Consider the following 144,179-nt stretch of genomic DNA (forward strand, 5'->3'; position numbering starts at 1 on the left):
AGCCATTGTTAAAGGTTCCTGGGGTCAAAATCACTGTCCTCAACCATGGCAATAATGGTTCACGTGTGGTTATCAAGATAAAACTTAGGTGTTTGGGGTCTATACATGTGCTTGCAATGGGCCCTCTACTTGGGATGTCCTCCTACCATCTCTACCTATTCAAATCATACCAGCATTTCAGGTTATTCCCAAAAGCTCCCTGATACCAAAAATCTTCTCTCTCTTCCAACCAGGCTCCCTGCATAGAAGGATCACCACAGCACTTTATGCACTTCTTAAATAATTTATCTTACTTTCACTGTTTTTCTTTAACTTAGCTGTTTTGTTTTGTTTTTTAAGTTTAGGCCTATTATTTAAATATATAAATATATATGGCATAACTTATGTAAGCCACTCTCTATTCTGTTTGAACTTTACTTTCCTCATTCTTCCTGTCTGTGTGTGTGTGTGTGTGTGTGTGTGTGTGTGTGTTGTTTTGTTTTTGTTTTTGACTCTAAAAAAATCCATTGTATCTCTTTGCATGAAATTTTTACTGGCATATAAACAACAAAAATGATAATTTTTATGTAATTATCTCAAAGTCACTGATAAATGCAATAATGTAAATCAATCTTTTTTTCAAACGTGATAGCAAATAAACCACAGCCTTTGTAGGGAGAGGAAATGAAAAGTAAATTAGAGTTTGCTGGACCTTTGAAACCCTCCGGCCCTCCTCCCTCGGCCTGTTTACTTGAAAAAAAAACGGGGATTGTGGAAGGATGCATGTCTTTCACAAGGTCATAGACTTCGCTGATTGCAGTCTCGTACCCAGAACTCTTGTTCAGGCTTTATTGCACTAGACATGTTCCTCGTGTGGGGTCCTCGGGTCGGTCTTCCATGGAACATGTTACACATACAAATTCTGGTGTCCCATCCCAAGCTCACCGACTTAGAAGCTCTGAGATGGGGGCCCATCTGTCAATGTTTGGTCCCGTGTAGGAGTTTCAAACACCCGTGCACCAGAGTAACTCGGAGGGTCTGTATAAGTGCACACTGGTCTTTGAGCCTCATGCAGTGTTCGGTGAAAGGTAAATTGTGGAGTCCCAAACCCAGACTGTAGAAGGCATCTGTGCTCAAGATCAAGTTAACAACCTGACCTGTTTCCTGGAATCTACAGCTTCATTCAGGTTCCTCTGTCCATGCAGTAAAAAGATTTTATTCAACTTGAATCACTGCAGTGTCTGTGATTCCTTAATTGAGAGAGCCCACTGAATTTGCATCAAATTTCACATAAAAACAACCACTAAAATTCATGCAACTCTGATTTTTATCAAGTAATATAAGGCAACGGGAGATAAAAGCATATTTTTGTCTTATTGAAAAATAGATATAAATGCAAATAAACTATAGGCATTTTCAGAATGATTTGTTTAAATTCTAAAATGAAAAAGAAAATATATTTATATGCCAATAGAAGAAAAAGAAAAAACAAACATAAAGAAGAGGAAAGAAAGAGAGAAGGGGCCAGAAATAAAGAAAAACTATAAAAAAATTGGTATAAAAATCAGGGGAAAATTACCAAAAAAGCTAGAGATTAAAGTGTGTGGCGGGGAGGGAGAGATGTACTGGAAAAATTATTTAAAAACTAGGGAATCATTACTATGTTAATTTCTGATATAATAATTCAAGGCAAAAAGCAAAAAGAGGGTTATTTTTTTATAAAGTTGTATAAATACCCCAATGAAATTCAATAATCATTAACATAGGCACACTTAACAATATAGCATTGAGAAATACAGGAAGAGAGTGCCATTGGGAATACAAGTAGAAATGGACTAGTTCACCATTATAGTAGAGACACACACATTTATCTCAGTGGCTAAATGTCAAACAGATAAAAAGTTTTTAAGCATATTGACTATTGCAATTATATAAACAGCGAGCTTTTAGATGCATAGAATTTGTATCTATTATAATAAAGGGCAAGTAAATATACTTTCACTTTAAATAGTCTTGGCAATATTTACAAAAAGTGGCCATTATATTTTAAAGAAAATAACACATTCCTTATTATCTGACTACAGTTCAATAAAATGAGAAATTAAAAACAAGAGATAGATTCCTTCCACAAAAACAAAACAATCCAAAAAATAAAATAAATATTCAACTTTAAGACTCTGATAACTTTTGGGTTATAACAAACTACTCAGAAATATTTTTAATGACAATGTTACATATCTAAAATCTATGGCATTTTTTTCTTATAAAGAAAAAAGTGAAAATTACCCACAATCCCCCTGATATTATTCTTTCCTTCCCTGTGACCATAACACATGTAATGGACAATTAATAATTCAAGCCAAAAGCCTAAAATTATGTGGTGTATGTATTTTCTGGGTTGAACTTACTCTTTGGCTCCACCAATATCGAAAGAGAGACACCTTACAAGTGACTCTGGGAATCATATGGGGTGCATTTAGTTTTACTTATGTATATACAAGTTGTGTGTGTGTGTGTGTGTGTGTGTGTGTGTATAAGTTTGTATGAGTTTATGTGTATATCTGTGTGTGTGAGTTTGTATGTGTGTGTATATTTGTATGTATATGTGTTTGTGTGTATGTGTGTGTTGTGTGTGCACAGGGCGATGGGCAAAATAAGCCTCCCATAATCGTTTGTCAGGAATACTGTTTTCTTTCTAAAAAAAAGAAAATTTTGTCAAAGGAAAATACACGGTTCATTTTAGTCCATTATGAAGAAAGATTTCAGTGACATGAAAATTTGGCAAAGATTTGGCCGCAAATGAGGTGATGAAAACAGTGAGAAATGATATCCTTACGGAAGCGATAGAGAAAGATTTCCATGAAACCCAATGAGGGGAACTCACTTTGGACAGGGAGGTTAGTGGGGGAGGCTTTCCTACTTAGCCAGCCCCATGGGAACACCTCCACTCTCATCACCCCATGGGGGATGAGAGTGAGGCCACGCTCCCTTGGCTGGATGCTCCAGGAAGCACTTGCTAGGCTGTGGGTCAATGAAGCCATCTTGTTCAGCCTCATGCATCGGGCACCTAATGAGTTTCTTGTTTGGGCATTGGCCCTGCTAGGAGGGATGCCAGGAGGCCGTACTCTTTTCTGGGAAAGAAGGAGAATAAGAAAGGACCAGCGTGTCCAAACAAGCTGTGCAATCCTATCCCTCTTGCCCCCTGAATAGAGGCCAATGCCCCAAGATGAAGGAAATCCATCTGTAATCTGATAGGCCACCGAGCATTTTGCCAAGAACAACGCCTTTCCTTCCCACAGTGCCAGGGTCCAGGTGCCTAAATGCCAACCTTATAAACTCCAGGACAAAACAAAACAAAACATCAAAAAAACCCTTGACACTGAATGCACGTACATAGCAGGTGGGCCCTGGATTCTCAGCCAGGTGGGGAACGGGTGCTCCCACCTCTCTCACAGACACTGTATTGGAGATATTTGGGCTGGATTGCCAATGCCAGGGCACAAATATAGAAATCTAAAATTAGAGGGCTGTGATTGTTGTTCTCACTCTCCCTCACTCCACTGCAGACTTTGAAAGTCATACCTTTGAATCTCCAACATCAAGCATCGCCCCAGGGGCTTGAAGCTCAGGGAATGTTTTCTAAATGGGAAGACCACTCCCCCCCCCCCCCCTCTCTCTCTTTCTTTTTCTTTTTTCTTTTTCTTTCTTTCTTTTTTTTGTGTGTTGATTTAAAGGTTTTGATTAGCAGTGACGATTGTCTCTATTAGAAAATGAAAAATTGCTATCACAAGTATAAAACTAATGTGTGTGTGTGTGTGTGTGTGTGTGTGTGTGTGTGTGTGACTTATGGAGCACTATTATAAAAACTATCTCATTTTAAATCCCACAAAATTCTGATTTTACTCTTATTTTCCAGTGAGCAAACCAAGGCTCAAAAGTCTCCTATAACTTGTGAAAGGCAACTTTTTGCAACCGTTTCCCTGTAAGAAGCTGTCTCTAGTTACAAGTACTATTTCCCTAAGCGGGGTTAAATGCATCTTCATGGAAATGAAAAGATTGGAAAACATTAAATCTGTGCACAAAACCTGTAGGACTTCCTTTGAGAATGCCATAGAACTGCAGATTTCTTTAGGGAAAACATATATGCTAAATTTCACATAGATATAATTTTTCAAAAGTTCTGCTAATGAAAATTTAACAAAAAGAGACTATCAGTGGGCCAGGAGGCTGGGCTGGGAGATAGGCAGAGAGCTGGAGAGGGTTCAGGTGTATGGAGCACTTGAAAGTCCCCAAGATCTTAAAAATCGGACAGTATGATTTTTCTCTGGGAGCTAGAAGGCAAAACCAAGGACAGGACTCCTGAAAGCAGAGATATGTGGGGCCTTTAGAAGACAGGCTGTAATTCTAGAAAAGAGGAGCTGACAGGCTGTAGGTAAACAGGGTGGATAGTTCAGCTAGTGCCATTTCTAAAACTGGATTGGCCATGTTGTTTAGGTGACTACTGAAACCAGCTACATTTTTCCCCCACAAGACCCTCCTCTCCCTCCCGCCTCTATCAACCCCACAAAAAAAAAAAAAAAAAAAAAAAAAAAAAAAAAAGGAACTGAAGAACTTCCTTGAGTGTCTAAGTTTGGAATCTTTGCTTTTGTGAATCTAGAATTTCTAGACCTTTGTACGGAATGGTAATAACCACCAAGGGGACATTCCTCAAGCTCAGTGTTCAATGCCTGTGTGGCTCTGATGGTTTGTATCTGGGTTTGTTTTAGTTTGGGTTTTTTTTTGTTGTTGTTGTTGTTGAGGTTTTTTTGTGGCTTTTTTCCCCTCCCACATTAACCCACAAGAAAAACTCCAATTCCCTTTGTGTTTTTCCAAAATCATCGGAAACTCCAGTATTGAGCAGCATTGGCTTTACTGAAAGTTGTACGTGGGAAATTGAGGAGGGTTCTCAGCCCAACCTCCCCAGGAAACATCTAAATGTTCTCGCAGCTCATATTTCTGCAGGGCTTCTCTTCCCTGTCCCCACTAATTCACTCTCTTTACCTCCTGAAACCCACTGAGATATTAAGCAAAACAAATGAACAAATGGCCATGGGTTATTAGCAGGGGCCTCCTTGTTAGACATGAGCAGCTTTCTATAGGTGCCAATGTTTTTAAATTTTACACAATAACTGTGCCCCTAAGATGAACAGAGTCACAAACACCTCTAGTGGCTGCTTCATACCCCTAGGTGCAAAGGACTGGACATTCTAAATTCAGGAGAGTAAAAAATTTCCAACCTAAAACACAAGGAAGTCCTTCAGTTCCACTTCTTTGCAAGCACACAGCTGTTTCACTAGGCATTTCAACAACACAACACACCAGCGCAATTTTACAGACAGCGTGCTTTTGACCTGCAGACTGCTGGCTCTCCAAAAGGGGAAAAGTCCCTTTCCCACTTTATCCCTAGAGAGGACGTATTTGCCTTGCAGAGAAGCCTCAGTGGAAGGGCCTCCCAGGATATAAAATGCTGAGAGGGGACCTGGGGTCCTCTGAATCAGGTGGATGGGCAGGGTGTATCCCAAAGAACAACCGGGACTGCATTCTGGCCCACCAGACGTGCCTGGCACCTTTGCATCTTCCTTTCTAAGTAAATCCTACATCGCACACAACTGCATGCAAATCTCCAGCCGGAAACAGCAACCTGAGCACTTTTAGAATCAGGCCCAACTGCGCAGCCAGAATTGCCTTGCCTCAGTCAAGGATGCTGCGGGGGGTGGGGGGGGGGCGAGGAGGCAACTTTTTCTTCCTGCACCTGTAAGCCCTCAGTCCCTCGGAAGGTGTGAGGGCAGGGGCCTACTCCCAATTCTGGCCCTGGTGATGTTGCAAGGGCACCAGCACTGAGAAGCTGCTTCTCCCTCCCCCACCTCCCCATTGAAAAGGAAGTGCTAACTGCAAGTAGCAACAGGATTTTATTTTATTTATTTTTTAATTAATCTTAAAAAAAAATTAAGAGAGGTAGGGAGAGAGAGTTAGAAACATCGATGAGAGAGAAATATCGATCAGCTGCCTCCTGCACACCCCCCACCAGGGATGTGCCCACCACCAAGGTGCATGTCCTTGACTGGAATTGAACCTGGGACCCTTCAGTCCGCAGGCCGATGCTCTATCCACTGAGACACACCAGTTTCGGCATATCTTATTTCTTTTTTTAAAAGAAGAATTGTGTTAGCTTCTCCACTAATTTCTTTTCTTTTTTTTTTTTATTATTCCTTCTCCTGTGCACTGCGTTTTTTATTATCCTACAAACTAATCCCAACCCATAGAACCTTTTAGACCAGGGAGCTCAGGAGGCAGCGCCAGATGGCCCAATGCGAATATACCCTGGGAACGGAGGGCCCGGTGTGAGCACGCTCCGCATTCAGATGGCGAGAATGAGCCAGGCAAGGCTGGAGATTCGGGAGGAAGCCTCACGCCTCTCTCTTGGCAAACCTGGGCCTCCCTTCAATCAGACTCTAAACGAAGACTCCTGCTTGGAGAAGTTCAAATGCTTTGGAATAGAAGGGAGACGCAAGCGAGCTGCAGACTGAGCAAAAAGTACACACTGTATTTATTATCATCGAACACGGCTTTTTATATAATTACATCCCTGTGCACTTTTTATTTTTGGTTCTTGAATAAAGTCACTCAGATTAAATTAAGGAGTATGCAAGAGAGGTACGCGGATGCTTCTCTCTGTTCCCATGGCAACTCCGAGGCATCTTCTGCCACTGCCTCATTGACTGAGTGTGCCTGAGGGATGGGACTGCAGCTCCCCGCTGATGCTGGAGGCGCCAGGGAGGAGTGCTTCGTGGGTCTCCTGGCCTCCAGGCCCTAAGACCCCCTCTGGCAGGCAGATGCCACCTTCCCTCGCTTTCGGGTGAGTGGCTGCCCTCTGAGGGTGGCTTTGTCAGGAGTGCTTTGTTAGGGCTGTGTATACACTTGCCTTTGAACTTTATTGGTAAATAGTCTGTTTTGAGGGTCTGTGTCTAAGGTCTAATGCTGCTCCTTCTGAGGACACCCCTCTATCCTATTTAGCGAACCTTCTCTTCGTTTGCAGGACCAAATAAAACGTTGCACAATGCGGACTTCAGATGTAGAAGTCTATCAGCAAGAATTAGATACACAAAAGCCGAATAAAACTATCCCGTGTGAATCTTGATTCATTTGTCCCTAGTGCAGGATCAAACCCAGGCACTTGCCCCAGGGATGTCTTTTGGATCCTGTGTGAGGATCAGGGAGGTGACGATGTCACAGACCTAATCACAGAAGCAGAGTCTAGGGTCTGAGGGGTCATTTAGCAAAGAAAGAAAAAAAGCAGCTTCCAGGGGAGCAGAGGTTTTACCAAACCAACTTAAGCCATTCCCAACCAGCCATTACCAAAGTATGTGAATCCACGGTGACATCCCTGAAAGGATATTTAAGTGATACAGGGAAGGCAAGAAGTATGTCTTTGCACAGTGCCTCATACCCCATATGTATTCCCAAATTGGTCGTTGTTATGGATATTTTTTATATCTAAAATCCAGTTGCTTTTCTCATTAATAAGACAAAATGAACATACAACTATAATGCCCATTTTCCAAATTGTGAAATTCCAGATAGAAACATTTGAATAACCACCACCAACCATAGGCTAGTTCCTCAATAAGTTTTTGGTCAAGCTGAATAGAGTTTATTTTAGGCACTGAACCTCTTAACAGCGTCAGTCTCTCAGAATATAATCTCAAATCTGAAATAAAAAAGACCTCTGACAATGAGTTCAGGCACCGCAAAACCCCTACATCCAAGTCATGTCCTTTGTGTGTTATCTGCATGTTTCTGGCCTGCCTGCCTCTGACATACTAGTTACAAAGCCCTTACGGTGAATGATATGATTTTCTCCACATAGCAGATCAGATGCAGAAACCTAAATGGTGCTTGGTGACCTCTGGCCTTGGATCAACAGCAATGGGTGGTTTACTAGTAATGGGCACACTTTTAAAAGCACTTTCTATTAGGAAGAGCTTGTGTGCCACACAAGGAAACGCTAAAGAACACAGACCATCTTCTGAATAAGGCAGAGAATTGTGTATTTTAGGAAACCATTCCTCTAATACAATCAATGCCTGGAGGCAACAAACTTCACTTATTTGGAGAGAGCCACTTATGTGTAATTATCCATCATTATTATTCTTACTAGTTAGCAACACTCCTGTGCCAATGGGCCTCACCTTCCTCTAACTCCTCCCCTTCCTCGTTCTTCTTAACTGCCCCTCCTTCCCTGCCCTCAACTCTTCTGCTTCTCTTAGTTTCCAAAGCAGGTGATGGACTCATCCCAGTTTGCCCTGAATGCACCCATTTTTGCACTGCAAATTCTGCATCCTGGGAAATATCTCACCCAAGTAGACCAGTTGGTCACCCTATTCCTGAACCAGGTATTGTGATGGTCTTACTGTAGATGCATCTTGCTGGTGTGGACAAAAGGAGCCACATGCTGACCTGACAAGCTCAGGGGAGGCCTGCATGACGGTCTTGCAAATTCAGAGATCTAAAGGAACCACAAAGGATGGTCTGAAATTAAACTTTAACAAAATGCAGTTATGGTGGGCAGTTATATCCTAGGCAGTATCTTCACTGATAAGGTCTACCTTTATCTTAACTGAGCCTGTCTTTTTGTATCTATGAAAACATGCCCTTGAAATGTCTGGGTAACTTGTAACTTCCCTTTTTCTGGACCCCCTGGGGCACAACCAAATGTGGTGGGCACCAGGACAGATACCACAAATTCCTTCGTTATCATGTTAGTTGTTCCTGCACCTACCTAAGTATGTGTCCATCATTTTACTTTTTATCCAATCCAGGGGTTTCCCTCCGCTTTGCTTTATCCCATCTCCTTAATCTTTTACCAATGCATTTCATGTAACCCACCTATGTTCCTCCTTTGATTGCAATGTGTAAATACAAATGTGACCTGCCATTCTCCAAAGCATTATCTCAATTCCTTAAGGTTCTGTTTTCCTGGCATATGTTGACAATTTGGCTCAAATAAACTCACAAAAATTCTTTACAGGTTTCAATGTTTTTTGGGGGGATTTTTTGGGTTTTTTTGTTTTTGTTTTGTTTTTTTTTACATTAACACTGGTGTTCCCTTGTACATATGTACCTTTTGAAAAAGTCATTCTAGTCTGGCTGGCATGGCGCAGTGGTTGGGTGTTGACCTATGAACCAGGAGATCATGGTTCAATTCCTTTTCAGGCACATAACCAGGATGAGGACTCTATCTGCAGGAGGTAGCTGATCAAGGCTTCCCTCTCATCATTGATGTTTCTCTCTTCCTCTCCCTCTCCCTTCCAAAAATTAAAAAAAAAAAAGGTAAAATAAAATAAAAAGGCATTATAATAACCCTGGTACAGTGGCTCAAATCATTGGGTCAATAGGAACCTCCATCTGAACTATTTTGAAAAAGAAGTCTCTGGGGTCTTAAAATATGTTCACCAGGGATGTGGTTATTTCTCAGATAAAATCTGCATTCTCATACCACCCCAGGGATTCACTAGTTTTACAATCAGGCCTCAGCTTCTTATCTACAGCCACAGGTCCCATAAATCACAGGCCACAGGCCAAATCTGGCTCACCCCCTGCAGCTGTAAGGAAAGTTTCATTGAAGCCCAGCCACACCATTGTTCTCCTATTATCTGTGGCTGTTTTCATACCACAAGGGAGGAGCTGTAGAGATTATACAAGGATGGCCCAGTCTGAAAATCAGAAACCTTTACTATCTGGCCCTTTATGAGACACATTTGCCTACTCCTGATGTCTCACAGGGCAATAAGAATGTCCTGATTTGCTCTTGAGATGAGACAACATATAAGGAAGAACCCCACCTACAGCGTAGGTTCCAAGAAAAGGGACTAGGATCACTCAACAAACGTATGGATCTAAACCTTATTATATTCTGTGGGTTTTTTGTTGTGGTGGTTTGCTTGTTTCTCCTCTGTCTTTTCTATCCTTTCTCTAGCTTAGCCCATTCTGTAAAAAACAAAATATGAGCTTGGCTTCCTCTAAGGTGGATTAGACTAATCTGCCACCCCACGCACCTGCCTACTCAAGCAATTTCTATGGCTCCATTCATGCAGGGCATCGGAGTTTCTGCCCCATTGTGTGCGAACTTGTGCTCTCGATTCTACATGGAGGAAGCCCAAAGATCCCGCACGGATTTGTGTTCAACATTTACGTTTTTATTTAGAAATAATAAAATAAGACATAATATATAAAAATATGTACAATCCATGGTTTGTGCAGTACAATAGGAAGACTTTAGGTACAAAAGGACGGCAAACGGGAAAATAGGAACTATCGCGATTGTCCGAGGCCCAGCTTGTGCAACTCGCCGGAGACCAGAGCTGAACTCAGTGTCACCAGAAAAGAGATTCTAGTGGGGAGTGAGGGGATGGGAATGAATGCAACACTTTTTTCCCACCTTACCATGAGCAGACACAGAGTGAAAAAGAACCCACTTTACCAGTCAGGACAAGCTTCTTGCCTTTACCAAGTGGTTTTTACAACGTGAACTGACATTTGTTATTTGCAAGGGTAACATAATTTGGGACAGGGGAGGGAGAGTTGGGTACAGCTCATGAAAGAAACATCAAGGTTTGGGATGGGAGTTTGTAGGGAAGAAAGGAAGCAAAGGGAGAAATAACGCATTGAGAGAATTTTTTTTTTTTTAAGGTGAAAACTTTTTCCAGGAATTTGGAAAGGACTACAGTGCTATCGTGTGACATCTTTGAAATGTCTGATTCAAGTATACGTGTAGAGGGGTAGAAAACTATGCCTTTCTCCATAATCAAAATAGATTCACTTTGTCTACATTTTCTTTAAAAATAGGATAACCGAGAATCTATGCCTCCTTCCAAAAATATGATGCCCAGCCAGACGTGGGCAGTGACTTCTTTAAAAGGGAGTGAGTCCTACGTGAATTCAGCGAGGGTTCGCTTGCAATAAAGAAGCAACACGCGTCCAAGAATGGACCCCAGACGTTCACGGGGTCTCTTCCATCTGCATCTTGGTGGCATGTGTGCACGAAGGAAGGAGGCCCAGGAGGGACAAATGTTTTGAAGGTAAAATGCAGCAAAACAATGTAGTGCATTACCTGTGTCTTGGCTCTTGACCACAAATAAAATAAAATAAAATAAAATAAAATAAAATAAAATAAAAGCCACTTAAAGCTTGTAACTGTTACAATACTAATAACTAGGAAAAAAGCTTTCAAATGAACAGCCCATGCTGAAATAAATAACCGAAGAACATAGCAATACAAACCTTATAAGGCTGGGAAGATATTTGCTAAAACCATGCTAACCGGTAGCATATAGGTACTAGTTCTCAGAAATTGCTGCACTGAAATCAGACTTTCCATGGCAATTTTTTTTCCCCTTTACAGACTTCTATTTACATTTGGCTTTAAATATGAAAATATCTGATAAATTTTATAAAATGTACACTTTTAAAAACATAGCTTCTGCAAAATTTTCTTGAAAAACAAAAAAACAAACGACAAACAAACCTGTGTGCACCAGAAATGTTAGATTTTTTTTTTCTTCTCTATTTCAGAAAGAAGTTGAAAGATGTCCCTCCCTCGTTCCTGCCCCCTTGCCCACCCTCTTTGCAAATACTTCAATTCTTTCTTTAAGTGGCAGCTGTGTGTTGGGGAGGAATCTTCTCGGAGGTCAGCCCTACCCTCCACTGTATCTTCATTGAAAGTACATGTGACTGAATACTCTTTGGTTTGATTATTTTCCTTTGCAAAAATATCGAAATAGCAGCAGTGGAAGCCCTCGGTAGCCTCGTGTCCATGGCCAGACAGTTGCCTCTTTGGTTGATTGTCTTGTCCACTCAGTCCCAGTTCCTCTAACTCTCTAGACAACTTCCCAAACCTGCCTCTCAATTTGGATTTCAAAACAGCATCCACATCTCTGTGTTGGTTCCCATGAAAAGAACACCACCGTCTTCAAACCCAAGGACTCTGAAGGCTGACCACGGCAGGTCTGGTGACCTCATTGCAGGCACTGCATTCAGATATGGCTGCTCAAGACCCACATCGATTCACAAATACAGGATTCTAGAACAAGCTTCTTTTTAATGGCATACAGGGATTTAACACCATGAGAGAGTTGGTTTTGAGACTCCAATTCAAAAGAAAAGTCAGTAACCCGGAATTCACAGATAGGGTACTTCAGACAAAAAAAATAAAAAAGAGTTCCGTGACTCAGCTAGATTGAGGGGGAAATGGTGGGTAGCAAGTCAGGCAGCCAGGCAGGAGAGGCTTCTGGGAATCCATGTCTCCTATGGGGACAAGGATCAGCTCATGCTCAAGCATGAGTGTGCGTACAATGGGCCATAACCCTTTAGCCCATTATCTCCCTTACTCGTGACTGTGTTTTATTTTGTATGGCTCTTGGTGACCCTAAAATACTGAGACAGTTTCATCCCTACCCTCTACCGTGAATATAAAGCCATGTTCCTCTCCCTCTTGGATACTTAAGCTGATGTGCTACATCCAAAGAGGTTCATCCATACTTTGGCCTTGGCCTTCGTAGCCCTCTCAGATGCTGTGGGACCTGCTCCAGACAGACTGGTCAGGAGGGACCACGCAGGGGGCTGCTGGTGGGGCATCTTTCCGAAGGCAAAGTCCATCTGGAACCATCCTGGCAGTCAGGGAGGGGTATTCAACTGCAAGGGTTTGACTTAATTTACCTTCCATGTTAGGTGGCTCAGTTTTGAGAATGCCTACTGAATTCCACCAAGGTCTTATTTTATGGGATCCATTTTGGAATGTGCAAACAGGGAAAACCTGGAGCAAGCTCAGAGCACGGCACCATCTCTCACCTTATGCATTAGCCTGGCCAGCACTAGCTCGCAGGACAGAAGAGGTGTTTAGTGTGTGTCTTGTGTGAGAACTTCCCTTTCCCTTTCTTCTCCCTCCTTTAATACAAAAATCACACGAAAGAACAACATTTTAAAAGCACTATGCTCCCTACCTAGACTCTATGTGTGTTGATGTCCTATTTTCTGGAGGGCAGTTCAAGGTCTCGCTGAGGTTCAAAGTCATTGTCTGTTGATTTCAAGGCAGCTCTGGAGCTTTCCTTCCTTTTTAGTATAAGCTCCACTGTGCAAAAATGTGCATTATCTTTGGTATTCGTTTTAGGTAGTCCAACTTAAAATTTGAGATAACCCATTAACATCATGAAGAAAAAAAATAAAAAACTAACCCGGAGGCTACCATTTGGCTAGCGTTACATAATGCCCTTATGTAACCAGAGGAGAGAGAGAGAGAAAGAAAAAAAAAAAAAATCAATTCTAGCAAACAAATTACTGGCCTCAAAAAAATCAGGCTCTTGTTTTGGCACTTTGAAGCGCATATCATGAGCTTTCAACCAAGTTCAATACTGACTTTTAAGTTACACTAAAGAAAAACTACACTGCAACAAAAATATAATTTGTGTTCATGTAGTTAGCAGCTTTTCGAGATTAAGGCAGAGTCTTGCCTTTGTTATGCCATTAAAAACATTCTTGTTCCCCAAAGAGAAGCATTCTGGATAAGTCCAATACCCAACCAAGGCTTGCCTGCAAGTTCAAGTCTTATAAAAACACAAAACAAAACAGAACACCCCATAACTTATTCTACAACATGTCTATGTGCAGTCGGGTCATGGGGAGGTGTGTTGAGTGTGTTCCGTCCATCTCTGAGCTGAGAGTCTTCCTCTGAAGCCACCAGGCTAGCCTCAGTCCCTGGTGGCCACTTGCCTTGACCCACCTCTCCGCCAGTACCGTCGTCTGAATCACTGTTTGGGGCCTTTGACCAACAGACTGTGTTTGAACGTAACTATTCCAGAGAAGGAATCCGTCAGTCATATCTCTGATTCTCGCCGTAAGGGCCTGGGCTCTAGAGGTACACTTGCCTGGTTGTGAAGGTCTAGGTCAGGGGGCGTGTCCGTACTTGTGCTTTCTGGGACGCCATTGTCACTGTCATCTTCCTCTTTGCTAGTGAGGGCAACTTCATTTTCATAGCAAAATGAATTTGCATTGGAGAGGATATATTTCTTTTCTGCTAAGTCTCTGGCGCTGCACAGGGGCGTGTTAGGGACTTCGTAAGTCTTGTGGAACCTGGAATAGTCCACTTTGTAGTAATGTTTCTCCTCAAAGAGGACAGGCTCATAGCGGTGGCCCCAGAGGATTTCGTTGGCCAGATACGAGCTTCGGCACTGGGTGGTCATGGCTGTGGCCTCCACCATGCCTTCCAGGATCACGACAATTTCAAAGTCTGCATTGTCAATGTCCTGTTTGCTCAAGTCATAGAAGGGGCTGTCTTCATCGATTTCATGGACTATGGTGATCGGGGACACCAGGAATATACGATCGATTCCACTGTCAAACCCAACGTTGATATCTATCTGATCCAGGGGGATGTACTCCCCTTCGGAAGTAATTCTGGATTTGAGGAGCTGGGCTCGCACATGAGCCTCCACCAGGTGGCTCTTCCGAAGATTGCCCACCCGCCACATCAGACACAACTTGCCATCTCTCATGGCGATCACAGCGTTGTGACTGAAGACAAGAGTCTCGTTTCTCTTCTTGGGTTTGGCCATCTTGGCCATGACTGCGCCGATGATGAAGGCGTCGATGATGCAGCCCACGATGGACTGGAACACCACCATAAACACAGCGATCGGGCACTCGTCCGTGACGCACCGGAAGCCATAGCCGATGGTGGTCTGGGTCTCGATGGAGAAGAGGAAGGCGGCCGTGAAGCTCTTGACCTCAGACACGCAAGCTTTGCTCTCCTTTGTGGCATCCAGATCCCCATGGAGCAGAGCTATCAACCAGAACACGCAGCCGAAAAACAGCCACGAGAGCACGAAGGCCAGGCAGAAGATAACCAGCATCCACCGCCAGCGGATGTCCACGCACGTGGTGAAGATGTCCGCGAGGTACCGTTGTCCCTTCTCCCCCACGTTGATGAACTGGACGTTGCAGTGGCCGTCCTTCTTCACGAAGCGGCTCCGGCACTGCTGGCGGGTGTGGACTTTGCTCTTCCCATTGCCAAAGCCGTTTGCAACCGCCATGGTGGCCAGCTTCATGCCGTCCTCTTCGGAAGACACGATGCTGTAGCGGTTGGTCCGCACGCTGCCCATTGCTTCTGCCGTGGACGCCAGCGCTTCTGCTTTGGAAAACAGTCTGAGTTTTTGCAAAAACCTTTGGAGAAACAGTTTTGAATGCTCAGTGAGGACACACACCGAAAAAAAAAAGTAAAAGAAGGAGAGATGGGGGGTCTCCAGGAGCCTTGAGGTTCTACCAAGGTCTGTCTACGGACATGCAGAGTTACCTTAGTAACTCAGCTGACATCCAGAGGACAGGTCCTGCCAAAGACAGAGAGAGCATTCATTACAAGAGAAGTCATTATTAAGGGCTCTACGCCCTGAGGCAACATTTCCAGCAAGTCACAGGGTCAGATATAGAGGAATAGACCCTACATTGAATCATTGGATTTTTAATTCCTTGTGCCCTAAAAGATGGTTTTAACTTCCTTTAAAAGCATAAAATCAAGTCTTTCCACCAAAACTTCAGGTCCTTTTCCTCCTATTTTTTTTTTTTTTTTTTTTTTTTGCAAGCAGTCTAAAATATTCTATTTTCTGGGTCTACCTCGCCCCTCTCATTCTCTTCTTTGGCTTTCTCTACTTGCAAGGTATCAAGCAGCAGAAGGACTTCCTAACGCCAAGGTGGATCGTGCAGCTTTAAGAACGTGGACACGTCTAGAGAACGTTCCATAGGCATGCAGAATGTTAATGGGAACTGAGCTGCAGGTGCGTTAGGGGAGGCAAATACAAGGCTGAAATCAGAAGGCTTATTCTGTTTAAATGATGCAACTCAGCAGGCAGTCCTTAAAAGCTATCTGACACGGATCCCAGTTCCTGGAGACTGTGTGGGCCGGCTCCATCGGTCCACACACTTCAAGCTGCCACCATGCAGCAATGCCCCACACCACCTCCGCGAATGCAAGGGATGCTCACTGGAAGACGCACATTTGCTCTGGGGGCCAACGAGAGCTAGCTCTGTTGCCTAGCAATTGGTCCTGAAACTCCCCGGAGATGGGACTGCCGTGTGCAATGACTGGCTTGGAAGCAAGCACCTTGGTGCCAGAGGACCAGGTCTTTAGAGGACTGAGATAAGGCAGGAACTCATTTCACGCGAGGCCAATGCTGTGTTTTCCCAAACAGAGGCCGCGTTGGAGGAACAGATCATAAATGCCAGCTCACTTTCACTTCCATGCGCCGTTGTTTGCTAGATGTTCCTATGGAGAAGGCACCCACCTCTACGTAATGTGAGCAAACAGGCGTTCTCTGCTCTCTCCCCTCACCTTGTCCTGTCCTACGGAAAAGCTCCCTGTGGACTGCAACTTTCCTTCCTGGCTCCATGGGCACTGTTTTCCCCCTCCCCTACTTGACAAAGGCCTGTGCAGAAGTCGAGGATGTTGTCTTGATCGAATAGAAATGATTGCAGCATGTAACTAGCACATAAACACGGACCTACTCTATCTGCTGGATTAAAGGGAGACAGGGAACAACAGCTTAAAAAGATCAGGGATCCACTGAGTCTTTCTTCCTCCAAAGCCCATGAAGGGTAAGCAGAGAACGAATCCAGCCGCAGCCAAGCCACCTGCACACGGGCAAAGCATGCCGCTTGCCTTGCTGCATCGCAGCCCCTTGCAGAGAGGCTCGGTGCACTGTCTGTGAAAACTGCCTTGCTACCGTCTTCTCCCTGCTCCCTCTTCATCCAAGTTATTATGCAAGAATGTGCCCCAACACATTTTTCCCGAGATTAGTCATCTGTGAAAATTGCAATGTGTGTTACATTTTGGCAGCTTTTGACACCTAAGTGATGCCCGATTTAAAAGTGTCTTTGAATCACTTTCTAAAAAGAAGTTACTGTGCCTTCCCAGTCTTCCACCTGCTTCAATGTTTTGTCTGCTTCCCTGCAAGGTTTGTACTCGGACAAAAGGAACAAGACAGGACTCCTGCTCCTCGGAGTTCTAGATCCCGGCCGGGCACGGGAAGGACCTTGTTTAACAGGGACCTCGGCTGATGGGGCTCAGGTGTTATGGCCACGCATTTCTGCACAAAACCAGATAGAGGTGATGTGACACCAAATACAGGTATATCTCCGCCCCCCCCCCCCCCAAAAAAAAAAGAGTGAGGAAGAGGCATCATCTAAATAGTACGTGTATCCTGGAGTTCTGATTGACTTCGGAATCCTATAACTGACACCAAGAAATTCCCTTTTTCTGATTCAAAAGAATCCTTCTGTCGGAGTGTCTGACTGACTTCTGCACCTTTCCAGAAGAAAGCATAACACCACAGGAAATCTACAGGCTGAATTACAACTTGCCAAAACTCTCGACCCCAGGACATTGGTCTGAATTCCACAAAACACACACCTCCAGCTGCCTCTGAATAGCTTTTCACATCAAGGCCCTCAACGAGAGCCTGGATAGAGGGACTGTTATTGTCCTGTTTCCATTGCTAATGACAGAACATGTGCCACCTGAAGCACATCATTTACAAATCTGATCATTCTGCCTGAAAATGGAAAAAAAAATATAGTTGGGAGGTGAAATGGAAACTTTTGTCACTGAATAGATAGGCTCCAAAACAGATGCATGTGTATATATGTGTGCACACACAGAAGATGCATTTAGACTTGGTGCAGCTAATGCCATAGCAACAATCTAGAACCTTCCAGAATCTGGTAGGTCCACTTTGAGGAATGGCTTTTCTACCAACCACCCCGCACACCCAGTGGCTTCGGGCCAGCAGAGAGCTTTCTGGCTCCTCCTCTCTCACCCCAAATCACTAATTCATGAGCATCTGGGAAAACTTCCATTAGGAGCAGGGCTTCTGTCAAGTGGTTTAAGGATAGATTCAGATTAATTCTGTGAGAAAGAATCGATGAAGAGCAGCAGCTGAGAACACTATGTGATTCCTGAGTTGGGAACAAGGCAGGAGAATCGATCCCTGATCGGGTGAACCACGTGTGAATCCCCCCTCCAGCCTAAATATGTAAGGGTCTGATGGCAGTTTGAAAGACACACGTCATCATTTCACCCAAGCTATCCCCGATGAGGTAGAAAATGTTTCTGGGAAATGGAGAGGCTGCATGTGGAGCTGTTCATGGTAAGACTATTTATAGGCTGAGCCAAAATTAAGCATAAGCAATGGAAAAAGAGAGTTCAGCGCTTCAGTCTTAGGTAGATGTGAAGGGAGGGAGAGCTATGGATTAAAGAAAAGGAAAAGATCAAGGAGATAATATCAGGAATGACCCCAAATCATGGTTAGCCGATAGGAAGTATTTCCGACATGGACTCTAAAAACCAGAAAATGCGACTGTGAACAATCAACAAGAGTAAATGTGTCCCATCCAGCGGCCATGGTGCAGTGAATGAGAACGTTCCTGAGGATGGGCACTGAGGGTCATAAAGGAGGGTGAGCTGGGCTCAGAGAGAGGCCCGCTAATGAGTGTTTAGAGTAGCTATTCCCCAGCTGACGCCATATAGACTAGCCCGACTGTGCTCTGGGCACATGTTGCTATGTGAGCACAAGTGCTAGCAAGGCAACCTCTGTGAAGCTCAGTAAACAGAGGGAAGGAAGGGCAGGGAGAGGGGGAGTGAGGGGGACACTCACTTATCTACGTGACCACTCCGACACGGACACCCAACAATGCATGAAGCGTCACTCAGCATGTGCCAATGCTGAAGAACATACGGGTTTAATACACAGGAAAACACGCTACAGAAACCCTGAACACAGGCCATCTGTTGAGATAAAGATGTGGTCAATCTTTCATGCTACTGAAAAGTCATACAAGGATTCCACAGCTAAGGGGAGATCCGACAACTGGAGAGAGTCTCAAGGAAGTAGAAATAGTATGGATTGTTTTTATTTTTTTATTTTTTTTAATGCCAAATTCACAAGAGTTTAAAACAAATCTTCTTAGGGACACCCATAGCACCAAAGAAAGTGCCAACAAACATGGGAGGGGGAAGGGAGGAGCTGAAGGCAAAGCGAAATGACCTTGATCTTGACTCTCACCCCTCCCACAGCCCTTGATGTCACACCTCTGACCCCTGACCTTGGAGATTTTTTTCCGGATAATGGCAAATATAAATAAAACACTACGGGGGCGGGGGTGGAAGTGAGCAGGAAAAAGCTAACAAGTGCACGGGTAACGCAATGGACAGCAGACATACAACAGCCGTGAGAGAAAATCGAACTGCCTCTAGATTATGCATGTGAAAATAGAAGGCAATATGCATTCTTTGCATACCCCAAACATGTCTTCAAATCGTGCCTGATTTCCTATCAGGTGAAGGCAAAGTCTGCGTTGGTGAGACGCCCCAGGATTCACAGTCCTGTCCTGGTTACCCTCCTACTGATCCGCTGGCTGAGGCACAGACATCAATCACACTGCCAGTCTCCCATCTCTCCTTTTCCCCAAATGTCACGATCCGTCTGTTATGATGCAATCTCTTTGCAGAAAAAGTCGTTTCCCCCTCTGGCCTCCCCAGAAACCACGCTGTCTTCCACGGAGGTATCAGCATTATTATTATTATTATTATTATTATTATTATTAAGAATTACAAGTTGCTCAGGGGAAAGCGACATAATAGTGTGAGAGCTTTGCCGGCTGTAGGCTCCATTCCAACTCCGGCTGCCTCTCTCCCCAGCAAAGCAACTTTGGGACGCTCGCTCCTTGTGGAGCTGGACTCTCTACTTGAAGCAATGACCAATGACCAAGAAAGAACTTAAATAGATCAAGGGTCCGGACTACCGCGGAGCACCCAGATCGGCCTCGGTCTGAGACCAGTACCCCAGTCACCCTATCTATCCCCTCGCCCCTGTTTTCCCCCCTTAGAGGGACTCTCCAACGCCAGCTCCCTAGCCCCTGCCTCCAAACTCGGTATCTCGCTACAGCTGGTGCATTGGAAGTTATGAGCACAAACAGATGCTGCAGAGAAATGTTTCGATTGCTCAACTGTTCCAAGCGCGGCTCAGTATTTTTAGATCTGGGATGTTCTGGGGCGGCACACAAACTCTATAGGCATGCTCGGGGGCTCGGAGGGAGCGTGGGTGCGCGCCGCTGCAGCTGACAGCTGGGCACCTCTGGGGCCGCGGGGCAGGGGAGGGAAGCGTCGGGGACCAGCGGCAGCCCCAGCCCCAGAGTCCGCACTCCCCGGGGCACGCGGGGGAAGAAAACACACAGCAGCCCTTACCTGTTGCCGGCGCAGGAGCATGGGGACATGGAGCGGACGGAGGGGGGCACAGAGGCATGTAAGATCCGGTGGTTTTGTAAGAGCGAGGGCGCCAGAGCAAACCCGAATTCCCAAGACCCAGCTCGCGGGGCAGGCTGCGCGCTGGCCAGGGCTCCAGTGCGCTCTGCAACATCCTGGGCTCTTTTGAGGCGGCCCACGAGATACCGGCGGCCCGGCCCCGCCTCCGGCCGCCGCTGGCCAATCGCAGCGCGCCTGGCCGCGCGTCCCGCCCCCCCGGTCCCCGCCGCGGGGCGGGGAGGATGCTGCACCCGCCGCCCGGGCGCTGCCAGCGGGGAGAACCTGCCGGGCTGGGCTCCCGCCGCCTCCGGCCTCCCAGCCCGGCCCCGGAGGCCGCCCCGGCTGGAGGGACTTGCGCCCCGGCTTGGACGGCAGCAGCAGGTGGGAAGCTCCGCTTCCGGGCTTCGGCGTCTGCCTAATTGCAGCCTGGCCTTGGGCAAAGTTTCCTACCCTCCTCCCCCGAGCCCCACACTTCCCTTTTTCTAGCCTGGGCGGCGGCGGCTGGGCTGTGCGTGCCCCTCCAGGGCCCAGCACCTCGCCAATGCCAGGGCGAAATGCCAGGGAGGGTTGCATTTCAGCCCGAGGGCGTCCCCGGCGCTCCCCCTTCTCCCAAGCACCCCGAATGAATCCGCAGCAGAATCTGCACCCTGGGCGGAGGAGCCAAGCACGAAATGGGGAAAAGAAAGGGGCCGGGATCCCCGCAGATCCCGCAGGGTTGAGACACGCGCAAAGTGTTGCAACCTCACAGCCGCCGGGCTCCTGCGAGCGCACTGCTCGCCGGTTACTTACAAAGCGCCCGGCTCCTCCGCGGGGCGAAGGGCGCGTTCCCTCTCGCGTTGTCCTCCCTCGATCTCGTTCTCCACCACCACCGCCGCCTGACACGCTCTGCTGATCTAAAATCAGAGCAATTAGACAGTAATGAATTCTCTGGAACAGCAACTCCTACAGACACTCGAGCTCTGCCCTCGCACCAGCGCCTCATTCCCAGCCCTCGTTCCCAGCAACCAGGAGAGAGGGTGCAGAGCCTGGGAAGCCCGCGTCAGGTTCAATGTTCACTGCATCTGCATCCTGGAACCTCGCAGATTGACTGTGTGTGTGTGTGTGTGTGTGTGTATGTGTGTGTGTGTGTGCGCGCGTGACAAACAGCAGGTTGCATAATATAGTGAGTGGTCTTTTCTGAACACCCGAGTTTGAAACCTCTCCGTGTATGTTTCGTGTTCATTGCCTCCAGCGATGAAGTTAATCTTCTGTGCTGCAGTGTATTTTCTCCTCTAAAAGGCCTGTCAGAGTCGCCAAACTACTTCAACAGTCGAGTTCTTATTCTGGGGGGTACAGCCCAGGGGGGTTTGTGCTGGGGGGTAAAGGGGGAGGTGAAACTCTCAATGCAAGGAAAGGGTTTGTGCCCGCGCTCCCCTCCCAGCCTGTATCCTCAACATGGCCTCTAGGAGGCGCTGGTGAGATATGCTTAGATTTCGCAGCCATGTACTGGATCCTGTGTGAGCAAGCATGCCTCTTTTCCTAGCACTGAGCAAAAGATTGAAATTGGAAGGGTGTGGAGGAGGCTGTGCACGAAGTGTGACTGCTCTGATAGCCGAACACATTCCTGTGCCATTTCATTTTATGGGGATTACACAGTGCTCCGAGCCCCGTTACCGACTGTCTTGTTCTATAGGTGGGAGTGACGGCTCACACAAGGGAAGTCTACCTTACGTTTATTTATGAAGTCGTGTATTATTTATTTTTAAAAGATATACTTTTATTGATTTCAGAGAGGAAAGAAGAGGGGGAGAGAGAAAAAAAATCAATGATGAGAATCATTGATTGGCTGCCTCCTGCACACCCCCTACTGGGGGTCAAATCCCACAATCTAGGCATGTGCTCTTGATTGAAATCGAACCCAGGACCCTTCAGTCTGCTGGTTGCAGCTCTATCCACTGAGCCAAACCAGCTAGGGCGATGTGGATTATTTTAATAATCAGCTTTCTAATTTGAATGAAAAAAAAATGTTACCTTCCTGAGCTACATAAGAAAACACGAGAGATTAAATTTTGTAACTGAAACATTGTGAATGCCTGGTAGCATCGATCCTATTTCTTCACTCTATAAAGGAAAAATATAAATGTGCATTTTCATCAATAAGCGCTTTTTCCCTATGCCCCTATTAGGAAAATTCTAGTGTTCCAATGCAATCAGTGTTTGGATAAATATACTCTTTGGAGCGATGTGCGATACAGATTTCTCTGTCAGAGCACAGCTTTTTTGGCCGAATCAGTCTTTATTTAGCAAAAATCCTCATTAGTTTTGGACACCACTGCAGTTGGGTGCTGGGGTCCATCTGTAGATTACATTTTTCCAAGGAAATGCGAATTATGCTCTTACCAAGTCCCTCTATGGTAACCACCTAGGATATGAGGGCCCAATATTAGTCACAATCCTGAGCTGCTGTCAGATGATGAATGGGTGACGCAGGAGGGTTGTGTTCCACTGGGAACATAGACCTTTGCACTTATACAGAGCTCTCCAGCCACTGGGTATAGCTTCAGCCTGCCATGATCCATACGTGCAGCTTCATTTCACAATGGAAAGAGGCGAAGAACTCCTGTCATTTGCATCTGCTGGGCAGTAAGAACCACGTGATCATCTTCACAGCAATAATCCATAGTAACCATATATATATATATATATATATATATATATATATATATATATATATATATATGTCAGGTTGACTTGAAATGTAGACGGGATGAGTTTGCAATCTGCTGCTCCGTGGACAAGCCATCTCCCATGGTATTCTTATCTAGGAGAAAACAGCCTTGGCAATTCCACGGCATTGGTCAGATTCCATCTTCCCATTAGTGTCTGTCAATGTGTTGGTTGAGTGGCTACTTTGTGCTTTAGCTATGTTCTAGGCTAGGATATGGGAGCCATAAGCGCCCAGGAGGAACAGCGGCTTCCCTCTGATAATTTACATTCCCCAGTTGAGTAGATAAGCAATGCACACAGGAAATCAAATGACAACATGAGGCAGCCTGTGATTAAGCGCTAAAATGGATCATGCAAAACAAAAATGTTGGGGTGTGTCTGAGAAGTGGAGTGGAATGGAGTAAAATCTATGGAGAAGCCTTAGAATGGAAGACTTGATGTGTAGGACACATTACCATGTGCTGTGGTGTTAAGGATGCTGAGAACACCCTAGAAGACAATCCTATTTGTGTTCTAAAAGTACCTGTTTGCCTCCAGACCCATCTATATATGTGCATGTAATCGTGTGTATAAATTCTAAGCTGCTTCTAAGATTGTCATGCATGACACTGCCTATACAGTCACTGTGTCCCATAAAGCAGTGGGATGTATTCCACAGGCCCTACTTGCCATTTGTCACCACTGGAACCCACAGTGATCATGCCATATTTAGCTGGCATGCCTGGGAATGTAACATATCACGTGATGGTTTTCCTAAATTGAAATTTGTTCGGGTGGGAATTATTTTCTCTGGTGAATGCATCCTCAATTTCTCCACAGACTGCCCCTGGAGCATTGGGTATATATTCCTAGTAGAACATATCTTGTTCCTCTCATGCTATCAAAAGCATTTTTTTCCTTATATTTATTTCTATCCACCAACAGTGACTTAAAAAATCCACTGCCATGTCTTATATTTTCTTTATATCCTCATTGCCTTGCATATGGCCAAGATAAAAAAAAAAATCAGTCTCATTAGATGTCGGTTGAATGAATAAATGAATCAAAGTACCAATATTTGTGAGTATAAAAGGACTCTGGCATAATGAGTCAGGTTCATTTGAATAAACAAGCTATTTCATTCTGCCTGCAGTGGGCGGGCCTATAGGGGTGCAGTAAGAGCAGTATCTCCTACATGAAATAACCCCAGATGAAGCATGTTTAAGCCTCTGCTTGTTTTTCCTTCTCCTTCACTGACAGCCTTCACTTCTCATTTTTGCTTCCGCCAATTTGCCTCAAATCTGTCAGACAGTCTCACCAAAACTGTCTAATTTGCTGATTATCATCTGCACTGGGCCGAGAAATTATGTAAGCAAGGTTGCTGAAAATGTGTACATAAAGTAAAAGCAAATGGAACCTAAGAGATTCAAAGTGGATGCATGCTTTTGAAATAGAATGCGATGCTAAATTTGCAGCTATCCTGTTCTGTTTGGTTCTTTGTGGAGTAAAAAGCTTCAGATTTACCACATCTGTTTTAGCATCTCAGAGCACTTAAATGCTTTAGTTCATGTATTTGCTATGTGATGAAGACTCGAAGAAGACCTCTGGGTAAGTGAGGTTCACGTGTGTTTAAATATACCTAGGTTTATAGGTACATGTACAACAAAACCACACCCTCTTTTATGGAGGAACCATTGAGTGCTTACCGTGCCCATGAATGGGGTCTTTATTCCCCATCAAATATTGTTTAAGCCAGCAACAGTAAGTGGGATTGCTCTTTATCTTATTGATTTTTTACAGAGAGGAAGGGATAGGGATAGAGAGTCAGAAATATCAATGAGAGAGAAACATCAACCAGCTTCCTCCTGCACACCCCCTAATGGAGATGTGCCCGCAACCAATGTACATGCCCTTGACCTGAATCGAACCTGGAACCTTGCAGTCCACGGACCTAAACTCTATCCATTGAGCCAAACCAGTTTTGGCAGGAGTTGATGCTTTATTCTTTAGGCAGAGAGAGATCTCCAGGTGAGGCGTGAGAGGAGCATTTATCTGATTCTCTTTTCCTTGTTGCCTCTGGCTGCAGACCTAACATGTGATCATTTCTTCTGTGTTGTTTTTTTCTTTTTTTTCGTGTGTGTGTGTGTGTGTGTGATCTTCAAATGGTTTCCCAAATCCCAACTTTCGTTTTTAAGGAAATGGAGACATAAAAACTATGTTCTGAGAAAACTCCTCGTGTGAGTGGAAGCTGTGGATAGGAATTCTCAGCCTGCTGGGCACACACCCTGTGTTTCTCCCCTGTTTTCTGCAGGAGGCTAGAACTTTGCATTAGCATGGCTGCCAGATAACTCTGGAAAGCATGGGATGGGGCCTGAATTGAACCCGGGACCCTTTAGTTCGAAGGCCGATGTTCTATCCACTGAGCCAAACTGGTTTCAGTTGGATTGAATTTTTTCCTCCTTCCTTGACTACTTTGTGTGGTGCAAGCATATATCCTTCATTGACATTTAATTCCAGGTTCTTGATAAATTTGTTTTAATACTCAAAGCTCTTGTGTATATGTTACAAAGAAATAAAATGTGTATGACAATTATGCAATAATAAAATGTTGTACTGCTGTCATCAATAACATGAGTGACTAATGGTAACAGAACAAATAACATTAGATGATTGAAGAAAACCCCTGATGCCATTACTCATTTTATAGGCACTTACTTAGATACTAGTGGCCCAGTGCACGAAATTTGTCATGGAGGGGGAGAGGGGAAGCACGTTCCTCAGCCCAGCTTGCACATCCCTAAAAACTGCCCATTTATAGGAATCGGGCCTAAATAGGCAGTCAGATATCCCTCTCACAATCTAGGACTGCTGGATCCAGCTGCTCACCTGCCTGCCTGCCTGCCCCTAACCACTCTGCCTGCCAGCCTGCTCACCCTCAACTGCCCCCCTGCTGGCTGCTTGCTCCCACCTTTCCTCCCCACTGGCCTGCTCATGCCCAACTGCCCCCTGCTGACCTGCTCACTCCAAACTGCCCCCATCTGCTGTCCTGATCACCCCCAACTGTCCCCCCTGCTGGTCTGCTTACCCCCAATGGCCTCTACCATCCTGGCCTGATCATTCCCTGGCAACCCAAGTTCCCAGCCCCTTCTTTTTTTTTCAGTGCCTCCTTGAGCAGAGGCCAAGGCTGCAGGACTGGATGGAAGCAAGTATCTAGGATTTATTTGTCTTCTATAATCAAAACTTTGTAGCCTTGAGCAGAGGCCAGGACCGGTCAGGGTGGGTAAAAAGCTTGGCTTCCTCCATTGCTGGGGGCAACTCAAGCCTCCTGCTTGCTCTAGCTCTGTGGCTGGCCACTATCTTGGTTGGGTTAATTTGCATATTCACTCCTAATTGGCTGGCAGGCATGGCTTGGCGTAGCAGAGTGATAGTTAATTTGCATGTTTCTCTTTTATTAGTGTAGCTTTTAATAATTAGGCTCACATGCAGATGATTCTTCTCCTGCATTTGAGCTACATGGTCCATTTTAAAATATATTTTATTGATTTTTTACAGAGAGGAGGAGAGAGGGATAGAGAGCTAAAAACATTGATGAGAAAGAAACATCGACCAGCTGCCTCTTGCACACCCCCTACCGGGGATGTGCCCGCAACCAAGGTACATGCCCTTGACCGGAATTGAACCTGAGACCTTTCAGTCCGAATATTGATGCTCTACCACTGAGCCAAACTGGTTTCGGCTACATGCTCCATTTTAAATGTTAAGCAATTCAAATGAATTAGCCCTCTAAACAAGTGTTTGAAAAAATTATTCCTATGATTTAGAAACAGAGAAACTCTGAATTTATAACACAGACTTAAATCTTGCCACCTGTGTTTCAGCCTCCGGATTTATCAGGAATGGAAATCTCAATTCAAAACTTGTGTTTATACCCAAATCTATTCTTTTATACGGTTGGCATGGCTGAGTCACCAGGTTTTAGCAAGGCAGGAATTGAGCCTGTAAACAATGCTGCTTTATGATGTGGTCATCAGCTCCCTGCATGGAAACTAAAACACACGAAGACGCCTACTGTATCTGCTACACGACCCGGGCAACCAAAGTCCAAGGGGAGAGCTAGCTTTCCTGTTTACCAACAGTAAACTTCTTATGTATGTAACATGCAGCAGTGCTTTTTTAAAAATCATGAAAAATGATATATCTCCCACTTGGTCAAGACCCAAAGCTATTGCTCTTAATATTGATTATTTTTATATAAAAAGTCAGTGTCTCCTCAGTTCCAGATTCAGTGAAGAAAGGAGTATATTTAATAAATTAGTGGCAGAAAGATGCAAAGTAGACATGCACAATCACACAGAATTATATATATTGGCTCAATGGTGACACTTCTAAAGGCCTCCTACAAGGATGAAGAGAGTTAACTTTGGAGTAGCAGTTACTGCACTGTGCTTAGTTTTGAGATTTCCTATCTCAGTAACCTCCATTCATCATTCTGACTTTATGATGTTTAGAGCTCAGTTATATTTTACATTATATTTGCAATTTAAAAAAGCATCTCCTCACCCATCACACACACACACACACACACACACACACACACACACACACACATTTCCTATGCATTAAAATATGAAAAATGCAAAGCAATTAATGGCAACTCTCAGTAGTTTCCAAAAGTAAAATAATCTATAATGCTTTGAATCTAAACAGCTTCAATATTTCAGGAAAGCGCTAGCTAAGGACACACAATATAAGCATTTCCTCTGAGTAGATGATGATGAAATGTTATTTGTATTTCCTTGCTGAAGTTATCTGAACATCTACTGTGCAAAGCATCATGCAGCCCAAGACTTCGTCAGCAAGGCCATACCACAGTTTCAAAATCCAGGCAGAGTGATGGATGTGAGCACGTCTGCTTATCCTGGGCTCACAATGAAGCAATGCTCTCCCCTAAGTCACCGACGCACAGAAACAGTTGACTCCTTTCTCTGTTCTGCCTGCTCTCCTCATGCATTGCCGCCTTGCTTCATATTTCCTCTCCATTGCCAATCCCTTATTTCAAACCCTGCAGAAAGGGGGTGGGGACCCAAACCCAGCCAATGATGCAGGCACAGTGCTCAGAACTACATTACTGTCATAATTTAGAATTTGGTTCATTGTTGGACAGACCGCTTAGGAGCTGCGTGGTTCCAGCTCACCGCAGGCTCTATGGAGAGACACAGCCCATCAAAGCAACAGACTGCCAAGGCACCCAGGACATTTGCTGATACAAAACCAACTGGTACCCTCCAGGTGGAGCAGTCCAGTGGCAAAAATACAATAAAAAATCATCTGTTTATATATATATATTTTTTTAAATATATTTTATTGATTTTTTACAGAGAGGAAGAGAGAGGGATAGAAAGTTAGAAACACTGATGAGAGAGAATCATCGATCAGCTGCCTCCTGCACACCTCCTACTAGAGATGTGCTCGCAACCAAGGTATGTGCCCTTGACCAGAATCGAACCTGGAACCTTTCAGTCTGTAGGCCAATGCTCCATCCACTGAGCCAAACCGGTTTTGGTTTAATATATATGTATGTATGTGTGTGTGTATATATATATTTATATATATATTGATTTCAGAGAGAAGGGAGAGGGAGAGAGAGATAGAAACATCAATGATGAGAGAATCATTAATCAGCTGTCTCCTGCATGCCCACAACTGGGGATTGAGTCTGCATGGCCTCCTGGTTCATAGGTCAATGCTCAACTACTGAGTCATACTGGCTGGGCTTAAAAAAATCATTTTTGAAATTATTTCTCCAAAAGAAAAAGCAACCTTTGTGAACTGACTTAAGGGCCATGACATAAAACAAAACAAAAGATAGAAAAGTAAAAAGAAAGAACCCTAGGCACTGACAGATGTCTGCTTTTTCTCCTGTCTCCCCAACCCTTTTGGAGTCTCCAGAGGGGAAGACAGCCTACCCTGCAGCCCATTTTGAGCAACATGGAAATGGGAGATTGCCCTATGAGAGATCTCACCCCAACTCCCCTGAGGACTCCCCCTGACTGTGAAAAGTGTTTCTCACAGGAGAGCTTGAGAGAGTCCATGAGTTCATGCTCAGAGTGAATTTCATAATTTCCTCTCCGTGCAAATCCCAGGGTATTTATTTCTCTTATGTAATTTCCAGGGAGTACGTTACGCGACCCGGTCGGCTCGGGGACCTTACCATCAAACAGTCACCATTGGTGAGAACAACCAAGGACTGATATATGACTGCAAGGGACCTTAACAATTCCTGGAAGGAAAAGGGTTAAGAGCCAGTAAAAACAGCATAAATTTACACATAACCTAGCGCGATTACACTTTGATTCCCTTCCTTGCAGGGAACGACAACAATGGCAACTCCATAACTAATGCTTCTGGTTTGGAAAACCTTCTCCCTGAAGGACACGTCTCACCCGCCACAGATGATCTCAACTGGCCCTGGTGAGAAAGGCTCTCTACGCAGTGAGAGGGACTTGCTGGTGAGCTTCCTTTCCAGAGGACCTGAGAGGTTCATGGCATCGTGGACAAATAAGCCCAACTCTTGGGCCGAAGCGAACAGCCTTGTGTGATTGGTTTGTGATGGTCTGAGTCAAGCTGACAGGTTATAGAATTATAATTGCTTTGTTCCAATCTTAACTTGCTAGGAAGGGGGTGGGGTGACTTGAATATCCAGAGGACCTGGTTTCAGAAAGAATTAGGAGCAGATAAAAGCCATTACATTTGCTTAAAAAAAGAAGAAGAAAAGGGAAACTGGTCCTGTTACTATTGCCTTTCATCAAGCAATCAGGCATCATGCTCTGTCTTCTTTCTACATAGAATAGGAAGAGGATTGTCTGAGCAAAGGGAAGACAGAAGATGTGCATTTGTTGTCCTGTCAAAATCGATGCCCCATCTGGTGAATGAGGGAGCTGCCTCAGTCCTTTCTGTCCTCACCCTGCAATGGAGGCTTCTCCAGATGAGCAAGCAAATTGTCAATGGAGCTTGCCGGAAGGGTTCAGTTGGGCCAACAGGAAGTGGGCAGAATGGGGCTAGAGCCTCTCCCTCTCTCCCAGTCAGATCCCATGACCAACCAAGAGCCCCCTTCCTTTTTTTTCTCTTTTCTCTTCCTCCTCTAGGAATTCCCCAACAGTTGCAGAGCAAGGACGTTAGCAGTCACACTGATGAGAGAACTTGCACTTTTGCCTTTGGCTGTGGAAGCATCGGGGTGGCCGTGTCTTTGCCTGTAGAACCCACTAGTGCTGGAAGAGCATGTAGCAGCTGCTGTGGCAATGCCCCACCAATGTCCCACACTGCTGCCCTGTCCCCCTCTTCTCTTCGCCTCCTTCTTCCTTAATATCTGATCACAAACTCCTCAAGGAAAACCTCCTGCTGCTTCCTGGCTTCAGACCTCAAATATCTGGGTCAATAGGTGTACAGAAGAGCTGGTCTTGGGCCTTTGAGTACTACTGATTGTATTGGATGTTCTGATAAAGAACAGAATAAAATGAAAAAGGCAGCAACCCAAGAAAAGAATAGGCACTTAGAGATGGCATCACTGGGAGCTTTTTTTTCTTCCAAAAATCAATTCTTCAGAAAACTCACTGCTTTGTGTGGGGTAACTTCCCTGACACCACAGACAGCCATCTGAAATGAGTTCTCCCAAATGTATCCCATTCCTTTAATGAAAAACAATATAGGACTGAGCAGGTTTGATGGGACAGTATCTCCATGGAGAAAATTACTGAGTAGAGATATATGTTTTTTAGATGAATATTCTTATTATATAAGACCCATGGGAAAGAAAGGATGTTTTTGAAACCTGCCTGATTTGGCTCAGTGGTTGAGCATCAACCTATGAACCAGGTTTTGGTTTCATTCCTGGTCAGGATACATGCATGCCCAGTTTGCAGGCTCCACTCCAGTAAGGAGGGTGCAGGAGGCAGGAGGTCAATGATTCTCTCTCATCATTGATGTTTCTATCTTTCTCTCCCTCTCCCTTCCTCTCTGAAATCAATAAAAATGTATTTAAAACCTGGGCCTTTCTGATATTTTACATCAAGGATGTCACACTCTCCATGGTTCCAGGTCAATGGTCTGCAGACCACAGCTCTCAGGCCAGACCTGGCTCACCATCTACACAACTCATGAGTGTTTTTACACTTTTCAATGTTGGGTGATGAAGGAAGAACAATATTTGTGACAGTTGACCATTTTATAAAATTCAAATGTCTATATTCACAAAGTTTTATTAGAACAGAACCATGCTCATTTGGTTTGACAGTCCCTGTTTTTGTGCTACAGGGACAGAGTTGAGTGGATGAGAAAAAGATCATATGTGGCCCTCAAAATCTAAAACATTTACTATCTGGCCATTTGGAGAATAAGTTTGTTCACACTGGCCCAGAATAATGCTATGGAACATAAGGCCGAATTGAATAAAAAGAGTGTGAATGCTATTCCTCATCTGCGATTCTAGTCGGCTGAATACATTAAATGTGCTTCCACAGAGAATAATTAGTCATTCAAACCATGTGGCGTATGTGGGTAAATGTTCAGGATTGCCTCCAGGACTCAATTAAATAGAAACACAACAGGGGAGAATCAAATATAAAGATGGATGGGGTTTATAAAATAATAAGTGACTATATTTCACGAGAAATTCTAGGGGAAAAAAATTTATCAAACATTAAAAAGAAATAAGCCAGCCCTAGCCAGTTTGGCTCAATGGATAGAGTGTCAGCCTGTTAACCGAAGGGTCCCAGGTTCGATTCTGGTCAAGGGTACATGCCTGGGTTGCAGGCTCAGTCCAATGTGCAGGAAGCAGCCAAATCAATGATTCCCTCTCATCATTGATGTTTCTATCTCTCTCTTCCTCTCCCTTCCTTGCTGAAATAAATAAAAATATTTTTAAAAAAGAAAAGAAAAAGAAATAAGCCAGCTTATTCATTTTGGTGGGATTTTGAATTTCAGAATCTAATGAAATGGAAATGGTGATATTAATGACCTCAAACAATATAGGATTTCCCCAAAGGCTCTCTATTTAGTATTAAAATTTTTTATTTAAAAAGGAATTTTAGTGACCTTTGGGGTTAAATATTTATCAAAAATCCATGGAAACATTAATTCTGTTTTTCATTTTACAAACATGGAAGAGAGAGTTGAACAAGGTCTTCCTTCAGGTTCCACCCAGAGTTATTTTTCTGTGATCTCTGGCCAAACTTAAAGGGCAGAAATTTTGCCTCATTTTTTTTTTGGCCCTTTTAACCATTTGATCTATTAGAAATCAAGGTGTTATAATCAATTTCAAAAACTTCTGCATGAATGTAAGTGCTCTGGGATTTATAGAATTTAAATGATAATGACATAAATACAGTTCAATGAGTTATTACATAGATGATTTCAGTACTGTGGCCTTTCAAAGGACATAATTTGTATTATTTCTCCTGTTTGTTTTTCCATGGTTACTTTAATCTGATGATCTCCAAAGTTTGATCTAAAAGTGGTGTCACCATTTCTAATATTACTATCCTCATTATCATTGTCATTTTTTGTAACAGGGAACACTAAGCTAGAGACCACAACTTTCTTTCTTCACGGCCAATAATTGCATATGAATTTAAAAGCAATCACAATGTCTTGTCTCTTCATAGAGGAATATAAAATCCCCTCATTCAGGAACCTGGAAAGATGAAGTCTATTCACAGCTATCAATGCAAAACATCAGAAAACAAGAAGACAGTGCGTTTAATACTTTCAAGAGTGTTCCCTTGGTAAATATTTGTAAATAAGCATGCCCTGAGCCTCTCTGCTGCTTACATAACGATTACCAAAAATCAACAATTTACTGCAACCATCTGATAAAAAGCAAATCTACGATAAACTAAATATAAATGCATTCCCTACTCCAATAGTATTACTCTCAAATCTACAGCCACAAACACAACATATGCATTCAAGTCAAGCTGATTTGCCTCATTATTCATCAGTCAATCCTGTGAGGCAAGCGCACACACAGTTTCCCGAGCAGGACCCTACCCTGAAGTGTACCTCCACGTCTCCACCTGTGTCTGCTGCTTCCTCCCGTGTCTGTGCTCCGGGGTCACCCTGCCCTCCCTTTCAGACGAGCTGCCATCCCTTCTCGACTATTCCAGGACTCTACTTCTTTAATTAGCCCCTCCCTCCTACATTGTCTATTTTCTCCTCTCTATGGGATCATTCCCATCTGTTCATAAAACATGCCGAACTACCTCCCACTTACAAAAGAAAAAAAAAATGCAAAGAAAGAAATAAAATAAAAGGAAAGCTTGACCCTATATCTTCCTCCGGCTATTACTGCTTCATACATCTTCTCCCCTTTATATCAAAACATTTCAAAAGGTGTCACTACTTTCTCACCTCTCATGCTCCTTCTCTCTGATCTCCCTGAGTGGGCATGGACCTTGGGCATTCACCCCAAAGACTTCCACGCTGACTCCCACAGGCAGCTCTCCCAGGGCCTCTGAGTGGCTCCTGGTGGCCCAGTGACCTCTTGGGTCACTTCCTTTCCTCGCTGGTAAGTAGCCACTCTTCTCCGTCTTTCCTCAGCCCTCGCAGACAGCTTGCTCCTTCTCGTCACCATTTGATGAGTTTCCTGTGTCCCAGCCTCAGCACGTGGCAGTGTCCCTGGCTCCAGGACCACGTTTTCACGTCTCCATCCAATTCCTGGCAGATCCCATGCAAGCCTGCATCGTTAAAGGCCCAGGGACACACAGGGCCTCCAAACTTACCGCCTCAGGTTCCACCTTCTGTCCTGCCCCAAACTTACACGTAAAACGTCCTGCTTTTTCCCCACCTGCGTATCCAATAAGCATTGGAAATACACTCCGGCCAACACGAGATTCTTGATTTCGCTATTTCCCCAAACACAAGCTTCTTTGTGTGACAGGGTCTTTGTATTGGCTCTGAACTCTATTTCTCAGGTAGTCACATGGTTTCCTTTCTCTATCCTGGGTTTAGAACATTCTCTTCTAATATCCCGAGCAAATGTTTCTCCACCCAGAGGCCTTTCCTGACCACCCTAGCTGAGAGGGTACCCATCGCTCTGGGCACAGGACCACACCTGTAATTCCTGTCAGAGCACTTAGCGGTGCCTGTCCTTATGTTCTCTGTTTGTTTATTTGCTTCCTCTCTCCCCTTCTACATTGCAAGTCCAAGAGGGAAAGGTCATTTTTCTGTTTAGTTTATTATTGCCCACACAAGGTCTAGGAATGGTGCCCAAATATGAATACACAAATTAATGAATTTTAGACAAATCAGGTACTGCAATTGAAAACTCTTATTTCACCGAGTGCATTAATTCTAGTTTGGGCAAATAGGCTAACAAACAAACCACCAAGAAAGGAAGGAAGGAAGGAAGGGGGGGAGGGGGAGGAGGAGGGGGAGGAGAAAGGAAGAGAGGGAGGAAGAACTAGACAGAAAAATAAGGCCATGGCTTAGAAGGAGAATTATTGTTCACGGCAACAAACTCTGGGTACAGATGCATAAGCAGTAGATATGGATTGATGAATGGGTTCTACTATTTAATTATATGATTATAGGCAAATGTTTTCTGATTCTTAGCATTTCATTAACAAAGTAGTTAGAAGAAGTACACGGGAGGTTTCCCTGTTTTAAACCTACGAGCTACATCTCTCATTTGTAGTGGCATTATACCTCTAAATGAGACAATATGGGGACATCTTATGAGAACATCTTGTGACAAATAATAAGAATGGATGCATTTTTCAGACATTTTTCAAAAATAAAGATGAGTACCACGTATTGGCCATTAGTCTGTGCTTAGGATTGTCTTAAGTATTTTCACTTGTAATGCATCATTTAATTGTAACCATGGTATGAGGTGAATACCTTTACCCCTATTTAACAAATAAAATAAAATAAAAACAGGCTGGGAAGTCTGAGTAGTTGGCCCATGGGGACACCACAGAGCTAGGATTCAAATTGAGGCCCTTCGACTGCCTAGATTTCTGTCTCATTAAATGAAAAAGTGTAACAGAGAGATACAGAGAGAAAGACAGGACAGTGACATATAGAGAAAGAGAATAAGAAATAGAAAGAGACTGAGATAGAGAAATCATCATATTTAGAGACAAACAGAGACCTAGAAATGGATGAAGAGACTTAGCACCAACTGTAGTTTGGCAATAGCTCTGTAAGAACGTAGGGCCCTCTCCTTGTCTCCGCACACACATCCTTGTTGGAACGCCATTTTTTCTTCATACCTTCATCCTTGGTTAAAACTATATCCTTGATCAAACCAGCCCTGGTAATATAAAATAGTGGCCATCCAACTCCTGAATTTGTTACTATTTTATTTAGTCCCTAGCGGACAGAACTCTGCAGAAAGATAGCCAATTGATTGTCCTCTGTTCCTTACGTCTCAATGCCGACGTAAGAGGAATTTAGGAAACAGAAAAGCCCTTTAAACCAATAGCACAGCCCTCCAAAATGCATAAAAACTCTGAGATTATCCTGCACACAGTTACCAAGCAAATCTTTGCTTCTTATTCAAATCCTGTTTATTAAGCTGCCTCTGTATAGGCATTAATGTGATTATTCTGATAGAGTAATTGATTCCTGAGCTCTGGCAGTTTTCTCTTGCTATAAATAGATTGCTGGATCTCAATGGACATGATCTAGACTGTCATGTCTAAATGTGTGGATAGAGAACAGACACCCAAATGAACTCCAATTCCATCCTCTAAATATATATTCCACGTGGAGGAAGCAAAGGAAAAATCCAGTCCATGGAATCCAAGCTGAGACCTTGGCACTTGCTGTTGTTCAGTGCCAGCTATGTTCTGACTTGAGTGGTACCCATTGTCTTTCATTCTGGGGCCTTACTGACAATGTGATTCCCAAGTTATCCTTCCAAACAGCATCCCATAGAAGTGGGGCGGGAATTGAAACGTAATGGATTTACTTCATGGAAAAAAACATGTGTTCCCTTGTGACCACAAGGTGGCACAATGGTGACCAGGAATACTCAGCCTCTTGGTAGAACTACAATTACCAGAGGCATTTACATAATGGTTGCTATTAATAGTTGTTATTATTATCATTATGGTATTTCAAAAGCGCCGACATAGCGTCCTAGCTTTTGGTGAAAGAGATAAAATATGCTCTGATTTACTTTGTAATCGCTTCCTTCTGCCTGAAACATCATTACTATTTTGCTCTCATCTGATTCCCAGTCCCAGAAAGGACAAGTAGGTGTGCACATCCTTCATTTTATTGTTGTAATATTTTTATTGATTTCAGAAAGGAAGGGAGAGGGAAAGAGAGAGAGAAACATCAATGATGAGAGAGAATCATTGATCGGCTGCCTCCTGTGTGCCCCACACTGGGGATGAAACCCACAACCTGAGCATGTGGCCTGACCTGGAATTAAACCGTGACCTCCTGGCTCATAGGTCGATGCTCAACTACTGAGCCCTTCTGGTCCAGAACCCTTCATTTTATTTATTGCCCAGAGCTTTAAAACAAAGAGCAATAACTGGGATAATAGGTTACGTTTCTGGAAGAGGATAAACAAGACTTTCGATTGTTCAGTGGGTCTGCTGTCGCTCAGATCCACGGTTTCATGCCTGGTCTCATTCTTCTCTGTAATACCAGAATAAAAAGAGCCACTCTGGAAACGCCAGCCTACAGTGAAAGGTCAGATTTGTTATTTGCAAAGTGCTCCTTCCGGAGTACCACAGAGGACACGCTCTTGTGAAGTGTATCTGGAATATTCCAAGGTGCTTTCTACTTATTTATGATTGTTCTGTATGAGACCATCTCTTTCAGGCTCAGGGGACTAAGAGACCACTGATGTCTGGAAATCCATGTCCTGCAATCACAGTCAGTTATACTGGCAGGGAGGATCTAAAAAGCAGCCACTTCCCCCCAAATGAAATAAAACACAGTTGTTCAAGTTGCTCACTGTACAAGTCACCAACCTGAAGAGGCAATACACAAGCTTAGTAGCACCTGGAGCCCACGCCCTCCCCACAGCTTGCATGGAGGAAGTGTCCTGGTATTTCATGCAATCTATGATAATAGCATCTTCGGTGTCCTTGGCTAGTTTGTCTTACGTGGAGGTCGCCCTTGTCAGAATGTTACTGCTCTTCTTTAGTGACTGCATACTTCTTGCCCTTATTTGCCTCCCACTATTGTTAAGCACAAATGAAACATTTCATCTTTTTTAAAAAAATCAGACTTGTGTCATTTTTAACTCTCCTGTTTCAAATAGGTCTGATTTGAGAAAAGGATTGTAAAAAACAAAACAAAACAAACAAACAAACAAACAAAAAACACAACTCTGAAAACCAAGTTCAGCAGATATCATTACTCTAACTGAACTGGGGATTCACTATCATGGGAGCATAAATATACATTGCAGTTAGCTATGCATTAAAGAAGAATTTTAAAAGAAGCAGAAAATAATATGAAATTAGGACTTTCCTGTTAAATTCAAGGAGCACCATAATCATGAGAATAGGAAAGATTACAGTAAATTACATATGCTAATGAAAAAATTTCTTAGAAAGCCAGCAAGAAACCAAAAAAGAATCAGAACTATAAGCAGAGTGAGGGAAAAATCATTACATTTTGTGACTGTAAGGAATCATGAAGTAATTTAAAGCAACATCCAGGCTGTACATGGTTGAAAACAGTGGACCAGAGAGATTGAGTAATTTTCCCAAACCCCACAGCTCATTAGTAGCAACGCTGGGACTAGAATCAATTACTCTCAGCTCTTAGGAGCAGAAAGAGAAAACACTTAGAAAATTGACTTCAAACATCAGGATGAAAGCATGAATATTTTTTAGGAAATAAATAAGTCTGTGATAATTAGGAAAGCATTATTACCCCACTAGGGGCCCAATGCACAAAATTCATGCAAGGGGCTCAGCCCTCACAGCTGCAGCTTTGTCTGAAAGGATGTCCAGAAGGTCATTCACTGTCTGGTCTAATTAGTGTATTACTCTGTTATTACAGACTAGAGGCTTAGCACAAGAAATAGTGCTTGAGGAGGGTCCCTAAGCCTAGCCTGCCCTCAGGGCCATCTTCTGCCCCCTCACCAGTCCCCAGTCCCGCCCCACCACCACCTCCAGGTTCACCGTGGTTCTCTGATCGCAGCAAGGCTCCAGTTCCCTGGAGCCTGCGGGCATGGGGGAGGGACCAAAAGGTCAGCCGTTCTGCCTGCTTGCCAGTCCTGCCCCACCGTCACTGACCTTGGTTCGCCATGGTTTCCCGTTTGCCATGCTGCGATTGGAGCCTGCAGGCCAGGGGGAATGGCAAGCGGGGGGGTGACTGGGAAGTGGTCAATGTACCTTATGGCAACTGGTTGAGCGGTCATTCCAGTTGTTACATTATGGCTACTGGCCTTTTATTATATAGGATAGATAATAATGCCTTTACTTTCAGATTCCTTTGAAACAGCTATTATTAGTGACATATAGAAAGAAAACAGGTGATAGTTTATTGAGCAACTCCTATGTGCCCTACTGGCCAGATAGTTATGGTTTTGTGTATATGTATGTATATATAACTCCACACACATATACAGCCCGCCCTCCATATCCATGGGTACCATGTACAGGGATTCAATTGACGACTGGTAGAAAACACTCAGCAAAGAATGTTACACTGCTGCTGATGTATACTCTGTAGTTAGCCCTGTTGTGTCTGCATCTGAGCATGCCCAGATGTTTTTCTTGTCATTATGTCCTAAACAGTACACTGTAACAGCTATTTACACAGCATTTACATTGTATTAGATGTTATAAGTAATGCAGAAATGACTTAAAGTGTATGGAAGGATGTGTGTAGGTTCTATGCAAATACTATACCATCCTATATATTATAATAAAGATATACAAATGATCGTTATGCCGCAAAGCATAATGACCGACCGAGTAATGACCGGATTACAGATCAGCAGGAGGGTGGGACAGCGAGCTATAAGCAGGCGATAGAGAACAACAAGAGGAGGCAGGGCAACTAGTTATAAGGGGGGAGGGTAAAGAAAGGGGGAGAGCTACAGGAGGGCGGGGCAGCAGGCAGCGAGCTACTGGAGGGTGGCAGTGAGCTACTGGCACACGGATTGGTGCACAGGGTTACTAGTATTTTATAAGAGACTTGAGCATCCTTGGATTTGGATATTCCTGGGGTGAGGGTCGGTCCCTCATGGGTATCCTGGCATAGCCCTCAAGATAAATATCATCTCCTTGGAAAAACTGAGTCTCAGTGACAATGAGAAAATTGCCCAAGTTCACACAATTGCCGAAGGACACGCGCAGAATTTGAATGCACTTTTGTCTGAGTTGAAGACCTTGCTCACACAAAAGCCCTCCAACTGTGCGCCGTACAGCGGAGAAAAGGATTGTCCCTCCTTCATCCAGATGACCCGCAGGCTGCTCTCTGGCACATGGAGGGCGGCTCTGAGCCTCTGGGTGGCTTGCAGGCCCCTCACAGACCAGCAAGTTCATCCCAGTTCAGCCAGCGGCAGCCGGTTGGGATTGTGCTGGGCCGTGCCTGGCTAATAAGCTGCTCCTCCCAGGGCCCCTTCAATCTGCCAGAACATGTTGACAAGTCTGCAGAGAATGCGTGGTATTCGGACATGAAGTAGCAAAATTGTTTCTGAGACTGCTTGAATCACGCAGTCTAATGCCCCTTGGTTTGCTACCAGGTACTGAGCCTCTGCATCGCTGAGTAACGTAGAATGTTGGATCCCTCAGCACCGTTTTCGTAGTCCCAATGCCTCGTGCAATGTGTGGTTTCCATAGCCCAACGTGGTTTGGGTAAGAGAGGACACAATCATTTGCATTCAGATGGGAATAATTTATATTTTTACTACCAACTGATTGCTCTTTTTAACCCCCCCCCCCTTTTTTTTTTTTTTGCTTCAATGTTCAAAGTTATGGAATGTTAATTAATGATCAAAACTCTGAAAGAGATGTGGAGTTTGCTGCTGGCGATAACACCTTACCCTTTCTTAGACCACATTATGTGCCTGATCCTTACTGTTCAAGCACTTTGCAAATATCACCTCCCTTAACTTTATAACTCTGGTGGTGGTGGTAGTGTTCTGTTCCTCACTTCAGTTGAAAAACACTGGGGCACAGAGAGATTGAGAAACTTGCCCAAAGTCACACAGGGCCACAGGACAGGAGCCACACCCAGGCAGTCTGGTTGTTAAGCCTGCTCTCAGGATCACCATGTCATACAACGAGAAAGACAACAGACAGGAGCACTAAGGACCAGAAAGCCAGCGGAGTTGCTCAGGTTGCAGTACAGCTATGGTAGCAAGTAGCATGGGCCTGGGGGACTGTCTCGGGTACAGCCCCTGTCCCTGCAGGTCCTGGATCCAGCATGGACCACGGGAGAAGCCCGCTACTCCTGGTGTTGGCCGGTTCCCTGAGCCTGGCCCCCCGCAGGCCAGAGGCGTGGGGACCTGCTCACCAGGCCTGAAGCTCTGCCCTGAGAAAGGGGAGCCTTTTCCTTTTGAATTCAATCATTTTTGTTCCCATTTTGGATTGAGATCCTCCTCACTCGTCATTGCTCTGAGCAGCTCATTCCACATTTATTTTCCCTTGTCCACACGCCAGCCGCTCCAAATAATGACACATGAACAGTTCAGCTCCGAAAGCACGTTTACAGAACAACAGGCTTTTTCTTCATGGCGGGCCTTGGGATGGTCCCTCCTCCCGATGAGGGGTGCAGCGTGGAAACCTCTCACCCTCACGGTCAGGGGGTTCCAGGTCCTGGACCCCGCAGCTGTCCCTCCACAGCCGTGTCTCTTCGGGCACCTAGCTCCTCTATGTTGGAGGGGTCCGCATAAGTAAAATGAAATCTGGTGAAATGATTGAAAAAAGAATCCTCTTTGGTTCTGGAATGGGCTTGCTCTTTCCTTACCCCGGCCCCCAGGACTTGTCTCGGTCCCCTCCTCCTTTCCCTTTCCCCCCTTCCCCCAGGCAAACTGGCATCAGATAAAATCAACAGGTGGCACAATCAATAATTGCTCTGAAACACGTGCTTCTAATTCCAATAAAGAGTCAGTCTTTACCCACAGTGTCCAGGGCACGTGACTCAAGCATTTTATGTGGACACTGGAAGGTTTCTGGTAACTTTCTGCAAAGAAGTTTTCTCAAGGTCTGAAGCTCCTGAGGCTCTTTCGGTCTCAAGTTCAAGTTGCTCAGATAGTGATTAAGGCTGGTGGACGGCCCCCGCGGTAAATGATAGCACAGAGAGAAAGCAGGCTCAGGCTCTGTAATTTACCAAGACGGAATCTAGCTGTTTGGGTTTTCATGCCCCCGGTGGTGAAAGCTCCAAATGACTGACCTGTGTCCCTGCCGCCCGCCCTGGCGCCCAAGTTTCCAGAGACACCCCCACCCCCACCCCTGACTTCAGTGATTGCCCAGCTCGGGTTTCCTTATTTCTTTAGAAGCCCCTAGGTCTCAGCCCAGCTGCTTTTTCGTGGGATGACAGACTTGAGATCCAGCGTTTATAAAACAGCATAAATCAATGAGGCCCAACGGCAAGAGGCCATCGCTTATTCCTTTGTCTATTTTCCCTGCTGGGGACTCAGCCACGAAGAGTCTATTGAACTTGGAAACTGTAGTCACGTCGAGATTAAGTCTCCAAACCGGACACAAAAGATGCCCACCGTTCCCCGGGAAGGAGCGCAGTGCGGGGTGACGTGACGGGGCAGGATGCCAGCTGTCCCCAGCCAGATCTCACGACCGAACCACAGAGCTGTGAGGGGGCTGCGCGGAGTGGCTTCGGGACGCTGGGTGCCTCGCAGGAACGTGGGAACTCACTGGGACACAACGTTTTCCTCCCGGAGAGAAGCTGCAAAGCCACGCGGGCCAAAGGTGGTTTCCTGGCAACGCGGTGCTTTCTGTCTCTTCAGGAAAAAGGGTCGGAGGCCTTGCTTGCCCTCCGGCCACAGATTGATCTGAACTGAGTCCCTCGGACAAGCTTTCGTTTTCAGAGACCTCAAGGCCTGGGGGACCTTTGCAGGGAATTTGCCAAGCACCTCCCTGCTGCTCGCTCTCTCTCTCTCCCACTCTGTGTGTGTGTGTGTGTGTGTGTGTGTGTGTGTGTATGTGTGTGTGTGTTATCCCCACAGGATTTGGGGAGTGGGGGTAGGGCAAGGCAAAGTTATTTTCTCTGGCAAATGGGTCAGGCTGCTCTTTTAAAAGTGAAAGGGAGAAAGAGGCCACACCAAATTTAGCGCCGAGGGAGGGCCTGTGATTTATAGAGTAGCGAGGGTGTGCAGGGGCGGTTTCTAGAGGCCCAGAGGCAGAGCTTATATAAAACACACACACACACACACACACACACACACACACACACACACACACACACATGGGCTGGTACGCACGCCTCGCAGAGCACTGAGAGCAGAGGAATCCATGCTCACATGGAGAGAGCTAAGAGCATCTTGTACTCGGGTGGACTTCGGTGCGGCCCAGGGAATCCACTGTGCTCACACCCTGGGCAGCTCAGAAGAAATGGAAGACACGCATTTCAGGGGCTGGCCTAGGTTCCTCAATGAATATTTGCACAATTGGGTATGTGGACGTGTTGGGACTACCTGGGGGTAGGAGACACAGGAGACACGGTCCCAGCAGAGTTCTGCTTCTGAGCCTGAGTCTTCATGGGTTTCAGGCCCCTGGCCCCAGTCAGCCCCAGCAAGACAAGACACAGAATATCACTGGGGGGAGAAGAGCATGGCGGGGAGGGGGGGGGGGGAGGAAGGTAAAGGGCAGCGGGCCTGGTCGGGCCTTTGATGGAGGTCACTCAGCTGTCAGTGCCTCGGAGGGAGTTCCCAGCCAGCAGTCCCCCTTTTGTGTTTGTTTGACAATAACGGGCATTTCCTCAGCTTCCCGGAGACCAAGTGGCTTCCGCAGAGGGCACGTCCATCATCTCCTCACCAGCCTCTGTTCCCTGTGTAACTGCCTCACATCTGCTGCTCGCTGTGCCGGGGGGAAACCATACTCCTCACACGTGCAGAGGGAATATGCCACTGGCTGCTTTCCCTCCTCCCTCCTCAGTGTCCCCCGGAAGGCGTGCCCTGAACCCTCATGCTCACAAGAGGGTGGCAGGAGCTGCACCTGCCAGGTGTGAGGTTCGGAAGGAGGCACGCATCAAGGAGAGGGCACGTGCCCGCTGAGCCAGCCTTTCTGGAAGGTTTCATCTGGAGTTCTGGGGGCATCTCCTGGACCAGAAACCCCCCACATGAGCACCAGCCCCGCCCCCTGACCCCCAGCTGCAGGGGAGACTGGAGAGCATCACAGACATTTTATTTTTTAACCTGGGCACATGGTGGTCCCGCTGGAACGTCATGAGAAAGAATCAAGAATGAGATACTTGATGACCTGGAGACTTAAACGATCTGCCCGCCGTTCTGCCATGGGGATTCGGTGGGTCTGTGCCAAGCTCCTCCCAGAGCTGCTGAGCTGGAGGTCTGCCAGCTCCCTCGCTCGCTTGGGGGGGAGGGGGGGCTACACAAGGTGGGGGCCATGCCCTGATGTCCCACCTAAGTCCACCGAGTGATGCCATCTTCAGGGAGAAAGGAAGAAAACAAATTCAACCTCCTTCTCATCCTTGACTCAGCATCTGAAGCTAGAAATGCTTTTTTTAAGCTTCTGTGAGCATCAATGTATTTTGGGGAGTTTGCTTAGGCCAGTGGACGGCAAACTGCGGCTCGAGAGCCACATGCTGCTCACGAGCTGCAGTTTGCCTCTCTGTTGACTCTGTTTTGCCAACCACTGCCTTAAGGAGAAACACTTAAAAAAACATTTTAATAATGTACTACTGTCTTTAACCTGAAGTCAAAACTTCTGGGTAAGGGTAATGCCTTACAGCAGTGGTCGGCAAACTCATTATTCAACAGATGCGAGCTGCATGTGGCTCCTGAGCCACAGTTTGCCTACCACTGGCTTAGGCAATGAAGTACAACCAACAGTTCACAATTCAATAGCACTAGGATAAAACACAGAGAAATGCCACTCTGCAGGGAGCCTTCTCGCGATGCTGACAGAAGCACCTAGTTGATATGCGGATGCAGCTATGGCCCCAGCTGGCCCAACCCGGAGAGATGGCTGAGGGCTGCAGGCTTTCTCATCCTGAGCGACAACAGGGCACCCAGGCTGGCACAGTGGCAGAGTCCACGCCACACGGAACACAGGCACACGGTCTGCATTTTGAGATCTTTATTGTTGAGTCACTCATTGGGGTGTTGAAACATGTAATAAAAATAAACAGAACATCAGAGATAAATATGACGGGAATGCCTAGCTGACATTCTGTGCTGGGTAAGAGAATTTGATAAGCGAGTGCACTCATTGAACGCTGATGCCTCCATTCTGCTCCTCACAAAGTGAGGTCTGGGGAGATGGAGTCCGGGAAGCAAAGGACAGGGGAAGGGAACTAGCAGGCGGCAGTCCTCTAATTTCACTGAGCTGGTCATGGCTGCAAACCCCGAATCTAGATACACACGTGAGGGAAAATGCGTCTGCATTCCTGGGGCCAGACAGCAAACATGCATCTTTTATATCTCAATGCTAAGCTTGCAGCTTGTGACATGCACACCTCTCTTATCCATAAAACAGGAATAAAAGATTTGCACATGTTCTGTTCAAAAGATAAAGTTATATCGTTCATAAGCAAAAGAAAGAGGGAAAGGGAAAAAGGAAGGCAGGGAGTGGGAGGAGAAAGGAAAAGGCAAAAAGAAATAAAAAAAGAACACCATTTTATATACCTATGTATTTTATTTTGATTGGTCATCTTGGAGAATGGGATTCACATCCATTGACTTGTGTGCTTTAATTTAAATAGAAAAAGAGAGACCGAGAGACGAAGATTGCCCAGAAACGGTCAAAACTACGTGTATGTGCGTGTGTGTGTGTGTGTGTGTGTGTGTGTATTTAAATAAAATAAACAAACTAAACACTGTGGCATATACTGATGGCCAACTTGGAAATCACGTTAAGAAAACATGCAGATAATTCTGAATGCAGCTCATAACTCTTACGTTTATGGAGCAAAGTGACTCTTCATCGTAGGTGATTGGATTTGTGTTTAAAGCAATCATGGAAATAAGGGTAGCCAGATATAGCTCATGTCCTCAAATGCAAGCAATGGGACGGCCCTGAGCTTCTCCATTTTAAAATGTGCATTAAATCACTTTAATTACGTTTCACAAAAATCTTCCGTTTAAATGATTGTTCTAAATTCAATGGAACATTTTCTCAAAATCCGTAGTTCAAATTTTGTAAAGTGACCAAGACAGGCAGCCTACATAACTGGGCATAAATAAATACCTTTCCCCTCTTCCCATGCTCCCCGCACTCCTCCCTCCTCCACCCCCTGCCCGGAGCTGCAGTCCTGCAGGGCGCTGCTGAACAGGTTTCTCCCTGAGCCTGAGCTCACTCCTTGCGGCCCAGGCCCTCGCCCTCTCTCTGTGAGCCTGTGCCTCCCTCCTCCTTGGAGAAGGTGGAGAGGTGGAGGAAGCCCCTTGTCAGGAAGCCTTCACAGGCCAGCCCTCCTTTCTCTGCCCTTCCTGGTGGGAGTCAAGGGGGGCATTGGAGGGAGAAATCCTGCTCTGAATAATGACAGTGAGCTCTCTGCTGCCTCATGGGTTGGAGGAGAAATAGCCCCCGGCACTCACTGACCGTCACCTGGGCAAGTGGCTGTGGAGAAAGGTCTGAATTGCTGGCACTGTCCATTCCTCTTAGCATCTACCTCCTTCTGCGAAGGCCAAGATACACTTGTGGAGATGGAGAGGCAAACAGAGGAACCCCATTGGGAAAGCTGATGCCACTGTTAAATATCGCAACATGACAATCTACTAAATGCGGGCCCTGCGTGGGTCTTGGTTGGATGATACGATGTTTTCATAGGAAGCTTCTCGTTATACTTTGAATTATGATACAGGAAATATTATTATTATTGATGCTGGTTGCCTGTTCTATTTTTATTTATTGCAGTATCCTACCTTTCACCTTTCTCCCCCAATATGGAACATTATACTTCCAATAGAAGATGCAAGTATATGGAATCATCAAAAGAGATGAAGCTTATATTAATCAATTAGACGCTTAGTAGCATCCCTAATACAAAACTTACTAGCAAAAAAAAAAAAAAATTGATTGGAGCCCTGACTGCTTTGGCTCAGTGGATAGAGCATCAACCTGGGGACTGAGGGGTCCCAGGTTCGATTCCAGTCAAAAGCATGTACCTTGGTTGCCAGCATCTCCCCAGTAGGGGGTGTGCAGGAGGCAGCTGATAGGTGTTCCTCTCTCATAGATGTTTCTAACTCTCTATTCCTCTCTAAAAAATCAATAAAATATATTTTTAAAAAATTGATTGGATACTACATAATTTTTTTATTATCTTTCATCAAGTTTAACCTGCTCTTATAATCAGCATCAAACACAGCTCTAACGTTCCAGTAAAGCCCTGTTTATAGCTAACTACCTTCCTGAAGGTGATGGGCTAGAGAGCAAACTGCTGGAGTGGAATGACGATCTGGGACTACATCTGGGATTCCACGGAGATTCTATTTAGAGTCAGGAGAGCTTTCTGGTAAGGCGCTTCCTTACACTCATCCAGGGCGCAACTGGGCGTCTCCTCGGGGCTCTCGCAGCTGCTGACGATGGCCACGGCACTGAACGACCTTCTCCTGACCTTGGTGTCTGACAGGCCAGACCCCCGGCCTGGGGGCGCCTTCTCCATGTTGTGCAGCTGCTGGTCCTTCCAGTCCAGCTGCTTGGCGCTGCAAAAGGGGGCATAGACCTCCACGCTGCCCTCGAACTGCAGGCAGTTCACTTTGTAGTACTTCCTCTTCACCTCCAGCACGTCGTTGAACCTGTGGCCCCAGAGAATCTCCCGGGGCACATAGGAGCTCCGGGACTGGTGGGAGGTCCCGGTGGAATCGCCCGTGTAGATGAACGTCACCAGGATCTCAAAGTTGTCCTTGGCCACCGCCTTCCGGTCCAGGGAGTACAGAGGGCTCTCGTGGTCGATCTCATGGACGATGGTGACCGGCGTCACGAGGATGATCTGGTCGTTGACCAGCTTGAGGTCTTTGAAGGCCATGGTCATGCGGCCCTCGCTGTCTTCCGTGTAGCGGAGGAGCTGGGCCCGCACGGTGCCCTCCACCACGTGGTTGGGCCGGAAGTCCCCGATGCGCCACATGAGGCAGAGTTTGCCATCCCTCATGCCGATGAGGGCGAAGTAGCTGAAGCGGATGGTCTGGGCTCGCTTCCGGGCTGTGGCCATCTTGGCCAGGGCGGCCCCGATGATGAAGGTGTTGATGATGCAGCTCAGGATGGACTGCAGGATGACGGTGAGCACGGCCACGGAGCACTCCTCGGTGACACAGCGGTAGCCGTAGCCGATGGTGGTCTGGGTCTCCAGGGAGAACAAGAAGGCGCCCGTGAACGAGTGGACATTGTCCACGCAGGGCGTGATGTCGGGGTTGTTGAGCAGGTCCCCGTGGTGGAAGGCGATCAGCCAGAAGATGGAGCCGAAGATGAGCCAGGAGAGGACGTAGGACAGGGAGAAGATGACAAACATGTGGCGCCACTTGGTGTCCACCAGGGTGGTGAAGATGTCCACCACGTAGCTGCCCCACTCGCCGAAGATGTGCTTGAAGTACACGTTGCAGCTGCCGTCCTTGTGCAGCAGCCGCCGGCGTGCCCGCCGCTTCTCCGCGAGGATGTGCTCAGGCGGGTAGCCCGGGTACTTGGGGTCCACGTTCACGATCGGGTAGCTGCTGCCGTAGTAGCTCATGCTTGCCTATGGCCTGCGGGCATCCAGGGGAGCTGGCGGCAGAAAAAGTTCAAGGTCAGTTGCTTTCTTTTGGTTTGGGTTTCCAGTTAAAACCTGCAAAATAAATAAATAATATAATTAATTTTTTTTAAAAAAATACTCACTTGAGCTTTAACTTCCATCTTTATAGGAATTTGCTAAATGTGAAGCAATGCTATGCCGCCCCAGAGAGCTAACGCTTGGTTTGAACGCCAGAGATGCTCAGTATGGATTTAATCATTTGAGTTTAGGATTCAACTCAGCCATTGTAGGAACCAGATAGGAATTAGAGACAATGACCTTTTTATAAATGCATAAGGCTTGAGTGAACGCTGTGATTATCCCAAAGGAAGCCTCGGTACTTTTTCTGAACCAACGTAAAGAAAAAACAACACACAAAACAAACAAACAACAACAAAAAACATTGTCTCACTTTTATAGCTTCCTCTGGCAGGAAGGTGTTTAGAAAACAAACCAATCGATAATGCAAAAAGGCAGACTACGGCTCCCATATTTATCTGGCAGTCTCATGAGCTTTCTAGCTGTTCAAACCAGGTGGTCTTCCTCAGAGGAAGGAGGAATTAGAGCTCCCGCCTCAGTGACCAGGTAACAGACATGCGGTGGCTATGCTATGGTCTCTCACCTTGGGCTCCTCCTGCTCCTTCTCCTCCAGGCCGTTCCTCTTCCCGGTGTCCTCCGGACCGCCCAGAGCTGACTGGAACAGCAGCTCAGATTCAACTCCTTCACCCCACTTCTACCTTCGCTCGTGAGAGGGAACAAAATCTCCCTTAACCCCAGCGGAGTCTCAGCCCTCCCAGCGTGGCTTCCAGCAAGGTATAACATTGCTGTGCCTTTGTCTCCTAGCATCCATCCTTTCTTTTTTTTTCTCTCCTTTTTTTTGGCACTGGAAGCTCTTCTCTTCCTCTCTGAATAGAAGCCCGAAAATTTGCCAAAGTTGCTAATCTTATTGTCCTCTTAAAGGGAGCACACTTCATACACACACCCTCCCACCCTCCTTCCTTCCCTCCTCGGTGTATCCCCCAGGCTCTCAGTCATCCCCAGCAAAACCATCTCTGTCCCTCCAAATCCAGTCTTTAAAAAAAGACACATGCAGACAGAACATACAGTTCCTATTGCTGTTAGCGTTCACGGTCCAGGCCAAAGGTTTCCCCAGCTCCGGCCTGAGAGCAAGTTTTAGAAATCCAGTGCAGAATGGCCTTTAGTTACTTGTGGGCAAAATGAAGTCGCCCCTGCAGCCCACTGTACTGGAGTGTGTTTTCCACTCGGTCCACCTGTGCTAGCAAGGGGAGGGGGCGTCAGAAGGAGAAGCACTTGCCAGGACCCTGCCACTCCGCACTGAAAGATGCAGCCGGAGTCATTGCTATTCCTGGCATGGAGACCCCTCTCCCCCTTGAACCCAACCGAGGACCGGATCACTGAGAATCTGTCCAGTCCTCCCAGCTGCCAAAGGGAGGAAAGAGTTAATTCCCCTCCCATCACAAGGCATCATTTTTCCTCCTCTCCAGGGATTGGGCCCACTTTACAATAAACACTTTGTTCCATGGACCACGGTGGGGATGGACACTCGGCCAAGAAATCTCGCCAAGCACGGACGGGTGTCTCTCTGTCCGTCCATCCACCAGCCTCTGATCACTTCACCGACCCGCCTGCTGTGAGAAGCCCTCAGTCGTGTTTTGAGGAGGTCACCGCAGAATTTCAGGATGTGCCCCAGGGCTGGGAAAACGCTTACTGGAATGCCGAATGGAAGATATTTCTGCAAATTTTGTCCACCACATATATTGTTCCTTGCAGGTTCCAGCCCGGTTTCTCATTAAGAGATGGCAGCCCAGGGGTTCTCAGTCTCCACTCTCTCACCTGGTTACTGGAGGTGGGAGAATGGGCACATTCAGAAGCAGATTTGGAGATAGGGTTGTTTTCCTATTGAGCACTTCCAACCCAGTTCCTTAAAGGGACCTGCACAGATCGTGGGAGTCTGAGGATCACAGAGCACAGCTCATAAATCAAGAGCTACTGTGCAGCTCGGAGCGTTCCTGCTGCCAAAAGAAAAATGATTTTTATTTGAAATGGCATTTGGCTGGCATCACTTTCAATTCCAGTGGTGCCAGCAACATCCATAAATGAGCCGTTTTTAAAACACCTCCATCAGTAGGCTCATTGGCAAATGAATTTGCAATTAAGACAAGCAAAAAGTGAACAAATCTGAGTATGTGGAAAGTGTGTTTCTGAATCATGAATTGCAAGGATACAAGTTACAGTTCTGAGAATTCGGCCGCATACCCACCATGTCCTTCGCTGTGGTTCTTGACTGGGGTCGTTAATTTTAATTTTCCAGAAGAAAGCTTTGAGATTCTGGTTAGGGAGTACACTTTATTAATCTATTCTTAGATTCTCTACCCACTCGAAGGATTCATTTTCTAAAAGGCAATTTTCTAAGCTAACTCATAGATTATAACTATTTTCTTTAGTCTAAATTCTCAGGCTACCCAGTGAGCAAAGAGTTTATGGAGGCCCCTTTGCCGAATGGCTCAACAAGATAAACATTGATTAGTCCAGCTTCCTAGGTCATGGTGAGGAGAGCACTTTTCCAGTCGTTCGCCATCAAATCATAGTGGATTGGGCTTGTTGATGGACCAGGTGGCCTCTTGTGTTTCTGAGGGTTAAAACCAGGCTCCACGGGTTCCTTGATGCTTTCTTAAGCCTCTCACTACTGACTCCATCAGGAAAAAAACAATGATGACGTTCTTCCTTCTCTATATCCTTTTGCAAGGTAAGCCCCTAGCCCTTCAGACACAGGGGGTGGCCATTTCACTGGCTGCAAAGTTCTCTTTTTCAAGTGAGACAGGAAATGTGATCCCTGCCACAACACAACTGTGGGTGTCAAGTTCACAGGCACATGCTGGGGGAGGTCAGGGTTCCTTCTGCACCGGTTCCCACTGTCTCTCCGAATCGTAATGACAAAGGGAGAAAAAGGACAGTGATTTTTTGGCCCCTGACACGGGAGCTCTTTCCAATGGGCAGCCAGAGTAACAGACTGGGTGCATCCTGAGATGGCCATGAAAGCTCCTTACCACTTGCGAAGTCACCTTGGATGGAAGGTGACCCATTCGCTTCACCCTACAGACACCTGGGGCAGACAACTTCGAAGGGACAGCCATCCCAATCCTGGCGGTGCCTTTTTTCAGACGTTTTTTTGTATTAAGCTCAGACATTGACAACAAAAGAAATGTTCCTCAATCCACTTCATCTACTCTGACCAGTGAGGTCTGAACTTCACCTTCGTCCTCAGTCTCCTAGGTCTTTGTCTGAATTCAAGGGGAAACAAACCTCTACTGATTTAGCATGTTCCCAACGAGCTGCATGCACCACAGGAGATATTTCCAACCAAACGAATACCATCCTGTCTATCTATCTCTAATTGTCCATACGATTATCCTCATAGGACTCGCCGGTTTGCAGCAAGCCTCTGCTATCCTGCCACAACTTCTCAAGTTCAGCTGTTTACCAAGCAGACACCTCTTGTAATTAGTTCTCCAGGCTATGTGGAGGGTACAACACAATGCTTTATAATCCAGTGCCACTTGGAATATCAAATTTGATTTTGTCTTCAGATCTACTTAAGATAAATATAGTAGGGGTAACTACAAATAATGGTCTACAGTATCTCTGGTAAAATTCTCTGTGATATTGCCCACAGCCTTTCAGATCTACCAGTACCAGTTTTAGAATGTAAATGGCTTACGTTAAGTCCTCATTGGAAGCCAGGTTACTTTCCTGGCAACTATTAGGCACGATAAGTGTCCATGGAAACTGGAGAGCGACGAGGCAGAGAGAGAATGGGTGGCCTACATTCCCAGGCTGGGCCATGGTCTTTGAGGACGGGCTTGGGTGCCTGGGGAGGGGGCAGGAGAGTCAGCAAGAGAAGGCATGGCCAGATGGCACATGGAGGTGGGCTCTGGTTGCTGGGGAGGAGAGTAAGAGGGGTGTTGATGAGTTAGAACAAAAACCAAACAAGTTATGTTCTTTTGCTCAAAACTTGTCCTACAAGTTGTTGCCTTGGGATCGTGCCTTATCTCACCTGGAATCCTCTGAAGACACCCAGACACTGAGGTGGAGCCCATCATTCAGCCCCTGAGCACCTCTTCACCCGGGACCTGCTCTCCAGGGGACAGCAGCTGTGTCCCCTTCTTCCCACTCTCCCCTCCAATCCAGTCAACTTCTCAGTGGCCAGGGATTTTACCTTTTCCCTGCTATCACCCTCCTTCTCAATCAATTTCAGAAAGTTCCTTGCCAGGAAAAGGAGTCATGTGTGTTATGAGAAAAGAACTGAACTGAGAGCTGGTGCTGGGAAGGAGAGGCAGAGACCCCCAGTAGCTGGCCACGTCATCCGGAGACCTTCCACAGCCCAGCACTGCCTGAAGTAATATCTACCTCCCACCGTAGCCCTGCCTCACCCACAAAGCTGCTGCGCTTCACACAGGAGAAGAAATCTGGGGGCTAGAGGAGGTTTCTTTATTTTCTGGATGTCAAGGTAGCACCCAAGTAACATGAATTATAACACTCAAACTCCTCTGGTTTAAAAGTCAAATTAAGAAATCGTCTGAGATGAAATGATTGTTGTTGTTTTGGTTTTGCACAGAACATATGAGCTGGGAAGCAGACCCAGTGCCAAGTCAGCCCTCAGGGCCCTGAGCAGTTTTTGCAAGTCACTGCCTCTGACCTCAGTGTCCTCAGCTGTGGTATGGGGGAACACCTGTGGCCCCCTGTTATTAGGAGGTTGAGGGGGATAATTAATGAGAGGCCACCTTCACTTTGCCAAGCTCACAGTAGTGATTCAATAATTATTGCTCCCACAAAGACTCAGTTTCCCCCTCTGTAAAATGTCTGAGCGTCTGTGGGAACCCCTCCGAGAGCTTTCCACTTGCTTGACAACCAGGCAGAAGACATGTACTTCCTAAGAGCTGCTTTTATTTAAGGTCAGGGACAGCACGGCAACCCTGTGTCCTACCACTAAGCCACCTGGGCTCCCTCTCTGTCTTTCCACTCCTCCCAGAGCCCCATGGACCTGGTCACTATCCATCATTTTCACAATTATTGGCAAATAAGAGATCCCCTCCCTTATTCTCAACACACACACACACACACACACACACACACACACAAACACACACACACAAGCACACACATACAACTTAGTTTAAGAATTTTATTGCTATTTACTCTGAGTAATCCAAGACTGATAAACTTGGCAGGATTTGACAAGTTAAAAAAATTTATAAGGTAATTGCTGTGGACAGTAAAAGGGGTTCTATGGAAAGTAACCCCCGGGTGATCTGATCATAAGTGGACAGGTCATGGTGGGTCATGCCCCAGACCCAAAACTTTCTATTAAAAGGTCTACTTTGCCTTAAGCTGGCCCTGTCCACTGTTCTTGTGCATCTAGGCCAGTGGTCGGCAAACTCATCAGTCAACAAAGCCAAATATCAACAGTGCAACGACTGAAATTTCTTTTGAGAGCCACATTTTTAAAACTTAAACTATATAGGTAGGTGCATTGTTATTAACTTAATTAGGGTTACTCCTAAGCTGGCCTTTGGTAAAAACTCAAGCGGCCAAAGAGCCTCTTGTGGCTCGAGAGCCACAGTTTGCCGGCCACTGATCTAGGTTAACACACCTTGGAAATTCCAGGGCACTAGCCCTGGAAGGGGTACTAATCCTTAAGAGAGCACATAATCTTGTTAACTGTTAACTATCCTGTAATCCAATCCCCACCTGCTTTCTCCTACATCCATGTAAATTCCCCTCTTAATTCCAGGTGCATAAAAGAAGCTGCAAAACTCTAGTATTGGAGATCTGGCTCCCCAGCATAAGTTGTCACTTGGCTCAAATAAATGCTTATAAAAATGTTTGTACTTCACTTTATCACACTTATTCTTTGACTTAAATGGTATGTACATATTGTATTAAGATGACTCTGAAGGTTTCTAGTTTTTATCTTGAAAACACACCTGCCTATCCCTGTCTTGGTTGCATGCCAGACCCTGCTGCTCAGAATTTAGCTGGCGCTGACTGGGCTGGTGTCGAAGTTCAATATTAGAAGATCTTATGTCCCTGTAGGAGACCACAAACCAATCTGCCCTTCGTCAGGGAAGTACTTCACCCACAGGCCTCCAAAACTGCCCATTGAAGAATTTATTACTGATTGCTGATTGTTCCTATTCTTGTTTTGTTTCTACTTTTTTTTTTTTAATTGAGCTCCTATTTGTGTGCCAGATCCACCCATTTTTGGAAATGAGTGAACAGAGTCCCACCTGTACGGAATTTGCATTTAAGGGTTGGGCATGAATAAACATGAAGACAATACAGCGAGATAAACACGGATCTTGGGAAGCAAAGTAAAGTAGTGATGAGGAGAACGGCCGGAGCAGGATGGAGGTGCCGTGTAACAAGGGCATCAGGGCAGGTTTGGCCAGGACCCCATAGTCAGCCCAGTCTCCTCTTTCCCTGGCTTCAGCCTAGGGTGATGCTCTCAGCTCAGGCCTTGTTCTCCGCCCTGATTGTTTGTTTGAGGCCCCTCACTATCTGCCTGGTTGTCAAGGTGCTCAAGGCGCTTGCTATTTCTAGGTGTGACCTGGCTGCTGCATCCTTTGTTCTGAGTTCATCTGAAGGCTTGGTTCTCACAGGAACCTCTCATTACAGGAACTCATCTGCATTTTATCACGGAGTTTGGCTTCTCCTGACTACCTGGTTTACAGAACAGCCTTTTGAGCCTTTCTTGCCACGTTCACCCAGTGATTATTCTAACCTGAAATGAAAATATCCCTTCTGCTACCATGGGGTGCTGGCCTAGCTCCATCTGGTCCTGCAGCTGCACAGTTAAAGGGCAAGAATATGGAGATCAAAGCCTCAGTTGATAGCTATGGCTCTACCTCATCTTAGCTGCATGATGCCAGGGTCTTAGAGATATCTCTGCTTCCTTGTATTTATTTTAAACACAGGACAACAGTTGACATCTCAAGTGGTTTTTGTAAGGAACAAATTCTATATAATAAAGAGCTAATATGCTAATTAAACCAAACAGCAGAACAACCATCGGATGAACTTCCAGACAAAGCCTGGGTTGCAAGGGGCTGCGAGGGCTGGCCGGGACTGCACGGGCAGAGCCCCTTCCTTGAATTTCATGCATTAGGCCTCTCGTGAATGATATAAAAGAATATAAAGCCTAGCACCATGAATGCATGCATTCCATATAGTTTTCCTTTAACTCTTAATTTGAATAACCATTTCTCCTCTGTTTTGATCTTGTCTGGGAGAGATGGATGCCTGAGCTACAATCCAGAAGATGGATGGGACTTCACTGAATAAGAAGAAACAGAGGAGTTTCCTGGGCAGAGGAAGAGCATTCGCAGAGGCTCTGTGATGCACGGATGCACAGGGCATGCTTTCCAAAGAACTGAAACTGAGGCAGAGGGGGGTGTCCGGGGGAGCTGAGCCTGGAAAGATAGAGAGAGGTAGGACATAGCAGTGATATGATAAAGTTTGCCTTTCTAAAAAATCTCTGCCTCTCCAGTGGAAAATTGGTCAGAGAAATTTAAAAGCAGACATGGTGGAGATAAGCCAGGAAGGTATTCCACTGGCCAGGGAAGAGATGATGGTGGCTGGTATAGGGGGTGATGCCAGTGTTTCTTCACCCTGCTCTGGATCAGGGTCACATGACCTTGGAGCGGCCAATCAGAAAATCTTGAGAAGGGAAACAGGGTGCTGGGTCCTATTACTCCAGGCAACTACAGTAAGATGACCAGACTTCCCGCTTTTGGTGGGACAGTCCCGATTTTTAACAATTTGTCCCACATTCCACTGCGTCCTTCACACCAGTTTTGTGTCTCATTCACATGCTTTATTCATTTTAACACACTTTCCACTACTGACTGAATTTCTTGTTTTTTGGCTGGACTGCCTCCTGGACTAGATTGTAAGTTCCATGAGAGAAGCTCCCTTTGTCTTATTCACCACTATGCCCCCAGCAGCTATAGAAATATGTGGCAGGTCGGCACTCATTAGTTATATTTTGAAGGGATGAACCAATAAATCCTCAAGCAATACCCACTGAGCACTCAAAGGCATTTTAATCCTAGCAGGAGAATGTCATTGCTAGAACTGCACACCCATCAAGGCTGACAGGTCTCCAGACACCAGCGCTCAGGGCCTTCCATTGACCTCACCTTCCCCAGTCCCAGCTGCCAGCTCACACACAGTTTAAAAAAAAAAAAAGAAAGAAAGAAAAAAAACGGCGTGTAATTACTCAATTATGCCGCAGAACTATCTGGAAATCTGAAGTTGAACAAAAAAAGGTGCTTAATACTAAAAAGTGTTCAGTAAACTGTGTTAAAACAGTGATTAAATGATTAGAAATGTAGTTCTTCTGACACTAATGCAGGTTATTTTACTGTCACATTAAAGATTCATTCACACATAACGTGCATAGATTTTACGTGAACTATTTCTGGATGTAAGTTGGTTCTATGTGACAATAGTCTGTGAACTTGGTACATCCTCTGATCCAGCAAAGGTTGTAGCATCCACCCAAAAGACATGATCTTGGATGGGCAGAGAGTTACAGCTAACCTGTAGGGCTATGTGTAGTAGTGAATGTTGCCCATGCCTAGCCATCAATAAATGGGGGATTGTTTCATAGGTCATGGTACAATCATATCCTATCCTTATTCTCTGCTCTTAATGTAGCCATTAAAGGTGATAGAGTGAAAGAATTATAGGAAAAAAGAAGCCACTGTTCAATGGAAAAAATAAAACGGGGCTGTGAAACAGCAGGTACAATACAATATACACTTCTAAGTTTCAATATATTTCAGCATGGAGATGGAGAAGAGACTGAATGACACAACAAAATGCTCCTTGTGGCCTTCTCTGCTTGGTCTGATACTTTGTCTCTCACTCCCCCCCCCCCCACACACACACACTTTTCTTCTCTTTGCTTATTGATATTTTCTGAAATTTTGCAATGAGCATAAATTACTTTCAAAAAAAAAAAAAAAAAAAAGGAAACTAGGTATTTTCAGCTGGGACTGTTGAAGTGGACCGATTCTCAGGCTGCACACGGGGAAAGCAAACCAGCAGAAATCTAAAAGCATTTATTAGCGTGTTGAAAAGGCAGCTATAAATAGCCCAGAGAGGCAGACAGTCTTACAGACGTTCAAAGTCAGACACTGATGCTGTAATTTTTGCTGGAACAATCCACAGAAACAAATATAGTGACATTTAATTCATCTAAGTAAAACCAGATCTCATTTGAAACAAGGAAGGGGGAGGGGTCAGAGGGAGTTGGGTCAGATTTGGCCACGGGGGACCAATTGGGGAAATCATGAAAGCAGCTGGGAACGAACTGGGGGCACACGAAGCCGAGTTAAAATTAAACAGGCACCCACCGCAGCCCCCTCCAGCACCCCTCTCCCCCTTCCCCATTCCAAAACATATTAAACTCCTAATACCTTCATTTCTTGGCTCGGCAGACCAAAATCTGTTTTTGGAATCTTTCTTTTATCTTAATATTTCCAATAACTTTGGAAAGAAAATGTTAAAAGTTGTGCTGTTTTGCAACTTTACTACTTTAAGGTCTATGTTGATAGACTTTTAAGACCTAAGTAAATGGTCCTTTGAAATGAATACATTTGAGGATAGCAATTAGATATTCATGATATAGATTTGCTTAAATAGCTGGCCCTAGATATTTAATAATTCTTAATAATTCATATTCATGAACTTCAAAATCTCATTTGGATACCCTTACACGCAGTCTAGTATGTCAGTGTTTGTCAAAGCATGGTCTTCTAACAATCTGCTTCTGAAATCCTAGGGGGCATTTTTCACCTGCAGAACCTTGGATTTCACCCCAAACATTCTGACTGTCTCCCCCCTGCCCCAGTTGATTCTTATATATCCTCAAAATGGAAATCTACCTTAAAGTCTCAAGAATTGAGAGGCTGGATCTGGCAGACATGAGGCAGTTTAGATGCTTGGTTACTGGTAAGACTAACTGCATGTTTGCAAAAGTTATTCCACCTCTTTGAGCCCCCAACTGCCCACTGGACAAGGGAAGACCATAGGACTGCATGGCAGAGTTAAGTGAAGTTGTGTCTCCAAACCTCCCTTCATAGTAACTTGTGTTTAACATGTATGTAACTGTCATGTTTATAGCTATGAGTACAGTTCATTCAAATGCAGATCCATGTGAAGGGGGGGGGGGAAGAAAGAGAGCGAGAGAGCGAGAGAGCGAAAGCGCCAGTTTTTTCACCATGAATAACTGATTGCCACCTGCCCAGACTTATTGGAAACTTCCCTTCTAGACCTGGTTGCTGTGACATCATTCTCAGGGAGACATGACAGGGCGGGCGGCCCAGAAAACGCACATGTATCATTAAGAACAGAAGTCATTTTGTCCTAGCCACCTGCTTTCCTTCTAAATGCTGGGTTACCTATGACTGACCTTTGATAGCTCCCATATCATTTGGTTTGGGAGCTGTGTTGGTTGATCTGACTATCCATTCCAAAACCATTGTAATTTATGGTAAGCATATGCGCTGTGGCTTTTGACCTTCTTCAAGTTCCGTATTTATGCTATTCCAACAGAAAGCCAAGTCCTACCTCGCTGTTTTCCCATCTTGTGAGCACTACCTGCAAAGTTGCCTCTTTGTCAATTTGCAGAGAGTCTCTTTATTAGTCTATTCATTCTCTGGGAATCACTGAACTCACACGTGTGATTTGCTTGTAGATCAGGAACCCCTTGGATAATGTCTATAACTTCTTTGATCTTTAAATGATTGAGTTCTGTTTTAAGCAGTTAAAATGAAAACACAGGTTGGCTTTATTATGGAGGACAGTAAAGCGACTGTTATTGACTGTTACTTCAATTCCCATTTTCCCTTGTGGACATAAACAAATTGAGAAGTATTTTCCCTAGGAAGACGCAGACAGAAAACCTATTAAGACAAAACCTTAATCAGTGCGTTGCCGATCACAGGAGATTAGCTAACTATTAGCCTGTACCTTTGCAAGGGCACTTGGCACAAAAGCATTGCCGTTGACTACAGGTGATGGAAGAGGTAGGTCGCTGATGGAAGTCAGAGCATTCGATAGGCTCTGGAATACCCCTGTGTTTTATTTTCTATACTTGCTCCACCACGTGTTCTTGTGTCTCCAGCACAGTACAATACAAGAAGAATGAGTCTTCCTATTGAGACAGAGGTTTTGATTCTTCATCTATGAATGCCGATACAAGCAGAGGTGACCCCAGTGATTGATACCTAAGACAAGAAGTGGCACTGCTCCCAGCATCTCTTAGGTTGGACTTTTCATTGTGATGGGCACTGGGAGCTCAGGGAGAGGCAGATAGCACTTTCTCCTTAAACCTGATGGTAAGATATGAAAACACTCACTATGAGACACTATATTTATCCAAGTATTGAGAGACCCTGTGCACAAATTTGTGCACGGGTGGGGGATCACTCAGCCTGGCCAGCGATCAGGGCTGATGGGGGGTCAGCTGGTGAGGGTAGGGACCACAGGAGGTTGGCTGGCTAGCCCCCCCCTCCCCAACTGGGCTAATGGCAGTGTTGGGGCGGGGGGGAGCTGGCTGGCTACAGGAGGTTGGCTAAAGGAATGCACTGACCACCAGCGGGAAGCTCCTGAAGTGAGCATCTGCCCCATGGTGGTCAGTGCATATCATAGCAACTGGTTGACTGGTCATTTGGTCGTTCAATTGCTTAGTATTTTATATATATACAATAAATACCAATGCCTGTAAAGGAACATGGACACAGCCCTTATGAATTCTCTAAGTCGGTCAACATTTAAACATCTGAGACAATGTGGGGACTGTCACTGAGGGTTGTGAGGACTGTTGCTGCCCTTGAGGAGGTCAGTCTTGCCGAGGATACTATAGACTTTCTATCAGAACAGCCTGCCAAGAGCACAAGGTCTGTGGCAGAGTACCATCACAGTGGCATGATGTTGTGGAGCCAAAAGGAAGGTGCTTATGTTTGAGATCTTTCCTGGCAGGTGCTGTAAGGTTCAGAAAAAGTCACCCCAAGTTGTGCAGATGTTTTGAGCTAAAGGCAACTTTAGTCACACACTCAAGAGAAAATGCCTGTCCCTTCCTTAACGACACAGAAGAATTTGAATTAGAGGCCTTGTCCATAAAAAGCGATGCTCAGACATAACCTCTTCCCCCTATGGATAGGGCAGGACAAACTTCTTATCACCCTGCACCCGTGATGCTCCCAAGGCACCTTATGTCATCCGTAGCTCAGGATGTCTTATATGCTCCTGCTCTCCTTCCTTCTCTGACCCTCTCCTGAATGTGGGGTATCTGACACTCTCATGTATTCCAGGTTCTGGTACATATGTATGTATTACATTTGGTTCTTTTCTTTAGTGGACCTGTCTCATGTCTATATGATTATTAGATCTTGAGGGTAGAGGGAAGTTTGTTCCTCCCCCACAGAGCAAAGGAGCTTTTCCAGCATTCTGCTTTTGTGGTTAATTCTTGATTTTCTAGGCTAATGCAGGAAGATGGTGCCATAGGTGAGCCACAGAAGGAAAGCAGTGAGAAATCGATTTGCATTTGGCTTAGAATAAATCATTTGCTTTGGAAAGAATGCCCCATTTCTGTGCATGGCCGGCTATGAAAATGATTTTCTGTTCCCTGAATTCAAGCTGTCAGACAAACAGGATGTAATCAAGGGGAACATTCTGGGTGGTAAAGCATAAGGCAGTTTGGGAGTTTTTATTTTTAATCCCTTGGGCTAATTCACCCAGCAGATAATCTGCCTATGGAAATGTGAGTGGTGCTTGGTTTGAACAAACAGATTTCCCACATTAAAATAAAAATTCACCCACAGCCAAAAATTCAGCATATGGAGAAATACTTCTAATGTGTTTTGAAAATTAAACATTTTAGCTGCTTATTTTATTAAAATTAGTTGCAACCATTATAAATGTAGCCAGCATGACCCCCTTTTGAGGTTGATTGAAGAGGGGATGGTAAGATATGTTTTATCTGGTAATAAAATTAACTTTTGTTTCAACTTAATCAGAATGCCACTTTGTATCCATGTAGGATAGATAACACTTATTCAACAGAGGAGCCTTGGCAATACTGCAAAAGTTTAAAATCTTAACAGAAATAATATGGTATGGACTCAGATAGTTTTTTCCATTGTAGGACCAAAGGAAGAAATATTGGCTTTGTAACTGAGAAATGTAAACATTATTGGCATTCGAATCCCCATATGTCATGTAACTTTCTTGTAGAAACAGATGGGATGCTCTCATTGGAAAAATAAAAATTAGGAGCCAATCCTCAAATCAGATTTTCAACAACTTGTGAATAGCCCATGCAAGTTTCCAAAGCCACAAATATTTAAGAGAAGAGACATACTAGTCATTCACAATTGGCTAAATGACACCACAATCTCCTGAAAACCAAAATGCAAGTGCCGCTGCTCACTCCCCAGCACCACCAACCCGGAGTTCCCATTTGATTCTTTGTCCCAGGGCTGCCTGAGTATGAAGGTACAATCAATATGCCTGTGCCATCAGCTAAGCTGGTCTCCACTCATTCTCCCCGGCAGAGTCATTCATGCCTTCTTCCCTGTCATTCTATTCAAAGAACACTCTTTGTACAGAAGTGACACATTGGGATTTGTGATCTTGCCCATCTGTGGGCATAGGTCCCTTTACCCAAGGAGATTTTCTTGTAGGTTCAAAAGAACACGCTAATCAAAATCTCAGCTATCTCAACAGTGACAGCTGGGGAACCGAACAGTCCTATGATGCAGTTCAGTGTGGTGCAGCCTTGCAGGTCCAGCTCACAGAAAACTTGTGATGCTGACCAAGGTTTCCCTTTGTGCGCCCAGCTCTCACTTCCGCCCCTTGGTCTTGCTGGACCCCATCTTTCAGAGCTTTGGTGCTGTGCTGTGCCACTTGCCCCTTATCCGAACAACAATCCTGAAAAGTTGGTGTCATGTCTTGTCCGTTCGCAGACTAAATCTGAGAGAAATGGAGTCTCCTCTGTATGTCAGAGAGATGGAAAGTGAAAGAACTGGGATTGTGTCCCACTCATCCATGACTCGATTATAAATGGTGCATGAAGACTAGGTCATGTTCTTGGATTGTGCATATCTTTTGTGTATCCAACCAGATTCTAGAATTGAGGGTATATGCTATTCCTGGGACTCCAAACACAGGGATGCAGGATATATTTGGGGAACTGTGGTTGTTTGCTAGCTTCCTTGAGATAGGTCTCCACACGCAGGGGTCCTCAAACTTTTTAAAGTGGGGGCCAGATCACGGTCCCTCAGAGAGCTGCAGGGCCGGACTATATGAACTACTAATTCCTACTGTAACACCTCGGCTGCGCTCACTGCCCAAAATACCTGGTGGGCCGGATCAGACTCCTCTGCGGGCCACATGTGGCCCGCGGGCCGTAGTTTGAAGACCCCTGCAAGGAAAAGCTCAGCTCTTGAACTTCACATCAGTATATACAGCACAAGGGACCTTCAACCAGCAAAAGCCCACCAGATGGAGCCATTAAGAATCCGGAAAAGTGTCAGCCAGGAAAGAGGCTCCAGAGGGAACTCATGGGGTGATGCTGTCTCATGGCGAAGAACGTTTCCAAAGGTGAGACTACGCAGCCAATGGGTGAGCTGGAGGGAGCGGTTGTTGCCTTCAGACGCCCTTTGGAATTACACCAAAGTGTCTGAACACAGAGGGGAAAACAATGGAGTGTGCATGATGTCACAGAGCATCCTGAGGAAAGCACAAGGGTAAAGCTTCCTACTGCTTGGATCCAAAGTCCACACTTATTTTGGCATGAACTCCTGCAGCAAGAAACCTGACTCTTACGGAGGGATCGGTCTTGATCATAAAGGCTCAGCGCTGAAGAGGAGTGAGTGTGTATGTGTGTGTTTATGCCTGCATGTGTGATTTGGTTCCTGATATGGGAGTTAGAGCGCCAACATTCCCCCACACGTGTTGTAGGTTGTTTATGATTTCAATGTAACTAGGCAAAGGCCATTTTCACTGAGGGAGACAGGAAATTGGCTGGCTTTCCTCAAGGGTGTTCTCCAACTGTGATCAGAAACCTGCCTTTTCCTCCAATAATAATGGTGATTCTGGGCCCTCCTCTGGCTGGGGAGAGACTGCCCAGCGTTGTTCCAAGAGGGCGAGCCAATTTTTAGAAACAGGAGGACCCAGCCCGGAGTGTGCTTTTGCTCTCCTCACTCTGGCCCGAGTATCCAAGGAGGCAAAATTCTGCCTTCATCATCCAGGGCCAGGTACCGAGCAACTAGGGACCACCCCATAGCCCAAAGCCTGCCAGATTTTCCAAACAGGCCAATTATAAACCATTCACCCTGGCCTACCTTTCCTTTCCGTGCAAACCCCGGCAGAGACCATGACCTAGACCTTCCCCTCATTCCTATCTCTACCCCCTGACCACCTGGTGTCATTCCCCCGGGGTCTTTGTAGCATGCCACGTCTCCGGTCTTGAGGACCTATGACTATAATAAACTTTGTTTTTCCTAAGCCCTGACGCCATCTCTTCTTGTGGCCACACCTAACTGATTCTCATAAAAAAGAATGCAAAACAACCCAAGGTGGTGAGGTGACGATAGGAAAAAAAAACACCAGAACACATTTCCATCTTCATTTAAGAAAACAAAACAAAAACAAAACTGCACATAGGTAAAGAATGTATTATCATTAGAGTCTAGAATTTAAAAAAAATATATTTTGTAATCTTCTCCTGAAGATATGTGCATTGAGAGAGAGGAAGGGGGAGGGAGTAAGAGAAACATTGATTAACTAAGAATTGGCTCACCCTCTCGCCCCTATGCACCCCAACCAGGGATTGAACCTGCAACCTAGGAATAGACTCTCACAACCTTTTTGGTATAGGGCATGATGCTCTAACCCACATGTGTCAAACACAAGGCCCGCGGGCCAAATCCGTCCCGCCAGGCCTTGCAATGTGGCCCGCACCGCGCTGTCATCACTGCACATCACTGCGTTTCCATCACAATGACAGTTTATGACTGTTCAGTAAACCATTCGGTCCGCGATTTAGGCTGGATTTTAGATTTTGGCCCCTTCTCTGATTGAGTTCGACACCCCTACTCTAACCACTGAGAAACCCAGTTGGGCTAGATTTTTTTTTTTTTTTTTTTTTTTTTTAAGTGGGAGTAGTACTTTCCTAAAACTGTAGATGGAGGGCAGTGTCCTGCAAGTGTTTTAGCCATGGGCGGTCATTGCCAAGGCTGGTCTAGCGGCTGGCCTGGTGAAATACACCACTCACAGCTTCTCACTCTGTAGCCAGTGGGCCCAGGGAGCTGAGAGAGTCTAGAGACAGTGTCAAATGCCTTCCTAAGTGTCAAATGTGACAAAAGTGGCTCAATATGTGATATAATGGCCAGATTCCTAAGGTCTTTGACCTTAGAATTTAAGCTTGACCTGGAGTGGGCATTGAATGGGTGGAGGCAGGCCCAGCTCTGCCTGTGGGAGGACAGAGCTCAGGAAACCTCTGGAGGGCAGGGTAGAGAAGAGTGACAGGGCTCCAGTCAGGCAGCCATCCGGCCACCCAGGGAGAGGCAGGGACAAGGGAAGCAGAGCTGGGAGCTGAACAGAGGGGAGAGCCTTTACTTCAATCGCTTAGATTTGATTTTTGGAGTCAGATTTTTTTCTGTTTGAACCTCATCCCTACCGCTTACTTACAGAAATCCAGACCAGGTACTTTACCTCTGATCCCCATCCCTGGGAAAAGGGTAACGCTGAGAACCCACTCAGATTAACTCTGTGTAACAGTAGATGCCAATTTCTCAGGAAACTGATTACGTGGACAAAACAGGCCCCTTGCCTCAGCTGATCTGAAACAGCCACTGTGACAACCACAGAGGCAGACCTTTGGATTTCTAAAACTCCCCACGTGAAGTGACTGGTTGGTCTTTATTAAACTATGTATACACAAAAGAATGTCCCTGGCCCTCACTCCCATCTTTACTGTATTACCCTCAGGCCAGCTCATCCCAGCATATCTCCCCAGACCTCAGTAGCATGGCTGGCCTGCAGGGAATGGGCTCTGCAGAGGGGCCAGGCCGAGGCAGGGGGCAGGGGGGAGGGCGGGAGGGAAGCCAGGGGTGGAATGTGAGTTCTGGAAGCTGCCAGCTGAATACCACTGATCAGAAAACCTTACCAGGAGCAGGTTGGGACTGGTGTACACTGCCTCTGACATTGCAATGGTTCTCCACCTTCCGCAGTACAAAACTACATCTGCACTGTATTTGCACAAACCTGAGGACAAGAGGCATGTTTCTTGGAGTTGAGTGAGCAGAAATCTGATTCTGGGCTCAGCTATTATATCAGTTTCCTCTTTTCTGAAACAGCTAATAGCCATTGTCTTCACTTAGTTTGTTCCCCCCAGGCTCCGGCTGCCCAGTGGGATGAGATGAAAGAATGGAAAGAATGCCGAAGAGGTGGAGATTGCGAAAGGCTTCCTAAAGGGGGCAGAGAGGTGAGGAGACTTGGGAAGGTCACACTGCACTGAGTAAGGCACCAGTTTGGGCTCTGCCTTCAAGATGAGGGGCTTTCTGAACCTCTGGCAGCAATGCCCCCAGCTCTTTCTGAACTCTCAGAGTGATTTCATGGCTCTTAGCAGGGAATGGGTTTTATATAGAAAAGCTTAGAGTTTTATAAATAAGACATGCTTTTGGCTAAACCCCAGGCCACATCCAAGCAGCCCAGAGCTTCCGTCCGAGTGGACAGCCTACAGCATCTCAACCTCCGCTGCCAGCACTTGCGCAGCGATTTCACCACAGGCGCTGCACAGCTTTTAAAACACACAGGTACCTGACTCTTTCGGTACCTCTTTCCCCTATGATTGTCAAGTGAAAAAAAAGGATAATAGCCAACACAATAGCCATCTGGGTGAATGAATCAAAATTATACCTTGTTTTGGTCAGATCAACAAGACATATACTTTTTGGTGTGCCGCAGATTTCTAGGAATTTGTTTAACCAGTCTGTCCGCCCACGGGATGGAAGAGGTTGGGAACCGCTGCACTAGTGGCCTGGGAACCTGAAGATGAGAGAAGTGCCAGGAGTCACCTACTCCATGGCAACAATTCTGAGCCGCAATGGAAGGGCAGCCATGAGGAGAAGGAAAACGCCAGGAATCAGAAAGCCCGCTGCTTCGATGCTTCTCAGACTTCAGTGTGTGAGGAGCTGACTGTTTATCGAAATGACCTGTCAGCAGGTGGGTTTCTTTTTTCTTTCTAATGAGTCATTGCGGCATGGCTGTCTATTTTTAGTTGTAAAGACGCAATTAATTACAGACCAACGACCAGCAAGTTTTATCCAGAGTTTCAGATTGTCAGTGCCACTCTGTGGTCCCCGTGGAGCCGAGGAAGAGTGACAGAGACATAAAAAGTGACGGTTGTATGAGTGGTCATTTCCACAGGAAATTAAAGACGCACCCTTTCCACGTTGTCCCACGTCAGTAAGGAAAGCTCGGCTGGCTAAGTCATCATATTTTTAGTCTCTGAATGTTACTTCCCTTGACGGATCTATAAATGGCACAAACACTCTTAATCAGTGTGGTCCAGCGCTCCCCAGAGATGATATGAGACAGAAAGACTACTCCCAGCCACAGGCAGTACGGCAATAAAGCCTGCCTACGGAGCCAAAGGAAGCACTACACGGGTGCCTCTTAGCAGGCATTCCACCGAAAAGAAGGCGCTTAAGAGAGCAGGTGAGAATGGGCTCAGGCTTGAATCGCTTTGTGACCCACCACGTGATCTTACCTTAGTTACGGATAATTAAGTTGAGGTCCAAATCCCATGGCCTTTTCATCTTGTAAGAGCCATTTCAGGGTTCTATCCTTCCCTCTCGGGCTTTCTCGCAAGCTGTCAGCACTTGCCGCCATGGAGATGAGGAAGCCCACAGGAGAATCTCGCTCTGCTTTGCCTTTCCGGGTGCATTCACCACACACAAAGGCCACTGAGTTCTGTTCCGCTCTCGTGAATCAACACTTTCTTTAACGGGTTCCCATGCCTACCCGGAGGGGACAGCCTTGCCAATGGTGGCTCACAAAAAACAAGAACCAAGAAGAAAGAGCCCCCCCACTGCCTGTCTACATCTTTGTCTTTCAATCCTATTCAGTAATAGAAATCTCTCCCAAATCACAAAATGACCAAAAATGGTCCCTACATTTCTCACTATCCCAAAGGGCTGGACTGTCTCTTATGAAGACCTCCAGGTCTTGTACAACTTCTTCCCAGTGTGCCTTTCTTAAATGTAGGCGCTCTATTACAGTCATTCTAAAGATTTTTCTGGGTAAGTACACGCCCTAACTGTGTAATCCTACACTCAAAGCAAACAAATTCTTGCCCAACATCATTTCATTTGGGTTCCGAGGAAGTGTGTGCCCCTAGAAGACCAGTGATAACCTCAGTGGTGGATCCAAAGACAACGTTCAGATGTTTTTCTGAGAAGCAGGTATTGTTCTGTGCCTTGGTTGTTTGCCTCTTCTGCACTGGGATGAGGGAGAGCCTTGGCTTCTTTGCCAATGCGCAGTATTCACTCACAAGTAAGGTTTGTGATTTGGGTCAAGAGAATGTGGACATGAATAAGAAAGCAAGTAAATGCTGGTGTCACTTACTGAGATGATGGAACTAGGAGAGAAGAGATTTGAAATGAGGGATTTAATAGCTGAGGTTCTGTTGTGGTAACGGCATATGCTCTCTGACAACCAAATGAAGATGCCATGTAGACAGCATATTATTCTGGAGTTGAGAGATCCAGAACAGAGGTACAAGATGGGAAGTTATCAGTATATATGTGGTATTTAAAACCATGGACATGGGCATGGCCACAGCAGAGTGAGAGTAGTTAGAGGAGATGGGTTCCAATGATGAAGCCCTGAGCAACCCAATTTTAGGTTGGGAAGATGAGGAGGATCCAAGAAAGGATCCTGAGGAGAAGAATTGCTTGAAATGGAAGGAAAACCATGATGTGTGGTGTGAAGTGAGGAAAGTGTGACAAGAGAAAGAGTGATCATCTGTCAGAGATGAAGGAAGGTCAGGATGAAGACTGAGAACTGCCCACTGGATGTGGCAATGTGATGTCACTGGTGACTCTGATGAAAGATGTGTCAGTAGTGTTTGGGAGACAAATGCCTGATTGGAACAAGGTGGAACAAGGTGAGCGGAAGTGAACACAATATTCATCCTGTATATTGGGAGCTAGGCTGTCATATGGAGTAGAAAACCATGATGATGGATGGGAAGGGATTTGGGGTTCAAGAGAGATTTACTTTTCATGAAGGGAGCTTTTTATTTTGTATTATTTTAATGTGGGCGATGTTATAATTCATCAGATAAGAGGTAGCTAGGTTATTAACTTTTAATTAAGTAAATGTCCTACAATTACTCTTGTGTGTCATTTCTATTAAAAATAAGTAGTTTAGCCTGACTGGTATGATTGAGAGTCAATCTAAGAACCAAGAAGTCACGGTTGAATTCCCGGTCAGGGCACTTGCCTGGGTTGTGGGCTCCATTGCCAGTGTGGGCCATGCAGGAGGCAGCCAATCAATGATTCTCCCTCATCACTGATATTTCTATCACCCTCTCCCTCTACCTACCTCTCTGAAACATATATTTTTAAAAAGTATTTTGGGTACTTTTGAAGAAAGTATCCTGTTTGGTCTCATGGGTTTACTGCAGAATCCACATGATAATCAAAATGATTAATTCCATAAAGAAATATAAAATAGAGAAAACAGCCTGAATTCTATGTGGCACAATGTAGAAAGTGGGTAATGGACAGAACTGTGTATTGTAACCTGATTTTCCAGAGCCAAGGACAACTCTTAAGTTGTCTAATATAGCCTCAGCCACTGCTGACAGTGTGCCTGCAGACAGATCCACACCAACTACAAGTTCCTATAGTTCTATAATAATTGCCTGGCTAATACAGAATACAGAGGAGTGTCTGCAGTCCTCACTACTAACCAATGAGTTCCTCTTCCACTCCTTATAAAAGTTTCTCCCACTACTTGTATTCTAAAGTTATCTAAAGCAGTGGTCGCCAACTGGCGGTCCACAAATCACAGGTGGTCCGTGAGGTTGGTGGCCGATGATCTAAAGCACGCTGGCTTATTTTCTTCTCTTTGGTCAAACTGTGCTAAAGTGGAATAGATTTCAAAATCTGGAACCAGAAATAAATCAGTAGTAAGTTGGTTAGCATATACTTCCTCTCAAATCACTTCATTTTAAAATTGAACAGTGAGAATTAATAAGAATGTCTGTTTGGGTTATTTTCTCTTTCTCTTGATTTTGAATGAGTTGGTTTTCTGGCTGGTTGTTGCACTAACTCCCAAACACACATATTACCAAGCAATGACCCTGTGAGAACTGCCAAAATGTCTGTGCCAGGCACAGTTAGAGGAGGATTCAATTCAAAACGTGAGCCCTCAGAAGAGCATTAACACAACAAGAATCCATTGTTTGATGTCCTCTCAAGTTGGCCCTCCGTTTCTGCTTAAGCATTTTCATTGACAAGAAATGCACTGACCCTTCACATGTCTGTTCCTATTTGATGATGATTCAACTCTACCAATGAGAAAGTCCTTCCTTAAACTCAGATAAAAATATGTCTCCCTGCACCATTCACAAGACTTTCCTGTCCTCATGCTCTCTCTGTGCAGAATGTGTTATATGCTATCCAACAAAGGAAAAGAGAGAGACAGAGAGAAGAATTTTATACTTGCTTCTTACCTCCTAACCCAGTCTTTACTTCTTTCATTGAAAAATATACAAAGCATCCTATTATTCCTATATGCATATTGATTATTTAATTTGTCCCTTTTGAGAACCATAAGGACATGGTCAAATGCTAAAATGATGAATCATGAAGGCAACAGGTGCCAACCAAAGCTGCTGAGTTAATAATCAGTTGTGTGCTGTCAAATTGTAAGAGTGGACTCTCGGGGTGGGGGTGGGGGTGACTGGTAGAGTTTTCCAACTTATATAGTGCAAATACTCCATCCATGGCCAATTTCAAGTTACTGAGGGGACTTCTCTGAGGTTGGAGTTGGTAAGAGGTGTGCACAGTTGGCTCTTGTGAGCTGATACAAGTCTGTTCCAGCACAGCCCTGTGTGATGAGCCATGGTAGGGTTTGCTCTACATCCTAAAGTCCTGGTTGTTCTCTGAATATCTTTTTACACATCCAGCCCAGAATCAGTCTCAACTTCACTTAAAATTCAACTGCAAATGTCCAATTCCATCAAAACTTGACTTCAAACTATCTATTGTATAAATGTGTGTGTTTGGGGAGCATACAGAGAAAGCCTCTAGCTTCTAATATTTGGATCAGAAAAAAATTGCCTTGTAGTTGATACATTAGAGTACATGCTCATTAAATTATATATATATCACTACACCTCATTAAAGTTGTCATTTGTTTAATGGAATGGAAAAGAAATGGGCTTAAAGAGGGATACTGCAAAAAATGATTTAGAGTTTTGAATATTTCCATATAATTCAGTAAACATTTATTAAGTCCTTATGATGCATTAAGGAAACTGTAAACATTCCACTTAAAATTCTACTAGTGAATAGACTTGTTTTTATGTTTAGCCTTTTTAACTCCCATTTGTTACAAACCATGGATGTGTTTGTTTTTGGTCTTCAGTGAATCCATTCTGCAGTAGTTACTCGTGAGTCACATTTCCCAAGGCTATAATTTATGCCTATATCCTATTCATACTGAATGCAACTGTTTAAGATAAACCATGTTAGCACTGAATCAGCATTAGCAGGAAAAACAAAATGCTTATTTGGCTGGATCGTGGGATCTGGGACGGTGAGACGTATGATATGGGTAAGGTGGAGCAGTTAGCAGCATCTGATAAGCCAGGTTAAAGAATTTTGATTATTCTAAGGAGGAATGAAAGGGCTTCAACCAAGGGAGGAAGACAATCTGATTAGCATTCAAGAGAATGCATTCTGGCAGTGGTGGTGAGAATGGATTGGACAGGCAACAGATGGGGTGGGCAAGGCAGTAAGGAAGATATTGTGTAATCTAGGGGAATGAAGCACAGGGAACACACTCAAGAGATACTTGGAAGTCTGTATCCAGGATCATCAGAAATCCATTGGAGAAGGAAGGGTGAGGAAGAGACCAGGATGGGCTATTTACAAGAGTGGAGGGATGAAGAACAGTCAGGTTAATTCCAAAAGCCGGTACAACTGCAGTCAGTCTTCGGATTGGGTGGCAAGAAGTTGCTGATTTAATTTCCCTGTTAAATAATGGGATGGTGAGCAGAAGAGACAGGAATAGCGATTTCAAGGGAATGGAAAACATCTGAAATAGTCACTGTCGGGAAGTTGAAGAGCACGTCATGTGGGGCTGCGTTGAGGGTCTATTCTTAGTAACATTTCTCAAGAATCTAATTTAATGTGTGTCTTCTGAGAAAGTGTCCCAGGACCTCCTGAGAGGTCTTCCCACTTCCCTCTAATGACCGGTCCCTCTAATTCCTAATGAAGCTCACCCAACGGAACACTTTCTGAATGAAGAATTTTAACAAGGTAGCTTGTGCCGTTCTTGGTTTCCAGGTCAACCACTAACTGGCTTTTTTTGTGACAAAAGAACAGTGAAATTCCCACAAAGTATCTGTTGGGAAAACATTTGCTAGAGATACACCTCCCCATCCAAACACATCCCTGACATCAGGGAGGAGACAGAGCTCCCGGGCAAAACAATCGCCGCTGTCTTGGGGTGGAACTCCGAAATTTAGTCAAGGAACAAACCCCAGTGAGGTCATGTCTCGTTTGGGATTAAAAGGCTAACTCTGATTCTGGGATCATACGAAGAAAAATGCACATAAAATGCCCAGGAATTTTCCCTTTGTTTGATTCGGAAATTAAACTTGCACACGTCATGTCTACAAAATGAGCATTTCACCAGGTCAGATGTTTTCTTGACTAGTCTAGGATGCAAAAGAGAGTAGAGGACATGCTGCCTTCTTCGGCTGGCTGGGCCCTGGGCCTTCCTGAACCTTTGGAATTATGTATTCATACATGCAGATTTGTCTCTACTCTACAAAATAAAGTCAATATCCAAAAACCTTAGTCAAGTTACTTGGTGCAGCCTGCTCAGTCACAAGAGGCCATTGAGGTTACAAGCCATTCCACCTGCCTGATACCAAGTCATCCTGACTCTGAGAGGAGTGTTTTTCAGTTCAGCAGGTGTGCAGCTGAATCATCCAGACAATCCCTTCATTCTCCATACGATGTAATGCATGTGTTGTCTTATAGCAAAGCTTTTCTGACACCTCATAGAATCTGAGAAACGTCAAAGGAACCTTGGCCTGAGTTTGAACCAGACCTAACTGTTTCTGGCTTTCAAAATGATGGCACTGCATTTACTATCCAGTGGCCCTCAATGATTTCTAAAGCTGGGCAGGTTTATTTTGTCATTTAATGATTTCTACATAGAAATTGAAATAAATGTTGTAGAAATCAACAAAGACCACCCAAAGGAGAACAAGGAAGGGCTGTCCTTCAGCTTTTGCTATAAAGAGGGAGCCAGCCATCATCAATGAGAAGAGACTCGAAGGGAGGCAGAGAGAGAGAAAGCATCACAGTGCCAAGGGGAAGGTGGTAGGTCTGCTCTCATCAGTGGCTATTGGGCCACGAGAAGCTGGCATCAAATTAACTAGAAGCAGGCACCTGTTTAATGGGTTTGGAAAAGCATAGTTTGCTTTCGTCCCTGGTGCTAAGTCTGAAGCAGGGGCAAACAATGAGAAGAGTTTGAAGTCAATGACCAAGTCTTAACTGTTTGGGGCCCATTGTTGCAAAGGCTGTGATTTGTCTTCTGGGCCATTGCTACAGAGGCTATGGCTCAGAGCTATATGGTCACAGTCGAGGTGAGGAACTTTTTTCTACCAAGGGCCATTTGGATATATATATAACATCATTCTTGGGCCACACAAAATGATCAACTTAAAAATTAGCCTGCTACATTTGGTCAAACATTTTATTAATTCATACCTAATGGCTTGGCAGGGCCAGACAGAATGATTTTGCAGGCCTTATACAGACCTTGGGCTGGAAGTTCCCCACCCCTGTCATAGATGGGCTTGGTCACTGCTGGTTTGTATATTCAGCCTCTCAACAAAAATAATACAACATGCTGGTGACATGTGGGACAGCAACCATACACAAACACACCTGTTGTACCTACAGCCTCCACACCAATACTTACAAATTGAACTATTTGTGAATAAGCCCCTCCCCCTGATTTATTATTCAGATTCTTTCATGGTGTGAGTAAAAAATGCGCTTAATCAAGTATTTGTTTTCTCTTGTTTTTTTTCAGGGAAACTTGGTTTTCTTAGAAACCTAATTATCTATTAGCCAATATATCACAGCTGGATTGATATCACTGTAGTTGAGTCTTTCTGATCTTAATGAAAACATTTGTAAGAAATTCTCAATGATCTTGGTTATTCCATGGAGAAACTGCATGGCACTGCAGTAGAGAATCTTGAGAACAATAGGCCCTACCATCTCTCAGGACTGGTAAACAGCAAGTTAAGTGCATCCTGTTCTTGGAAACATGGCATTTTGCCCACTTTTCATTTACTTCCAAGTGTGACTGTTTTAAGAGTCCAAAATTATTTTTAAACTTAGGGGTGATAGCGCATTATGAATTTCATCTTGGTCAAATCTACCAATTCAAATCTGTCTGAGTCACAAAAAGTGAGGTAAATGTATTTTACCATCTCCCCCCACCTTTTCTGTTGGCTGTGTTTCTCTGGCTTATTACCCCCTTGGCTAATAAAGTGCCCTGGATGGATGTGGTCATTTCCACATTTCGCCAGCCCTTCCTTTCAACCTAGATGGTGCCTGTGTTATCACTAGTTGCTAGAAACTCAAGTTCACAAAGGCAACACTGACTACTCAATAGTCTTTTCACCTTGGAGATGTTTTCGTTCACAGATAGATTCATTTTATATTCCCACCTTTCCACCCTCCCCGAATACAGTGCTATCGAGGCCATGAAAGTAAGGGCTGAAAGACAGCCTTGGCTAAAACTGTTGACTCAGTTCTTCCATGCAGACACCACAGGAAGGTTACTATTATTTTCACTTTGATTTTTTTTTTTTTTTTTTTTTATAAAGCCTTAAGTAAATGCAAATGTTGATATTGTGATTTCTCTTTAGGCTAGGAAGTCTGGAAAATACAGTGGAAGCTCAGCTGTCTGGGGCACAAGAGAAGTTATAGGAGAAAATCTGAGTCATGAGCTGTTGAGTCAATACTCGAATCTCTATTTTCTCCATGTTTATAGGATACCTATTTCTGAAAATACTTCATGGTTTTCACCTTTCCTCAACCCACAGAGTAAGGTTCCTTTTCTTTGACCCTTTTGTTTAGACCTTCCCTTCCTCGTTGTGAAATACACCCTTCCATTTTGTTTTGTCCACTTTAGTGTTGCCTGCTTACTGAGAGCTCATTGAATGCCAATACTTATGGCAAATTACACAAGAACAAGTCTGGTCATGCTGCTTCAAAAGGATGAAAGATTCAAAGCAATAAGCAGAAAAATAAATGTTTCAATTGATTTTACCATTTTATAATGGCCAAGTGAAGGCACAATAATAGAGGAATTATCAAGGAAAGGGAAGTTATTTTTCATGTCATTGTGTTTCTCCATTCTTTTCTAAGAAAAGTATGAAGTCTCATCTCATTGCCATTATCATCTGTTATGAATTTAACTGTGTCCTTCCCAGAAGATATTTTGAAGCCCTAATCTCTGATACCCATGAATGTAATCTTATTTAGAAATAGGTTCTTGGCAGATGTATTTGAGTTAAGATGAGGCCATTAGGGTACGTCTTAATCCAATATGACTGGTGTACTGATAAGAAAGAACTCTTACACACATACACACAAGAAAGAAGGCCATATGAAGATGGAGACAGAGATGAGAGTGATGAGGCCACAAGCCAAGGGACACCTGGGGCCACCAGAAGCTGGAAGAGGCTTTGGAGGGAAGGTGGCCTTGGTTTCAGACTTCAGCCTCTGGAACTGTTGTTTTAAGCCACCTTCGTTTGGGCAGCCACAGGAAACAAATACCAACATACATATTTGCCTTTGAAAGGTTATTTTACTTTTTTTAGAACTTTCTTCTATCTATTCCTTTGTCTCTGAGGCATCTTTTATGCCTTTCAACTTTTGCAAATTTATGGACTAGCAAGCAGATCAATTTTTTCCAACTATGAAACTAGCTGCCTAACAATAGTCAGGTTCTGAATTTGTTTTCTCAAAATTCCATTCTCGGTGCTAAGCTTACCTCTAGCTTGTAACATATCACATAATTGACTGGTGGTGAAAATATTTAAAAGTTGCTCTTCAACTTTACATGGTAGCTACAGATCACTAGATATATATTTCTGGGGAGTCAATAACAGTTTATTCTATAAACTAGAGGCCTGGTGCATGAAAATCATGCATGGGGGGGGGATCCCCTCAGCCTATCCTGCACCCTCTCTAATCTGGTACCCCTTGAGAGATGTCTGACTGCCAGTTTAGCCCAATTCCAGTGATTGGGCCTAAACCGGCAGTTGGACATCCCTCTCACAATCCTGAACCACTGGCTCCTAATCACTCACCTGCCTGCCTGCCAGGTTGCCCCTTACTGTCCCCCCTGCCAGCCTGATCACCCCTAACTTCCCCCTGCTGCCAACCAGGTCACCCCCAACTGCCCCTTCCCTGCCAACCTGGCTGCTCCTAACTGTCCCCCTCTGCTGGCCTGGTTGCCCCTAACTGCCCCCCCTACTGACCTGGTCACCCCTAAATGTCCCCCCTGCCAGCCTGGTAGCCCACAACTGCCCCCCTGATGGCCTGGTTGCCCACAACTCCCCCCGACACACACACCTGTCTGGTTGCCCAACACAAGCTGCTGTTCAGTCATTTGGTCATCCCTCACTAACCCCCTTGCTGGCCTGGTCGCCCCACAAAGCCTGCTTGTTCAGTTGTTTGGTCATCTCTCACTAAATCCCCTTGCAGGCAGCTATCTTGTGAGGGTATGAGAGTCAATTTGCATATTACCTCTTTATTATATAGGATTTTGAATATAAGCTAAATATGTGCTTAGAAGATACTGCTTAAAGTTATTTTGATTCTATATGGAAACTGAGACTCATAAAATAGTAAAGACTAAATTTAAAAAATTAAAAGCCTAATATGGTTCATTTAAATGTGCCTTTAAATAGATATTTTGGGACTGTTATTTAGGGTACAGATCCAATTTTAGATTTGTTATCTTGGCCTAAGAATGAGGATCTGCTTAAACAGTGCATGCACCCACCCCTACCCTACCAAGGACATCCCAGTATTCGACATATTGACATTATTGCACTCAAGAGTCAAGTTAAGTGTGACTATTAAATGAGCGGGTAAAATAGAGGAGAAGAGAATCTTCATGGAGTGCATCAGGATGATTGGAGAGTATAAGCTAAAATCAAGCCAAACCTAAGTGTCTCATAAAGGTCCACCTGGACAATAGCAGGAACCTGAAGACCCACCTAGGCCACAGCAGAAAACTAGACCTGCAGCCAACAGATGAGATGAAATGAGGCCGTCAGAAGGGGAAAATGAACATGCTAAGTGCCCCCCTGTGAACTGGAAACTCAGTCTGTAAGTAGGGCTATGTGGTTAAATTAGGTCCCTAATTCAGCCTGGAAGAGACCCTGGGAAAAGAAAGTGCTTCCACTGACCTCAATTATCCAAATCATGTGTGCCATTTCATCCAGCCAGAGCCTAACAAAGATGGTCTGTTCTCAACAAGCTGAAGGTTTCTGAGAAGATACAGTGTTTTTAGGTAGACTTTCCCCCTTATCGCAAAGCTTTGAAACCTGAATTTTAATTCAAGGGAAAAACAAAAAGGCCCCGGACAATGTCCCCATTCAATGATAAAATCACTGCCATCGGCCTTTCTCCCACTGACCATTTGGACAGAAGCAGAAGCAGCAGGTTCTGCCTAGATCGAGTTGCCCTGTTTAACCAGCACAAATACTTCTGCAGGAAGATAAGTCAGTGATTAATTCGGAGGCGGAGCCTAAGACAATGAATGCTGGAGCCAATGACTGCACAGCTCTCCTGAGGTCCAAGGAGACAGCTGAGCTGGACCGAGGTGGACGCCACCGGTTCCCACCAGTCAAGATCTTCCCTAGTAGCAACGCGCCAGGGCCAGGTCGGAGTTAGGAGTGCCAGGCTGTCAGATTCTGCCTTCTCTTGAGGGGGGTAACAGGATTCTCAGTAGAGTCCTGTGTTCTCTGTAAACACTAGAGTAGCCAGCTCTTAATTGTTTTATGTGAAGATTGATCTGGTAAACAGAGATATGGGAACCTTTTGAAAACATGCAACACATGAGGTTGCAAGTCTAGTTTATGGCTAAATATTTTCCTCTCTTCCTAGCAAGTTGAGGTGATTTATTAGCGTGCCCTCTGGTTACAAATAAACGCAAGGATGGAAACCCTGCAGTTTTACACTTCAGTACCATAAGGGACTTTTTTTTTCCTCAGTCTCTCCAGAATCAGGAATCCCACCTTTGGGAACGACTGAAATAAACAAATAGAAAACATGGCTTTGGCTGGTTGTTTCTCTTGAAACTTCTGGAACCCGGGGACACTGAGTTTATTGAAATCGGGCATAACTCTGCTCTTTTTTTGTAGTTAAAATTCATGTACAGATTATGCAAGAATCTGAATTCAATGTAGAAGCAAAAATTTAGGTGTCTAACTGATGTAGCTTAAAGACCCTAATTCTTGTTATAAAACACCTCTACTCTCCCTGACAAAAAAATTAAACAAACAAAAAAAGCCAAATAAATGATGAGAAAGAACATAGTAGGTATATACCAAGTAGGTCCAGGAAGAGGACAAACAGGGAATGAGAAGCAGAAATTGCCATGATTTGCTTGTTTATACCCGTGTCCTCCGCAAAACTACCAAAGAGTGGCTTTCATATGTTTTGGTGAACACAGGTTGGAAATTTTTTCAATCAGTTTTTAAATGGAATTTACCAAATTTTAAAGCTGAGGACTTTTAAGTTATTGAGCTGAATTTACATAAACAAATTTTAAGCAATTTAAACTCTGGAACTAAAACTGGCCATTGGGCAAAGCTATTGTGAGCCAGCTGCCATGATCCCAAGAACAAATAAAATGGGTGACACAGACAGAGGTCATGCCCCTCCTTGATTCCTTACAAGTTCCTGGGTGGAGAAAAGTCACCAGGCTCCATTTAATTTCTTTCCCATGGCAGCCACTAACGACTATGAGAACAGCCAAAGTTTGCCATCGCCCCTTAGTTAGAAACAGTCACCTCTTCCGCCATTTAGAAGTAGCACTGCATCCAAGGAAGAAGATCACTTTGTTTCTGTTCTCCGAGGATCCAATTTATTGGATGAGTTGGAAAGAACCTTTGCAATAAAGTTCAGTCCCCTGGGAGCGTCAGCATTTTCATCTCTAAGGTGCTGGCTTACTGTGTGTCAGTTGTTTCACACTCATTGCCCCAAACCCAGTCCTAGTAAGAGCTCTGTGTCATTGACCCAGATGAAGGGAAAACAGGATGTCTACTGCGGGCAATGCCTTGGCCTTGGCCGCTGGTTTTCAAGCCCTCACGCTGATCAGAATCCCCTGGAGGGCTTGTGAGACACAGGCGGGCTGGGCTCCATGCCCGGAGCTGTCACACAGTAGGTCTGAGGTGGAGCTGGAGCATTCACACTGTTTACAAGCTCCTGTTGTTTCTGATGCTTCCAGTCCTGGGCCACACTTGAAGGACCACTAGCCTAAGTCCACAAGTCCTAGTGGCCAAGCCTAGAGTAAAACCTAGGTCTGTCTGATAAGAAAGCATACAGGATGCCACACTGCGGGGCCACCTGTTATCCTCTTAAGATTTCTCCACTGCAGACATGGAAGAAGGGCAGAGGCATGGTAGTAGCTGCATGGCATGGAAAGGGGAACAAATCTGGAGTGGGAGGCCCCTCTCTGCCATGTACCAGCATGGCACTTAACTGACCAGATCGTCTGTATCTTCATCGCGATAATAAGCATTCTCCTGCTGTTCCTCGCACTCATCTCACTGAGTCCTTTGAAGATGGAAGGTGACAACTGCTGTGAAAGAATTCTCTAGGCCTTGAGGTGCTGCCACAAGTGCTGTGTGTTCTTTTTATTAGGAATCAGATAGGAAGAAGAGTCAAGATGAACAAAACAACAAAAACAAAAATATGTCCGAGAACGATCTGGTCTTTAGCTTAAGAGCTGCAACTGCGTAAAAGGAAATGCCGGACACAAGAAAGAAGTTTATGAGGGCCTCAGAGACCTGTCATCTCAGAGATACACTAAGAGTTTCAAAGGAGGGCGGGGAGGGCACTAACAGATATTTTCCAATAGCTTTTTTCCTTTTTCAAGTTAAAAAGTAAATATCCCGGTTCTTTCTTCAAGAGACATTCTTTGGGTGAATACTGGAAAATGATTAGTCAAGAGTTACTTTGTTCTAATTACTTTTGAGTAGTTAAAATAGTTAAAAAAAACTTGGTTAGTAAAAGAAATAAAAACTAAGATTTCTTTCTCCATAAAAATTTCAAATACTGACATTAATCAAGCAGTAATTTCTCACTGACAAAGTTAATATTCAATGGCACAGAGAAAAGGGGTCATTTAAATATTGGATTAATTAAGAACAGGCTTTTTACTAACCTAAGAAATCTGCCAAGGACCCCTGGGCTCCACTTGTGTCTATCAATGGCTTACTTGGTATTAGGTCAATACTTGGCGTTCAAGTCCACAGATGTCAACATGTGATTGGGACTGTAAGGAGTGGTGGCACGTTCCCCATCAGTGACATGTTACTTTCCTTAGATTGAGTATTGCACTTGCTCAGTGAAGTAAGATTTGTATTGATTTATCTTTCTCAAGTTCCTCTTGTGTTTACGAACTTTTGATAAAAATGGCAAACCTCTGAGCTCTGCCCCTCAAATCCAGGGCATAAATCTTTCCTTCTGTTTCAGATTTGCTTGGATTTATTCTTTAAATGCCTTGATAAAGAAAGTACAATGTAATGCTTGGCGTGCAAAATAGACTATTACAAACACATAATAATCCGATTTCAGAGAGCAGGGTCCAGCTGGATTGATTCTATCTCATCTTTTCAATGCCTGAGCGTTTCTCTGCCTTTCACTTGGATTCTTGGCCATGGCTGTATAATCCAAATTATGTGGTAATAAATTTAGGATCCCTGCTAATCAAACAGATATGAATTTATGGGGAATTACAGTTCTTCAGGACATAGATTAGTGGTTAAAGACACATATTGTACAGAAAGGCTGCCTGGTCCAAAATCAGCTATTTTTTTTTTTTTTTTTTTTTTTTTTTTTTTTAGCTGTGTGACCTTGGGAATATTATATGGCCTCTCCGGGCAAATTTCCTTTTCTGTAAAAATAAATTGCATCATGGAGGTAAAGAATTGATATTTGTAAAGCACTAAGAATTATGTATAGTATGTAGTTAGCACCCTGTGGTTGTTAAATAATTACAAATAGGTAAATCGAAAATAATTCTGCTGTGAAATGACATTGTCATTGGTAGATGACTGTTTTCACAAGTGTCTCCATATACTCTCATATCAATGGAAAATCAACAAAAGTACCTTCTTTTCATGACTATGGTACAAGACAGCTAAGATGTGGAAACAAACCCTTCAAAGAAATGATAAGGACACTTAGCATTCTGACACTATCTTCATCATGTGGAGAAAATGTGAAGTCTTTGAAATAATACCAAATCTATCCTGTTATACAGCATCAAAGGAAGAGAAACATAATCTTATAAAGACACAGTAAGGAAAATCTATGTAAGGTGATGTGGATACAAAAGTGGTTTTCATAACAGTTTTGGCATAATATTTTGAGGCTATTTTTTTTATGCTTTTTAGAGTGGATGAGGAATTTTGATACCATTTCTTAATGTATCTCTTATTTTCCCCAGCTTAATGTATCTCTTATTTTCCAAAGAGCAAGTTACCCTTCAGCAGGACAAACGTGGTCTCTGGAAGAAGAGCTGGTGACAAATTCGCAGACACAATCCCATGAATGGACAAATCTGGGTTAGTGTGGGGATCTGGTTGCTATCCATTCAGCACCACCACTCTCCCAAATGATGAGACAAAGACCAAGGCATCTCAGGGAATCCAAACTTATGAAAATATCTAGAATGAATCTATTTCCTAGTGGTTACCTTTAAAAAGAGGTAATCTAATGTCAAACACCAAGATGAGACTCTGGAAACCATTACAACCTGAACACATGTGAAGCTTGTTGGTGTATATTAATCTCACTTCATGCTTGTAAAAGTGGCAATGCAGTTCTATTGCTACACATACCAAGATGAATTTAGACTCTCCCACCACACAATTAGCTATTTGGAGGCAGGAACTACGTCTCAATCATCTCTTCCATTTTGAATGGCAGGGGTCAGAGGTGGTAGATTTGAATGGTATTATTTTAGCTGAACTAGGACTACATGTCCCAGAATTCTATTCCCTCCATAGTTCCAGGTTAGCCTGGGCCAGGGAGGAATTTTGCATAACCCAAGGTAAAAGTCAATCAATAGTCACATTCTTTTTACATCAGAAGGGCAGTGAAGGGCAAGAGCAGTATGGCTGCTCACCCAGGTTGTCACTGACCTGCGGGCTCACATTGCTGGCACAGGGCAGAGTTGAGCCACAGCCCCAAACATACTAGGGTCTTTCTGAATCAGACAGGCATCTCTTCTTCCCTGAAGCTAGGCACAAGTGTGGCTCCCACTGTAAGAATCCCCACAATTCCCCAGGCATAGCTGGTTTTTCTGCTCATGTCCTTCTTTGCCAGGTGTTAACTTTCCCAACGGCAAGGAACTGATGGATTGATCTTGCATATCTAGTGCCCAAGGAATGAGTATCTTACATCCACTTAGAAGAAAGGATCTACCATTTGTTCAGTCTCCGGAACCCAAGTGTAACAGATGACAATATTCTGTTAGCTGGACATCAATGGGGTTACTGAGGCCTATTATTTCCATGCCTAAAATAACCAGGTCTGCTATATGGTAATAATGGCACAGTGATTCTCATGGTATTGCTTTGTGTCTAATTAATACAGCCCCTTATTTTCCACACAGAAGGAAGCATGATGACTCTAAACAGCTAATGTCTACAGGCCATAATTTGGGACTTCTCCTCACCTCCTGGCCCTGCTCATTCTATATTCCTATTGTACAGGCTGCACAACGGGAGAAACGCCATCCACTCTTTATGCCATTAAGGTACAATTGTGCAGAAGCACAGAAAAATTTATTTAGGAAAATGAACACAAAAAAATATTCTTCCTAGGGCAAGGTAACACAAAGGAATACTGTCCTGATAGCTATCACACCGAATTCTTGTGAGGACAAAGCACAGCATATGTTGCTTCTGTTTAGTTTTGTCTGGTTCTGTTCATTTGTGATTTTGCTTTGAGCAGTTTTATTTCTCTTAATGTTTCTTTAGCTTTTCAACTCCTTGAGCTAATGGTGTAATCTTATCTTCTGCTCAATATTATTATCTAATACAGTTCAATCAGACTTTAGTCATAAGGGAATGAAACTACCTCCTATTCCCACAAAGCCTAAATTTACACATGGGTAGCTCCTAAGCCATAGATAATTTGCTCATGTTAGCCACAAACCATTCTCCTTGAGTATTCTCTAAACAAATGGGTTCAATTCTGACCCTAAGAAGAGGCAAGTAAACATGCAAAAGGATGTACAGTTCACAGTCTGGCACCTTATCAGGTGATAATTGCATGTCCAGGAAAGGATTTTACGGTGCCATCTATAAATAGAATTCACTAGCATGTCAGTCATGAAAACACTAAAGGATGGTGGAGCATGCTGTTAGGTGAGTGCTCATTGGTGAGACCTAGTAAGCTCTTGCTCAGCTGAGTCAGTGTTCTTCTGGCTTCTGTACAGGAGAACTTTGAACCAGAAATCTAGTGAACAATTTCTGTGGCCAAGCCATTATGGCAGGTGCCTTGTTTTTGAAGTTACTTTGGCATTATTTTCCCAAAGTAGAGACAGAATGTTCTGAATTACCCACGGTTTGGAACAGTCTCACATGTGATGAGAACAGTATTAAGTTGTGAAAAGATTGGCTGCATTTGTGGGTGAGTGGATATTTTTCTGGCACACAGCCAACTAACTAATCAAGCAGTAACCTAATCCAAGAATTTAGTCTCACCAACATCATCCTTTAGTAGAGCTTCACAAATTTTTCCATTAAAAAACACATTTGAGAAAACAGAAGGGATAAAGAATAGAACACAAAGGACTGGATCCCAAGTTCAAAATACTCCAGTCTTAGGATTTTCCTTTACAATGTATGCTAATTTTGAATTCTGATAGATAGACCAGAATAACTCCATTAGAAAAATAATTACTTAATTGCTTATCAGTTAAATTATTTTATTCCTCTTATTCTCCATTTGGCCAAATGGAGAATAATGAATGTTTCTAAAAGGCACACCATGGTCATCTCATTATTCTCTTAGCTTCTGGCAAGTTGCTGCTATTGGGTTGGCAAGTAAGTAATTGCGGATTTTTTAAAGAAAATCAAAGACAATTTTTTCATGGAACTAAATAACTTTATTCTGTAATGTATTGCCCATTTTGATCAATGACCTTTTGCCATCTTTCAGGCAGCATCATAATCCCACGTTCAAAAAACTTCTGGTTTTTATTAGCAAAAAACTGAATCAGGTACGATTTGACATCATCATCATTATTGAAATTTTTACCATTCAAGGAGTTTTGTAAAGATCGAAACAAAAAGTAATCAGATGGTGCAAGGTCAGGACTATATGGTGGATGTGGCAAAACATCCCAACCAAGCTCCATTAATTTTTGCCGAGTGACCAAAGATGTGTGTGGCCTTGCATTGTCATGATGGAATACAACACCTTTTCGATTTGTCAATTTGGGCCGCTTTTCTTCAACTGCATTGTTTAATTTCATTAGTTGTTCAATGTAGACATCAGAATTGATCGTTCGGTTGGGTGGTAAGAGTTCAAAGTAGACAATTCCTTTGTAATCCCACCAAACTGATAACAAAACCTTCTTTTGATGAATATCAGCTTTTGATGTTGTTTGAGTTGGTTCACCTGGCCTGCTCCATGATCTTTTCTGCTTGATATTGTTGTAAACAACCCATTTTTCATCGCCAGTTATCAGTCGTTTTAAAAATGGATCATTTTCATTACGTTTCTTTAGCAAATCACAGCTGCTAATGCGTTGCGTTAACTGTGATTCTTTCAGTTCGTGAGGAACCCATGTATCGAGTTTTTGAACATAGCCAAGTTGTTTTAAGTGATTTTCAATGCATGTATGTGATACATGAAGCTTCTCTGCAATCTCACGTGTTGTACTGTGACAGTCCGAATTGATTATTGCTTTGATTAGGGCGTCATCAACTTCAACTGGACGACCAGAGCGTTTTTCATCTTTGAGTGAAAAATCACCAGAACGAAATTTGGCAAACCAATTTTGACACTGCCGTTCTTTTAAGGCTTCGTCACCATAAACAGCACATAACTTTTTATGAGCTTGGGATACGTTTTTCCCTTTGCGGAAATAAAAAATCAAAATATGACAAAAATGTTCCTTTTGATTTTCCATTTTTCAATGAACGCCAAACAAAAACTACAAAACAGATCAAAAAACTTTTTTTACTGATTAACAGCTGAATAGCCAACTATCAAATAACAAAATGTGTTTTACATTTTTACTACGTCTGCAAACCTAAAAATTCAACTGAAGCCATATATGTGTGAAACCCGCAATTACTTACTTGCCGACCCAATACTATGAACATGATTATTTAGAGGCAATACTCATACACATAAAAAATAAACTCCATAAAAATACACAAGAGAATACATAAGAGCCTGACTATGTGGGAGTGGGGGTGAGGTTCATGGAAGAGGAGACAATGTTCTTAGAAGACTGGACTGTGGGAGTCTTATAGTCACCTGTTCTTTGCCTCAATGAAACCACTTTCCTTTTGATCAAATTGCACTTGGAATGCAGACAACACTGAGTGTGGATCTTAGACTAAAAAAGTTCCATGACTTTCCCAAGATTACACAGCCAGAAAGTGGAAAATCTAAACTTCCTCTATAAAATGAATATAACTCTTAGCAAATTTGAGATGAAAATCCAATGAATATAGTATTTAAGCATCCAGAACATAATAAGCACAAAGATGCTTATTTTTCTACCTCACCATAGAAATACTTATAGTCCATCTGATGCCTGGAATCATGCATTTTTCCACCCACTAGTCCTAAAGTTAGGTTTGAGGACACTCTTCCTAGAACAAGGAAGTAATATAGAATACTCAAGGATAAACTTAAATAGGACAAAAGTGAAACAGTTTGTTCAAAGGATGGGTTTTATAAATTCAAAAGGAGAAGGTTCCAATAAATATATGAATTGTTTACTCTGAATATTTACTCTGAATACCTTTTATATGTCAATGCTTTCCACAAAATCACAATTTTGGCCAAGTCCTAATTTTCAACTAATTTATATCCTTAATTTGGACTCACCATTAACATGTATAATGAAAGAAACATATTTTTTCCAATGTCCTTGAACTTTTTTTTTTTGCAAATCCAAATATACTAATTTAGGAATATGCATTATAATAGCAATATTGACTGCCCCTTCCATTACAGTCTTTTCTTCCACTTTCAAATGTTATCATGGTCTAGTTTTATATGAGACTAATGTCTTAGATTTAACACAATTCTCACAGTCTCAGGCTCTAAAAAAATTTAAGCAGGAATTATATCTATCAGCAACTATACATTAATATATTCTTTCTTCTTAAAAGTCTAACTCTTGTAGCTATAAGACTAATATTCAGCAGAAATATTTCAGTCTTTTTCTCCTAGAGCCTTTTCAGTTTATCCCACTACAAAAGAATGTAAGGCACATTATCAAAATCATCTGAATATAGCAATAATTTACCACCTACACTCACAAACAAGGGAAGTGACTCTATTATATACATTATAGAATTCATGGTAGCCAGAGAGAAAGGATCAATACCTCTACACTTTTCTGAATAAATACTCAGAGACAAAAGTTTCATGATTTTAATGGACAAGAATTTAAAAAAAAAATCCAGAGAGAGAGAGGTAATTGCAAGAGGAGGAAAGTCTTCTAATTTATGTTAAAAATCAATCTAGGAAGTTGATGTTTTTATTCTCATATCATTATATACAAAACTCAGAAGAATTAGCTTATTTTTCTTAAAGTTTTTATGTGGTATATAGATGCTTATTTTAATGCTTGAAGTTAATAAAACAGGATATAATAATTTGCTTCTGAAAGAACTGTTAGAATACTCCACCTGGTATTGAATATGGAACATGAAGTCACTTTGAGACAGCTTCATACATAGGGGCACCAAGATCTGTTTAGTAAATCCCTTAAAGACCCATTAGAAACTACTTTTGACCAAATCTTCAAAAGAACTCAAGGAATGACACACTGACTCTTATTTGAAGCACCTGGATAGGAAAGTCAATGGTCTTTATTGCACTTGATTCAACACTGACATTTACATTGCTGGATACAGAGCATTGCTGGCCCCTAAGCAAAGCATAGGCTGTATGACCTTGTACAAGAACAAAAGTAGAGCAAAGCTTACCTGTTTTCACTCTCCCCATAGAGGACCTGTGAGCTGGGTGCTCACAGCTGAGCAATGGCAAAAAAACATTCTTTAGTTAATAATAAAGGGAAGGAAAGCTGCAGACACCAAGAACCTGGGTTAACCATTGACATTGGTTGTTCCTACTGTTCCACCCTGGGAATCTACATAGGTAGCCCTTGGCATCTTATAAAGCGGGCAGTGGCTGGTCAGCTGAGACTGTGGTTACCTCACCACCTCTGTACCTCTGCAGAAGGTACAGCGTGAAGGTCATTCCAGCATGCATACCCTGACTAAGTTTTCACTCGGTCAGGGTTACAAAGGAGGAAGACTTCCTGGGCCAGAAACATGCTCAACAATGCCAGTAAGTGACTCAAATATTTACAAACAGGGTTGCTGGGAGCTAACCTATGGAAACCATCCTGCCGGCTGGCTTTCAGGTGTGGAGCACTGAAACCCTTTTCAACCAGAACTCTTTGTCTGCATCTTAGCAGGTGAGGGGTGAGATGCATGCCAATGAAAACTGAGACAAGACAATCAGAAAGAGCTAAGCATCCATTCCTACCTCTATTCAACATGCCTTTAATAATTATTTACCAAGTGCTGCACAGTTCCAAAGACGCCCTGATAAACAAGAGACAGAGATTACAACTGAAGGGTCCACCCTCCCTTAACCCCAGAATCCCATCATGCCATTATCTGAGAGGATAAGCGGAACACAGGCTGTGTTCAGGTAGTTACTTCACCCTAGAGGCAGGTTCTCAGGATGAAATGAACTGTAGAAGTGGTCAAGTAGGCAAGCTGGTCGACCAGAAGTCAGAAGATGGAAAAGTAAGAGAACAGCTGGCTTTAAAGAGAAAGGCCAAGAAAATGTGAAATAACATTCCCAAACCCTATGGGAGCTGTATCCAGAGCTCAAAGACAGTCTTGCGCTGGCAAGGGGCTAGTATTTTTTTTTTACTCCAAAGAGTGCTGGTAACCTGAGGATCTAGGAGCACCATCCAGTTTGGCTGACCATCCAAACCCAAGGGGAGCTTTCTAGGTCCTGAGCATAGTTGCTGTTTGGGGGGTTGTTTGGTTTGGGTTTTCAGTTTTTTAGAAGCATGAACACTTGCCAGGCCACAGTGGCTCAGTTGGTTGAGCATTGTTCTGTTCACCGAAAGGTTGTTGATTTGGGTCCCGGTCAGGGCACGTATGGCAGACAACTGATCAATGGCAATGTTTCTCATAGCAATGTTCATCTCTCTCTCTCTCTCTCTCTCTCTCTCTCTCTCTCTCTCTCTCTCTCTCTCTCTCTCTGTCGTTCCTCTCTCTAAGCATGTCCTCAAGTGAGGACTTAAAAAAATAATAAAATAAAGCATGAATTCTTGAGAAAGCAAAATTGGATTTTTAATGCTGGTGCTGTCACTAGCTTTGAGACTGTGGGAGCTGCTTAACGTGTGTGCACCTCAGTTTTCTCATCCATAAAGTGGGGCTAATAATGATAACAATTATGTCAAAAACACCCACCTAAGCCAGATACTTGAGAGTTGCAAACCCGTTAGCTATCATTCAGGCTTTGACATTCTGTTCTGGAGCATGTGATATGCAACTTGTTAAACAGTAACAGCTAGAAGAGTTTGAACCCTCCAAGGGACCAATCTTTTCAATCACCTCTAAAGGTCAGGGAAGTAGTGAACCCAGAGGCTAACTTTTCTGCAAAGAAAATTGAACACTAGAGAAATGTCCACATTTCCATACTAATCGAGGCAACTTCCATTGTGGCTTATCCATAATGAGCCCTACTTGACTGTTTAGCATTATGGATTCCTCTCTCAGTTACTGGCCTGATGCCAAGCTGAGCTCCCTTTATCCGTGCCCCATCTCAGAGGACTTCTGAAAGAGCACCAGGTACACAGAAAGCTCCCACTGCTCTGCAAGGACACTTTCAGGGAGGGGGCTTTGTCTGGGGGAGTGTTCGGACTGATCTGAGAAGATGAGGCCTCTTAACTGTATCGCATGAGAAAGACCACAGAGAAGGCAGGACAGGAAGCAAGATGGGGAAACTGGATGTCTTCCCAGCTCCAATAGAGTCATATCATCACGACTTGGCTTCATTCCTTTGTTTGAAGTAAATGCCTAGAACATCAGACACACCCATACTCACATGTAAGTAGAAAAGCAGTGACCTTCAGAGTCTCCAGAAAGACCACGTGGCCCTCAAAGCCCAAGATATCTGGTATCTGACCCTTTACAGAAAACTGTTTGCCGATCCCTGAGCCAGCTGACCCACACAACTCACTATTCACCAAGGACAATGCCCCTCCTTCTGACTAATGATTAGCGCATGGTGAACTTCAGGTTGACTGAATTTCTATAATTGAAAAACCCATCTTTCTATGTACAATCCAGCAATCATGCCCCTTGGTCTTTACCGAGAGTTAAAATTTTATGTCCACGCAAATACTTGCACATAGGTGTTTATAGCAGCTTTATTTATAATGGCCAAGGTAAAAGACTTCCTTCAGTGGGTGAATAAACTGTGGTATATCCAGATGATGAAATATTATTCAGTGCTAAAAAAAAGAAAAGAGCTATCAAGCCATGGAAAGACATGGAGAAATACATACAGGGTGGGGCCAAAATAGGTTTACAGTTGTTCGTATAGAAAATAATACAATAATTAACCCATAATAATAATACAAGAATAAACTGTTTCTTGTACTCACAATGGTAATCTACTTTCACCCCACCCTGTATTGCTATAGAACATTATGGAAAAGGTAAAACTATGGTGATAAGAAAATCAGGAATTGGTGAAGGGCAGACAGAGGGAACAGAGGGTTTTTAGAGCAGTGAAAATACTCTGTATGGGGTTATAATGATGCATACATGTTATTACAGAGCTGACCAAACCCAAGAGTGATGCTAAGGTACACTGTGGACTTTGAGTGACAATCATGTATCAAGGCAGGGTCACCCTTGCTAAAAAAAATGTATCATTCTGGTGAGCAATGTTGGCAATAAAGGAGGTTCTGCAGGCATGGGAGCAGGGGATCCATGGGAAATCTCAGTACCATCCTTCAATTTTTACTGCTCTAAAAAAAGTAAATCTTCCCTTCAAGGTTCCTTTCACTAACTACTTCCTTGCCTTTTCCAAACATCTATTTGTAGTTACTTTTAAAATATATATTTTTTAAACACAAACTTGTTAGGGTCTTCAAAGGAGGAATACCTGAGGCCAAAAGTGGTAAAGAATTATAAATTTATTAGGTCATTGAAATCTAGATGGGCTGAACTCCCAAATGGCACCAATACTCAAGGACCGGAGATGGGGAGTCAGAGATTTTAAAGGACTCCAGGTGGGCTTTTTCTGGGTGAAGAATTCTCTGGGCAGGTCTGGATCCTGAGAAGGTCTGATAATGGTCTTAGCAAGTGGAATGTGGCCTACGCAAAAAGGAATGTTGGTTGTAAAGTGGTCTAAAGGTTAGTTCCCATTGGAGGGGGCATCGATTTAATTATATGATCAGAACTAACAAAACTTTTAAAAGCACTCCCCCCTTTCAATCCATATCGTATGGTTCTTGGTTGCATATGTCATTTCCTTCACCAGACTAAATACTACTGGGAAAGAATTGACTGAAGTCTTTAAAGCATTTAGCAGAAAGCTGTATTACAGCAGAAGCTAAGAAATGAATGCTTTTCTTCTTACAGCAATTATACTCTATTGGAGACCCAAACACTTCTATTTTTCACACTTATTGACTTTTCTCTCCAGTTGCTGTCTTAATAAGCTTCCTACGTTCCTCGTCCATCTCCCACTTCTCCTGAAGCCCAAGCCCCACTTGCTTCACGGAGACTCCACCCAACATCAGAATGACTACATTTTGCCTGGGCTTTTTTTCCCTCTGCATCACCCCAGCACTCAAAATTGTCCTTCACTGTGTCTTGTTTACACTAGAGCAACTGTGTTTTACTGTGTCCCAAACCTTTCAGAACATACATGGCAGAAAAATATGAATAAGTACAAAAAAGGCAATGAAAATGAATTGTGCCTCAATTTCCTTTGCCACAATTATTTCCAATCTTTTCCTCTATTTGTGTTAAGATAAAATTGAGATGCAATTCTATTGATCACTGAATTGTATTTTTAAATCTTTGTCAAGGAGCTCTCACCTTAATGCCAAAGAATGTACCTACTAGCTCTGGACTTCCCAACCTCCAGGAGATGCAAGTTCATAGATCTTCCGAGGCTGGCTTCTGCATTTTCCCTAATCCCATCCCCATTTACTGATGCGAATCACACCATGTTGTGGGCAGGAACTGAAATCGTGCCTTGAGAGAGCTTTATGAACTGTAAAGCTTGCCACAGATGTGCCAAAACATTTAAAGGTATACCTAAACATCCAGTAAATCCTATTCCTCTGTAAGTCGTGCTTGTTAAGGGAAAAGTCATCACCTCAAGGAAGTATCTGTTCATGGGGATGAGAGGAGTATCAAAGGTGGCTGGGTTCTGAAAGATACCCTCAGGCTGGCTTATTTCACTTAGTACAGTACCCTCTAGGTCCATCCACTGTCCCAAATGGAAAGATTTCCTTCTTTCTGATGGTTGAGTAACATAAGTAAGAGAAGGACAGATACCATATGACTTCACTTACTAGTACACAGGAAATCTAAAGAACAATATAAATGAACAAACAAAACAAAGACAGACTTACAGATACAGAGAACAGACTGATGGTTGCCAGAAGGGAAGGGGGAAGGGGGCTGGGTGAAAGAGGTGAAGAAATTGAAAGCCCAGACTAGTAGTTTCAAAATAGTCACGGGGATATAAAGTACAGCATATAGAATATAGTCAGTAATAGTCTAATAGCTATGAATGGTGCCAAGTGGATACACCAATATCAGGTACATTTTGTAAAATATATGATTGTATAACCACTGTGCTGTCCACCTGAAACTAATACAAAATAATACTGAATGTAAGCTGTAATTAAAGAACTTAAAAAAATTTTAAAGAAACCCTCATTTGAAAGACTATTTTTATTCATTATGTCTTTACCCGAATAGCTCAAGCACCAAACCCTTGACTTGCCAAACTGATGACTTTGTTAGGAAATGTTGGAGGGAGACTAATTTAGCTGCATGCTTTCCTCAGTTCTTCTTCAGTTTTCATACGGAGACACAATCCTTCCTTCTCCTGACTCTTTCAAACTGCAGGAGTGAATGGGGAAAAGGGAGGCCCCTGTTGCCCCTGCCCTTCCCAGACATTTTCCCCCCAATGCTTTCCTTTCCCCCAAATAAGAATTAAAAGTGATATTTCTTTTGACAGCTGGTAACTAATCCCACCTTAGCAGGAAGGAGAGAAGGAAGCCAGCAATGGAATTTTCCATTCCTATGTCTCTTCTAATTTTTTCCCACATCAGGTACTTTTCAAAAGCTAGACATTTCCAGGGAGTCTGTCTGTCTCTGTTTTGTCTAGCGGGGTCACGTGCTCCTTCAGGTCGCCGGTGCCACTGGAGAAACCTGACTGAGCTGATGTTTGTATCTGGAGGAGGCGGAACTTGAGAACTTCTGAATCTCCTAAGGAAATAAAACTGCAACGTGATGCCTTGGCTGATGTAAATGGGATTTTTCCTTGGTAAAGATCAAGTTCACACAGCTAGTTGCTCAAACCACAAATCAAAAAGCTCTGTATCCTAATACCTACAACTCTGAGTCTTAAAATAAGTCTCTGCTCAAAGGTCTTTTGCCTGCAGGACTTCCTTCCTTCCTTCCTTCCTTCCTTCCTTCCTTCCTTCCTTCCTTCCTTCCTTCCTTCCTTCCACATCTCTCCCTTCATTTATTCCTCCCTTTTCTGTTTAAATACTAAAGGGCTGTCTGTACTTGACAATGTTCCAAGCCCACCAGAGTGTATACGATAAAAAGCAGATGAAAAAGTAAAACAAAAACAAAAATCAACTTGAATTTGTTTCCTTAAGCAGCAATTCAGTTTAGCATTTTCGTAAGATAATGAGCAATATTGTAATTTTTCCAAAGATTCTTAATTGCTTAATGAATGAGAAGAATATTCTTCAAAGGCATCAACTAAGTATAAGCAGGCAAGTGTAGGGGCAATATCACTAGAGAAAAAGTGTATTACAATAGATTTTACTGTTGGACTGACAATCAGAGGGATGACCCTTGTCAAGACACTTTATTTCTTTGAACCTTAACTTTTAAGCATGCAAAATAAAAGAATTATGTGGTTCTATTATCTCTTCTTGGTATATAATTTTATTGTGCCATCTAGCCATATTATAATGAAATGAAGCTACCGTGTTTCCCCGAAAATAAGACATCCTCTGAAAATAAGACCTACTTACAGGTTTCCTTCTGAGTGAAATATAAGGCATCCCCCTGAAAATAAGGCCCCCCCCAGGCTAAACATGAGAGATTTGGTCCACTGATTCTGAAAGAAATGGGGTCACAAGAAATTCACCAGGAAATTCAGGAATTGGATTGTTATGATGATGTTCCAGAAGATGATGACATGATTGTCATTGAATAAATGAGTAAATTCTTGATACTGTAGGATTCACGGTTTGTCTGGTTTGTGTTGACAACTACCGTACTACCATACCGTATACAGGTAATAAATTTCCTTTATTTTCATTTAACAATAAATGTGTATCGTATTCTTCTTCATGGAAAAATAAGACATCCCCTGAAAATAAGACCTACCGCATCTTTGGGAGAAAAAATTAATATAAGACACTGTCTTATTTTTGGGGAAACAGGGTACAAATATAAGAACAGGGATCACTATGTATTTTTGTTCTTTACTGCTTACTTAATGTCTAACACAGTACCTGGCCCATAATATATGCTCAGTAAGAATATGTTTAGTGAATGAATAAATGAATCAATCAACAGAAGATTATGTGTTTATATCAAGGCAAAAGGACCAAATAATTCAATTTTGTTTAAATCAAAGTAGCCATTTGAAGTTTTAGCATAAGTTGGGTTGGATTCACGTGGAAACAGTCTAATTGACACCAAAAAATGGTAGTCACATTTATATCCTCTTATAGTCTTAAAAGTTATTTGTTATTGCTGGCACGTAACTGTTCCCAGAAATTATTAGTCTTCAAAATGGAAGATTCTATACATTTCTTACTCCCATTGTCATCTCTATAGGTTGCTATTTCTGTAGACTCTACAGTGTAGAGTATAAAATACAGGTCCAGTGAAGGCTGAAAGGAAAGTAGTTTCTCTGAGGCTTCACAGGCTCAGAAATCTTGCATTTTGTTGGGGATTTGTACAATGCTATTTGAAGATAAATTGCATCTTGAAATTTTTCCTGCAACAAATTTACTTTATTTATAATGTCCAGTTATATCCTATACACCACAAGTTAGCTTAGAAAGCAATACTTTTCACCTATCAACTACTGGTTTTGATTTATGCATAGAGGGAAAGAATAGAGTCAATTTAACAGAACTGTGCAGACAAACGTTTGTGTAAAATTATTCTAGAAAGCTTGTTTTGCACTAATGATTTCCCTTTTCCTGATCTATGTATTTCACAAGAAGATTGCTAAACACTAACATGTACTTGCTTTCTTTCTCCCTTCTTATACAAATTGCTCTCTCTATGGAGTGGGGGTTAGTAGGAGACAGAAATGTCACTGTGTGTGTGTGTGTGCTCTAATTGAAAAGCTAAGAAACTGATGAAATAACACTCCTGTTGATTGTGAGGATAGAATGTTCTGGAGTGGGTAAATGGCTGGTCTCTCTTGACAGTGGGAAATAGATCTGTTCACACTACACTTCCGATCACTGAACTCCTGTACATCATTTCGCCTGCCCCTGGGGCAGAGAGGCACACATTGTTGGAGTGGGGCAGAATGTGCCAGACTGACCTCCTTTCCCTGGAAACAATTTTCACAAAACAGAACCCAGTGGAAGAAAACACAGGAATCCCAGAATGCATATTGAAAAGGGATCCGTTTCTCACTCACCAGATAACAATGGTTAATGACTTGGGTAACCCGACTTTGCTTTCCTGTGGTCTTAATAAAAAGGCTGGTTCATTTCATTAGGAAATCAGTGAGATGAATCGTAATGAAGAACTGGGATTCTTTGCCAGGATTTAGCAAAGGCCATGAATAGCCCAGCTTAAAAGTTGAATTTCTTGTTTCCCTTCCTGTGTGGTTCTCTTTGAAAAGGCAACAGAATGGTCCATTTGGCCTTTGGAAAATGCATCTCAAAGGAGGAGCCACAGCCAGCTAGTGAGGTCCATCCTAAGTAAACTAAGCTGTGGGGCATTAGGCATGCCCTGGCCAGAGGGCAAATCTGAAAATGAAGACAAAGTCACTTGTGTGGACTTTCGTGCTAATGAGGGAGGATACTGAACAGACCCAGCTTGTAGGACACAGCTCCTCCAGGGCTCAGAGGCTGGGCATATTAAAGTGCTCAGTGCTGCTGCACATTCTCCTCTGTAGTGGAACAGTTCTGCTATAAGGTGACATAGGTGTTCTTAGAAATCACAATGCTATGCATGACCACCCCCATCTCCCACCAAAAAAAAAAAAAAAAAAAAAAAAAAAAAAAATAGGACTTAAGAGAAAATAGGACTAGCAGCGTAACACTCAAAATTTTCATCAGAAAGCCCTAGCTGGGTGGCTCAGTTGGTTGGACCATTGTCCTGTGCACCTAAAGGCTGTGGATTCCAAACTCAGTCAGGGCACATTCAGAAGACAATCTCTCTCTCCATCTCTTTATCTCCCCTTTCCTCTATCTTTAAAATCAATAAAAAAAAAATACCCTTGGGTGAGGATTTGAATTTTTTTCATGAGAAATATTTATTTTACAAAGATAGGAACCTGATAAAAAGGTTGGCATAGTGTTACACATGATTGATGTTAAGGAATGCATAAATGTGACAACATGGCGCATTGCCTGGGGAAAGGCCCAAGGTTCAGTTGTGGACGTGGGAATCGGAAAGGTTTGCAGCTTGTGAGTACTAGGAAGTGGTAGAGTTTTCTGACATCTGACGGGAGGCTGGAGCCCCAGGGGTCGGTGAAGGAGCTGTGCATGTGTGTTTTGTGGATCCCCATGTAGCTCAGTTGAGTTAGGGGCCAATTTTCTCTTTCACCTCAAGTTTCTTGAGGAGAAAGGCTTGCTCAAATTATATGCTGTGCTCAAGCAAACACAGGTCATGTTCAAATTGTTCCCTAGTATATCAAGTGCACGGGAAAATGAATTTGCATTTTCAACCAAGAGTTATAGCAGAACTGACAGAATATTCCTGAGTATTCCTGAGTTAAACTAATTTAATACCTAACAGTCAAATGAAGAGTTAAACTTTTTCTGAACCCTGTGGCAATTTCCAGATAGCTGTTCAGTGCTGTGTTGACATATTAAATTATCTGCATCTATATTTTTCATCTTTCCCCAATAATACCTCTTATCTTCTCACACCATACGTATGGTCAAGTCAAAGAAATCAAGAGCTTCTTTTGTTCTCACACGAGGGTGTGCCTTCAATGACCACATTATTATTTCTAGCTCACCTTCCATTTTTTTTTTTTTTTACCTAGCTCTGGTTTCTAAATTTTTAAAACTTATTTTTCAATTACAGTTGACATACAATAGTATATTATTTTCAGTGTATAGTATATACAGTGTACAGTGTAGTGATCAGACATTTATTTACCTTATGCAGTGATCACCCCAATAAGTCTAGTCTAGCTCTGGTTTTTAAATTCTTCTGTTTGTTCCAGATCTTAATCACAGTATTTTATAACACATCTACCTATCATTAATACTTTCTTTAATTTTATCCAATTAATACTTTCTTTAATTTTATTCAATTTCTTACCCATGAAATGTTTTCTTATTTCATATAAAGTTGGATCTTGTTACCATTTTGTGAAGCTTTCCTTCAATCCCATGACACTAGTCCACTTATATCAAATATGCAAACCAAATGCTTGTCAGTCTATCTCATTCGCTTTTTCCATAATGTGCAGAGTTCAGACTCCTCTCCATGTAGGAATCTTCCCCTTTGGGAAGGGTTTTACAGGGATCCAATGTAAATATGCAGGAACAGGAACACCCACACTGTGCTTGGCCTTCCTCATTGTGTTTTTAAGGCTAATCCAAGAAAACAGCCTATAAAACATGCACACACGGTATGTGCATCGCTGATCTGCTGGTAAACATCCCTTCTCTGATTAAATTGATTCCTGAGGAATTGGCTCGGACAGGCAGTACCAAAGGTCATTTTCAAAACTTCCTGTGCCCCTGGGAATGTTTTGTGTTCATAATATGCATTCGGTTTATAGACACTTACAAAAACCTCCTTTGTGTCAGACCAGAAACAAAGCTGAGATTAACACAGGAGAAGAATCCCACCACTTCTGTGGAATCAAATGCACGCTGGCTCCTGGAAAGAAAAGAAAGCTGTGTTTTGAAAGATTCGCCGAAAGACTCAATCTCTCCATATTTTATCTCCAAGCCTCCAAACAGAAAAGCAGAAGAAATTCTGCCATCCAGGCCATGACAGGATCTGGACAGGATGACAGACGAGAAACAGGAGAGCCAGGCCTGGGATCACAATGAAAAACAACACAAAACAGAGGAAATGGGCTCTTAATGCCAATAAACCAGCTAAACAGGATTTCTCTGCCATTTTCTTAAATAAAAAAAAAAGTTTTAGAGAACTTTAAAAACTTTTTCACATTTAAGAAAATGCATTTTGCCCTGGCCAGTGACTTGGTTGGTTGGAGTGCTGTCCTGTACACCAAAAGGTTCAAATTCCACTCAGGGCACATACCTATGTTGTGGTTTTAATCTCCAATTAGGGCTCAATGGCAGACAACCAATCAATGTTTCTTTCTCACATCGAAGTTTCTCTCTCTCTCTCTATCTCTCTCTCTCTCTCAATAAAAACATATCCTTGGGTGAGGATTAAAAAATGTGTTTCTTAAATATAAATTAGTAATATCAATCAATCAATCCCAAGCCCTTCCTAGGACACTTTGTTTACCAATTAGGGATACCATATGCAAACAATATTTTCTTTATTGTTAAAAGGAAATCAGCATATGCATATGTTCTATGCAGTAAACATGATTTAATTGAAGATATTAAACCCACTCTTATTTATATTTCTTTGCAGACTAATATTCCATGTCTGTTATGGGACCAATGTGTTTCCCTTTCTCAGGGTAGCACCATATGATTCCATAAACCACAGGTGGCTGGTGGGCTGCTTTTCTATTTATTTTTGCTTAGAGATCAGAGAGGATCAGAGACTGAAGTTTGAATGTTATCTAACTGTCCCAATTCTGCCAATAATGTTCACTAGGTTTCTGAAGTTTTAAGCAGAGAGAGGAAACATTTTTAAAACATCAGATTCTTTTTAAAGTGAGAACTCAAATTACCAATGCCCTGCTCTTAAGAGGTCACTGTTGTCAAATCCTACACAGGAGGCTTCTCTCATATGATTGCAATTACCAACATCGTAGGCTATTAGTGTGTGGCCTCATGGCCTGCCTAGAGTAGAGCCTAAAGTGATTTGTTTTGAGAGAGAGAGAGAGAGAGAGAGAGAGAGAGAGAGAGAGAGAGAGAGAGAGAGAGAAAGAGAGACCTTCAGACCCATGAACCACAGGGAATTGAGAGGCAGGAAGTGAATTGTGCCCTGTATTCAATTTGTCAGCATAATCTCCAGTCCACTCACTTGGCCCAGCTCAGGTGTCAGTAACTGGAGCAGAAAAGTCATCAGTCGAAAATACTACTGTCTGGTCAGTTCCAAGCTTGTGACAGGGGTCATGCTGTATAAATTCTTGGGGACATGAAGAGGCAAGAAATGAGAAGAGTGCAGTGGTGGGCATCGCTGATTACAACGCACAGATGTATTAGTTATTTGAGTATGAAGGAACTAATAGCACACAACTGCTGACGATCCATGCAGCCAGTGGATTTGTTTGTTTGTTGGTTTACTTTGAGATGCACGTTGATGTAGCTGCTCATGTCCCCACTCACACTCAGGTTCAGGTCCTGGTATCTGGCAGAGGTAAGCTTTTCTGAGCTCTGCCTTGGATACTGCGATGTGCCTGAAGGATGTGCTTGCAGCCACGATCTGAAATCTACTGATGTTCCACCTACTGGCTGGTCTCGTGGTACTTTAATACTTGTCCAGACAGAGCGTGAATTTCCTATCCTTTTTTGTCACCCTATTTTTAACCAGGGCCTCCCTTTCAAATAGGTTAGTCCCAGAGCCAAGTGAATTCCTCTAAGCAAGACAGCCCATCGCCCGTTTCTGTACTTCCACGTGGACCTGTGACTGGGGAACACAGGTGGGAGGCCTGGTTGATAGTTGGTGCTCTAAGTATTTCAGGAAGGCAATGTATTAATGAACTACTTTGGCGAAGTCTAACTGCAGGCAGACACAGCTTGTGCTGTAACAGCACCCATCTCCAAGGCTCAAACAAATTGTTTCCATTTCCCTCAAATTAGCCAGGGACGGACCAAAGGGCTTCCTCTAACAGCCATGCTTCTGTGAAGAACAAAGTGCACAGAGGGAGCCAGGCTTCTCACCCCTGGGGCTCATGATAATGGTATGTGGTTATGATTCATTCAGCTTGATGCATGAACCAGGCTTCCCCATCATCTAAAAGCTGTCCCACAAAAACAAACAAACAAAAAAAAAAACACTTAAGATACTCTATCTGAATACAGTTTTCTTTGTAAAATATAAAAAATATAAAACTCTTGAAGAAATATCAGATAATGTCTGAATCGTTTCATTTCATTTGATCCCTTCAATGAATCTACACTCCTGTGTTTTAGGTGTATCGATACGAGGTGGTAGGAACTAACAGGGTATGGTAAATAGTAAGTGCTTATTAAATTAAACTGGATAATGTTGAAGAGTAGACACAATTTGCTTGTGTATTTTGGCTTCAGTCATCTTAATTTTACAGATGAGAAATTGAAACAAAAGCAAGTTAAATGATATCACAAGGTCATAGACTAACAAGTGGCAAAGTTGAGACCACAAACTCGATCTTTCAATTTCAAGACCAGTGTTTTCAAAATACACAAGCAAACTGTGTCTACTCTTCAACATTATCCAGTTTAATTTAATAAGCACCTACTATTTACGGCACCATGTTTGTTTGCTAATGCTACGAATCCCAACAGCGAGAATTCACCATTAAGCCTAGTAAACCCAGGACAGCAATAAAGAATCCTGCCATGACTCTTCTGGTCTTACCTTCCTTAGTCAGACAACCGTTCCTATAGAACTAACCTTCTCACATTGCGTTTGAACTGCCTGTGCTCTGGGTATTTTGTGAGGGAAGGCTTATATTCTGACAAAGGAATAGAAACTAGGTTTGTTCTGACTAGGTTTGTCCTGTATATCCTAATTCCCTCCAAATAGATACAAATATGTTACTGCTGTGTAGTTAAAAGAGAATCAGTGTGGGGGTCAGGTTGGAGGTAGGAGGATCCCAAGGAAACAAGCCCCTGGAGTGATGAGGGGTTATGAATAGCTGCTCTCTCCCATCTAGCATTTGCCAGAGGCCAGGCAGTATGCTAAGCCCTTTATAAGTATGTTATCTTATTTAATCCTCTAACCTCATAAGTCAACACAAAATTATCACTCCCATTTTGCAAATAAAAACCTGAACCTTGAAGACATTGACTGCAATGTCACGTAGCCAGGGAGGGTCCCAAGCTCTCCTTACCACTGGCTGTCCTCCCGTTCCTGTGCTATTGCATGAGGTACCTGGAAGACCCCAAGTGAACTTGTCAGTTTCTACCTAAATGAGAAATCTCCACTGAACTAAACTGATTTCTCCTAGGTGTTCTACAAAGAGGAGAACTCGCACTGGCAGAGCCAGCTGTGACTGGGTGCAATTGTCCTGGATGTTACAATTATCTACGAGGAGGAAGTAGCATGTGTCCAACTTTATTTCAGGTCTCGTCTCACCAGGAGTGGGCCCATATGTGGTGTTAGTCATTTTTCTTCTTGAAATCTCACCAAATCATTAAAAAATATTTATTTTCCTCTGAATGTTAGAGGAGGGCTTGCAAGGTCATGGAAGCGGTTTTCAAGGTCATCACAGGAAGCACCGAGTTCCCTCGAACCGGGCACACTTACTGGAGGTCAGATGGCCCTTCAGCGTTTGGTGAAGGTGCTCTGAGCCCTGGGAACTGGGACTGATCTGGCAGTTCCTGGATGTTCGGACACCCAAACCACAGCTGGATTGCGGAAAGAGAAAGGCACAAACTGGTTCTGTGAGATTTTACCTTCATGGGATCTTAATTTGGTATTAACACATTGCGGACCAGTAGTTTCATTGCCTGCTTTACCCAGTGGTCAGATAAGTTTCTGTTGAATGGGTACAAAAGAACATTTCACATAAATGTTAAAGGCACGCACAGGAGCAGTTGGGGATGAGCTGGTGATCCCAGGTCTGACAGCCGAGCAGCTGAAGCGGCATTTGGCCTGGGGACTGGTGAATGGGCAGTGGCCCTGCTCACAGGAGGGTAGGCCTAGGGACCCCACCTGCACGATTTAATCGTGGGCTGGACCTCTAGTGAATGAATAAATGCCCTTTCCTGTCCCTAAGGAAAAATACGGGTGTGTTATTTTTCAGCTATCCTTTCTCCGGAAGTGGTGGGCACCTTGAGCTATGAATTGCTTCCTTGGTCTTATCTCATTCACTCTTTCTTCTGTGCTTGAAGGGAAGGCTGCAGGCTTCCTCTCTGGTTGTGCCTGGCTGCATTGCTGAGAGAGAACCTGCATTGTATAGTCTGTTTAAAAAGACATTTATTCTTCATCAAACCTCCTCAGAATGAAGTTTCTTTGCAGACATGTGAAGATGATCTTGGGACTCAGACAGAAAAACAGAATGACATCTAAATCAATGGTTGTACCAAATCAGGAATTTGTTACCTGCCAAGAATTATTTTTATTTTAATCCTCACCAGAGGATATGTTTTCATTGATTTTGGAGAGAGAGTGAGAGATATAGACAGAGAGAGAGAGAGAGAGAGAGAGAGAGAGAGAGAGAGAGAGAGAGAGAGAGAGAGAGAGAGAGAGAAACATCAATGTGAGAGAGAAATTCTTCAGTTGCCTCCCATCCATGCCCCAACCAGGGACTAGACCCACAACCTAGGCATGTGCCTTGACCTAGAATCAAATCAACAACCTTTCAGTGCTCTGGACGACACAACCAACTGCGCCACCCCAGACGGGGTAGCTGGAAACCCTCATCCATCCTCTTTCTGTGCCTGGTTTAATCATTAGCTCTTCTGAAAAGACTGCCAATCACATGCCAACTATTAGTTCCTGAGTAGTTTTTATTCTAAAACCCCTCTATCTGAACTCAAGTAACACCAATTATTTTTAGAAACAGACACCAGCACTTTAAAACACGACGGAGAGAATAATGTGTGAGAATAACCAAGGGGAAAAATGGGAAACTAGAGTAATGCAGTGAGCTACGTTATTGGGTGTAAACATATCGTAAAGTCACAATAATGAAGTTGGCGATGAAGAATCCAGAATGAACCAGCAGATAAATTTAAGACAAGGTTCCCCAGAGGCAGATCATAGAGTGTGTAAAAGCAAAATATTTGATAAAGGTCACAGCACCAACTAACAAGGAAGGAATGTACTATTCAATAAAAGTATTAGAATAATTGGCTAGCTATTTGGAAAATAAATCATTTTAGAGCCTGACTTCCTATTTTATACCAAAATAATATTCAGGGAAATTTTTTAAAAATTAAGCTGTAATACGTTCAATAAATAGAGGTAAAAAATGTACTTGGCCTGGCTGGCATGGTTGAGCATTGACCTATGAACCAGAAGGTCACAGTTTGATTCACAGACAGGGCACATACCCAGATTGAGGGCTCAATCCCCAATGTGGGGTGTACAGGGAGGCAGCCAATCAATGATTATCTCTCATCATTGATATTTCTGTCTTTTGCTCCCTCTCCTTTCCACTCTGAAATCAATTTAAAAATATATTTAAAAAATGAATTTGATCACCAGATAGACTATGAACGTTTAAGTGATGAAAGAACTGTGCCTTCACACCATCATTTCATACTTAATGTTTATTGAACATTTACTGTAGGTAAAGAATGTATAAAGTGCTTTAGGCACTTTTCTCAAAGCAACAACGCGATGCAAATACTCTCAATGACTCTGCTATGGAAATATGAAAGCTGGGGCATAGGAAGTTTGAGGAAGGTCCCAGAGCCAAGAAATGACAGAACCAGAGTATGAATCTTGATGGTCTGATTCTAGAACACGTGCTCTCAGATTTTTATCCCCAGAAATATATATAATGGAAATAAAATTGGAGAGGAAAAGACAAGCTGGTAAAAGGAAAAGGGAAAAAAAAGGGGGGGGGGGCCTAACATAAAACTTAGAAGTAGAAGAAATGCAAATGGAAAATAACCTTGAAAAAAGTTGAAATGTAATCCATTACACACACGCAAAACACTGACACTGAGACACTTTTTATAAAACACAAAATCCATGCAGCTGTGCCTTCCTTTAAAAATAATCACACTTAAAACTAGTAAGATCTTGGGGAGGCAGCAATTAGGCATAATCACACTGCTTTCAAGAAATGACACACCAATTTACACTCCCCACAAGCAGCAAAAGAATAAGAAGCTTTAAAAGTATTGATAGCTTTTGATCTAGAAATTCTACTGGTAGAAATCCATTCTGAGGGCAATTTTGGAAATGCAGACAAAGTTTTAACCAGAGACATTTGTTTAAATTGTTTTATTAGCATAAGAATAGCTATAGAATAATCTATAGACCCAACAATAAGAAAATGGTTAAGTAAATTAAGGCAAATCTATGAGATACTATAATGTAAATATTCTATAGTTCAGGGGTCAGCAAACTATAGCTATGGGCTGAATGCAGCCTGCTATTCATTTTTTTCTGGTTTTGTCAATAAAGTTTTATTTGAACACAGCCATGTTTTTTCACTTACATATTGTCCTTAGTTGTTTTCATAATGCAAGGGTAGAGTTAAGCAATTACTTCAGACTGTATGGCCTGCAAAGTCTAAAATATTTAGTATCTGGCCCTTGACGGAAAGTTATGTTTACAGAGAATATGTGTTTATAAAGACTTTTAAATGACAAGGTTACATGTGAGTTTTTAATCTTAAATAAATAAGCAACACATTATATTTAATGTAATAATTACTAATCCTAATGCCAATAATAAGAAAGGTATTGAAGAAAACCAGTGCCTTGGAATAGCACAACAGTCCATTTTAAAATGGAGTGGATAGATATGATTTCACACTCACTTAAACAGCAATATCTGTTTCTTGGTAAATCCTTTCCTAGTACTAGCAATCCCTACAAATGCATTATATCTTCTTGCCTCTACACTACCCGTGCTGCACAAACACAAATCTGTGATAATTTATGAAACCTGAGTCCCAAAGGCGAGCATGGCTGCAGCCAACGATGATGTCATCTGTCATCTATGTTACCCTGAAAGGGCAACTCTTCTCCCCAGCTGACCTCGTGCTCCAATGGCCATCCTTCTTCACGGCACATCAAACTCTGGCATTATCCCGTTGACCTATTGGGTAACCCTGGACTGGAAAATTAGGTCAGGATACTACTCTGTTTGCAGGCCCTGAAGAAATTGCAAACAAGAATATAGACCTTCCGTAACAGTTCCCTTTGAAAACAAACAGTGCCTTCCAGGGAATACATGGCCAGGAAGGAGATGACAGCCTAGAGATCTGTGTTCACGTCTCCCTGTTGTTTTTGTCTGGCTCAGAAATCATTAGCACCTGATAGTGGTTTCCAGGCTATCCCGCTGGGGAAGGGCAGTCCCCAGCCAGGTTCCTGTCAGATAGCAGACAATCTATGCCGGCCATATCTCCAAAGCAGAACCCTGCAATCCTTCAGTGCACCCACGGGCCTTAACAGACAGGGCTGCTCATGTGAGTCTCATAGTTAAAATTATGTAATAACAGAACTTGCAATAAGGATAATTAATGACTTGTTAAAAAAAAAAAAAAAAAAGTCAGACTATAGGATCAGACCCAAGAGGATAGTGATCAAGTCCTAGAGTTTCTGTGAAAGAATTGTCTGTTTTAAGAGTGTAGATTCTGATTCAACAGACTGAGGCTGGGGTCAGAGGTCTTACATTTCTTAGGAGTTTCCAGGTAATGCCAACGCTGCCATCTTGACATCACACTGAGAAGCAAGGGGTTGGAGTAGGAAAACTCTATTTTCATTTATTTTCCCACCTTTTTTTTTTTTTTTTTTTACACATCTTCGCCTCAGGACAAGCTTAGAGAGAGGAAAAGAAACCGAGAATGAGAAACATCAATTAGTTGCCTTCTGTACGTCCCTAGACCACAGATCAAACCCACAACCGAGGTATGTGCCCTGATCAGAAATGGAGCTGGCAGCCTTTTGGTACACAGGATGATGCTCAACCAACTGAGCCACACCAGCCAGGCATTTTCCCCTCCAATGTTAATGCAACTCCTCTGGGAGTTACCACTGACCGCTCTTCTGGCTGTTAGCATCTGCTGTCCTGTTTCATGGCAAGTATTTGTCTATGTCTATGTAAGGCTGTCTTTCCACTAAAAGGCAGATCCATGGAGAACAAGGGTATCTACTTCCAGGGTGCATCCCTCCATCTAGCAGAGTGTCCTGCGCAACCAACACCCAAGCGACATACATCCACGCTTCCAGACTGCTGTACCATATGGCAAAGTGCAGCTGTGATGACTGCAGAATGGAAAGGAAAGATGACTGTAACTTCCCAGATTTCAAGTCAGTGTTCACACATGCAGGTCCATGACATGTGAAGGACACACACTGAAACCCTCTGGTTGGCCCTCTCCTGTGACATATCCCCCTGCTTGTCTGCCACCTTTATTATCCACCTGGCCTTGGCTTTGTGTCATTGCCAGGGGTCTTGTTTCTTTCTGCCCACACCTGATTCTGGGATGCGGAGGTCCAATGCTCTGCTTTTTAAGTTCCCTGTGCCACACTGGCCCCTGTTTTGAACACCTGAAATGTATAAAATTGAAGGTTAATGTGGATTTTATGCTGCCCTGTGGGGCAGGAAAATGGAAAACCTGAGCTCCAGGAATGGCCTATTTCCTGTTTGATTGGTCGTAACGGTTTCCTAGGGGGGCAGGTGGCATAGACAGAACTCAGACTCAACCAATTCTCAGCAAGTCTCTTTCCAACGCCCCAGAACCAGCCTCCCTCTCCACCCTGACCCAGATGGAACACCTGCACCCAAACCCGCAGGGCTCAGGCCTGTTCCAAGAGAGTGAGTCAGGGATGCTTAGTAAATGTACCCGGTCCGAATTTAGAACATCTCTGCCACCCTATCAGGATCACTCATGCCCTGGTACTGGGAATTCCTGTTTCTGCCGCAGCCCCAAGAAGCCACTGATCTTTTCTCTGTTTCTCAGTACTGGCATTTTCTGACATTTCATGTAAGTGGAATCGTACTCTATTTGTTATTTTTGTGCCTGGTTTATTTCACTTAGGATAATGTTTTCAAGGTTCACCTGTGGTGAAGCATGTGTCAGTACTGTATCTTATTGTAGAGGAGTATTCCATTGCATGAGGACACGATTTTTTATCCCTTTACTAGTTAAGAAACTTCTGAGCCATTTCCAGATTTGCCTATTATACACAATGCTGCTACGAACATGCATGTTTTGGATGGCCATACTTCATTTCTCTCGAGTAGATACTTAGGACTGGCATTTTTGGGTTGTATGGCAAATTTAAGAAACTATTAAACTATTTTTTCCCCACAGCGCTGAATCGTTTTACATTTCCACCAGCAATGTATAAGAGTTCCCATTTCTCTACATCTTGAACAATTATTATTGTCTATTTTTTTTTAAATCACCATCTTGAGGGTGAGAAATAGTTATCTCACTGTTACTTAAATTTGCATTTTCCTAATGACTAATGATATTGAGCATCTTTTCTGGGGTGTGGTGTCCATTCATATATCTTGTTGGTGAAATGTTTCAATCGAATTGCTTTCTTTTGAATAGAAAATAGTCTTAATGCTAGTTTCTCCAAAGTAATCTCACGTATGCATCAGATGGCAATGAAAAACTTTCAAAGGCCAATCACTCTGCATGTGGAAAAGGACTTAGTAATATTCATAGTAGATATAGTAATAAATTCTTCTTTAGGAAATTCAAGCTTTATTGTACAATGCACCATCAAAATGCTTTGCTAACCTGAAAGTTTTCCATGCATGAACTTGACCATCAACTGGCATAGTTCTTTTTCTTCTTTTTCTTTACTCTCTTTGGCATTCCTCCCCTGCCCCCAAATTTGTCAACACTGGCTATAAACCTACACCTCATGCAGGTTATTATGGCACTGGGAACAGATGGTAAAGTTTCCCATAAAACAGACCTGTGTGAAGTGAGGTAAGTAAACACAGAGCCCATGAATGGTGAGAACTGAAATGGAGGGTTAAGTACAAATTAAAAATAGAAACATGACTACTAACCTTGTTTGGGAAAAATTATCTTTTTAGAATACAGCTATTACAAAACATGCATAATCCCCAAATTATTTTCATTTCCTCTGGAACATGGCCACACATTATTATTGGGGACAATAGGTAAAACATTCACCAATAGAAAAATATAGTAGAACAGATTGTAATTTAGTAACAATCCCAAATTTTATAGGGGCATGACTTTTGTTTTGTCTTTGTGAAAGTATATTAAACAATTACTGTTCACATGAATCAAATGGGTGATTATTATTCTCTTTTCCTATTCTCTTTTTTAAAATTATTTTTAAATTGTTGTTAATCCTCACCTGAGGATATTTTCCCATTGATTTTGAGAGAGAGTGGAAGGAAGGAGAGACAGAGAGAGAAACATCAATGTGAAAGAGACACATCAATTGGTTGTCTCCTGCATTGGCCCCAACCAGGGCTGGGGATTAAGCCTGCAACCAAGGTATCTGGCGTTGATAGGAATAGAACCCAGGACCCTTCAGTCTGCTGACTAACTCTCTATCCACTGTGCCAAACCAGCTAAGGCAGCTAATTCTCTGTTTGTGTATGGTCACAATTGTTAAAAGGAAACCAGAGGATGGTCACTTTTTCTTCTTTGTGCTTCTTCTTTAATCGGTAGACAGTCCACAGAGTATCCCCACTACAACCCATCCTCTAGGTCATTGCATTGGATTGAGCCTCAAGACTCCTTGTTTTTTTGTGGCTATTGTTGTGGCTTTTGTCACTTCTTCTATGTTTTTCTGGTTTAATATCCATATTTAAAAAAATAAAACCTTAAGATTTACTCCATCTCCCATTTCCTCTTCACAACACAGAATAAAGAGAGACATGTGAACTCTTCTCTTTGTCATGGGAGGAAATTATTTTTTTATCTTTGGGGTCATGTGTTGTTTTTGTGCAGACTTCAAAGTGGCTCCCCCCATGTGGATGATCTTAGTTTCACACAATGAACACGACGTCAAAGAAAAGGAAGAGGAAGCATACGTGTCAATCTGCTCACAGTCGTGTCTCCGATATAGAGCAGTGTCTTGTAAATTGTCAGCAATCCACACATATTTACTGACTGTATCGCTGAGAGATGTTAGTTCTTGCTTGGAAGGACACTTTAATATTAAAAAGCAAATAATTGGGGAGGGTAGAGAACAAATACATCCCAAATTTGAAATGTTTAAGAGAAGTCAAAATCTCTGCATAATCAGTTGCTGGGCTATAATTCAATGCCCTTCATGTTGAGAAACAACCATCCATTAGACAGATGTTTAGAAAAATGTCTTACACATCACAGCTCCCTCCCAACCCCCAGCCTATGTCTACAGACACAGTATGGGATACAGAGCTTGATAATGGCCAATGTGCAGTAAAGAGTTAACTCATGGAGGGCAGAGGACAAGCAACTGACAAACAGCAATGTTTCTATCTTCCAAGAATCATATCCCCTCTACCCAGACCCATTGTTGATGCAAAGCAATTAATAATTGCTATACACAGTAAAATACAATTACAAAAGTTCATAGAATTACATTGGCCCACTGTCAGACAATGATATACACTAATTGTTTAAATTATTCAATGATTACTGCATTCCCAATATTCTGCTAAATTAGATTTCCTAAAGCTCTGATTAATCTAGTCAGCTACTAATATGCATCTAATATCCATGTACAGAAGGTCAATATGTAATTGCATTGAGAGGGAAGAAGTCATGATTAATGCTAATTCGAAAAGCAAATACATTTCAGAAATGTCAACTTGGCCTTGAGTTCATATCAAATCAAGACTTTCCCTCTCACCAGGCAAGGCTCCCTAATTATTTCATTAGGCTAATGTTAAGAATGAACACGTAATTGATATTAGAGAGAAAAAGATTAAAAAACCATAATAAAGGGGTGATCAAAACTGGTCTGGGATTTAGAACTGCTATTTTCATCATCAACCTGGTTAGTCACAGGCTCTATTGACCAACGCAGGAGGTCCAGTTCCAGCCAGTTACTTTATTTCTATATTTGTTTATTTAATTTTCACCCAAGGATGTTTATTAATTTTAGAGAAAAGAAGGGAAAGGAGAGAGAGAGAGAGAGAGAGAGAGAGAGAGAGAGAGAGAGAGAGAGAGAGAGAACAATTGATATGAAAGAGAAACATTGATCTGTTGTCTCTTGTACATGCCCAACAAAGATTGAACCCGGAATCTAGGTAGGTGCCCTAACTAGGAATTGAGCCTGAAACCTTTTGGTGTATAGGATGATGCTAGAGCCCAGTGAGCCACATAAGCCGGGGCTTTAGTTCATTACTTTAGAGCCCCCCCGCCCTTGTGGCAGTCAATGAAGAATGTGAGGATCTAACAATTAGAACTGGAAACAACTGAAACATAGTCCTGTTGGCTTTATCACATGAGATTGACATAAACCTCTCATACAGCTTGAAATGTAAGGTAAAGCCACTCAAACAATTTTAAGATAAGATAATGGAGGGTCCTTGAACCATGGAACATGTAGCTGGAGGTGTGGCAAAGTAGGGTGGACACAGAATTTTTGGTCAAAGAGCCCTAATCTGGAATCCCAGTTCTCCCATTTACTGTGTGACTAATTAATTAACCTGAGCTCCATCCCAGAAGGTGGTGGTAAAGATCAAATGGGAATATTCTTTGTGCAGTGGAGGCTGTCAATAAATGTTGGGTCCTTTTCCTTTCTATGTAAGAACCTGGTGTAGAATAAAAACTCAGGTAAAGGAAAGGAAAGGGGATAGAAGAGGTTGTTGCTATGACATGGAAGTTGGTGGCTCAAAGACCTAATATACACTGAGTGGCCAGATTATTATAATCTGAATGTATAATAATTTGGCCACTCAGTGTGTTTATTTGTGTGCCCGCAGGTGTGTGTGTGTGTGTGTGTGTGTGTGTGTGTGTATGTGTGTGTATGTATAGACATCTTTAAACTTGCTGTCCTAAGCAACACCCTCTTCCAAGGAAAGGCCAGAGGCTCAGGCAGTGAGGGTGAGTGGTAGCAAGATAGAAAAGTAGCATGGACCAGATCATGAGCTTCTGTTGGTCTTGATAAGACCTCTTGATTTTATTCTAAATGCTTGTGATTGGTGCCAGCAAGAGCTTTATATGGATCGTGCATGTGGGAGAGTCATCTTAGCTTTTATATATATATATTAGAGGCCTGGTACATGAAATTCGTGCGGGGGAGGGGAGTCCCTCTGCACAGCCTGAACTCTCTCTAATCCGGGTCCCCTTTGGGATGGGGCCTAAACCAGCAGTCGGACATCCCTCTCGCAATCCAGGACCGCTGGCTCCTAACCACTTGCCTGCCTATCAGCTTGAAAGTTTCCTAACTGCTCCCCTACTGGCCTCATGGCCCCCAACTGCCCTTCCCTGCTGGCCTAATGGCCCCCAACTGCCCTCTTCAGCTGGCCTTATGGCCCCTAACTGTCCTCCCCTGATGGCCTTTGTGCAGCAGGAAGTCAGCCCCCACCACTGTGGCTTTGTCCAGAAGGAAGTCAGACAGTAGAAAGATGTCCAGTCTCCTGGTCTAATTAGCATATTACCCTTTTATTGGTATATATAGAATAAACTTGCTTAGTTAGACTGCTTTCTGATGTAGCTAAACTTTTCCGGTCCAGTGAAGCACCCCAACTTCTCTTCCAGGTAATTGTGAGAAACACAACAGTAAATATCAACAAGAAGCAGATTATTATTGTAGATCATGCAGGGAGAGCAAAGGATGAAATATTTAACTGCAGCAGTGTTTGACTATATTCTGTGCAGTGAGAAAGCCTGAAGTCATTTACAAGATCCACCATTTCTTATTTTTTTTAAGTTGGGTCAAGTTTCTAAACTTTCTAAATCTCCATTTTCCGGCTAATGAAAAGAAAAATAGAATTCCATTGAGTCTCCTATCTACCTATTCCAGGACTTCTGTGAGTATCAAATGAGATGAGTCATTTGGTTAAAGTGTAAAATGTTTGCACCTGGCTATAAAGCAAGTCATGTTCCTGGGCTGAAGAAAAGGCAAGGAGGCCAGTTGCTAGGGAGAGGAAGCTGGACATTGCTATGTGATGTCATTACCAGGTGCCCACAGAGACCATTCCTGGGTTGGGCTGTGCTATGGGCTGCATTTTGTGCCATGGGGTTTTGGCAGCATTGGCTGTGATTTGGTGGGCTGTTGTTCTGGGGTGGTGGCAGAGCCTGTGACCCACTTGAGGGAAGCCAAGTGTTTCTTTGTAAGTGCCAAGTCTGTGGTGCCATTTCTTTGTAAATGGCCAGTGCAGGTCACGGCAGCTCCTGCCCATCATAGGGACTGGTCAGATAGTCATATTACCATATTAGCCTTTTATAAAATTTAGATTGTAATATTTTATATTATTTGTTTGTTTATTTGTTTATTATCTATCTTCACCCCCATCTTCTCAATATTATCCTAATAATCCAAGTCTATATCTTAGATACTCAAACAATGTTGTGTATATAATAGATACTCGATTTATACTTGTTGAGTGAATGAACAAATACCCAATACTTCATTTCAGACTCAAAGCTAAGAAAAGTATGCACTTCAAGATTAAAGAACGACATGCAAGTGAAGTCCATACATGCAATGCATATTAAAGTGCTGTCATGAAGTCATGTAACATAAAACAAGGCCTTTTAATTTCCCAGGAATCCTGGCACAAAATTAACATTGTGTTTCCATGTTGAGGGCCTTCCTGTGTGGTCACCAGCTTCTATGTTATCAGCTCAAAGGAGTTGACACCTTTTTCCTTTGAGTCACTTCCTATGAGCTACACATTTCTTTACGGTAATTAAAGAAAATGTCTTCCTCTGTCAAATAAGGTGTGAAAGAACAATCAAAAAAAGTAAAATGGTGAGAACATTTCTCTGAGCAAGAGCAATTTCCCCTTTGAAAGAGCTCACCTATTAAGATCTCTGTGGATGTATCTATTTTCAGTCTATTACTTCTCCACGATGGAGAGCAGACTCATTTCAAGGAGTGTAAAATACCAGAAGAAGCCATAATGACCTCAATTTTTAGTCTTTGGAAACCCAAACTCCTGACACAATGTCGTTAAAATAAAATCAAAACACTAACCTCTAGGGGGCAAGTAAGGTTCTTTGGGGAAAAGACTGTGTTCTCCCCCCCTTTTTTTGTGTTACATAATATATAAATAAATTTCCTAAGGCTCCTGACTGAGTTCTGGGTGGAACTCTGCGTATAAGATCCTGAGGACCCTACATCTGGAAACTTATGTAACTTCTAAATGTTTATTTATGCTGAGAATTATGTCCAACCATTCAACACACACTTTGAGGGGGTTTTGTTTTATATGCAAGGCACCCCATGTTGTGATTTTTAATTATAGTATTATAAATGATTTTTGAGAGTATACTACATACAAAGCACTATGTGAAGTACAACTGGACAGACAAAGGCATGGTCTCCTACTTCTAAGGGTACACAATATATTGTAGTCTGGACCACGAGAGAACCTGACATCTAGAAGGGATAAAGGATAAGTGAGTGATAATAGTCAGTGAAGGCCCAGTTAGAAGAAGGACTAGACAAACAGTGAAAAAGAATGGTATCTTGGTAAGATGTTTAACTTGGTCATCATCTCAATTGTGGAGGGAAATAAATTTTTACCCTTTGACTCCACTAGGTTCATATGAACTTAAAACCATATATGACTCTAGCTACCATCTCTAGCCATTTTTCATATATGACCACATCTTGCTTTGGACATACAAATAAATGATGCTAATGAACAGCAGAAAGACGTGTAATAAATTCATTTTATAAATTTTTGTATGGGAAGATTTAGTTGGTTTGTTAGTTTCTGTTTTAACCAAGAACTCCAACCAGAAGTAGTACAGCATTAGTTTTTTTAGATGATGATGGCAATTTTATTTGACAATAATCAACATTTTAACCTGCATGTCTCAGTTATTGACTACAGACCACATTGACAACATAGCATTGCCTTTTCAAAAAAAAATCTCTAAATACATCTTTTGATTGTTACATACCTTTCTAAAAACAGCCCTGAATTCTGCAATCCTAATTTTTTCCCTTTTCTAGTCTCACAAAAAAATCAATAGGGGCATTCATATAAGTTCTGTGAAAGAGAGAGCCTAAGATATTTGAAGAAGTCACACACTTCTCAGCTGAAAGAAAACAGTCAAGGCTGCTGAAGCCCTTATCCAATTACGGAATTTCATTTTTAGATGTTGCAGCTAAAGGACTGAAATAAACAGATATTCATTCGGAAGATTGCATATGATGAATATTAATTGCTTGAGTACTGAATCTTAATGGAGTTTTGTAATTATAGTTAATGGGTTTCATAATGGCTAGAAGCCTCAGGACGGGGATAAATGGAAAGGGCACTAGAAAGTTAAGGAAGATAAATATTTGTGGGGATGGAGGTGTACAAAGCATTCATTAAAGTTTTCTAATTTAGGTGATCATGAAAAGTGAGCACGTGGTCCCCATCATAATAAAACAAAAGTCACAAACTTATATCGAAAAGCAATGGGCAGCCAAAACCATTTTGGCTCAGTGGATAGAGTGTCAGCCTTTGAACTGGGAGATCCCAGGTTCGATTCCTGTCAAGGGCATGTACCTTGGTTGTGGGCACATCCCCAGTGGGGAGTGTGAAGGCAGCTGATCAATGTCTCTCTCTCGTCGATGTTTCTAGCTCTCTATCCCTCAACCTCCCTCTCTGTAAAAAATCAATAAAATATATATTTTTTAAAAAAAGCAATGGGCAGAACATCTCAGTTGGGCTTGGAGGAATGAGAACTTACTTCTATCAGTTTGGCTTAGGAGTAAATGAAGTATTAGGAATCACTGGATACTGCTGCAACGAACACTAACGGAGCTGGGAAAGTATGGCAAGCTCTGATTCTGAGGAAAATAATCATATGAATTTGGATTTGAACCATGTTAGCCATTTGTATGCCATAAACACCTACAGACACAAGTGGCAGGTCTTTTTTAATTAAATCAAAATATGGTGGCAGTGATCTGGTTAAGATGCATCCTGCTCATCCAGGTGACAACCGGGGGCCCAAATCAACCTCTTGCCTTCTGCCTTCTGAATAGCTACAGAAGGTGGGGGACTAAGCAGCAGTCAAGCCATGATCCTGGATAAATGACTGCACCTTCCTTCCATCACATACACAGCATGTCCAGCTCAGGGGAGAAAGCCTGAACTAGAAGACAATATTGTTCTGGATCCAGGGTGGGAAACTAGGATGTAAGGAGTGTTTGGAATAACTTGTTCCTTCCCAATCCACTGCAGCTACATAAATAAATATAGGCCCTTAAAAAAAAAAAAAAAAAAAGACAGATGCTAAGAGTATTGAACTTGATTGGCCTATAACTATGCGTTAAGAAAAAACAGTTACTTTCTCACCCATTAATTCCTCTAATTAGTTTAAACTCCCTTTGAAACAAAAAGTCAGGGATTACCATCCAATAGAGAAAGTAGAGAAAAAATATGGAGCAGGCACCTAGAGTCACTCACCTGAGGAGCAAAAGAAGCTGTGGTGTTTGTACACTCTGCCTAACAGCCAGTGGCCAGGAATGGCTGACCTGGGTGATCAGAGGAACACCCTCCCACCCCCACCCCCACCCCCAAGTAAAGACATGCAGGTGCTGGCAGCTGGCAGGGAGACCAGCATGCACTAATATGGTAAATGCCAAGTAGTTTACATCAAGAGTGGCTACTACAATCTCAAAACATTATCTTCTCTGCTTGCCTTCCCACGCAGCAGTCATTTCCCTGTAACACAATTGCCCATTTATTTCTCTCTATTCCTCACTGGCCTGGAACCTCCCTGATGGCAGAGAACATGACTTCTTCAATAGTATACCCTTGATACCTGACTTTGCATAGCACACTTACATCTGGGGAATGAATGATGAATAAGGACATCAAGCCACCAACTTGATAGGGCAGCACAGGAACTAAAACAGATAATGCAGGGGGAGGTGCATTGAGAAGAGTCAAGAGCTCTCCACATCTGGAAAGGATTAGATAGGGAAAACAGATAGAGTACTGTCCCTAAGCTAACCATGCAACAGAGGATACTCTTCCTGTCATCCTTCCCTACCAACATATCCCTTAGGTGGTTGTAGGCCAAGACGTGCCCAAGATGTCAGCATGCATGAGCAAATACAAGTCAAACAATGAAGAATGAATAAAGAGTGCTTGCCTGGTAGGGTTTAGTGGTTGAGAAATATGTAAAAAGCTAGAACCAGTACAACTCTCTGTTCAAGGTAGCCCTAGAGGATGAGCAGGGCACAGAGAGAAAAAAAACACTTTTATCCCGGATACATCTCTTAAACACGAATTCCTTCCATTTCCAAATGATGAGAGTAAAATAAAACATGATGCTAAGGGAATTTGTGGTTCAGATGCTGTTTTGATCCTTAACAAGCTTCTTTATAAAACTAAAGCCAAAAAACAAGGCCTGTGTTTTTCTCAATGATATAAAGAAGAAAAAAAAACACACACAAAAAAACACGATTTCCCCAATTTTTTTTTTTGACCACCAAAAATTGAATTCCTTCCATTTCCCACGCCAGATTTAAGAATCCTCTCAATTCTTCATGCCACTTCAAACAAGCTAAAAAGCTAGCTGCAAATAGTTTAGGAGCTGAGAACATTCTGACAGACAGTAAGATTTATAAGAAAGAGTTTCTTTTACTAAGAGAGAGTGGGCTTTGGGAAATTAGGCATAGAATTTTCATAGCTTGTGGAGATTCAATTATGACTTTGGACCAAGAACAAGGATACCTCAATTGTTTTTCCATACACTTGAGAAAACACTGGGGAAATACTAAGCCTTGGACACCCTTCTGATGAGTATGTATCTTGAGCTCCCTGGATAGCAGACCTCACAGCCTCTTCACCTGGTGTGGCTCAATGGTTGAGCCTAGACCTATGATCCAGGAACACAAGGTTCTATTCCCAGTCAGGGGTTAGGGCACATGCCCTGCTCCATTCCCAGTAGGGGGCATGCAGGAGGCAGCTGATCAATGTTTGTCTCTCATCATTGACGTTTCTTTCTCTCCCTCTCTGAAATCAATAAAAAATATATTACAACAAAAGAAAATGGAAAAATTGTGATGGCTTCCACATACCACACAGTCAGCCAAAGCCATTATCAACATCTTTCATCAGTGAGTACATTTGTCATCGTTAACAAAATTATATGATACTTCATTATTCACTAGTCTATGCATTATTCAGAAGCCTATTATTTTTTCCTGTCTCCTCTGCTCCCCAGCCCTTCCCTGGAACATCTTTTAGTTAACGTTTCATCCTAGATGTGTGCCCGTGATAACAGTAATAATAGCCATTCATTGCATTTTGACCAGGTGACCTGTGAAAATGCTTTCCATGGGTCACCAAATTTAATCTTCACCACACCCCCAGAAAGTAGGTACCAGTTACCCACTTTCTAAAGACGTGAGCCTTGGCACAGTTAAGTAACTTTTGCACTGTCCCCTAAGCACACTTGGAACGTAAATGACTCCTAATAAGGCCGTTTTCTAGCACCTTCTGTTCCCAGTTTCCAACGTGTCTCTTCCACCAGATTTCCTGATGCAGCCCGCCATGCCTGCTTCATTCCACAATCGCCTGCAAACTATTTAGAAAGAGGGATTCCCTGTACTCAGATCTGCATCCACAGAGCACTTACTGCAATGCTTTCTGTGTGAAAGGCCTTCACTAAAGGATTTCTGAATGGCATTTCTTAAGTTAAAAACAACACCAGAGCTACTCTGGCCTCTGAGCTTGAACCCGTCACTCTGAAAGTGAGTTGGAAGGGATGCCCATGGAAGAGGAGTTAAAAATACCTTCTCCTTAAAGTGATGTTCAGAAACACCACTACACCGCTGAACTCTGGGAAGAGAAATTCTTCAGGTGCCCTGACTCTGCAGGGCTCTGGGGCTGAGGGTAACAGCAGAAAATAGCACCCTGTCCAGGGCACTAGCCTCGCCGGCCCTGGAAAATGACAAGGTGTGGAGGAATGCGTTCTGCTCTGGGATTCAGGAGGCCAGGGGTCCAGCCAGAGGCCTGCCAGGCCCTCACTCTGTGACCTCCAGAAGGTTCCTGACTCTCCCTGGGCTCCAATGTCCGCACCTGCGGAACAGGGTGAAGGGTCTCGGGCAGACTGTAAGGAGTCCTCCGGCCCTAATGATCTATAATTTGAGCTGCTGCGGTTCTGTGAGTCCTGGAAGCCAGGCTCATCCACACAGCCTACTTGGAAAAAAGGGAAGGAAAAAAGGAAAAGAAAAACACTTCCATAAAAATATTTATAGCACAGCCAGTGACTATGAATCACGGCATAATTAATTCTCTTTTATAAAGTTGCCTTGTTCCCCGACTGGGTGCAGTGATTCCCAAACCCCGGTCCGCAGCAGCTCCGTTAGCACACAGGACATTATCCTGGTGCCCGTGCACAAAGTGAGTGCCAAGCATCCATCCTCCAGATCTCTGCCAGCTCCCATTTCTCTAACTGCCTAGTTCTAATGTTCTGTGACTGGCTGGCAGGCCCAGTTGTCAGAGAACTAAGACAAACGTGATCTATCCTGACTTTACCAAAGCTTTTCATTAATTTTTCTCCGTGTTATCCATCAAGTTTTCATATTACGTGTTTACAATTTAATTGAGACTTTCCCAGAAAAATGAGCCAGAGGCTGGTTTGGAATTGCCATGTGCCCACGGTTATGGAACAGAATAAATACCCTCTTGTGCAATGTGTTTGACTCTTCATTCTTGACAGCCGGTTCGTTCTGAGGCAGCTTTCCAATAACTTGTCTCCTTAATAACATCTGCCAGAGAATGTGTCTCCAGAGAATATTCTTCTCTAGGCTCCAATCTCATTCTAGAATTCTTGCAGTGGCATTGAGGGAACCACCTGCAAGTATTCACACCAGCAGGCTTGGTATCATCTTGATTATACGGTGCAAGTTCTGTCTTTACTTATACAATACTTTTGGTATTGAGTTGTGGAAACTTTATTTCAGTTCCTCTGATTTAGAGATTGAGGAGACTTGTTTAAAGCTAAGGGCAGCTGACTGCAAATTGAGAAATTCTACCGAAAGGCCAACGTTGGGGAAATGGTAGGCCGGGGCCATATAAATGCACAAACTCTGAGTCTTCCCACTTAATACCACTCACATCACACGTGAATGCTGATAGGAGCCAGGGGAATGAAAGGCAGTGTGACCACCTTTTAGATTTGCTCTCTGACCGTGAGCTAGGTGGTTTGTTTGTATGTAGAATTAAGAACTTGGGTTGGGCCGTAACTGGTTTGGCTCAGTGGATAGAGCATCAGCCTATGGACTGGAAAGTCCCGGGTTTGATTCCGGTCAAGGGCATGTACATTGGTTGCAGGCACATCTCCGGTAGGGGGTGTGTAGGAGGCAGCTGGTTGATGATTCCTCTCTCATTGATGTTTCTAGCTCTCTATCCCTCTCCCTTCCTCTCTGAAAAATCTGTAAAATATATTTTAAAAAAAATAAGAAAGAAAAGAAAAAAGAACTTGGGTTTAAAAAAAAAATTCTTGTTTAGTGTGAAGATGTGGGGAGCAATCTGGATGAACCCAATCTGGCCCATTCATATCCTAAAACAATTAGGTCACTTTAAAGTTGCTTTTTTTTTTTTAATCTTAATTTTGAATACATCTTTTGGGTATCTCTTCCGGGTATAGCCACAAGGGTAGCAAAATTGTCCCGTAGAAACCACATAATCCTTTATCACAGCAGTAACAGAACTTTGTTTGCTGCACTACAAGCCTGGATATTTTGAGAACTCTCCGAAAATAATGTCTGCCATCAATGTTTCTGAGAAAGATAGCAGTGAGCAGGCAAGAAGTGTAACTCTTGGCAGTAATAACCAGCTTTCTGAGAGCAGGGTCCTTAGCATGCACTTGACCCCACACTGAACAGATTTCAAAACACTCAAGGACGTGCAGCCCGGTCGCCGTGTTTCATTGCCTTCAGCCAATAGTTAGTCCTTAATGTGCCCTTTGTAGGGTTGTGTCTTTCATCCTATTTTCCATTTCTAAGCAGGTAGAGGTACAGGTACCGAAAACGATAGAGATGTTCTTCCTTCTTTTAATGATATTCTATTTTTTGTGTGTGGGGGGAAAAATCATCTCTTTTATGTTGTGTCTTATGAGGGTCATCTTATAAATGTATAAGAGACTTGGAGGCTCCATGTAGACAGTGACAGGGGCCCTGGGCTCTCCTGAGTTATCTGCAGAGGGGTGGCTTTGCACCCTCAGCAAGGTATGTCCTAGCCTGCAGCACATCTGGTTTCATATGGGAGCTCGAGGCAGACAGTTCTAGAACACTGGAGAAAAGGGTGAAGGACACTGACGGTCAGATCTTGCAACAACTCTCCCGACTCAGGCTGCCCCAGTGCCCTGTCCCTTGTGTGGAGGAAGAGGCTGGCAGGTCTCAGGAGAGTCCAGGCAACTTGATTTTCTAAGCATCAGACTCTTTCCCAAGCTGCTAAGCATCAACGGACAGTCCTGACGACTTCTTCCTGTGCAGCTTCTCTCTCATAATAGCCTTCACATAGGGAGAGAACACGTCTGCCGGGGAGAAGCTGTGTGTTGGAAATGGCAACTTCTGATTTCCCTTAAGAAGATGTTAACCTTCGAAAGGGCAAACCTTGTTCCTGGACAGAGTTAGGTGATCTTTATTCACTGCTGGTGTGGTGTGTGCTTACCAGAGGAAACATGCTGCTGGACTCTTTAAACTATCCCTGCTTAAACGAGGAGCATTTGAACGTGGAAAAACACACACACATAAAAAATATTTTTAAGCATACCTCATTGTAGCTAACTATTTGAGTATTCCCTTTATACTTTTCTCAGAGGATCTTTTATTTAACTGCTCTTAATTGCATCCAGTTGCATTGGCCCTATCAAGTTGCTTTTAATAGCACAACTGGTAAACAGAGCTCCAGAGAAAAGCCTTGGTTGGTGCAGGTCACTAGGATGGGGTGGGAGTCACAGGTGTAGCTTGTGCAGGGGCCGGTGGAATGGCCACAGGGTCAAGGTTAGAGTGGAGATGATAGAGAGAAAGAGGAGGCAGAGAGCCATCCCAACTCTATCAGATCAGTGGTTCTCAACCGAGGCAGCTGCCCATCCCCTGGACATGCATTTCCTATTGTCACAATCCAGGGGACTGATACTACAATGTAGTGGACAGAGGCTAGAGAGACTGCTAAACATCATGCAAGGCACAAGGCAGCCAGCCACCCTCATCCCTAAATAGCGAATAGACATTTTCCCCAAATGCGGACAGTGCCAAGGTTGAAAACCTCTGTATTAGACATAAGAGGGGAAGTAACCCACTGGCCTCAGTTTCCTATCCTCCAAGGAAATGAACAATTATCTGAACCAGTGAGCACCTTTCTATTCCTCTGGATTCTGCTAAAGGATAACTGCTAGCTCACTGCTGGAGAAACGCCTGTAGGAGATTCCTGTTGGGCTCATACCCTCTTGACCCATCTGTTACTGAGGCCATTGTTCGGGAGGCCAGCTGCCAGGAGGATAGTCTGGCAGCCCCCTGCTTCAGCTGCTGCGAGAAGTGCTCCCCTTCCTCCTCTGGGCCTCTCTGACACCCTGCGGTGGAATGACTACAAGAACCTTCCTGGCACTCACACCTGAGCATCCGGGAAGCTCTGAGGAGCCTGCCCGGGGTCAGCACTGGGCCACTGAAGGATGGGAGCTTGTGAGGGAGTGGCCTAGTTGTGCCCCTTCCAGATGGGCGATTCCGCATCTCCTGTAAGCGGCCCAGTGGAGGCCCATGGGACAAGGATCTCAGGTCCTCCGGCCATCACATCTGAGCCTACTTCCCAAATAAACTCCCCTCCCAGCCCTTCCTCAGGCTTTTCTTTCTGAGGAACTTAACTTGCTCTTATAGATTTCTGTCAAAGACATTTTTCCTGAGTGGCACATACAGATTATTATGGGTTTCCCAGAGTCTCTCAGCCCAGGTGTCAAGTAATAAGAAAAAGAAAAAGAAGAAGTGCAATAACAAAAGTAGTTATTACAGGAGGCTTTCTTACACAAAGGGAAGCTGAGGTGCAGAGAGATTAAAACTTGAAGAAATCTCTTGTGGAAAAGAACAAAAATAAAAACAGGATTTGAGCTCAACGTTTTTACCACACACAATGGCAAGTTTTTCTAGAAGCAGCATGGAGTCTGGGTATAATGTCTGAGAGCAGCCTCTTTTATTGTGGAACACAAACTTTGTTACTATATCCTAGCCCAGTGACCTGTCATGAATATCAGATGAAGTCTATAGGGCAGGAGAATTAAGATCATGTTGGAATTTCCAATTTGGCACATCCCCCAATTTTTGACTATGAGTGGATTATCTATTATAGCTATAGGGGTCTGAGAGAGAGGCGGCCAGTACAGGGGAAACCACACATTCATGTATAATGCTTGTGTGTGTGTGTGTGTGTGTGAGAGAGAGAGAGAGAGAGAGAGAGAGAGAGAGAGAGAGAGAGAGAGAGAGAGAGAACCTCCAGCCCTAGAGCCAAAAGCCAAATTGAAATTAGTTTTTGTAGTTCGTTGCTTGCATTTTCAGAACTGTCACACTCCATTTGTGGGACACTAGAGAGCTCCCTCCGTCTGCTGATCCTGGGCCAGCTTCCAGTGAGTGTGGCTGCGCAGGAGGCAACGACTGCCTTTAGACTCCGGGATGACAATGCCCTGACTTTACCCCTTTCCACATGACCACGGTGTGTGCCTGCGAATAATGGAGCTACTGGATTTTTTTTTTATTGTTTTGTTTGTGTGTGTGTGTTTTTTTCCCCTAAAAGAACCAGAATTCAAGGCTGACAGGGCATTAGTCTTCGAACCAGAAAAGCTACATTGAAGTTATCTCATTTGTTTAATGTAGTCCTGGATAACAGAAATAGTGGAAACGACTGGTGGTGGTTGTTGATGGAGTAATTACAACAAACACATGTTTATTGGCCATGTGTTATATGGCAGGAATTGTGTTAAAGGCATTACAAGCATTACTTCACTGAAATTCCCTAATTATGTGGTAAATGCTATCATTATCGCCATTTATGGGACGGGTATTAGATGAAGCGAAGAGTGGAGATGTAACTCAGCCAGTCCCATGTCCAGCTTGTGAGACATCAGGACCCATGTCAGTTTCCATGGCCTTCACCACAGTTCACTCAACCACCCATGAAAACTCAGCTGCAGTTTCTCCCCCTCTGAAAGGGAGCTGTTCTGGCTTTCTCCACGTAGATGCATGAGGGTCCTTCTTTTATGGGGGGTGGAGAGGAGAGAAATGATGCCAGGTGCTCTACTGGAAATGTCCTTGCAATCCACAAACCACACTGGCATTTTGTTCTTTTTTTATTTTAGAGAGGAAGGGAGAGGGAGGAAAGAAAGTGATGAGGGAAGGAAGGAAGGAGGGAAAGGGAGAGGGGAGAGGGGAGAAAGAGGGGGAAGAAAGGGAGGGAGGAGGGAGAGAAGGAGGGAGGGAGAGAAACATCATGTGACAGAGACACATAGATTGGTTGCCTCTCCCATGCACCCCAACCAGAGCTGGGGATCAAACCTGCAACCCAGGTACATGCCCTTGACCTTAATGGAACCCTGTGGTGCACAGCCCAATGCTTTAATCCCTGGGCATGTTGGCCAGGACTAGCTTTAAGTATTTAGATGGGGGCACATAGACTGTCCTTTGTACTCTTATCCTGAAGCCCAAAATACTTTACGGGAAGGCCTGGGCCTGTTGACTGACTCCTAATGCCTTTGACCTTCAGAAAGTCTTCATTTATCTGCATACATGTTCCCTTCTGAGAAAAGCCACGTCTGACTGTTCTCCTAAACAGCTCTTCCAACACAAGCTAGTGAGTCTCTTCTTCTTGCCCCCCATTTTATCCAGAGCACCCAAGTGCTCTCTCACTTACTGCCCCTCCCTGCCAGGACGCATGCTCATTGGAAGCAAAGACTTACTCCACATCTTAACTGTTGTAACCCTAGCCCCTGGAATACAAGGGAAGTGTTTCACATGTGTTGTCTGATGAAAAAATAATGGAATGCTGAGTAAAATGGATAAACTACGAAATACATTTCTTTGATTTCTATGCACTTTTGTGTTAAATAAGAAGTTGTATTACGTTTGAGGGTTTTCTAAAGTGAGTGCACAATCCTCTCCCGTTTCCTTTGAATAGGTAGCCAGCTGGTCATCAAGTTCACACCACTCAACAGGTGTGAGGATGAAACAGGAGAAGCAGCCAATTCAGGAATAACTGATGTTGAACAAAATTAAAAAAAAAAAATGGTAACCCCACTGTTTTACCCATCCCCCTTCTAGCCAGTCTGGGTCCAGGGCAAAGGGGTCAATTATGACCCACTCTTGGCCCCAAAAGAGGACGCCACGCTGTCACTGAGAATAAAGGAAGAATCGGGAATGCAGACTTCAATAAAGACAAGTCAAGGTCCAGAGTGTCTTATGTTCATAATTTCAAGTTCATTCTCTGAGAAATTGTATACATTATTAAGGCATTAAAAGGGTTTTTACATTTTGATTGCTCCACAATTATTGTTAAATGCCAATAATGATAACATTTAACATCAATATACCTTCAAATTATATTTTGGTAAATAAAAGTATTTTGAAGAGGAGAGATTTGGGATTTGGAGCATGTTCAATAACTGATTTTTTTTTTGGGGGGGGGGGTCATTGTTGATACAAAAATCTTCCATTTCAGATCTTTGTAAAAGGATACACAGGGAACAAACAACCTATTAATTTATACTTCAGCTAAAATGAGATAATTGCCGTATCTTTGATTCTTATAAAAAAAAAAAAAAGAGCTTTCCAAAAACACTAATTATCTCCTGTTGGAAATGAAGCCAGCGGAGATTCAGTCTAGACTACTTCACACTCAGTGAGTTAAACTGTCTCAAACACACCAGCTTCCGCACGTTCTCTCCTTCCCTGCCTCCCCTCGACTCCCCTCTTTCTGCTTTTGAACTGCTGACCCGAGTTGGTAGCCAAACATAATAATACAGTGTTTGATCCTCTGGAAACCCATAAAATTACAAACCAGCAACCACCAGGATGTTGGCAGGATGTCTGTGGACAGCAACCAGCCGGGCACTTTCTTCTTTTTGAAGGTGGTAACACTTTCCACCATCTCCTGGCCTGCACCTACCTTTTCTGACCACTGTAGGGGGCGGGGGGGGGGGGAAGAAACCATCTATTTCTAATATTAAAGCCCCCTCTCCCTTAACTTGTACCGCTTTAAGTGGCCTCCTTTCGTTCATTTTAAAACTCATTCTGCCTCTTTTTATTAAATACTCGCGGAGTTTCCTAACACTGTGCTAAGTACTATGGAGGACACACATGTAAATAAAGCGCACCCTCCACATGACTCAGGGGTAATAAAATCTATGATAATAGGAACTTCAGATTCTAACGGGAATCGAGGACACGCTTTGCATAACAACGGAAATGCTTGGTTAATGATATAGCTGAATCCAACTCAAAGAAAAGAAAATCCCCAGATTATAGAAATAAAGAGGCAACTCAAGCTAAAGAAATAAGCTTATATCATGATGCCCTGGGAACCACAGAAAGGAATAGAACAGACCTAGACCATAGAAGCCAGGGAACGCTTCTTGAATTCATATAGGAGAACAGGGGAGGTGGTGCTGAGCTTCACTGGGTTGAGATTTTGAACTGAGTTTCTCTCATCAGGTGGGACTGGCCCAGCTTTGAGCCTCTGAAAGTGTGGGTGAGAGAAGTCTATTTTCCAGCTGTGTATTCGGCCAGGACAGTAGTCGACAAACTCACTAGTCAACAGAGCCAAATATCAACAGTACAACGACTGACATTTCTTTTGAGAGCCACATTTTTTTAAACTTAAACTTCTTCTAATGCCACTTCTTCAACATAGACTCGCCCAGGCCATAGTATTTTGTGTAAGAGCCACACTCAAGGGGCCAAAGAGCCGCATGTGGCTCCAGAGTCGCAGTTTGCCAACCATGGAGCCAGGAGAATGGACATCTCTCTGCCTGGGTTCCTCCACAGAAGAAAAACAAATAGCACCTTCTGCTGGAAATGAAACTTCACTGAAGCAAACACTCTGTTCCCTCTATGATCCTTGTGTCCTCAAGACGAGAAATCACTGTAAAAGCCGATCGCTACAGAGCAAACTCATATCATATTGTTTGAGACAAATATGTCATTATTACCCTTCATGATTTTCCTTCACACCCAACAACCGGACATTATAGTCTGCATGAAATGTTTACCAAGATGAGCTATAAAGTGGATCACATGGACCAAACTCTATGTGGGAATCACAAAACAAGTTTTAATAACTTGGAAAGATTTGAAATCTCATGTTGCATATTCTGTAACCACAGTTAAACCAAAATGAAAGCGATAGCAGTAACAAGAATATATGTAGATATTCAGAAAATTCAAAATACTTGGTAATTATTTAATCCTGCTAAGTAGCCCACAGTTCAAATAAAAAATTATAAAATATCTAAAACTGAATAGTAAGGAAAACATAATATAGCAAAGACTGAGAGATGCAGCCGAAGCAGTGCTTAGAGGGAAATGTGTAATTTAAATGCTTAAAAAACTTTTAAGCTCTTAATACTTAAATCAATGTCAACATTAAAATGTATAAAATCAATGGTCTAGCTTTTAGTTTAAAAAACTAAAAACAGCAAGAATAATTACAGCAAAAGGTAAGTAGAATAAAGAAAATAACAATACAATGATGAAAAATCAATAAAATAGGAGAAAACTGACAGAGCCAAAAGTTGGTGTTTTGAAAAATGTAATAAAATTAATAAACCTCTAGCTAGCCATATATCTATCAAAAAAATGGAGTTACTAACCCTGTAAAGAAATCTTTAGGCTCAAGGCATTTTACTCATTAAATCTGAATAGAGAATTATTTCGTGTTCATGTACAGAAAGTTTCAATATTGTTAAAATGCAAAATTTCCACCCAACTGATCTGCAAGTTATCATGCCAGCTCAATATAAATTCTAGTAGATGTTTATGAATAATTGAAAAACTGTTTCTAAAATGTATATGGGCAAGAGAAGAATCTAGAATAGCAAAACAAAAAATTTTAAAGAAATTCAAACATTTAAATTACCTTATTTTAAGTATATTATAAAGCTAAATAGTTCAGACAATGTGGTATTCTCACAGACAAATACATCAACAGAACAAAATAAAAAATAGGTCCATATATACAGTCAATTGATTTTCTACAAAACAGCTAAGTAATTTATTGAAGGAAAAGCTTCTTCCTCAGAAATTGTTGCAGAAACAACCAGCTGTTGAAAGAGAGAGGGAGAGAGACCGAGAGAGACCCCCAAACCTACCCTCATACCATATGCAAAAAAATAACTAAAAATATAAAATAGACCTAAATGTTTAAAACCAAAACTAAGACCCATAGAAGGTCATTGTTAAATCTCAGTGGCAAGTGCAGAAGTGTTTGATGCCATTTTCTGTACTATTCTAAATATTTGTAACATTCCACTTCATAATTTAGCTTCAATAAATGTCTTAATGTCTTCCTCAATTTCAGAACCAACTTTTGGCGTGTCTCGTTGACTTCTCTCTTAAGTAATGCATTCCCCAGGCTTCTCTCTTTAGCCTTCTGGTCTTGTTTCAAAAGTACTTTTTCTGAAAGTTCACAGTTCTTATTAGGTCTCACTCTTTCTCCATATGGTGACAGCGACCCCATGCACCTGGGGACGTGTTGGCTCTGAACTCTGGATTCATGTAGCCAACTGCCAATTTGAATACATGGATAAATAAGATCCACCATATCCCAGCTGAGCTAAAAAAAAAACAAAAAAAAAAAAACAACTCTCCTCTTTATACCTGCTTCTTTTCTATTTTGCTTAATGGCACTTTATTATGAGTTAATCTAGATGCCCAGGAGATCTGTAGAATTACTTTTCCCCTTTATTACCACATCCAAAGAGTCATTAAATTATGCTGATTCCATCGCCAATGTTTTATTGAATAGTTTCACCTCTCCCATTCCTACTGGAATAGTATTAGTTTTTTATAACACCTTGAAAATGTGCCCTAAGTGGTCTTCTGGGGCCATGTCTCCCACACATCTGGCCTTATAATACATGTTCCACACAGCTGTTTAGACCTGCCTTTTGTCACAGTCGGATGCTAACCCGCTGCTCAGCCCTGTCTCAGGACTCTTCATGTCTAGCACTCCAGCCCTGCAGAAGGGCTCCATTGGCCACTAAGTACTCTGTGCATTTTATGTTCTGACCTGCCGTTCCTTCTACTTAAAACCTTTCCTTACTTTTACAAAAACAAAACAAACAAAAACAAACAAATATGAAGTCATCTTTTAGTTCCTCGTTAAATGTCTCCCATATGAAATCTCCCTAGCTACCTTAGCCAACCAGGGCCACTTTCTTCCCTATTCCCATAGTGTTTTGGTGAATATTTCTAACTGTAGAATTCCTTACACGAAATTTTAATGACTGCTTCTCTGCCTCTCTTTAAATATTACTTACAAGGACATGTGTCTGGGGCATAATTCGTATGTATAATGTGTTGACTAAATGAATACAAAAGAGTAACTGGCAAACAGAAATTCTTTCATTGTCCTCTAGAGCCATTGCTATCTCATGGACAAAAATGTTTATTTGCCATCAACTTTGAAGATGGAATTCACTGATATATTTTCATGGATGAAGGTCCTAGAACTTGCATTACCACGCTAAACTTCAGTAATGTGAATTTTATTATGAAACTTTCATTATTTTATGAATTCTTTATAGCAAATAAACTAGTGAGAGGCTCATGCTTCTCCTTTTGGTTGCTTTAAATCAGTATTTAGAAAAATAAAGGTTTTTAAAAATCTGGTCAAAATTCCCCAAACTGGGAAATTCCATTAAAGGGTGAAACACATAAAGCCTGGAAAACCAGGTTGGTCCTAGACTTGGAGGTCCTTGAAATTCTTGCAGCAAAGGTGTTAGAAAGACCAGTTTATTAGTGTCAACACAAGGAAATGGTGTTTCCAGATGTGAGCATACCCACTCCCATTGGCTTTGAAAGAGGACAGAATGGAGCTGCAGGCTGTGGATCTTGCTTTGGTGGTGAAGTTACTTAGGATGGGCTGCCGGGGAGAGGTGAGAGAATGGATAACCAGCTTCAGGCTGTTTGGGTCTGTCCATGGGCTTGTTCCCTACTCTGAAGGGTGACCTACATGGAAGTGTCTTATGATGTCCTGCACAGTGTTAAACGAAACAAAAGATCATCATGAATCCAGTCAACACAAGACATTACTGTAACTTTGTTTCTGGTGAGGATTAGGATTTCAACCAATCTATAGGCTGTCACAAAGAGTGGTGATTCTTTTTTTTAAAATACATTTTTATTTATTTCAGATTTCAGAGAGGAATGGAAAGGAAGAGAGAGAGAGAGAAACATTACTGATGAAAGAGAGTCATTGATCGGCTGTCTCCTGCACACCCAGGCATGTGCCCTGACTGGAAACTGAATCTCCTGGTTCATAGGTTGAAGCTCAACCACTGAGTCACGCCAGCAGGCTAAAGTGGCAATTATTAGATGAGCACTTACTCCTGTGGTGGCCAAAATAATGTACTTCCAGTGATGCCCATGTCCTGATCCCCAGAACTGGTAAACATTACATTACATTACATTACATTACATTACATTACATTACATTACATTACATGGCAAAGGAGAATTAAGACGGAATATGGAATTAAGGTGGCTCATCAACTGTTTATCCTGGGCTATCCAGGTGTGGGCACCACAATCCCTGTGTCCTTAAATATAAGAGAAGAAGACAAAGAGTCAGCATAAGACTGATGGGATGTGAGAAAGCCTCGGCCAGCCTTTCCTGGCTTTGATGATGGAAGGGGGACAGTGGGTATCCTCTGGAGGCTGAAAAGGCAAGAATACAGATGACCCCGTAGAGCCCCCAGAACAGAACACAGCCCTGCCAACAGCTTGATTTTAGCCCAGTGGGAACCACGTCAGATTTTTGTCCTCCAGAATTTTAAGATAATAAATATGTGTTGTTTTAAGTAGCTGCATTTGTGATGATTTGTTACAGCGGCCAGAGGAAATTAATAAGATCATCTGGTGTGCTCAGCAATCCCTAGGCACGTGATATATCTGGGATGGGAAACTTGCTTCTTGTTTCTGCAGACCCTGTCTCTCTCTCAAACCTCTGAACTCCTAACTCCAGTGCCCTCGGACCATTTTGCCCAGTTAAATAATTGCTATCAGATCTGTTGCATATTTATAGTTCCTTATTGAAAGACAGAATGTTCTTACCTAGTGTTCCCAGGATCTGACACTCAGCCCTTTTCATTTCTATGTGTTACTTACAAATGAACAAATTAGAATTTGTTACCTAAAATTTTATAGCTAAGTGAAAATGCCAATTAGTTTCCCGAATCTCAGCCCTCAGAGAATGTAAGCTCTTTAGAATTACTTCCTCATTTTTAGTGACAAGTTCAAATAGCACTTACTGATACCAAAGTCAAGGATTTGATTGTTGAATGGTCAAGAATCATCTCTTGGCTCTCTGGCAAGCCCTGAACACAGTCTGCTGTTTGCAAATTTATCCTCTTTGATATCAGGGAAATTAGGAAAGTCCGGCAATAATTCAAGGGAAAACCAGTACATTATTTGGAAAATATAAGCTCAAAGTGACCTTTCTGTTCATAGTAGCATCTTCTCACTATACACACAGCAGCATCACTCAGAATGAAGATGGTTGAAGACCTTAAGGGAATGGAACTCATTTGAAGTGCCAAATAGGATCACAAGGCGTTTAGGGCATATTTCCATCCAACCCAATTCACTTAATACTCTCCAGTCCTTCCCACATCAAATACCCCTCAGTTCTTTCTCTTCTAAGTAGGCCTATCTCCAATAAGTCCTGTTTGAACATTTAAGGCAACAGAGAAAGATAAAAATCTGTGGCTTACTCTTGTAACGAGTTATGTTCTTTCTCAATGAATTTTCCATGACATCTGTTTAGGAAAAATCTCAGAATATACCAAAATGAGATAATGATGGGGTTTTAGATTTATCAAAAGCGGCCTTACCCCATGCCCAGATCAGCTAACTACCCACTGCGCCGAAGGACAGTCAGCGAAGGGGAAACTGGGTGTGATGAGAAAGACCTCCCGGAGTCCTCACCAAAGTGAGAGCCCTCGCAGCCCAGCATTTCTGACATTTTCATCGATGGGGTTTTGATGGCCTCATAGCTTCTGCTTTCAGGTTGGGCTTGAAAATGTGCGTTAGGAAAGTCCTGAATGAGGAGGTGTTTTCAGAGGAGGGCTCTCAGGATTCAGAAAGATGTGGGTTTGCTGTGGAACGTTCCGTGTGAATCCCAGGCGGTAGTGAACTGCGGTGGAGCTCACCTCCACCCAGGAGAAGGCGCTCAGCGGCCTCAAGGGCAAGAGTGCCAAGCTGGCTCTCTGGGAATGAAACAGTGCTGAACTGACATGTGCTTTGCCTCTAGGTGTTCTCAAATTCCACTTCATTTAGCACTATGATCATTAAGAGCCATAAAATGTGCCAGAACCGGTTTGGCTCAGTGGACAGAGCATCAGCCTGCGGACTGAAAGGTCCTGGGTTCGATTCCGGTCTAGGGCATGTACCTTTGTTGCGGGCACATCCCCAGTAAATGGTGTGCAGGAGGCAGCTGATCGATGTTTCTCTCTCATCGATGTTTCTAACTCTCTATCCCTCTCTCTTCCTCTCTGTAAAAAGTCAATAAAATATATATTATTTGAAAAATGAGCCATAAAATGCACTTGCATCTTCATGGTCACCTCAGCAGGAAACGGCTCGATTTTCATTTGAACCATAATTCTTCCGGTTCCTGATGCTTCTTCATTACAGACACCTAGATATCCAAACTTCTATCTTTTTAATCTCTCTCCCAATATCTCACCCCAAAAAATGCCTTTATGCTGTTTTCTTCTTCTTTATTCCCTTTCTTTCAGAGTCCTCAGTGTCAAGTGCTATTTTACACATTCAGGCATCACAGGCCTCAATTAAGTAAGCTCTTGCCCATTCATCTACAAACATCCAAACGGCTCCATGTGAATGTGTAAAGTCCAATGTATTCAAGGCTCAATGAAAAGTAACCTGTCGCTTCATCTTACCATTAACTTACAGACAATCTACATGCCTGCAAACTGCTTGCTCTTTGAACCACAGAATATCTTATCTTTCAACACCACACCTTTGTCCATATTCTCTCCATCTGGAATCTTTGCTCAACTTATTTACCTACCAAAATCTAATCTTTCCCTTTCTAATTTGTTCTCAACTTCAGTGTACATTAGAATAAACCAAAAGTGATGGTTAAAAATTCCTATTTCCTTGTCCAATCTCAGGATTTTGACTTAATAAATGTAGGATGAGACCCAGGAATCTATATTTCTAACACGTTCAACCAAGTGATTCTCATGTAGCCCTGGGATCAAAAGAAATGAAAAACACTGTAAAGGCCTGAAAGGTAGGCTATGCAAAGGATATGCAAAGGTTGCTTTGATGTCACTTGTTGAAAATGTTTGACTTTCTTTGGAATACCACAAGCATTTGACTGTATCTGAAAGGGAGTGAGTTTATTGTCAGACTGCAGCCTGGCTCAGCATATGGATTCTATCACTGGCTAGTTCTATGGGTCTTGGGAAAATCACTTAATGTCTGTGACAACCTTTTCTAATATGTAGATTGAGGCAAATAATAGTACTCGCCTAGTAACATTGTTTTGATTTATGAAAAGCATTGGGTCCAGGTCTGACACACAATAAATAATTACACTAATTATTATTATATTTCTTACCATGGTTCTTAGAGACATAAAGACTTTCTATGGTTTAGAGTCCCAGCCTCCCTTATCAACCTCTGTCAATCATCAGGTTTATTTGTGAACATGACCTTTCCCTTTAATAGGTAATAAATTCCTCAAAAGTAACAATCACATTTATAGGGTGAGCATTACAAAAAAAAAACCCACAAAAAAACAAAAACAAACAAACAAACAAACAAAAAAACAGGCTCAACAGCAGTGCTACTTCATTTTGCTTATATTACCACACCTAAGTGTCTTTCTAGAGCAAATGTTCATTTGAATGGGTTAAGTTGAAGTTTTGTGAAAATGACTTACTAGACTTAAAAAAGTACTTTGATCATGTTAGAATCAGAGTGTACATGTAGAGAATCTTAAAACACTATGGATTACAGCTATTATGCATGCAAACTTAGTGTTTTTGCACGTTAACATTGCAGAAGATGAGAATGAAGCTCACAGAGGTTATGAGCTCATTCCTGCAGTCTAGATTTGGACTTAGCACTGCACTCCCTGTACCTCCGCCACACCCTGCCAGCGCCTCCCAGCCAGGAGTGCAAAACTGGCATGGGCAATTAGCACAGGTCCCCTGTAGATGGTCACCGGCCAAACATGGTGTACACATTTCCTACCCTGAGCACCACGCTGAGTACCTCACTGAGTCCCGCGGAAGTAAGTAGACAGGAATTCCCTACCCAATGTCTTCATGGACAATAGAGCCAACTGTAAAGAGTACAGTGTCGAATGAAGGATGTATCTGAGCCAGGCCCTCACTCCTTTAAACCCTGGACTGCTTTGTCTGGAAGGCAGCAGATTTCTGGTCTTGAGGTGCTGTGTCCTGATTTCACAGCAGTACAGGAAGCAGACTGAGAGAGAGGAACCCGATGGGGCTGGGAGCTGGCACACAAACAAACACAATGACTCCATGTCTAGAACTGGGCTCCGACTCCAAGGCCCTGGATCCACCCAGGATATCTCGTGTCTGTAATGTCAGAGCTAATAGGAAGAGAGAACATGGATGAAGCCCAGAAGTCTGGCAGCTGTTCACTTGGGATTTGGAATTGTGATAACGCCTATCTCTGTGATGAGAACAAGTGTGTGAGTCGTATTAGGGATTTCTCATTGATCAGACAGCACTGAGCAAATAGTGACAACAGAACGGGTTGAAAGAGTAATCCAGCCATAACAAAACTTCACAATTACTGATCGGATCACGCGGAGCTTCCCAGTTTTCATCCACCACACAATATTGCATATCCAGCCAAATCTCCTTTTAATCATCTCTGAAAATCTAACATGTCACACTTCCTTGGGTATTTACACCACAACTCACTTTTACTTAGATTGTCCTCATAGACTGCCATTTTTAATAGACTTTAGCTTGATCCAATACTCATATTTATCTTATCTTTTTCTAGCATATCATAATAACTTTTTTTTTTAATCCTCAGATGAGGATATATTTTTATTGATATTTTTAGAGAGAAAGGAAGGGAGAGAGATATCCATGTGAGAGAGGAACATCAATCAATTGCCTCCTGTATGTGCCCAACCGGCTATCAAATCCACAACTTAGGTCTCTGCCATGACTGGAAATCGAACCCACAACCTGTCAGAGTGCAGGATGACACTCTAAGCAACTCAGCCACCCGGCCAGGGCAATCATTCTTTGCTTCTGCCTTGTTGCATCTTCCCCCAAAAGAAAAATGTGGATTATGACATCATTAAACACAGAAATAAGCACTGAGATTCAGTTGCAAATCTACATACCTCTCTTCATCCACCCCATCCCCCAAAACACTGATTTCTGGACATGGGTAAGGGCGAAGGCAGAAGCCAATGCCCTGTCGCTCTGGAACAGGCAACAGTGATTGCCGCGAGTCTCCAGGAAGACTTTCCAGGGGCTGGGTCAGCACACTGGCTCTCCTCATCAGGGGAGCGCTAGAGGCGGGGGGCCCCTCTGGACATACTGAATGATCAAGTGCGGGAAAGGCCACATTCATTGGAAAAGGTAATTATTCTCATCTGTTCAACACTAATTATCTGATTACCCCTTATGTACAATCCCTGAACTCCTAAAACTTAAATTATCCTGGTGAGAGGGCCACGGGCAAGGGACTGTGTGCAGTCTCTGGGAGCCAAGAGCAGCCGCCGGGAAACAGTCAGCTAGATGCAAAGACCTCCGTCCTACACCCACATGGTAACAGCTCCTCAAGCCTTTCTATGAGAACCCAGCTGAGTGAGGCCCAGACTTCTGGACCACAGGCTTAGGAGGTATATAGGTGTATTGTTGTGAGCCACGATTCTGTGTCAAATCAGTATTTCATTTTCCCATACTGTTTTATTTAATAACTCCTTATAATATCCTCCCAAATCCCCTACAACTTGGGCCGTGTGACCAAGTCATTATTCTAGTCAACAGTGATACAGAATTCACAACTTACAGATATTCTCATGAATATTCAATCAACTGTCTATGGAAATAAGCAGATGATATTCATCTCAAGAGGACAGACAAGGAAACTGAGTGTGTGAGGTATGAGTTGACTTACCCAAGGTTAACCCATGAAAAAATGGCAACTTTTGGATCTGGTCCTAGGACCCTGACTACAAATCTGAGGTTATTCCATCCCACCACTCTGCTTTCTTAATTAGTCTTAGATAATTAAATGAGTTCAAATGAGCCATACACTCTATCCTTACAAGGTCCACATATATTCATTCTGTTCTCTGTGATGACCAATGCCTTTCTTTTACCTCAAAAATACACGTGTCACTGTCCCCAAAATTAAAAATGTGTGCTAGTAGGAGAGATCCCACTAAAAATCCGAAGGCCTCTTTCCTCGGACCAGAATCCAGTAGCAGAGCAACATTCTTATTTAAAATTGGGCTGTGAATTGCAGATAGGAGTGTTATTATCATCAGGAGCAAAGGCATGAGGCCAGCACTTAAAAACATTTTTATAATGTCTACTCAGGCTTAATTTTTATTCCTTAAATAACTGAAAATAAAAGGGCTTTGGCAAAACACTGTACGATGAAGGCCCAAACTCTAAACCATAGTAGTAGCCAAAGCAGATGGCAACATTAGCTAATAGAATTTTTTAACGGTTCTCTGTTGACAGAAAGAAGTGTTCGGAAGTGATGCCAAGGACTTACCTCTCTGTGAACGGCCGGCGGTAGAATTCTATCTGGGAGGTCTGTCGCTGGTTTGACACAAAGGTCAGTGAGTGGCAATCTTTTCGAAAGGGGAGCAGAGACTTTTCTGCTGTGGACATTGAAGGCACTAGAATAACAAGCCTTCAGAGTGGGCACCTGTAATAACAGAAATGAAGGGTTAGAGTGGTCCCACCCTTGTGCTTCCCAATTGTCCATTTGAGTGATGACCATTTTTACTTCAACGTATGAGGAGCATCTGAGTGGTGGGAGCTTAAGAATAGTTTTATAACAAATAGAGGATTGTTCAATGTTTGCCAAACATTTAATAAGCTTTTAGAAAATATCCTGTGTTCCTTCAGCTCAGGATTTGGCCCAAGATGAGAGGGTCTGGTTTGATTGTTGGTTACTTATTTTTCTGAACCTACATTTTAAATGACACAGGTTTGGAAGTCGATGTGATTCAACCTTGGAAGGCTCTTGCTCTGTGTCTGTGTGCCTTTTATCAGGGCCCTTGATTAGAAGGAGAAGGGCAGGGAGGCTTTTGTTCCATCTCTCCCTGTTATTATGTTCATTATGAATCTTTCTCTTTCTTTCCGCCAATTATGAGCTGTCCCAATATGGCGGGACCTCCAGTGCACCAGCTCCCATGAATGGTTCCGTCCAGAAATTGCTTGGTTTGAAATTCAATCCCCTTTTCCTCAAGGAAAATAAAATAAAAAAGTTCTGCTAAATTCCAAGGCATTAATAGTTAGAGTTTGCATGACTTACAGATTTATTATCAAGAGAAAACGAGAGTGATTCAATTTCAGCCTAACATAAACAAATATTTGAAATGCTTTGCCCTTGTTTGTTGTCCTGCAGAGAGGTTTCTTATCACAGTGTCAGTTCAGGAGAATAAAGTGAGATGGAGGGTATGGACTTAGACTCCAAAGCTTCCTCCATTTACTAGTTGTATGGGTTTCAAACTTAAGTAACCTCTTTAAGTCTATTTCATAACCTGTAGGATAGACATAGTAGCCATGCCTTCTTGAGGCCATTGGAAGTCTTGAATGGATAGTACATAAGCTGTTCCCCTCCATCTGGGACATGGGGGCATTTCAAAGGGCTATTACTTCAGGACTGAAAACTGTTTTCCTCTGATTGTCTTTTGCAGATGCTCCAGCAGTTCCCTCTGGGCTGCCCTCATGCTTACTTGGTTAGCTCCATGCTAAGCATGTGGGAGATCCATCCCCTCAGAACCAAGGAGATGGGAAGAGCTTTCTGAAAAAGGGCCGGTTTCTCCTGGGCATAAATCTGCTTGGTACTTGGACTTCTCTTGATTTATCTCACTACATTTAACTTCAAAGTAACATTGGGGATTGTTATCAGGGTAGAGGAGTGATTGGACATACAACTGTTCATTTCTGAAGAGTGTTTCTATGGAGTGCTGAGTACATAAAGCAGTCAGCACATGTTTGTTGGTGGAAATGGATAATAACTGAAATGATGATAATTATGGCGACTGGACCACTAGATCTATTATGCCTTTCATTCAAATTATTTTATAATTACTCATTTATATTTACAAATTGGTAATAAGAGGGCAGTTTTTGATGCCATGGCAGCAATTTAGGGAGAACTGTCATCTCTGTAACGTTTCTTCTAAAAAAAAAAAAGAACATGTTATAGCTTTCCATTCATTTAGGCTTCCCTTATTATTGTTCATTTTGTCCTTACACATTATTCTTCTTTCTTTTTTTTTCTTTTTTTTTTATCTTTTTTTTGCTTTGTTAATAATCTTTCTCTTTGCAAATAATTTTAAGTCTTTGGAAGAGTAACAAAGACAATACGGAGAGTTCCTATACACCTCCGACCATGTTTTTTCTCCTAATGTTATCATCTTAAAACACTGTGGTACATTTTGTCAAAATGAAGAAATCAATCTTGGAACATTCCTACTAACTAAAGTCCAGACTTGATTCATGTTTCAGCAGGGTGTTTTTTTTTTCGATCAGTTTTTGTTCTGTTTTCAGGATCTCACCTAGGAGACTGCATTGCATTTATTTGTCATAGCCCTTTGGTCTTCTCTGCTCTGTGACAGATTCTTAGTCTTTCCTTTTTTTTTTTTTTTAAATGACCTTGACAATTCTGAGGAGTATTGGTCAAGTATTTTGTAGAATGTACTGGAGTTTGAGATTTTCTCATAATTAGACATAGACAAAGGGTTTTGAAAAGAAGACAGAGGTTAAGAGTGCCCTTAACATCACCTAATGTCAGTGGGCCCATGGAATCAGTTAATCCTGATAAGCTGGTCAAGGAAGTGTAAAGTTAATTAATAAATTCCCTTTCCATATTCTCTTCCTTGGAAATGAATCTATAAGATTCACATTCTGGAAAGGGGAAAATATTATCTGATATTTAGAATTTTTATAAGGAAAATTTCTTCTCCATTTATTTATTTCCATAATTTATTTATACCAGTATGCAATTATGTATATTTACTTTATACTTTGAGCTATAATCCAATATCATGTTAATTAATTTGTTTCTCAAATAGTTTTAGCTTCAGCCACCAATTATTATGTCATTGGATATTTTTTCTAAGTTCTATAGGTATATCGTCAAGTCTCACTGTGATTTCTTTGTATTTTTCTAATAGATAGTGATAAGTTCTAGATAGAAGGACCTTCTAGATAGAAGGTCCATGAGGACAGAGAATTATGTCTATGATTCACTGATGTACTTTTGGTCCCCAGAACACTTCCTAGTATATAACACATGACTAAAATATTTGTTGAATGTTGAATGAATGGATTTGATTTAGTCAAGGCTGGCAGATTGCATGTGACCTATTAAATAAGGGGGTTCTAGTGTGGCTTTATGAAGATTCAAAAGATGAGTCATGGGTAAAAAGCTCTGTCCTATTTTCATATTTTCAAAAGAATTGGCCATAATCACCTCCTAATTTAATGACTGTAGAGAACACTTATGCGGGCTTTGGATTCCTATGCTCTATGGTGTAGGATAAAAAGATAATAATACCAAACACCAAAACCCCTCTAGATTCTCATATGAGAAATGAATGCAAATGAAAAGAATTAGTCTTCTGATTCTTTTCTAACTTTCCCCCCAGAAAGTGACCAATGGTTGCTGATTTCCACGTCTACAATCTAAACAGTGCTAGTGAAAGGAGAAAGGAAAATATATACATCTATACTTTAAAAAAAAAAAGGATTTGTATTTCTTACCCACACACAACCTCCCCTGCTGTGAATTTTATGGTTAATAACCCATACAACTGGACATCATTAGCCTTGTTACCACTCTCCTTATATTTGGTTTCTCTTTCCAGCCAATATAGTTATTAATGGATGAAATTAGTTACAAGTAAAGAAGATAACGGTTTAATTTCTGGACAAAGTAGAGACTCGTGGATAATTTACATCTGCACCTTTCAGGGTTACCAATTATTCGGGCACTTGTACAGAGCACATTACCCCATTTAGGCTGAAGCCAAGAAACAGACTAAGTTCTATAACTGAGGTTATTTTTCTCATTCTCCATAATAGATCCAAACTTTTAAGAAATCATCAGCTTAAAAGCTCTGATATAAACTTCAATGCTTTTTTGAAAATATATGATCAGAAAGACTGAGAAAAGGTACAATGACTTTCTTGCATGGTTATTTTTAGGTTATCAAACTCTTGAATCGTACAGTATAAGAGAAATTTCAATTTGTGGAGATTTCAGTAAAAAGGTAAAATTCAGAAACATCTGCTTCAGTCAGCCAATTCTCCCAAATTCTGAAAACCCAAATAATTAACCTGCGGGTCAAATTCCATGCTCCAGTATTTCTTATTTCGAAGGTAAATTAAGGATAACACTAGGGAGGTTAAAAAGAAGTGGATGTGGCCCCGAGAAAGCTTCTGTATTAAGTCAACATTCTTTCTCAGATTGAAACTTGGTCCATGTTCATGAGGAAAGCACACTAGAAACAACAGGTCATTATAAGATTTCCTGAAATCAAGAGACCATTTATGGGACTGCCCCTCAACAAACATTAGGTGATGTTGCAAGGAGGACCCACACCTCAACAAACATTGGGTGAGGTTCAAAGTAAGTCCCACCCCTAAACAACCATGGGGTAAGGTTGGGAGTGGATCCCGCCCCTCAACAAACATTGGATGATGTTGGAAGTAGGGCCCACACCTCATCAACCATTGGGTGACATTGGAAGTTGGTCCCGTCCTTCAACAATCATTGGTTGTGGTTGTATGTGGGTCCCACCTATCAACAACCATTGGGTGAGGGTGAAAATGGAATAAAATTGGTTGTGGTTGGATGTAGGGCCTGCCCCTCAACAAACATTGGGTGAGAGGAGAAGAGGGACCTGCCATTCAAAAACAATTGGGTAAAGTAGGAAGTGGGTCTCACCACTCAACTGCCACTGGGTGAGGTTGGGAGTGAGTCCTGCCCCTCAACTATGATTGGGTGAGATTGGCAGTGGGTCGCACCTTCAGCTACCATTGGTGAGATTGGGAATGGGTCCCGCCCCTCAAATAACATTGGTTGATGTTGGAAGTGGGACCCACATTTCAACAACCATTGGGTGAGGTTCAAAATAAGTCCCACCCCTCAACAACGATTGGGTAAGGTAGGAAGTGAGTCACGCCCCTTAAAGACCATTCTGTGAGATTGGCAGTGGGTCGCCCCCCTCAACTACCATTGGATGAGATTGGTAGTGGTCCGCCCCTCCTCAGCTACCATTGGGTGAGACTGGCAGTGGGTCCCATCCCTCAACAACCATTGGTTGATGTTAGAAGTGGGACCCATGCCTCAACAACCATTGGGTGAGGTTCAAAGTAAGTCCCTCCCCTCAACCAGCATTGGGTGAGGTAGAAAGTGAGACTGACCCCTCAACAACTATTGGGTGATGTTCAAAATGGGTCACACCTCTCCACAACCATTGGGTGAGGGTGGAAGTTGGTCCTGCCCCTCAATAATCATTGGTTGTGGTTGGATGTGAGTCCCGATAATCAACAACCATTGGGTGAGATTGGCAGTGGGTCGCCCCCCTCTGCTACCATTGGGTGAGATTGGGAGTGGGTCCCGCCCCTCAACTACCTTTGGGTGAGGTTCAAAGAAAGTCCCTCCCCTCAATAAGGATTGGGTGAGGTAGGAAGTGGGTCCCACCCCTCAACTACCATTGTGTGAGGTTTGGAGTGGGACCTGCCCCTCAACAATCATTGGGTGAGGTTCAAAGTGGGTCCACAAGGCAGAGCACAAATTAATTACAGGATTAGAGAACTCTCTGAACAACCCCCATCTATAGGCCCAGCCCTTTAGACTGGTCCTGCCTCCTCCTCACTGTTCATGTGGAATCTAACCTCAAGGACTGGGGGCAATTGTGTCATCCCAAAGCACTCCCACCCTCCACCCCCACCTTCCTCCTATTACCAGGAGGCACTATATGTCTCTCTCCCAACGCTCAGACTGTGGGATGGAAAGCACAGCAGGTGTACAGTGAAGACCCTGGCAGAAACCCCAGGATCCTGGCCACCAAGACCAAAATCATCAGGGATCATTCCCCCAAAGTGAATAACTGTTGGCCTCCAGAGCCAGATTTTTGGAGGATGACATTTTCTAACACATCATAAAAATGCAAACCCATCTTCTTGCTTACCTGAAGTATCTTTCTTGTCCAACTCATGGCTTTGTTTTCACCATATGCTTTCTTGACTACTTCTCTTGGCGAATTCTGTCAACAAGATCAATATACCTGTAGTATTAAAAAAAAAAACAAACAAAAAACACAAAACACAAAAAAATGGTGTTGGGAGAGGAAGATGGAAAACTTGTCTCAATGAGGCACTTGTTGGCTAGCTCTTAGAGACAGCTGCACATAAGTTTGTACTATCAGCAAATATATTTAAAAGTAGTAATGTGATCACACATGAAGCTAGCCCAGCGACATACTCTTCCTCACCTAAGTCTTCTATCAACAATGAACAGCCAGTCCCAATTTAAAAATCGTTTTTCAAAATATACCCATCTTGCGTATTCCAAGAGTTATGAGACAGAGAAGAAATTTATTTTTATAATAATCTTTAGTGTCTTTTAGGAGAACAATGAACTTAGAGAACTGTGAAGGCACAAAAAGATACAGTTATACAAATATATATACCAAATATCTATATATAAGTTATCCTAAAAATGTGTTCAAAGAAATAGAGAACTCTATTTGAACAATTATACAGGTATAGTGTTTATTCAAATACATTTCATTTTCAAAATTGAGTGATCAGCTGTTGAAGTGTGTATACATTTTTGGGATAACCTGTATAACAATAGATATTTAAGACTAAAAATATAATATAGGCTATAAATATAATATATATATATATATATATATATATATATATATATATATATATATGTGTGTGTGTGTGTGTGTGTGTGTGTGTGTGTGTGTGTGTTTATTATACATATGTAATTCCCTGGATAATATCTAAAGCTTTGGAAGTACAAAAGTTGTTTTGGTTTATTTTTTTAAAAATTTTATAGCAATGTTCACAATCAGTGACAATTTGTTACCCAGGGGCCATCGGCAATGTATGGAAACATTTTTGGTTTTTAGCATGGGGGGGGGGAGGGGGTGGGGGTGCCACTGGCATCAAGTGGGTATAGGCCAAGGATGCTACTGAACATTCCACCCTCGTTTCCCTGGTGAAGAATCACCTGCCCCAAAATGTCAACAGAGCCAAGCTAGGTTGAGAAAGCCTGGTTTAGAATTATAAATTGGACAGGCATACAATGAACTTTTAAGAAGTCCCAGGCCTGTGACTGAGTTCATTTGGGGGGAACATCAGATACTAGCAGCTGAGGGAGGATATTCCCGGTACCTCCCTTCTCTAGCAGATCAGTCAATACATTCCAGTGTTCCCATCGCCACATCATAAAAGATGCAGTTGTTTATTTCATTTCCTGGATGAGCAAGAAGGAGACAGTTGCTAGTTGTCTCAATAATTTCCAGAGGATGTCAGTAAGGAGGACATTATACCCCGGGCCTGAGAAAAATCAGCAAACATTTCAGGAAATTTCCCCTTACTGGCACAGCTGGAAGGCTACAAACAAGTTCGTTTTCAAATTGATATTTAAGGGCGTTTTACTGGTGTGAGTCTTTTGGATGTCTTTTCAAGTTTTGATGGAGTTGCTGTGTTGAAAAGCTGTAAACTTAGTTGCAATAAAATAGACAATGTTTTTAATTTTTTCCTCTCAGCTTTATTACAGATATGTAGAGGGGGTGGGAAGCAGCATATAAAATTACTATCTACAGTTCCAAACAGCTTTCATACTGTCATCAGACTATATCCTAAGGTGTTTCTTCAATGAAAGAAAATATATCAGTGGAGAAATATGAGGAAAGAAACACTAAAAACCACCAGATGCTCTTGAAAGCTTGGAACAGATCACCTATATCCTTTGTAACTTCACTGTTTCCAGGTGTTAGTATCCATGTGGAAGATCAGAACAGAAGAGCTAGCCTCCAACTCTGAAGGTCAATGTTATCCTCACCACATCCAAGACACCTGAACATTGAAGCTCCATAAAGAAGAGTTTCAGGAACTCATCCAATTTGATTTGCTTTTCCAAAATTAAAATTTGATAATTAAAAAACATACTAAACACTATGCATCAGCATAAAAGAAGTTGAAAACCAGAGTTACTTGCCACTAAATTTCTGGGCATCCTGGACCAAACATCCCTGTATTGAATGCTTTGCAAATAGACAGTCCTCCGGCCGGGCTGATTCTTTTCGACAACTGGTTCACCTGATTCCACCCAGACTTTTTTGCTCTAATCATATATGGTACATGTGAATTTGCTTGATCATAATGATTGCACTCCACTCTTTATTTGTTCGGCTCTGTACCAATAGAAATGATATGAATGTTCCAAGATCAGCCACTATAATCACAGTAGCAGTATTGGGGTAAGAATTCAACTACAAGTATAAGATAAGAAACTTTACTGTGGTAAGGGATTGAAAATTGAAGAAATTCAGGGATCCAAAACTATGGGATCTGGTCTCTCATGGCTTCTCTGTTTTCATTTACAAAATAATCAAAACGTTATTTTTTAGTGACATAATGTAAGCAAATATGGCAAACAAACTTCCCTGGTATTGTCACAACTGCCTTTACCTTTGTTTTATCTTTGCATTTTTCTGTACTTTGTATTAAAAAGGAAACTGCGTCCCTTGTTTTCCTTGTGATGTGAGTATAAGACCATACCACTCTTCACAATTTGTTAAGAGTTTCACAATAATTTGTTTCTTTTCATTCTGATTTCAAAACAGAGCACCAAACCAGGCCTTTTCAACATTCAGGGCTAGTCCACAGCTACTGTCACACAGGTTAAAATGTACCTCCTAACTCCTTTATATTCTTGGAGGATAACATTGTCTGTACATTTATTGTGTTTGTGTGTACGTGGAGAGAACTGAGACCCACCAGATGAACACCTTCTGGGGAATTACATTAACAAATATCAGGCTGGCCCAGGCAGGCACCAATGTCAGGCGGAAGAGCATTAACTTAGGTGAGCCCCACCAGATACTTGGCTTACCAGCATCCTTTTAATGTCTGTCCTTCTTTCAGAAATTAAAAAAGCAGATGTTTGGAGACACTCAGAACTGTGTGGAAGAGGAAGCTGCTAATAAAAAAGCTGTACCCAGGATTGCCTTATTCCAAAGTCTTTTCTTTCTACAACACCA

The 144,179-nt window shown here is 42.9% G+C and overlaps 2 protein-coding genes across 6 annotated transcripts; both read right to left on the minus strand.

Moving 5' to 3' along the window:
• Positions 1 to 10,192: 10,192 nt before the first annotated feature.
• On the minus strand, positions 10,193 to 86,865 carry KCNJ2 (potassium inwardly rectifying channel subfamily J member 2). 3 transcript variants are annotated; one of them, XM_045570760.1, is made up of 4 exons: positions 86,778 to 86,865; positions 21,149 to 21,252; positions 15,362 to 15,395; positions 10,193 to 15,231 (listed from the first exon to the last, which is right to left on the minus strand). In XM_045570760.1, exons 3-4 carry the CDS (start codon positions 15,379 to 15,381, stop codon positions 13,887 to 13,889), a joined length of 1,365 nt encoding a protein of 454 aa, XP_045426716.1. In that variant the 5' UTR covers positions 15,382 to 15,395; positions 21,149 to 21,252; positions 86,778 to 86,865; the 3' UTR covers positions 10,193 to 13,886. The 3 variants fall into 3 exon arrangements, with proteins under 3 accessions (XP_045426716.1, XP_036263534.1, XP_036263535.1); XM_036407641.2 differs by lacking the exons at positions 21,149 to 21,252; positions 86,778 to 86,865 and adding an exon at positions 20,303 to 20,587; XM_036407642.2 differs by lacking the exons at positions 15,362 to 15,395; positions 21,149 to 21,252; positions 86,778 to 86,865 and adding an exon at positions 20,303 to 20,457.
• KCNJ16 (potassium inwardly rectifying channel subfamily J member 16) lies at positions 46,439 to 86,909 on the minus strand. Of its 3 annotated transcripts, XM_036407686.2 has the most exons (4): positions 86,778 to 86,885; positions 77,831 to 77,837; positions 48,543 to 48,657; positions 46,439 to 47,974 (listed from the first exon to the last, which is right to left on the minus strand). In XM_036407686.2, exon 4 carries the CDS (start codon positions 47,879 to 47,881, stop codon positions 46,622 to 46,624), a length of 1,260 nt encoding a protein of 419 aa, XP_036263579.1. In that variant the 5' UTR covers positions 47,882 to 47,974; positions 48,543 to 48,657; positions 77,831 to 77,837; positions 86,778 to 86,885; the 3' UTR covers positions 46,439 to 46,621. The 3 variants fall into 3 exon arrangements, with proteins under 3 accessions (XP_036263579.1, XP_045426717.1, XP_036263578.1); XM_045570761.1 differs by lacking the exons at positions 48,543 to 48,657; positions 77,831 to 77,837 and having other exon boundaries at positions 86,778 to 86,909; XM_036407685.2 differs by lacking the exons at positions 48,543 to 48,657; positions 77,831 to 77,837; positions 86,778 to 86,885 and adding an exon at positions 66,786 to 67,142.
• Between the last annotated feature and the right edge of the window lie 57,270 nt (positions 86,910 to 144,179).

Source organism: Pipistrellus kuhlii, unplaced genomic scaffold (genome assembly GCF_014108245.1).
Source record: "Pipistrellus kuhlii isolate mPipKuh1 unplaced genomic scaffold, mPipKuh1.p scaffold_m20_p_37, whole genome shotgun sequence".
Classification (NCBI taxonomy): Eukaryota; Metazoa; Chordata; class Mammalia; order Chiroptera; family Vespertilionidae; genus Pipistrellus; species Pipistrellus kuhlii.

Coding starts and splice junctions, on each gene's coding strand:
- KCNJ2 (XM_036407641.2), bottom strand. CDS start 20,474: ATGTTGCAGAGCGCACTGGAGCCCTGGCCAGCGCGCAGCCTGCCCCGC. Junction 15,396..20,302: donor TGCTCCTGCGCCGGCAACAG/GTAAGGGCTGCT, acceptor TGTCTTTGGCAG/GACCTGTCCTCTGGATGTCA. Junction 15,232..15,361: donor ATGTCAGCTGAGTTACTAAG/GTAACTCTGCAT, acceptor GTTTCTCCAAAG/GTTTTTGCAAAAACTCAGAC.
- KCNJ16 (XM_045570761.1), bottom strand. CDS start 47,881: ATGAGCTACTACGGCAGCAGCTACCCGATCGTGAACGTGGACCCCAAG.